This window comes from Diadema antillarum, unplaced genomic scaffold, assembly GCF_040938485.1.
Source record: "Diadema antillarum isolate AM-2024a unplaced genomic scaffold, OU_Dant_1.0 scf00000068, whole genome shotgun sequence".
In the NCBI taxonomy this organism is placed as follows: domain Eukaryota; kingdom Metazoa; phylum Echinodermata; class Echinoidea; order Diadematoida; family Diadematidae; genus Diadema; species Diadema antillarum.
In genome coordinates, this window is record NW_027270957.1 from 1,611,776 (window position 1) to 1,755,954 (window position 144,179).

The 144,179-nt window shown below is 37.6% G+C and overlaps 2 protein-coding genes across 2 annotated transcripts; both read right to left on the reverse strand.

Annotated features, from left to right (window-relative positions):
- Positions 1-24,212: 24,212 nt before the first annotated feature.
- LOC139716628 (metalloproteinase inhibitor 3-like) lies at positions 24,213-90,853 on the reverse strand. The gene is made up of 5 exons (XM_071628154.1): positions 89,935-90,853; positions 41,866-42,068; positions 40,640-40,841; positions 28,784-28,908; positions 24,213-24,428 (listed from the first exon to the last, which is right to left on the reverse strand). Exons 1-5 carry the CDS (start codon positions 90,053-90,055, stop codon positions 24,213-24,215), a joined length of 867 nt encoding a protein of 288 aa, XP_071484255.1. The 5' UTR covers positions 90,056-90,853.
- Positions 90,854-131,318: 40,465 nt separating this feature from the next.
- LOC139716629 (metalloproteinase inhibitor 3-like) lies at positions 131,319-140,953 on the reverse strand. Its single transcript, XM_071628155.1, has 4 exons — positions 140,527-140,953; positions 137,697-137,990; positions 132,611-132,738; positions 131,319-131,476 (listed from the first exon to the last, which is right to left on the reverse strand). Exons 1-4 carry the CDS (start codon positions 140,651-140,653, stop codon positions 131,321-131,323), a joined length of 705 nt encoding a protein of 234 aa, XP_071484256.1. The 5' UTR covers positions 140,654-140,953; the 3' UTR covers positions 131,319-131,320.
- Positions 140,954-144,179: the final 3,226 nt, after the last annotated feature.

The window sequence follows — 144,179 nt, forward strand, 5'->3', positions numbered from 1 at the left end:
TACCTTTAATACGTTAATGAACCAGCCTCTTTCTATTCTGTACTCATATACCTGCATGCATTTATGTATGTGTACATAAAAACATGAAAAAAAAAATGAGGAATCTTACCCACTATAACGTAGACCTCATCACTAATAAGTGTGCCCACTCCGCACATGGAATCATAGAATGGCGAGTAGAGTTTGACCATTGACGAAAGCCGCCTGAACTTGCTGAACCCCTTGTAGACCTTCTGCACGTGACCGGTCCACTCGCGTTGCGACTGGCTGAGCTCCCCCAGAGGCAGCTCGGAGATTTTGGGGTCGCTGATGTTGAAGCGCTGACCATTGGGAAGCTTTAATACTTGGTTGTATATTTTCACTCTGATGGCTGTGAAACAAAACAGACATAAAGGAGGTAACATATAAATGGAAATCAAATAATTTTTTTTTCTCTAAAAATAAAAATGACACACTTATTTAGATTGGCAAAACCTCTGAGTGATATTGGGTCAGCAGTCTTTCTTTTTATGTGTTTACACAATACACAAACCCCCATTGGCATAATTTACAAAACAAACAAAAAACTATAAAACAAAACAAAACATGTAAATGATGTCTTCCAAAATGGGTTGTCTGATGTGTGGATCTTGTTTAGCTGAATTGCATTAAAGTAATGTGTTTTTTTTTATTGTTTTGGTATATATTTAAGTTCTATATCTGTTTCGCCAAGTCTTGTTTTGGTTTTCTATTCTTAACTGTCATTCCTTGAGCTATTTTTTGGTTTTTGTTTTTTGTGTTTTTTTAATCAAGGTAACTTCTGTCATCACATATGACATCGATGTTGATCAGGGAATGATTATGTCCTCATATTTGCAAGGTTAATTGTCTGGGCGAAGTACCAGATGACCGCCTGCATAGCATGCTTGACCTATGATATCATGTGTACTTCAGATCCTAGTGGAAGGCAATACGGAAGGCATACAATATCAGTCCTCTATCTGTCATGCTTCATCCCCATCCGCCTCTTGGACAGGCGGCTGAAAGTACATCATCGTGTGAGCATATCACACAAATGGAAGTGTTACAAACAGCTTATGATGAGCGGAGAATGTCTTGTTATATCCAAAGAACAGTTTTTCATCCGTTTGTTTGTTGTTATTTATCATTTTTTATGAACAGCATGTGTGTGAAACAATATGTATGAGATTTGCTCAAGGTGATTAGATCTGTAGTTGCAGATATAAAGTAATCACTTACTTTGAGATTTATTAAGTCAGCAGGTTAATATTTTCTTCATCTTGTCTTTACAAAAACAACACCAAAAATACTGCAGTGCTACCGTATGGTTATATTTGCCTCAATTATGAAATGATAAAAAATAAATGGAATGATTTGTTTTTATTCCCCCCCCCCAAAAAAAAAAAAATAATAATAAATGACCTCTAGCTTTAAAGGCATAATTTACCATTTGCAGATAAAACAAAAATCCAGCATTAGTGCTTTAAAATTGTTCTAAAATGCGAGTTAGGGATAGAAAAACCACTGTAAAAAAACATTTGATACAACAGACCTACACATATGTATCAAATGTGATATCTTGAACATTTTTAATGTCACTGCTCCCAGAGGTAAACTGGACCTTTAACGTACACTGCTGTGTAATTGCCCTGTGTAATTGGGTATCTTGCTGAGACTCAGCATGGCAGGAGTGAGCGGTCTAATTCCTTGCAGCCAAGCTCTTGTCTTTAGTGTAGACCCTACATCCACACCACTCAGCGGGAAGAAATCGCAACTTCAACAACTATATGCAGCACTAATAGGCATTCAAATTTATGTTTTCATTGTCAGTAAACTTGTAGCCCCCCCCCCCCAGTTTTTGTATAAATTTTGCCACAAGAGAGAGATATTCATATGTTGCAGCCCCATCTGCTGCAACCGTGAATTAGTAGTTTCGTTGAACTTTAATTGGGAGAGCAGGTTTGATTGTTATGTGGCTTCAGTTGTTGGTGCAGAACCAGATGACTCATTTGGGACTGATTAAGGGTCAGTACAGAGTCAATGTATCCAGTGGGATTAGCTGGTTTTACATGTATTTTTGGTTTCATTTGTTAATGCTAGAATAATTACTGAGCTATTTCTTGTCTCGGTGTATGGCCCTTGCCTTATTCAACCCCCAAAGAAGAAGGAGAAATGAAAACACAACAAATCAGTAGATTGACCACTTTAGTCCAGAGGCAAGCTAACAGGGACTATATCTACATATTTCCACACTCCATAAGACCATATATGGCCTTTGTCTTGGGAGAGGTCAAATTTGAGGTACTACCCCTCCCCCAACCTCATGTGTGAAAAAAAGAAAAGGTGAAGTAATTTTTTGCTCTCTCTGACTTTGATCCGAGCCACACAATCTTTGACAAAATCATTTACTAATCTCCTCTTTGTGATGATCATACAGAAAATATGTAATAAAGGAAATATATAATCTATGTTGAGGGGATCAACTTCCTTGCATAAACTTTTCAGATTAAAAAAAAAAAGTTTCATAATGTATAATAAGGAAAGTGTAAAGTTTTAGCATTGCGATGCAAAAATATATCTTATTTGCCACTGTTAAAGGGGATGGCTAGTAACTGATCAGTGGGAATCAGTGGGAATGCTGGAGGGTGATTGTTCCAATCCTTGTGGGATTCATTTAAGAGTACATTATATATCTATTGTTGTGTGAAAATTATTTGCTTCAGAATGGTCTAATATTCAAGTAATGTGCAGTTTAATGTTTCCAGGGTAGCGTGCCTGGTCAGTGACAGGGCATTAATCTGCACATTACTTGAATATGAGACCGTTCTGAAGCAAATAATTTTCACACTACAGTAGATATATAATGTACTCTTAAATGAATCCCACAAGGATTGGAACAATCATCCCTCAGCATTCCCACTGATTCCCACTGATCGGTTACTAGCCATCCCCTTTAACATGCCACAGACAAATTGTTATGAGAGTTTTAAAAAAAAATCAACAGTGATGAGAATATGACTTCGGGCACCTTTTGTACATTTTACATTATGAGATTTAAAAAGAAAATGATAAAGTCTCTGCGTCCCGTTCACACATACCACGCAGGGCAAATTGTTGAAAGAGTTTCAAAACAAATCAAGTGGGACTGACTTTCGCAAATGACCGACCATGATAGTTTACACCACTGCACTAACATTCAATGCATTGTTAAGACAAAAAAACTTTCCTGTGCATTTTGCTTTCGCGAATCATGGCTCCTTGCAAAATTAGTTAATCTTGGCTCCTCCTCGGTAATTAGCAAAAGTTATGTGCACATGAAAATTTCTGGTTTTACATTATATGACTTGATGCAGTCATTGAGATACCTGAAGTCAAAATCATACATACCTACCAAAGGGAATATATTTCCATTTTTTATTTTTTTTTATTGCTTTCTTACAGGTTTAAAAAAAAGTGATACATTGTATTTGTAACAGTGTGAGGGCAAATGGAACATATACTCGTACATGTATATAGGCAAATCTTTCTTCCACAGAGGGCATTTTCAGAAGTTTGACCACAACCTGCTCATATGCCACCTCGTTTATCTCAATCACTTGACAAATCTTATCACAAAGTCGGAGTCCAAAATTCATCTCTATCCCCTATCACTGCTCATTGTGCACAATCCCGGTGTGCTTTGCCACACCTCCCCCGAAGTGTATTCACTCGTTTCTTAGAGAGGAGATAATCTGTAAATAATTTAGCAAGCCAGGTGCACCATTTTCCACAAGAAAAGTCAAGTCTGAATCCATTATATCATTGGCTTTTGTCCTTGAAAACGCAAGAATATCAACAATGGTTTTGGTGAGATCGGCAGAATCGGTGTCACGGAAGAAGGCAAAAGAAAAAGAGACAGAAATATCAGCAAAAAATAAATCATCCGTGACTCGAAATAATTCTAAACTTGTCGGCCGATTTCCTCTCTTTTTTTTTCTATTTTTCGGGTTGGAGACCATCAATGGGTTCAGAGGGCTATGGTAGTGTCCATTGTCCCAAATAATGCATAGTTGGCACTGTAAAGTTTACAGCAGCTCTTGTCATGCTCAGTGGCATGACGAATCTTAGTTTCATCATGGTGACTTCATTGAAAAGTTTATCACGCATCAAATTCTTGGCTTAGTGCATTCTACAGAGCTCAACACTAACCATTTGTTCTTTCTAGTGGCCTGTTTGGGCAACTAAAATCTTTAAATCTGAAATATTGGTAGCCCAAAAAAGAAATGAAGTTGCCTGAAAAAAAAAGGATAAACGAACATCCATTTTGAATCTTTGTTGCCCGATCAGGCCACCTAAAAAGATAGCCTTTTTGGAAGTTTGGTGGCCCGACATCAATTCTTTTAGTGGCCATGGGCCACTGGGCCACCATTACTGTTGTAGCCCTGCTCTGGTGTGAATGATAAACACAAGCCCAATGTCCACCAAGATCTCTTCAGCAATGCACTCAGAGCCTTAAAGTGAATGGCAATTGCAAAAGATTATTTGGTATTAAAACATAATCAATACACCGTCAGTGCAATTGCAGTTATGATTGTGACAATGTGGATGTGATCATTATATTTTTTTTTTTTTAAAATAAATCAACGGTCATTTCCGTTATGATGATCAATATACCCAATACCTTTGAGACGTTACGGGACTGTTCATTGCACTTATCCGTACCACATATCTATCATTACTATAATCGGTATCTGGCCCTGTTCTTCAGAGGGGCTTAAAATTGTTGATCCCTTGGTTGCTTAATTGCTTTAATTAACAAGCATTCATTGCTTCTAAGCAGTCATGTTAAAGCAAATCAATTCAGTAAATGCTGTATCACCATCATCATCGTAGATAATCATTTTTATAAGTCTGACTGTAGCAAAACTGAGCATTATTGACATCAATATTTTGATTGTTGTTCAAGCTTTCATTTTCATACTGGTAGAAGATTACTGTATACACCATATATTTCGCGAGTCTAAATTTTCGCGAATCGGGAATTCTCGACGATTTCGCGAGTGGTTAAGTTCGCGATCATGGAGTCTCGTACTGAATGGAGAAATGTACACGTGTACGTCACATCCACATCGGGAGCAGGGTCAATATTTTCGCATGTCTTTAATTTCGCGAAGAGCACCTGACTCGTAAAATTCGTGAAAATAAAAACCTCGCGAAATATTTGGCATATACAGTAGCTTCGATCACATCCCCCCGCAAAAAAAAAAAAAAAAATCTGTGCTGTGGCAACAACAGAGTGCAGCTATTAATGCACATTTCCTTGGCTAAAAAGCAAATGTAGAAACTTTGTGAGCCCTGTTAAATTTGCCCCCTTCTTTACAGTTGGTTTATGAAGCATGCATCATATCTTCTTTTAACCCATTGAAGACTAGTCCTGAGTACATTTGGGCAGGTGTCTATGTTGTAGCAAAATCAGTTCGTTTTTAACGGGTTAACCCATCTCCTACCACATTCGATCTCTTCTAAAAGCTCTTACAGGACCACTGAGTTTCTGTAGACAATTGATTTCAGAGATTTAGAGATCATCCGGAAGAGAAAGAGCTTGGTACAAATCAAATGGGAGACTGTGGTGCATAGAAATGAGAAAGACACTCAGGTAATGAGGTGTGTCCATTCACGGTTGATATCAGAATTGTACAATAGGACCATAGGGGACACTGGATACACCTTATTGGTGGGTAAAAGAAAAGAGCTGTGAGGTGCTCGAAATGCATCGAGTATTCACCTACAGGATACAGTCAGTGGGTTTGAAACAGGTTTCCTGTTTTTTGTTTTGGATGCATGGCTCCATTGTTCTTGAGTTCTTTTGAAACTCTGCAGTCATCACAGACACATATTCAAATCTGTTTATTGCAGCAGCTTGTGATTGCGAATTGCCCTTTTTCTAACGTGTGGTGATTTCAAGAAAAGGACAAACTGAATGAAGGAAGAAAATTGATTGCAATGATTTGATTAAGATCAAATCATTTATTGATCTCCAGTTCATGCAATTTCTCAGAAAAGGGAAATAAAACCTTTTTGAAACAGCAGATAAAATGCTGGGATCTATAGGTTATTGAGCTCTTTATACAACTAGCTGTATGGAAATACAGGCTTGAAAAAGAAATATATATAGACAGAGAAAGAGATGAGAGAATTATAGAAAGGTGGACAGAACTTTGAGAGATATTTTTTAAAAGGATGGTATAGTTTTGGTTGAGATAGGGCTTCAGGTTTGTAAGATTGTATAAAACTTCTTATGAGATATGAGACAGCATACAATTCAAAGAGGATTTTAAAGTTTATGATGAAAATTTGTTTGGAAATGGCTGAGATATTCCATAACAAAGAGGTGTAATAAAAGTGGAACCCACCTTTTATTAAGATCACTTAATTCGTTGAGTATACTCAGGCAAGTGTCTAAGGAAAATGCATGTTGTAACAAAATCAGCCCATCCTCAACGGGTTAACTTTGTTTTTGGGAGATCTCAGCCATTTCAAAAACAATTTTATCAAACAAACTTTGAATTCATCTTTGAATTGTATGTTCTTTAAAATTTCATAAGTGGTGTCTAATTACATGTATCTCGCAGAAAAAAAGAAATTCAAATCTAGCTAAATCCCCATCTCAACCAAAACTATACCATCCCTTAAAGGGGAAATCCAGTCCAAATATAAGTTAGTCTAATTAGAAAGAGTAAAATATTATGACTTCAACGGTAAAATTTTTGGATGAAATCGGGTGAAAATAAGGAAGTTATGACATTTGAACTTTTGCTAAGTTTTTCAGGAAACAGTTCTTGAACGGTCAATATGAATATGCAAATGGCAAAGTGAGCACGTCATACCCTCACAACTTGCCATATACATGTAGTTTGCACATAAAATTTTGGAATTTCCAGTTTTTCATTCAAACACAATTACGCCCTAGGCTCAAATCCTGATATATCTAACTGACCACTATTCTGAAGTTTAATAACATCTTTTAGACTTCAATGACAGAAACATTGAATTTTTGTCATTTTTTTTTTGTACACGATCAATAGAAAATTGTGAGGTTATATGACATGGTCAGCTCACTCATTTGCATTTTCATATCCACTGTACAAGAACTGTTTTGCAGAAATAAGCAAAACTTCAAATGTTAGAACTTCCTTATATTTCATCTGATTTCAGTCATATCTTTACCATTGAATTTGTAAGATTTTACTCTTTTTCTTTTATCAGACTCACTTATTTTTGGACTGGATTTCTCCTTTAAAAGCATTGTTAGAGAGAGAGAGAGAGAGAGAGAGAAAGAGATTGTAAGAAGGGGAGATGAGTTAGTGAGACAGATGTGTGTTGGAAAGGGAGAGAGAAAGATAGATGAAGACACGCAAGGGGCCAGGAGATAAATTTGGAAAAAGAGAGAAGAGATAGAGAGGGAGGGGGGCAGAGAGATCAAGAGAGAGGGTGGAAATAGAAGAGAGAGGATGAGAGATAAAAAGTGAGTGAGAGAAGGCATCGCTGGAATGCACTTTGATGGCAACAATTACCTTGAGGTCACCGAGTGGATGAGTGATCAATTTATTAAAATAGAACTGAGAAGAAGTTACAACTCACTTATAGAGATTGCACGTGTTCAGCTTACATGCAAAAATGCACATTATCACACCTATTGTATTCGTATCTTATATTTATTTATATGCATTCCATAATTATATATATATATCTACTTACATATATCTATATATTCACCTACATATATATGCAGAAAAAAGGGAGAGAGAGATAGAAATAGATAGACAAAAATATATTACGTACATATCATTTAACATTAAGTAGAAAAAGGCCTGTCTGTATTTTAGAGCTTTCTGTACACACAGCGAATGCTTGAAAAGTAAGCAGAGAGCATTTAAGCCCTGCACTCATTCTAAATCTCCTTTGCGCTCGCTGCCCCAGTTTACAAAATCTTCCTCGTCGGCGCTGCCAATCCGATGGAATGGTCACCCTCACCTTCTGTCAAAGGTATCATATCATATCACGTGGCCGGTGAGCGATTATCGCTCTCACCGATCGGGGTCAGTGCGTAGGAGAGGCCGCGCACCACGTTTCGTCTTCCCCCACGCCATGATTGACTGGTCTTTACAGGCATGTGTGGGATTTGCTGGGCGAGATGCGATTTCGGTGCGGACGAGGCTTTTACTCGGGGATTACGGGCAAATCAGGGTGGATTTGGAGGGTCCAGGGCAATGATGATTATGACATTTGCGGTGATGAAAAGTAAAAAAAAAAAGAAAAAAAGAAGAGAGCAGTGAAGGTCATGCAGATATTGAGAATGGTAGGAGAATGTTAAATACCGCCAGGTCAAAATGTTTTTTCCCCCTTGAGTTCAATATTTCACAGTGGGCCTCGAGTTAATGCCCCCCCCCCCCCCATAACTCAAGAGTAAATATTTTAAAGATATCATTATGCTGTGGCCTGCATCCTATTTCATTATCCTTTAGGATGATCACGAATGAATAATCTTTTGGAACATCTGTAGTAAAGACTACCCAAAGAAAACAGTGGCTATCTAGTTGCAAAGCTGTTGGGAAGTGGGGGGGGGGGGCAGTTTGAGATGAAGGAGAATCTCATATTAGATTATAAAAAAAGTGAAAATAATGATGAAAATTAAAGAATTTTGAAAACTTGTAATTTTCTTCTCTCAACTATCCTACCAAGGAAACCATTAAAGTTCTAGCCCTCATTTGTAATGCTATTGGTGGTAGAGAAAGAAATGCCAGTTGTTTCAGGTGCTTGAAATACAAGCTTTCTGGCCTTTGCAAAATGGTAGCTATTCAAATGAAAATGAATTAGCTTCCAATAGTTCCATTGTGTCTTCTTTCATTTAATTTTCTATGCCAAAAGTGTGGGCAGATTGAGTTCAACAAGTATTGCATTGATAGCAGTAGAGCTCATTGGTTAAATATTGCGGTAGAGTAAGTCAAAACTTCCTCCTTTGTGTTGTACATGTATGCAAGCCTTCTGGGATAGGATGCTATTTCACACACAAGCTGGAAAGCAATTAACACTCTCTCGTGATAATCCTCCTGCCGATCTGTTGAGGGAAGTCTCCAAAACAAGACCTGTTTCAAAAGCACTCATTATCTGGATTGATTGCAGCCTCATTATATACTGCCTTTAGCATTTTCTTTACTCTCAAGCTTATTCAACAGTTTTTGTCAGTTTTTTCCCTATCCCCTTCCTGTTTTCAGTCATTTTTGCGAGTGAATTAAGCTTCTTCAGCACCTCAACATGCCCAGCAAGTCCCCTGTTTTAATGTTTTCTCTCTGCAAACAGACCAGGAACCTGCTGATAGCTGTGTCTGCACTATACCTGTCTTCCTAGGTAATAATTACCCACTGATCAGCCATTGTTTGTTAACCTGCTTTACTGGGACTATGTCCATTGTATACCCAGCTGGAGACCTGTGGAAATTATACCCTGTTATAACTTTAACCCCTTATGTGCCAATGGCGACCAACTTGTACATGTCAATGGAATATTAAAGGGATGGTACAGTATTGGTGGAGATGAGAATTGGGCTTTTAACTTTTTGTGAGATACCAAGAAAACACTTATGATATAGTACAGAACATACCATTTTAAGAGGAATTCAAAGTTTATATGATGAAAATTGGGTTTGGAATGACTGAAACATCCAAAAACAAAGTAAAACAAAGCGATTGTAATAAAGTGTGGGTCCCACACTTTATTAGAATTACTCTTTTTGGGATATCTCGGCCATTTCAAAACCAATTTTCATCAAATAAATGTTGAATTTCTCATAGAATTACATGCTCTTTCATATTTCTTAAGATGTTTCTCATTATCTCACCAAAAATGTTAGAAACCTGAAATTAGGTCTCAACCAAAACTGTATGATCCCTTTAAGGTGATGGTCTAGAGAGGTAATGTGAGATCATTCTGCAATGAGTTGAGGTTTGAATAACTTTAAGGATGATGCTTTCACATGCTCCTTGGTCTAGCAGATTGATAGATATTGCATTTAAGTATATTAATGCATATTTTAAAAAAAGACAAAAAATGCTCAAATTTATGCATAAGGGGAAGGGGGCAGAGAGAAGTTTACTCAGTGCTGAAAAGGTTAAATTATATAATGTTTTGTTGCCATGTCAAAACATTGCATTCATGGTTAATCATTGTTATGTGTGAATCATATTAAATCTCCATGGGTTGACATTCAAATGTCAAAATAGAGACACCATTACAAAATTGTTGTAAGGAAAAAAAGAAGAAACTAAAACAAAAAATGAAGCCAGTGACAAAAGATTCATACCAAGTAGACCAATTAGACAAGAAACCAATGTGATTCTCACTGGTAAGGCACATTCACACTAACAAGTTATCAGTTTTGGGATCATGATGGAAATATTTTTTTTTATATATGTGTGGACAGGCCTATATATCATGGCTTTGATAGAGTATACATTCTGCATGAATATCAAGCCAATTCTATCTCCTTCATATCTCTGACAATGATTCTGTGACTGTGTGAATGTGGGGGATGTATTTTTTAATGATATGAGGATCTCTACAGTGATGCTTGCTTTTTCAACGACAGCCCCATTCCAGCGTTTAGCGTGAATGGTATTTCATCATGCCACTAGTGAAGATATATTGTCTTCCTCAAATTAGAACAACTTTCTTCCTGAATCGGTCTTGACAGTACCTTCATTCTTCATATTCTGTCTCTAAAGTATGAAAGATACGAAAATAGGTTAAAAAAAATCAATTACCAGCAGATGCTCCCCATGCTGGAGCTGCGGTCAGTGATGGTTATTGTCATCCTATCTCTCGTTATCACTGAATGGTGTAATTACGGACTCATCCCTTTGTCCGTATTGAGAAGCGAGGGACGCTCGGGATGCTTTGGGTAGAGCTGCCCTTCTCCATTTATCCCCCCACCCCACTACCTCAATCCTCGTCCGCATCCCTCATTGTTTGAGAGTAAATGATGCGGAGAGCCTGGCTGTCACAACATACACACGTGTTGGCTTCGCTGTGTGACAATAATGATTACATGCTTGTTATGGACTGGACAAAAAGTAGCCTAGCTATAAAATCCTGAACTATTAAGTTGTGGCATCTGTCTAGTTGGTGCTCATTGGTTCATGTATAGTGTACCTTTTCCTGTTTTTTGGTCTCCACATTTTTCACTCTAAAGTAGTTCTATTTGGTTGTAATCATTTATTAAACATGAAACTCTAATCTCATCATGATAATGTGTGCAAGCATAAAAAGTAGAAACATCCACCCCCTTCCAATTAAAAACCATGTCAGACATGTAGGCCCTACAGAAATTGATGTAATCAAAATCAAATGGGATATTGTCAAAATTTTATCCTTGCGCAACTTTTGAGAATACATTGTACAGCAGATATAAGTACTTAGGGTAACATCACAACTGTGATCACTGAGTAAAACAAGTATTCAGTGTTAAATCTAATAATATACATAAAAAAGAAATAATCTTGTCGTTGTAATGTTGCTGGTTTTACGTACCTATATCTATCCTCAATGTTTTGAGATCCTTTGGTGTTCAGAAAATTTTCATAATGTGTAGTGTGAATGGGTGGATGGCTGTGTAAAGTTTGTACAAATTCATAATTTGCTGCATCATACACAAATTCAAACAAAGGTTAGACTTTACCATTGGATGAGAAATATGTTTGGTTTTTTTTCCTGCCAAAATTGACATGCCGGGTTTTTGGAGCCATTTGGATGAGAAATCTATCTAAAATTAGTAAAAAGAAGGAGTCTCACTGAGGCTAATGGACAAAACTAAGTGGACTATGAGTTTAGGGTGGATATAATCCCATTTTGTGAAGCCATAGATTCCTCCAGCACACTGCAGCAACAAGAGGACTTGTTGCCTTCCACTAAGCCATTGTTCCTTGCCAAATTCTTGCACTTGAAAACACCAGCCTGCATGCTCCCAAGACAAAAGGCAGGCGGGTGTGGTCACTCGCACACCACGCGCCCATGCATTCTGCAGCACTGTACCATGGCTCTCTGCACGATATTGCACCGTCAACCCGCCCAGGAGTTCCCTACCTCTCCCTACTAAACAAGTGACAGCATACCAGCTGCCAACTACCCAACCTCCTCAAGCCTATAATCCTCTCTATGTACCTCAATTAACATCTGCTCCATGGGGTTCTTTCTACCCTAAATAAGTCCTGGAACATTTCTTTCTTTCCCTCTCTTCATCCCTCTCTCTCTCTCTCTCTCTCTCTCTCTCTTTCCACGTTGGTTGTTATTGTTGTTTCTACTCAACAGTTGGTACAACTTTGTATGCACCTCTTTCAAACAAAACAAGGGGACTAAGACACATTTCCATCAATAGAGTCCTCTCAATTTTTTCCCCTTTTCTTCAACCCATTCTCCTGGTCCCTCAAAGTCTATTGTTCAGGGGCTATTGTGCTGTCTTGGCTTTATAGGACGGGCGCGTGCCGCTCGCCCCGCTCCGGCAGACTCCAGACCACATTGCTCCATACAATGGCCCTCGTGCCTGGCAACAAAAGCTTGGCTTTGCCTAACTCCATAAAACTCGAATGAAATGATGTTTAAAAATCAATAAATTGTATTTTTTACAAAAAGATGCGCCATTAGCTATGAAGGCGCACTGATGAACTCGCCCTTTCTGTATAAACAAGAATGCGTTTGACACGTGTATTGCTGTTTGTTTGCACGCTAGCTATAAGTACCATAGTGAATATGATTTATAAATCGTACATAAATGTATCGTCTATATTCTTCCATAGCCATTTGCAAGAAAGTAATCTAACCTCTCCTGGAGCAGAATTATACCGCACGATGGTGATATTGCTCTTTTGACTCTCATTTTCCTACTTGGAGATGTACATATTATTAGACTTGTCATCTGCCGCTTTAAAAGTTTCAGAAATGAGCGCCCCTGAGGGTTGTTTTAAATTCATTTAAAGCAGTTGTATTCTTTTTTTTATGTATGTGTGTGTGTCTTTATGTGCCAGTTTACAGATGGAAGTAAAAAACTTGCTGCAAGGGAAGCGAGTTAAAGTTTGTTACATGTAAAACACTGCCCTCTTCTTTTCTTCGCTGAGAAGGGCATTCTATTATCCAGCAAGGACGGAGAAACCTGTGTAAAGAAACCAAAATCAAGGGGATTTGTGGTCTTTTCTCTGCTTTCCCCCAACTTTCTTCACAATGATGTGATAAGAAAGATAGAATTGCAAATTTTCTCTCTTTTCTGGTGGCAACAATTTGTTTCTCTTTTCATATAGGGCTACGCGTATATTTTTGTAATGCAAGACTATTCAAAATAGATTCTTAGTGAAGGCTTAACTAAATTAACTAGAGGCTAGGATTACACAGTTAGCAATTTTTCGTGGGCGGCTTACAATCTCGACTTCTTTATCTGATTGCACATACATTTAGACATTCTGTGTTTGGAGTGCTTTTGTATGATTGAAACAAATTGGGAGTTATTCACAATAAGCCAGCAGCTAGTCATGAATTGACCACATGTAGAAATACTGTTCATTGTTTGCATTCATACAGAGAGAGAGAGAGAAAGAACAAAGTCCAGAGAAAGAGAATAAGTGATGAAGAAATTTGATGAATCATCCTGTTGAAGTCACTAATTGGTGAAGATTTCATTGAACTTCACAGTCTTCCACCCCACCATCTCCCCATTAGAGTCCAGAAATCGTCGGTAATCTCCAATCTTCTGGATGATAATTCTAATCCCCTCAAGCCATCTTCCCTGAGCTATATCTTTATCTCATCTAATCCCCTGCCGTCCTCCAAACACTTCTGCTCCTAATTCTGTGCACGTTGGAGTCAAAAGGAATTATCGCCATGCAGATTTGCAAATCCAAAGGGGGAAAATGTACGAGTCGTGTGGACAATTTTCAGCATGGCTCCATATCCATACTTGTCACCCTGACAAGGAATTATGCCGCAAGGGGGTAGTGCTTTCACACACTTATGCATCAGTCCACATTTGCTATTCTACATACAGAGCCAATTGAGGCCTACCCTATTATATCATCAGTCTGGAAATGACATGAGTATTCTTAAGGAAACTGGGGTTGGATGTGAGTCTTTTAGCCGTGGGTATAGCTTCGGGCTATATATTGGATAATCTCTGTCTCTCCCGTATCCACATCCTGTGCAAATTTTATCCATTGTTACCAAACAGTGACAATAAAGAAACACGATAACAAGTTTAAGCCACTGGTAATGATGCCTCATTACCAACGTACATCCCCTCCCTCCCTCCCCCCCCCCCCCCCCACATCACCACCGCTGGCTTTTACTGGTGTAAAGAATCATCCTCCCTAACAATTAGCGCTGGTCAGGGCAATGCACAGTGGGGGAGGGAAGCCTTTGTATGTAAGCACATCATTTCTCTCCAAAGAAGATTTAAGATGGCTGAGGGGCATGTTGAGCTGAGACAGGAGAGGAGGGAGGTGGCAAGTGTATGTCCCTTTGTTTGATCAATATTATGGGAACTTATAAACTGTACCTTCTTCTCTCTTACAATTAGTGGCACCAATTAGTTTGCGGTGACTGGCCTGTGTTCATTTTTTTTTGTCCATATCCTCCCCATCTGATAGGTTTCTATAACAAGGAACACCTGATGCGGTGGAAGGATTGGGACAAGAACCTCAATCTTTCTTTCAGTCTTCACCATCTGCCTCACATATTGATTGACTAGCACTCGATCAATAGAGTGAAAGGGCCAGTTTGGAACAGAAAAGTGGGTTGTTTCTTTTGACAACAGGATACATCTGAACATTGTGGTAAAGCTTTACCTGAACCTTGGTTTGGATCTATTTTCAGACTTTTAGGATTTACATGTTGCATTGCTTTCTTCCTACAGCATTGTTTGCTTCTTGAACAAAAGCAAACAAGCAAACAAACAAACAAACAAATGTGCTTATCACTATATGTCAGTATAAGTGAATGATTAATATGAACCTATTAAACAGTCAGGTGATAAGAGTGTTAAGTTCAGACACTTGTGTCGCATTCACACAGACAAACTGCAGGGATATTGGTTCCCTCACTCATATTTTGAATGACAGGACAAAAAAAAGGCCATTCACACACACACACCGCAATGCAAATTATCATGATAATTCCACAATAATCATAGGATATATTAGAATTTGCATGGTGAAGCTAGTCATGCTATCTAGTGGGAGTTTTATGACCAAACAGGCAAAATTCTAAAGATTTGGATCGATTGCGGTGCAAATCTCAAGATATGTATTCCACTTATCCCTGTCAGGGTGAATCCTACTATTGTGGGTTGGAAACAGGTGCGGTCAATCTATAGCAATGACCATCTCTTCCCCCATCATCCAAATTGTACCCAGTTGACCATGGCTTTATTAAATTGAAAGATTTAATATCATTACAAAACTACTCAGTGAGCACAAGCCTGGATGTGCACTTGTGCCTGCACAAAATTCATTTACAGTACTTCCCTGACCCACCATTACACATTAAGTAGAGCATGGATAAATGTAGATATTGGAAGTGTGTTAGCTGAATTTCTGGAATGGTTTTGTCTCAATAAAAGGTTCATGAACACTTGGTCGAAAATGTCAATGCTTTGTGCACACACTATCCTCCACTTGCTCACTCACAAATCATGAAACATTGATTTAGTAGTGGCAAGGGCATCGATCAGCTTTAGTTACACAGTCAAATGAAATCGTATCAATGTGACGAAGTAAGTCATACAATTTGGCAGTTGAGTCATAATTCATCAGTGTAGGATTTGTCAACTTTCAGATGAAGACCATTATGAGAGTACATACTTTACAAGCTTGGCTGTTGTTTACCCTTTTCTTCCTTTGCTTGCATAAAATATTTGCTCAGTTCCAAGACTTTGAGTTCATATTGCTCTGGCAACTTCAGCTTCTGAATCATACAACTTTACAACTGCATTATCACACTCTAGTTAGTGCAACCCACTCCACACTGACAATCTTGATTCTGTAATGATCGAAAGTCAGATATTATCTATTATTCAACCTCAAATGATGGTAATGGCCATTTCAGTCACTTTGGTCAGTGAAAACCTGTCAGTTATTTGAAATCATAAGCTCTCTTGGCCAGAGAGATGAAATAAAATATAGAATTTTGAAAGCATCTGTTGCTGATTGATAAGACCTGACTCATTTTGTCTTGCCTAGATATTTCATTAACATTTTAAGCAAGACCAAATTTGAGTGTGGTAAAAGCAGAGGGTTAGACAGAGGTGAGAGCTTGAATTTTGTCGGGCTTTGTCCGATCAATCTGTACTCACCATAGTCAGAGTCACAGTAATGCTGCTGGGGATGCTTTGGTAGGCAGGTGCAGGCCCGTACGAGGTCCGACTGGATGACCACGGAGACGATGACGACAACGAGATAGGTGACCACCATCATCCCCAGTTTGGCACAAGCTTGCTCCATCTTGTCTGGAGTGACGTTTGTTTATCAGCGGATTGCCTTGCCCCCGCTGGATGGATGAAGGGGGGTTCTGCGTGGCTGTGGGAGTGGGTTCTATTAACCTGCGGTGTCAGAGCGTAACTTCAGGCGTAGAATTCCAGGCGAATTAGATTACATACCCCGTGAGTATCCCATTCAGATTCTTGCCAGCGTTTGAGTCTGGTGCAGTTTACCTCAATTTTTTTTTTCCCGTTATCCCCAAGGACTGTGAGAGGTGATGTGTAGTAGGGGAAGAAAGGTGGAGATTGTTTGAAGCGCAAAGTTAAAAGTATTTTTTCTCAAAATTGGAGATACACAAGTTGCACTGGTTGGAGATGTCCAGTAAATGTTCACCAGCGACTTTCTTGCAGAGTATGACAAGGATTTATCTTTCTCATCTGTTCACAAGGTCTGTCGTAATCCCATTGCAGAAATGAAAATCTTGACTGGTAGTACAATGTGTGCAGGGAGGCACTGTATAGGCCTACCAAGTACCTTCGTCCTCTGCACTTGACTCAGTCTTGACTCTCCTGGTTGATGTAGCACCCACAGCAGTCACTTCAGTTCTTCAGATGAAGGCGATTAGGAGGAGGGATGGCGTGTGTTGTTCATGAGACATCGCACCAATCAAGATGAGGCACGCGAGGGCACGTGGAGCGGAAGATATCTTGTGGATGAATGGGTCCAACACCACAGCCAGACCGCAAACAAAGTCTGTTGTCTAAGCTGGAAAGAAAAAAAAAATGCAGAGCTGGCTGACTGTAGTGGATTGCCACTACCAGAGTGAATGCGGGCTTGCTCTGCACCCCTCAAAACCAAGGCTGATTATGATTATGAGCCAGGAAAAAAAAAAGGGGGTGAGGAAAACGAGGGAGGCAGAGCAGAAGAAAATGGGAGAGAGAGGCGAAGACTGAACATGAAAAGAGTTGTACCCCTGTGGCCAACACGCTCCTCAACGAATACGCTCCACCTTCCAATGATGCCAAGCCCTTTTACTCCCTAGAGCCCCCAGACTCTTCTCTCTCTCTCCTGTTTGCACTCCAGAGCTGAGGATGGAAACAAAAGAAGTCATGTGGCAGTGTGCCCAAGTAGCCAGCCTGCCAGCACACACGGGCAAGCGAGCGAGCAAGCGTTGGGGTACACAGTTTTTTGGGCTTGGGTTAAGCCAGGGCACGCTCTAGAGGAATCAATAACCTCCCCCACCCCCCAAACTCTTGCCTTGCATCGACGCACATAGATAGACTTTGGAAGCACGGTAAGCTTATGTATAATAGATGAGTAGGCCAGCCAATACATGGATATTTAGCGAGGATTTAATGGTTCGTGGCACGAGCCTTCAGCACCTGGCGTATTCCCCCTTTGTTTACCCACGCGCCTGTGGGTGTACTATGTATCCTCTCTTTGGTTTAGATAGTTCCCTCTCTTTTTTTTTTTTATTACCCCCTACCAATCTTTCATTTATCATCCAAACTGAACCCCCATAAATGGAGATAAGTGCTGGAAATCGGCCAGACAAGGGCATATTTGTTTGTTCTCTCCCTCCCTCCCTATCTTTCCTTTTTCTCCTCTCTCTCTCCCTCTCTATCCACCTCTCTCTTTCTCCCCCCCCCCCCCTCTCTCTCTCTCTCTACTGAGTAGACCAGATAATGATTTTGAATTGGATTTGCAGGTGTACTTGGTATGGGTCCATATTCCACTCCTTGTTGCTCATTCTGTACTAGTTGTGATAGTTCCTTCTTTGCTGTCTCTGCTTTGAAAGATTCTACCATCTTTCAGTTTCATATCGCGAGCAAGATTGCACTCAGACTATCGTCATTAAAAACATAGATGTTAATTGAACCAACTCATGACAGTTCATGACGAACTTCCACGTATGACATGCCATTAAAATGTCAAAGTGCATGTACTCGCATGTTCTCAATATACACTGACTTGTTTGCCCCCCCTCCTCCCAAATTTACAAATTTAGATACCTTTTCTGTGGTATCTATTCTACAAAATCCTTTGAACACTCCTTTTTACAAACAGTGTTTTGGATCACCATTTCAAAAGGCTGATCCTGGCCCTGCAAATAATCTATTGAACTATCAATCAGTCATGTTGGCTTTGCACATAGCAAAAATTACTTCATCATCTCCCTTCCACTGTGTATTTTTTGCCCTCCCCATCTAACTTCCTCTTAAAACAAATCTTTGTCCTTAGGCCTACTCCTTCTTTATTTATATTGCTCAGAATTTATTCATAATCCAGAGTTTTCATACATTAAGGGCATAATTTTCCATTTGCAGATGAAACAAAAACCCAGTGCATTAGTGCTTCAAAATATTTCTAGAATGTGAGTTAGGGATAGAAACGACCACTGAAAAATTTGAACCAGTATGATCGAGGTAAGTATTGGTAAATATATGAAATGTGAACAATAGTTATGACAAAAATGTTTCCAGACTAAACCGTATACAGTTATGGTTTAATGAGAAAAATAGAGATATCTCCCTATATTTTAGGCTTTATTGCAAAAATTTTCTTTGGTAGGATGTTTTGTGATGCAACAGACCTACACATATGCATCAAATGAGATATCTTAAATGTTTTTAAAATCGTTGCTCCCAAAGGTAAATAGGACCTTTAAATCGAAGTCCTCGGGACCGTCATTTTTCTTTTGTTATTGCAGAACAGGTGAAGTATATTAAGACATAATTATACATAATAATTGTGGGACTGAAATTTTTACTTTGTTGCACTGAAGTTTTGTTATAGCTGTGTATGTTATGACTGGAGTGCATGTCATATCCGTTTAATCTATCTCTTTTTTTTTTCTCCTGTTCTGTTGTACAATCAACCTCGCCTAAGTTGAATCTATTTGGACTGAAGAAATAGCTTCGACCTAGAAAAAAATTCGATTTACAAGGGATTAGAGTCAATAGGATATAGAGAAGCGGACTTGACAAGACCTTTGATATAGGCAATTGTTCGACTTATGTGTGTGAGGTCGACTTTGGCAAGGTTGACTGTATTTTATTACTTAAAAACAACAACAACAACAACAACTATGTTTTATTTACTCTCTGAAGGGAAATTCTTTGGAATCATATTTCTTTCTTGCCATTTCTAAATAAACCCTCCTCTCCTCTCTACCACCTGCTCTGTGAAGATTCTTTCTGTGGCAAAACAGTCATTAGGAAGGAATTTTTTGCTGCACAAATATGTAATGTCAATCCTCTTAGCTGCAAGCTGTTTCAATTCCATCCCCTACGGCTATGTAAACTCCGTCTCCAGGGGCTAGCAGAGGCTTACTCAACAATTACAGCTTATCAATTAATCTCCTGTCATTATCATCGAGCTCACAACTGATATTAGGGCACGCGCCACTTCAAAAGATCTGCCCTTTTTATTGGAAAAAGTGTGCACATGCTTTGCTGGCCTGGAACTTAGACCGTTTCTAAGGGTAAGGAGCAAAGTACATTAATATTTCAAGCTGGGCCAAAGAATAGAGTAAAACCAATTTACACTGGCAGAAACCTATCCCCCCCCCAAAAAAAAAAAAAAAAAGAAAAAAGTATTGATAACAACAACAATTTTCTTTTTTGACTTATTGTATATTTTGTTAAAAATACAAGTTAAAAAGACATTGTGACATTAAAAAAAAAACGTGTGCTTTGCCTTCCTATCACTTAGTGTTTTGTTTTTGAGAAGTAACAATCATATCCTGGTAAGTTTTTTTTTTTTTTGGGGGGGGGGGGGTAATAAAGACAAAAGGAACAAGCTAATGGGAAGAGTAACATACACACACACACACACACACACACACACACACACACACACACACACACACACACACACACACACACACACACACACATTATATCAAACAACATTTCACTAGCAAGTGGAATATAAGCATGTATACCAGCTGTTAAACATAACAAATACAAATGGCAAAAGACCAGCTTAGTTTAAAGATTAAAAAAAAAAATGATAATAATGGTTGTAATTATGTGGATTTTTTTTTTCTGAGAGTAACTTAACTTGCCTGTTTATTCTAAAGTAGCCATTCTATACAGTATATTTCTAACAGGTTTGGCAGAGAGAAAGACAAGTGTTTCATTGTGGCATGCAACTTGTACTCTTTTTTTTTCTAAATCAAATAACATCTGTCAGCTATAGGAGCTGACATTTGTGTAGTTTCATTGAATTTGGAATTTGGAATTGGAAGGTTCTGTAACTATATAAGGTTGCAGACTTCTTACAAGATAGTTACGTTGATTCTATATGCAAATTAGATAGGTACACGTATTGATGTCATTACTTCCAAAGTCTTTATATGACTTGACTCTGAATAGATATAGCATCACATGATTGTAGAGTGGCATTAAAAGCACTATTTTACATTTACAGATGAAACAAAAACCCAGATTTAGTGCTTCAAAATAGTTCTAAAATGTGAGTTTGGGATAGAAATAGCCCACGTAAAAATGTTCATCAGTATAATAAATGTAAGTATCGTTAGGTATACAAAATGTAAACAATAGTTATGATGAAATTGTTTCTAGAATAAACTGTCTGCAGTTATGGTTTATTGAGAAAAATAGTGATATCTCCTTATATTTCAAAGGGATCGTATAGTTTTGGTTGAGACCTAATTTCAGGTTTCTTATGAAATATGAAAGACCATGTAATTCCATGAAGAATTCAACGTTTATTTGATGAAAATTTGTTTTGAAATGGCTGAGATATCCAAAACAGAGTGATTCGATAAAGTGTGGGACCCACATTTTATTATGATCGCTTTGTTTTACTTTCTTTTTGGATGTTTCAGTCATTCCAAACCTGATTTTCATCATATAAACTTTCAATTTCTCTTAAAATGGTGTGCTCTGTACTATTTCATAAATGTTTTCTTGGCATCTCACAAAAAGTTAAAGGCCCAATTCTCATCTCCACCAATACTGTACTATCCCTTTATTAAGCTTTATTGCAAAATGTTTATATGGTAGCATGTTTTGTGATACAACTGACCTACACACATGCATCAAATGAGATATGTTTGAAAACATGGTTGCATTTATCTACTGCACAGAATGCCTCAATGCTTGTTTACGATCATGATTCTGCCTCAGAAATCTTTTAGATAAACGCACCCAATATCGCATATACAGTTCTGATCAATATAGCTGTTGGTGAAATCATGTGGGAATGTGACATTGATCTAGATCTCTTATTGATTTTTTTATCTAACACACTTATTTGTTTTTGGGGTTTTTTTATGCAGAAATACATTGATACATGTATGCTGGATATTGTTAAATGTTTCTTCTGATCTCAATGATTTTGTTAATGAAATTAATGTACATTAGCATTAATGTTAGTTTTTTTTTTTAAACTCATGTAGGCCTGCATTGTAATCCACATATCAATGTTTTCTGTGATATCACTGAAAAGAAATTTGATTTTAATTTTGGCAGTATGTCAAAGAAAATAACATCCAACAAGCAAACAGGCAAACAAACAAACAAACAAACAAACAAAAAACTCCTTTTCAGATGCAACGCATTGTAAAAAATGAGAACACCAACAAAGAGCAATTTTTTTTTTCTATGAAAGAATATCTATTGAATTTATTTGAAGAAAGCAAGCTCAATAAAACAATCAAAGCATGTACACTAAAACAATGTTTTTTTTAAGTTTTTCAATTCCAAGGCTGCCAGACTTTTCTTAAAGCAAATCACTGATGAGAGAGGGGAAAAGAAATAAAACCAACAAAAAGAAGAAAAAAAAAACAGACTCGCGGAAAAATCCTTTTTTAAAAGCAGATGAGGAACATTGCCAGTTATGGAAATAGAAGGCATTTGTGTCACAAATTTTTGCAATACATCACAACTTACATCACACTTTTTTCTTTCTTACTGCATCTCAACTGATAGTACTTCAGCGAGGTCATTAATAAAGTGTACGGAAGACTTGAACACATTGATATACAAAGACAAACCTGTCCACAATTTCAGGGAAGTATGCACAACATTTTGTTGTATCTAAGCCAATGAAAATCATTCGAAGTTATTGGTTACACTTCTTCATTAATTTGAGATGGCATGTTTAGTTATACATTGTTGCCGATCGATCAATAATATGAATAAAATGACAAAGGCTTGAAAATATTCGTAAATCATTTTTGTTTTCGTCCTCATAAAGTTACAGGTGTGGGACTAAGGATTCAGATATTTTTTGTTCCATTGAATGCTTGCGTGAACATTGTATGATCAACAGAGTGTTATTTTTATGACTGATTAGGTACATTGTAATGTGATATTAGAAATAAAGGATGTCATATCAATTTAGAGAGAGAGAGAGAGAGAGAGAGAGAGACAGACAGACAGACACACAGACACACACAGACAGACAGAACAGGTACAACTTCAGCAGAAATGCTCATGAAAAGAAATCTGAGGGGATATTTTCTGTGGAGAATTAAAGATGGATAAACATACCATAAGCAATATGAATATTTACACAAAAAAATATATATATTTGACATAATGTTCAAAGTAGCAAGTCATATCATAATGTATGAATATTTACACAAAGTTTTACTTGACTTTGATTTTTCCAAATGAGTATGCATGACAACCATATTTATCTTATGTAGGGTCAAAATACGTCTGATTCTTTTGTTGAAGAAGTAAAGATTAAACAATGATAAACTAAAGTAGAACAAATGCGATGTAAAGAAACTAACATTGCTGACCAATATCATGGTTTGATTAGTGTAACAGAAAAAAAAAATCTCAATTGTTAGCAAAGGCATTGGTATTGAGATGCTTAGCAGTTTACAATATTAAGTTTTGAGGCAGTTTGATATTCTTAGAGGACAACTGACAAATATCAACAAATGTGTGTGGATTATGAGCTGTAGAGGGCAGCAGATCAATGTCAAAACCATGTTCACTTCATCTCAACATTTAGGTCAGGAACTTTGCTGCATTGAAAAAAAAAAAATGTATTAGAAAAGGGAGAGATTGTGATAAGGAGCATTACGATTTTATGGTTATTTCTTGGTGCATCTTGCCAAGTAGACTTAAATGAATAATTACATTGAAAAAATACAACTTCAATTCTAATACATCTGAGTTTATGTTTAATAGGAAGATTAAAATAAATAAACTAGCAATGCAAAATGACATAGTAACAATACCCTTCATTATCTGTACACTTTACTTTACAAAATATACAGTACCTTTCAAATTTCGTTAAAAAGCCTCTGATTTGTGGTATCTGGGCTTGAATTCTCAACAATTCCTTCTTTCTTTCCCGTAACGACTCCCATTTCAAATCGGTCTGTTCACATATCAAGTCAATAAAACATCAAGAAGAGACAGGTTTCTTTGTGAAAGAAAAAAAAAATGACACTGTCGCACCGATCTTTGTTGTACTAGGGAAGTGCCACTGTGTGATAAATGGGTAGATATGTACATTGTACACATTAAAGAGGGTTTCACTCCCTAGCAATAGGTAGTCATCTGAAACCATTCATTCCATGAGTCCAATTTCAGTCCTGTTGGTACCGACTGCCATGACAGTCATGATAACTGGTGATGTTCATGATGATGATGGGGAGGAGGACGTGGATGAGGAGGGAGAGGAGGAGGAGGAGGAGAAGGAGGATGGTTGGTTGGGGCAGTTTGATGTTCACGGCAGGAAATCCTGGTTTCGCCTCCTGCTTTTCACCCTCCTGCGCACACACCTCTTCATGTCCCCCTTGCCGTACCAAACGCACTGGCCTTGCGCGTCGCGCGTGCAGTATGCGAACTGGCTCTCGCAGTCAGTACGCAGGTTGGCCATGTCCCACATGCACAGGTTGGGGACCGCGTCCGTTGGGCAGTACCGTCCATAGCAGGGGGAAATCTGCAAGAGAATTGAGAGAAAAATGTGCGGAATGCATCAGTTTACATGCATTTTTTTAAATCAATTGCTTTTAAGCACATCCACTTTGGGAGGTAGCTGAGGTGTGCTGAAAATGTTGAGCAACAGAGATTCCTTAGTCTTCTCTAAAATACCATTTTGATCATTAAGATTGATGAAGAAAATTATCTGCCAAAGGATCTCTGTTTTTAGGCAGTTTGATATTCTGACTATATTATCAACACTAAAGGCAGATCATGAAAATTTGGCTTGACCATGCAACAGATTAGACTTCGTATCTGCTTCAAATCACTGAAATGTCAACGCGTATACATGTATGAAAAGATTGGCATTAGTGATGTTTCCATGACAGGGACCTGTGTATGCAATGTAAACCTTTCTAACTACTTGTCTTCCATGAGTAGATTTGCTTGTTCATTAGACAATTTTATTATGCAGTGGATGTTCTCACTATTCCCAACATAATTGCAGAGTAGTAGGCCTGTTAATATGCATCTGATTTTTTATTTTTCATTTTTTTTTAATTTTTAATTTTTAATTTTTTTAACAGTGGACAAGTTAAATTTTGTCACAGTTGAATTTTTTTGTGTAAATGAAAGCTGACTGCCAATCAAGCTTCAATATGTTTCTGCATTATACTACAAATGAATTAAAGGGATGGTATAGTTTTGTTTGAGATGGGGATTCAGGGTTTATTTTTTTTCCAAGATAGTAAAAAAAACAACAACTATGTATCTGAAATATTCCCATTGAGGATGGTTTAATTTTGCCACAACATGCATTTCCCATGGACGCTTGCCCGAGTATACTCAAGACTCGTCCTCAACAGGTCAAAGAGCATACAATTCTAAGAGTAATTAAAAGTTTATTTGATGAAAATCAGTTTTCAAATGGGGGAGTTATTTATATGCAAAGAAAGTGGTCCTACCTAATGAAAGACGGGTCCTACCTTTTGTTTTGACCTCTTTGTTTTACTTTGTTTTTGGATATCTCAGCCATGTCAAAACTGATTTTCATCAAAGAAACTTTTGAATACTCTTAGAATAGTATGCCTCTCAATGTTTCAACTACATGGTTTTTAATCATACTGTAAAACATGATATATTCGCGGCATGAAATTTTCGCGAATTGGAGCCGACAGCCTTTTTCGCGGCATGAAATTTTCGCGAATTGCCACTGGCGTTCAATGCATGTAGTGTAGACAAAAACTTTCGTGTGCATTTTAATTTCGCAAATTTTGTCGCTTGCGAAATTCGCAAAATTAAAATGCACTCGAAAATTCCTTGTTTTACAGTATTGCAAAAAGTTAAAACCTGAATCCCCATCTAAACCAAAACTTTACAATTCCTTTAAGTTTGAATTCCATGGAAACAAAGAGAATCACAGAGATTTCCTTCGTATTCTAAAAAATGATTATATATCTGATGGAGCTGCTCAACACTTAACTTAAAAAGCAAAATTTAGACCGTGTAAGTGCCCATAGAGTTATGGAGGACAAGATGTCAATGAACTAGTCAATCTGGCAGCAATGACTTTTGTTCAATAGCGCCCTCATGTGGCCACAGCAGTGAACCCAGTTGGAGTTGGTAGACTTTTAAGCCTATGATGCCAGGGTCATATTACGGATGATGTCATAGGATCATCTTTCTAAACTTGCAGGCAAAGGATACTGGGTTAAAGGGATCACAATATCACAGCCACTCTAAGAATATGAAACACAGTCAGTCCCAGATAGAGCTGACATTGAAATAGATTGATACTTTGGATACATACACTTCAAATACTTCAAATTGACCCCCTCCCCATATTTTTTTTTGTCTCGCGAGTTATATTTACACTCTGTACAAATGCAAAATGAATTCTACACCCCCCCCCCCCCAAAAAAAAAGGAGACCGAGTAAACAACAAGAACTATCCTATGTGCTCTTGATGGTGTAGAATATCTTCATGGCAGTAATTCAATGGTTACTTACTTTGCAATATTTTGTTTTTCTTCTGTTTTTGAGGAAGGGGGCAAGGGAAATGTTTGGTATGCTTTAAAATGACATATGCATGACGTGTTAAAGGGACAGTATAGTATTGGTTGAGGTAAGGATTCCGTTTTTAACTTTTTGCGAGATATTTAGAAAACACTTTATGAAATGTTATAGAGCATGCAACTCTAAGAGGAATTCAACTTTATTTGATGACAGTTGGTTTTGAAATGGCTGAGATATCCAAAAACAAAGTAAAACAAAGCAATCCTAATGAAAGGTAGGTGCCACGTTTTATCAGGATTGCTTTGTTTTGGATATCTCAGCCATTTCAAAACCAATTATCGCCAAATAAACTTTGAATTCCTCCTAGAATTATATGCTCTTTCATATTTCAGAAGAGGTTTCTCATTATCTCAAAAAAAGTAATCATAAAATAATGTTGGAAACCGGAAGCCCCATCTCAACTGAAACTGTACAATCCCTTTAACCCCTGATGATGCACATTTCTTAAATATAGGGCTTTTTACACTTGTGTTTCTTAACCCCGGACTTTCTCTGACCCAGGACTATCGTTAGTCCCGTACCAATTTTTTCAGCTTTTTACACTCGCCAATTAGTCCCGTACTATCTCTTGTCCGGGGCTAAGGAGAAAACTGACCTTTTTACACTCGTATTTCTTAGCCCCGGACTTTCCAAACCACATGAATATTCATAATTACGCTGTGTACTGTACACGTACACGCACGCACCGGCAGCACTTGATTACCTCGTTTCTGATTGGTCAGTGAGGGTCGGACTTCGTCTCCGTCGCTTAGCCCAGGATTATTTTTTCGTTCTGTTTACACTCACTTGCTTGGCACCGCAATTGCAGTGCTAGCACCGCAATTGCGGTGCTAACCCCTGCTATTTTGCAGGGCCAGATAATACCGTACTATCGGTGGGGCTAGCCCACTTTGGCAAAAACGAGTGTAAACAGAAAGTGGGCTAAGGATAGTCCCGTACCAACGGTGGGGCTAAGACCCCCCCCCCCCCCCCTTAGCCCCACCGTTGGTCCGGGGCTAAGCAAAATTTTACAAGTGTAAAAAGCCCTTATCAGTACAGACAGATTGTTATGGTCGGCCCTAAATCATAAAACATTCACAAGGGGGCATGTCCAGGAATAGGATAATGATTGCAAGGAAATGATGACTAAAATTACAACCATACCAACAGATTAATTTCATGGTCATGTTGTGCCATTTGCTTGGAAATGAACAAACATTTGGTAAAACCTATGAGTACCCACAAGCCAAAGGATTTTTTTTAGGAAGTTACTATTTGTGGTGCTCTAACCCTTCTGTTATTTCCACCAAAATATTTAGAGACATTCTATTTTGATGTCACTTGTCACTGTGGATATAGATTTGTTTATTGTTCAGATGACAAAATGACAAACTATACTGCCGAAATCCAGTCAGTGTAGTTGCTTTATGTCAGTATGTCCTTATAATAAACATGTATTTCAGGAAAAAAAAATCCCTTGTCTCAACCTGAGATTTAAAACATTCATGAAAGAGAAGGAATTTTTTTGTTTTTCTTTTAGCTGGTTGTTTATGGGTTGGACTAAAGTGTTACTGTGGGTGAAAACCGTGAATTTATGATTAATAACCTGTATTCAGATCTATGTATGTTGTCATTATTGTTAATATTATCATAACTCTCATGATTATTGTTATTATTACTATTTCTAATGTTTTTATTACTGTAATCATTATTACTTTGATGATTATTATTACTATTATCATCATCAATATCACTATAATCTCATCACCATTATCATTAGTAATTCTAGTAATAGTCAGGTGTTATTGTTTTTGTTGCTCTTAGTATCTTTACTTTAGTTTATAAAATTGCTGTTGCCCCCTCCCTCTTGGTAAAAGAAGACAGGTTGTGTATGCTATCAAATAGACCTTAAAGGGATGGTACAGTATTGGTGGAGATGAGAATTGGGCTTTTAACTTTTTGCAAGATACCAAGAAAACATTTATGATATAGTACAGAGAATACCATTTTAAGAGGAATTCAAAGTTTATTTGATGAAAATCGGGTTTGGAATGACTGAAACATCTGAAAACAAAGTAAAACAAAGCGATCTTAAAAAAGTGTGGGTCCCACACTTCATTAGAATCGTTCTTTTTTTTGATATCTCGGCCATTTCAAAACCAATTTTCATCAAACAAACGTTGAATTCCTCATAGAATTACATGCTCTTTCATATTTCATAAGAGGTTTCTCATTATCTCCCCAAAAAATGTTAGAAACCTGAAAAAAAAAGATCTCAACCAAAATCTGTACGATCCCTTTAACGGAAGGAATACTCACATCACACTTTCCACATTGCATCTTGTAGTTGTGCTTTATGCCCTGTCTTTGTCGCTTGGTGATATTCTTGTAACCTGCGATCCAGTTACAGGTCGAGAGCCTCAGTTCTGCATTGTAGAATGTACCTGTGTGAGATTTAGAAAGATATGGACAGAAAACTCAAGTAAAGCATTGCATCAAATCTTCACGCACCCTGTTCACATGCCCTACTCAGTCCATGGCTTGCCATCTTTGCATATTTTGCTTAGCTGCACAACCCTGCACAAATGAATTAATTTTGAATACTCTCCATTTGCAAGAAAAATAACCATAGCTTTTCATGAAAAATTTACGTCATAGTCAAAGCTTGTAATCTTGTCAAAAATTTTGTTGTACTGCATTTCTACCATAAATGCTTCTTTAAAAAGTAACGTGGCCTTGAAGAACAGAATAGTTGTGGAAAGCGCTCATGCGTCTCAGAATAATGTGGCACACAGGGAGTTTATACCATGGCACACAAATCATTAAGACCTGACAAGGCATGTTATTTTTCTTCAGTGATGACTGAAAACTAATAAAATAACATTTGGAAAAGTTTTTATGATTAAGCTTTGTCAATTTGTTCATGTTTGCAATCATTTGTTAGCAATCAAACCCATTGACATGTGCCAAGTGCACTAATCCACAAGTCGTGGACCTCAACTCATTTTTTTGCTGTCACATGTGAGGTGCCTGTTACCGGGCTCAATCTAGGTGACATTTCATGCTTATTATCATAGGGGTACGTTGCCGAACAGCCCACCAGTTTCTGGCTCGTCCCCAACCCTTGTAGGTGAGGGGAATGACGCAGGTTGAACTTGACTTGTGCTATGTTGATGGCCAACGCCCTTTATCCTTTTTTTCCCTCTCTCTCTCTCTTTGGACAGGTAACCCATTTCACACTTGAATAATTATCCTTCACCTGTTGTATATTATGTATCAGTGCAGGGTCATTGTCTTTGCATATATTATGGTATAGATCAGATTCAACAGTAAGTGAGGAGACAGCTAATACATTAAATAATGACAAAACAATTCCTTACACTGCATTCTAATATGGGGATCTTCATTTTTGTCTTCTGTAAAATCAAAATCACATTAGTGGTTTTCTAGGGAGCTGTGCTCTCCTTTACACTTTTTTAAAATCATGGTGGTGCTTTTTGTACAGAATGGTTTTTCAACGAATTTCAATTGTGACTTTCTTTTCGGTTTGTTTTCCTTGTTTTTTTCCACAATAACTGCAAATCATTTGTAAATTTTGTGATTTTATATGATTGTGAAACGATGAAACATATAATTAAAAAAAATCACATCAATGAAACCAGACAATTACATTACGCTTTCCATTCATAAATGCGACAAGAAATGTACATGGAAAATGAGACTCCATTGTATTTCTAATTTTCCATTATCCACAATATAGAGCAAAACTACAAGTGTACATAATCAACAATACATGTCTCTCAGAAAGCACACACAGAAATAGATCCTGTTGTGTTTGAAATGTCACGCATGCTTGGGACTGGTGTTCATATGTGTAAGTATATTTCTCTTAACTTTGGCAGAGAGGACGCGGAGCTGTATCGCTTCAAATATCACGGCTGACACAGCTGTAATGTTTGCATCACGTCATATGTACTTTCCCCAGCCTGTTGTTTTTAAGTCTTTTCTTACTGTCAGGGAAGAGGACTGCAGTTGCACTCTTGATATGTATCTCCGCTGATAGGCCATTATGTTTTGGTTTCATATTCGATTCATTGCATTTTCTTTTAGGGACATCCATCTATTTGTTATTATCACTTCTGCAAACAGCTTGTCAACGAGAGAGAATTATGTCCCCTATCAACCAGAGTCAGAGAAAAACGGACAGGATGTTTGGGAATATTTGCCGGATGTCAGTTTTTAATTGAAGGCAATCTTTTGAAGGTGGTCTCGACGGCACCCGTGTCAATATTTGGTACCTGTTGCACGGACTACAGCCACCCGTGAACTCTGTACTTATGATGCATGTTAAAGGGGCAGTCTCCCCAAATCCACATGTTGATTTATTTTTTTCGTAGGACTTTGATAAAATGCATGGCCTAGCTCCTGTGGAAGCTACTAAGCATGAAGAAAGATAATGTTTATATTAGCATATCTCAGTATTGAGTCAAATCAAATCATGTTATGTGAAATTCCTTATGATTGGTTGCTATAATTCGTTATAATTGTTCTATTACTCACAAATTCTTGTAAATTTGCCATCAGAGAAGGTGGCATCAGATGGAATTAAATGAAACCTTTTGAACAAATTCCCCACTTTTCCTGAAAAATGTTTTAGTAATTCTTCTGCATGTGCTATAAAATCTCTGTATGGGTTTTGGGAAGCTCTCCATTTAAAGTGTGTGTGTGTCCCTTTTGCAACCATGTAAATCATATTCCTATCATAAAGTGTTATATTTTAGAGGTAGTCAATGAATGTTCTCAGTCATCCAGGTAAAGTATCTCATGAACTATATCATTAAATCTAGTCAGTCGGCCCGATAAAGCGTCCCAGAGAGGACGTGAAACGTCGCTACTCCAAATTACAAGTAAGTCCAGTTGACTAGATTTAATGATATAGTTCATTTTAGAGGTAGGTAATTCAGGCCTATGCTCAGAATGATAAAACTAAAAACTTCTCCATGATGGAGGGGGACACAATACTATAGAATCCCAGGTAATTATTTGGACCAAAGGAAATAAAAACAGATTCCAACTTTTATTCTTGGTAGAAAAGGAGAACATATTCTCAGGTTACATGGGGTTATTTTTTGTTTTTTCATTTCTGATGTTTGTTACCATAATATTTCATGCACAATTTTTGAAGACATTATTCTTCAATCATGCAAAAATTGTACAGGAGACATTTGCACAAGGGATGTACAACTGATCCTTTAAACTTGACTAAGATTTGTGTAGTATACGTGTACATGTAGTCATAGATTTGCTGAGCACACATGTAGCCAAGATTTGTCATGTGCACATCAAACTGGAGATTTGTTTAACAACACTGTGGTATCTGTATTACACAGTCCATACCTGCAGACATATATTTGCTATAATATTCATATACATACAGACAAAGACTTGTTAGCTTTCATGTAACCAAAGATTTTGTTCAAATACACTTTGCCAAAGAGTTGCTTCATGCAACAAAAGCTGAAGATGTTTCTGCAATTTGTTTAGATATCTGATGAATCATGGACAGTCTAAATCATGAAATGATACATGTCATTTGACTTACAATAGTGGCATGTTTTACCATGCAGGAGGGAATTTATGATGACATGATTTAATCTGACCAATACCTTGACTGAATGTATTATGATGCATGATAAGATCAGTTAGTATAGAATGTTTTCACTGGATTTTTTGTTTGTTTGTTTGTGAATTCTTATTGAACACATGTTGGTCATGCTAGCAAATTGAAATGTACCCCACACTTTCCCTAAATATCACAGAAACGAAGTGTTGATCGTGAAAAAATGTATGAAATGCAAAGAATGTGCTGTGCATTTAGATTGCAAGGGTTATAAACTGTTGCAGTTTCTGTGGATTGGACGGTATACTAAAAAGTGGAGTGTAGGCCCCTACCCCCATTGTGCCTACAAGTCTCCTACCATGTGGTGATGAGTTGAAGAATATTGTCATTTGAGGCAAGTAACAATAAAGAGTAATATCAAAATGCTGGACAGTGTCTTTGCTTTTGGAAGAGTACTCATTCAAGGTTCAAGGCTGCTAAAACTGCCCAATGAAAACCCCTTGTACGTGCTGTAACTCTGAACTCTAAACAGAGAAATGATTTGACTGCTCATCATTGCAAGTGAAGCTGCAGAGAACCCAGTCCACAATGACCGATGCAAAAATTAATCCGCATTGTATGCCGAAAGTCCTGTTATGTCATGTATTATTTACAGGAAGAACTTGGCTGGAAACAGTACGCTGACAGAGTCTTGACCTTTTGGTGGTTGGCTGCATGCAGTTATAAAGTGCACCTTTAAAGGGTGTGTACAGTTGTGGTTGAGGTGAGGATTTAGCTTTTAATGTTTTGCAAGATATTCAGAAACCACTCTATGAGATGTCAAAGAGCATGCAATTCCATGGGGTATCAAAAGTTTATTTGATGAAAATCGATTTTGAAATGGCTGAGATATCCAAAAACAAGGTAAAACAAAGAGATCATAATAAAGTTGTGCCATGTTGCCTTTAATTATTATCACTTTTTTGGATATCTAAGCCATTTGAAAACCAATTTTCATCAAATAAACGTTGAACCCTTCTTAAAATTACATGCTCTTTCATATTTCATAAGAGGTTTCTCATTATCTCACTTAGGAATGTGAAAAACATGAATCCCCACCTCAACCTGTTCTGTACAGTCCCTTTAAAATGAAGGAAGAACACAAGGATTCAAGTATAGAATAGAGGGAGGAAAAAAAAAGCAGAAGGAGGGTGGAGTTTGGGGCTGGATGTTTTCAATCTTTCTTTGCTTACAATACAGGGAGAACATGCCGTGTCATTGTTTAGAAGCCAGACCGGGCAGCCTGCCACGGCGAAGGGCGAAAAATATCGACAACTGATTTTCTGACTAGACCAAAGTGCACCCAACTCGGTACTGGCGCTTCTAAAACTGGCTGAAACTTTCCCTGCCCACCTCCAAATGGACTTTCCAGTCTCTCCTCTGTCTGCCCCCCCCCCCCCCTCCGCCTTTCCTTCTCAGTTATAAAAGTCATCGTAAAGACCTACTTTTTGGTGCATACTATTGTTTTCTTACTGTTAACTTTTACAGACCAGTTTTTGTAGATGTGGGAGAAATGGGTAAGGGGGAGAAATGGGTAAGGGAGAGGGATGGGAGCTGATAAGGGGAGGCCTTTTACCTTTTGATTTGCATTAGATTTTGTCACTTTTCCGTGAAACTAAACGTGAAGTGCAATGATTCACCAATAATGGACAAAGAAATTTTCAGAAGGAGACAGAAAGCAAGAGGGAAAAAAAAAAGACAAAGGAAAGAGCAGAAGAGGTGGAAAAGGGAAGGCAAATAATAAGATATAAAAGGAAAAGCAGAGAAAGAAGGATAAGGAGTGGACAAGGTGAGGAAGAGGGCATATTTGACAGCTACATCCCTCACGCCCCCTCATCCTCCGGTGTAGCAACACCCATCCAACCCATGCATGGATGACATATCTTCCCTAGCTCATCAGCAGATCTCAGGGAGAAAAACAAAACAAAACAAAATAAAGCAGAAAAGAAGAATAAGATGACATATTGGCAGGGACTGAGGCAATCTCTTCGCCATAACTCCACCAGGAGAGGTGTGACCATCTGTTTATGACATAAATATGAACTCCGGAAGGAACAGCCGCCCAGAAACAAGAGCACTGTTATGCATAACACACACTGAAAGCTGCATGAGATGATGAAGGTTGGGGGGGGGGGGGAGGGCGAGCAGAGAATGACAGAGATTGAGGTGGAGAAAGAACCAGAGGAGTTTCAGACTTAACGAAGAACCAGTTCTTTTGTATGTGCGTAGAGGCATACTTCAGGTCATGTGACTTATTTTTGTTACTCTGAAAGCAAAGTGGAATCATGTTTTTAAAGTCACTTGTAGCTAACTCTAAGGTTAGGGAGTGTTTTTTTTTTTTCATTTGAGTTTGACTTGATTCTTAATGGGCACCTGTTAATGATGTGACCTCTAAATCCTAATTGAGGAGATGAATTTTACCTCAACATTGTGTTAACTTCCGTCATTATGCACGCACATCACATGCATACTGCTGCATGCTAGTTTATTGAGAGTTATATGTTTGATTGACATGTCATTGGGTTAGTGGCACAGGTGTTGCATGGAACATTGTTTGTGGTTAGTGGCACAGGTGTTGCATGGAATGTTGTTTGTGGTTTGTGGCACAGGTGTTGCATAGAATTTTGTTTGTGGTTAGTGGCACAGGTGTTGCATTGAATGTTGTTTGTGGTTAGTGGCACAGGTGTTGCATTGAATGGTGTTTGTGGTTAGTAGTACAGGTATCGCATGGAATGTTGTTTGTGGTTAGTGGTGTAGGTATTGCATGGAATGTTGTTTGTGGTTAGTGGCACAGATGTTGCACTGAATGTTGTTTGTGGTTAGTGGCACAGGTGTTGCATTGAATGTTGTTTGTGGTTAGTGGCACAGGTGTTGCATGGAATGTTGTTTGTGGTTAGTGGCACAGCTGTTGCATGGAATGTTGTTTGTGGTTTTAGTGGCACAGGTGTTGATTGAATGTTGTTTGTGGTTTATGGCACAGGTGTTGCATGGAATGTTGTTTGTGGTTAGTGGTACAGGTATTGCATGGAATGTTGTTTGTGGTTTATGACATAGGTATTGCATGGAATGTTGTTTGTGGTTAATGACACAGGTGTTGCATGGAATGTTGTTTGCGGTTACTGGTGCAGGTATTGCATGGAATGTTGTTTGTGGTTAGTGGCACAGGTGTTGCATGGAATGTTGCTTGTGGTTCGTGGCACAGGTGTTGCATGGAATGTTGCTTGTGGTTCGTGGCACAGGTGTTGCATGGAATGTTGTTTGTGGTTAGTGGCGCAGGTGTTGCATGGAATTTTGTTTGTATTTAGTGGCACAGGTGTTGCCTGGGATGTTGTTTTCAGTTGACACTCAGTGAGGAGACTCTTTTTGTCATCTGAAAACTCCATACATAACTTTAGGCATGTTGAAAATGCACTTTGCGAACGTGATTATAAACGAATGTGAAACATTTCTATGACAGAGCTAGGCAGATGTGGATGCTGATGAGGAAAAACAAGTAGAAAACAAGACAGAGACGGAAAGAGGCAGCGAGAGGAAACGCTGGTCTAAAAGTAACCTTCTCCAACCAAACAGACAGGAAGCGTTATAAGTAGAAATAAACAGACAGAACTTTGAAATGGAAAATGAGGTAAACTGACAACTTAGTGAAAGCCAGTATGAAGATGATGGATAGCAAAAAAAGGGGAAAGTACATGACAAGATATTTGAAGAAAATGGTGAGGAGGATGATTTTGTTTTTCAAAATGTAGAGAACTTTTATTGCAGAGCAGAGGATATCTGTAAAAAAGAAAAAGAGTTGCAAAAAATGAATGTGTTCAAAAGCACAGTAGACAGAACTTGATAAGACAGAAGAAAAAGGAAAAGAACATATTAAAACTGGTAATTATGAAGATGCTGAGAAAAATAGTGTTAAAGACCTGTGAACATGTTGGTGAACATTTTACACACTACTTTGTTTCATGCTCATAAGCATTCAGAGATATAAATGATGCATAATAAAATAGGCATAAATGTAAATAGAACTTTAAAGTGGCTACTTGATGTGTATCTTATTCTACAAACTGTATTAGAATTACTGGTTCATACCAGACTCTGTAAATCATTTCTTGATAGTGACTGATGGCATTTTTTACTGGTAGATGTTGGCTCATTAACCCATTTTGGATGAGTCCTGAGTATACTCGGGCAAGCGTCTATGGGAAATGCATGTTGTAGCAAAATCGAATCATCTTCAGAGGGTTAACAACAATCTTGAACACATGGTATTTCTTACTTGCTTTTACAGATATTATCAATCATCTTGCGTAAGAATTAATACAATTTGCGCATGGCCGTACACGAGCCAGCACCTGCAGTGTTCAAGTTTAACCCATTACTGCCAAGATCGCGCAATTGCCCAATGGACGAAAGAGTGGAAGACCCTCTCTCGGTAAGCAGTGCATTAACCTAGATTACATCAATTGCTAATTTTGATGAAGAGGGGTTTTGATTGCAGAGGAAATTGATGCTCGTCATTAAGGGGAAGGGTCTGTTTGACCCGAACGGAAAGTATGCCGAAGATGATCTTCCAAGGGTGTCTGCTCAGACAATTCTTGTTTAGAGACATGCATACCATGCCAGTGACCTATCGATTGAGCATTGATGTGCAATTACACTGGCACAAGGTCATATACAGATATTTTTCTTCTATGTTGAGATGTTGAGCTATTAAACTCATGGCCTCTAGCCCACTTACCCTTTTGGCTCCCCTACACACCCCGATGCCCACCAATTCCCTTCCATCCGTCAACCCCTCTCCCCTTCCTCCCACTTACTCCGCCCCTTTTCCCTTCTCATCTCCTTTGCTGTATCACCGTAGGCTCTTTCCCGATTCCTGGCAGGGACAGAGGCACGTAGGCTCACAATGTATCTGCCATGTTTCTCTCCTCTGCGCGGCACTCATGCTAGCACACTGACAAATTTCTGGCATAGCATCATTCTTGATTTTACACGGCAGGAGAGGGGGAAGTTGGCAGTTTGGAATGGTTATCTCCCTTTGTGCTTTTGTGCCGTCATTGTATTCCATAATCGTAGGTGACAAACAGAGGCTGTTCTAGCAGCTGTTGTTGGCTCTGTTCCCATCACCGGAACATTCTACTACAGAAGGGGAAACAAAAATCAAGTGACACCCCCGAGATATAAACGAGCAGCCTGTAATGAATTGCATGTCACTATGATAGTTATGATAAGGTTGCCCCTGATGTAACTTTCAAAGCTGTTATGTCAAAGGCACTATGAACCAAGACCGCTCAAATGATGATATGAGGAGATACAAAGGATGTCTTTCAAAAGCTGTCATCCGGTTCCATCGTATCATTCTTGCTGAGTCTTGTAAGTTGTAAAGTCACTCAGGTCCATATCATAGTCCTGATTAGATGTACCACTATGCTTTAGCTTGTTAATTGTTTCCTAATTTCTATGACCGGCTGGGGCATAAGCCTCATTCTTGAACTGATCCCAAGATGTGGTTTTGGTGTCTAGGGCCAGAAATATGTTGGTTGCCTCTTGAGATAAGTTTTGTCAGCACACACTTGTAGGACAAAGCGAATATATATTCTGAAATACAAGCATATGGAAAAACAAGGTCCCCCCCCCCAAAAAAAAAAAAAAAAGAAAAAAAAAAGAAAAAAAAGGACAATCCCAGGAAAAACACAACAACACTTAACCCGCTGAGGATTGGCTGATTTTATATATAACATGATTGTATTTCCCATAGACACCTGCCCGAGTATACTTGGGACTTGTCCTCAACAAGTTAGATACAAACATTGAGTTGTGACAAAGTTTTATAATGAGCAAGTTATTTTGTTGATAATCTCAAGTAATGGTAGACAGTATCCGAAGGCAGAGAGGCATGTTTTATATGCAAAGATAACAAGAACAACAAAAACAGTGAGATCATGAAATAATTTTTTCTGTTACTCCCTCATAATTAGGTTCTTTAACAGCATGCCCCATATTTAGTCGGCTCAGGTGAAGAAATGTAAAAATTAGAATACATGTATACAAAATTGAAATAAAGGTCTTGTTATTAAGGGAAGGCCAGTCATCCAAATAATGACAGGTGTCCAAGTGTCTATCTATGTTTGCTTCCTTTTTTTAATTTTCGCCAAATAATGTTTTCCACGAAATGGGAGAGGTATCAGCAGGAAGTTGCGCATGCTCTCGACGCGTATCTCGAACGTGCAGCAAGGTCTGGCGTAGCGTGGCCGTGCGACCACCAGGACGCTTCCTGTCTAGCCGATGTCCATCGCTTGGTGATTGGCCGGCAGATGCCTTCGCTCCTGCTGCCATGCCATGGAGAGTAATACATGCCTTTTCCCCACAGACCGCCATATCCATTTAAAAAAAAATAATTTTGACATGACAGTTTGTGCACATGTGTGTGAATGCGCATGTATATGTTTGCTGCGAGAAGTAAAATCAATCTCCATTTTCAAATTGACTGCAAGGACTGTTATGAAATAAACGATATTGAGTTCATTCATTTTTCAAATATAGTATTACTAAAGATTACTAGAGCATAGAAATGTAGATGGTTCAGACACCAAGAGCTGTATATCTTATAGAAGAAAGATCATTACTTGATTATTTATGGGAGTTGATTTTTTAATGTCTTTTTTAAGAATCAAAACGAATATTTATTTGGTATGAGGTAGAAGGAAGAGCAGGTATTGTTCTTGAGTTGAGAAGGTGTGACATATCATCTGGGCTTGACATTGATACTGAGATTGATTAGGAGGTTACGCACTTTGCCAGGACCGAGCATCTGCATAGGTCATTACAAGGTTGTCGCATATGCACATGCCTCGTGCTGATGTGGTTTCTGACTCCAAGTCGAGCGCGGAAAGAGACACCCTACCTCAATCCATCCACCCCCTCCCCCCTCCCCCCAAGAAAAAAAAGTTAATGGTTCCCCCCCCCCCAAAAAAAAAAGAAGTTCTTGCCTCACAATTTCTTGCATACACTAGGTACGTGCCGGTAATTTTGAAGATGGAACCACTTTAGGTTGATCAAAGAAGTATCACATCGATATGATTCTGTGGAGATGGTTTATGTCAAGAAATTTCTTTCTCTGTTGTTTTGTTTTTACAGATCTTTCAGTCCTTCTCCCCCCTCCCCATTCTCTGCGTGGTGGAAAGTCGATGATGCGTGCCGGTGCTTAGACGCGATACCTGAGATGCTTGTTGCATTTGGGTTTTTAAATGTCATGGTCATGACGCGAGGGAGGGTGAGAGGGACAGATATAGTAAACGAGAGAGAGAACGAGAGAGTAAAAGATAGAGAAGGAGAGAGAGAGGAACCATCCAAGCCATCCATCAGCGCCAAGTCCGGCAGCAACTGATGTTTTAATGATGGTGTAGCCAGAGGGGGAAGGATACAGCATTGGAAGGGATGCGTGGACAATGACATTCTTACCCCAGATTACCCCAGATTATTAGTTGCACCATCTGAATAAGAGCACAGTCTACAGGGATCACCCTGGTAGTAAGGGATGGTGGACATCACTCATTTCTTTTTATATCTGATGATGCTTGTTTAACCACTAAAAGTTAGCTCTTAATCCAGAATCCAAAGTTAACAAATCTAATTCCCCTTTCACGCTAGTCTATTGGGGGAAAACCTAGGAGATTCAATAGGGAATCAAATGTGGAACAGTGCCAAAAAGAAAAAGAAATCTTTCAAACTAGCAAATGAGCTCCTGGTTGAAGTTCTCTTGTCTTTTCTTCTTCAGTGAGAGTACACATTATGGTGCATGCGTGAAATGGCCTGCAAGACGTTGGTATGCTGGCCATCTCTTTTCACCAGGGAGTTTACCCGAGATGGATCGAGAGTAAATTTTCTGAAAAGTCACCCAGCATTTTATCTGGATCCCACCTGCAGGTAATTTTCTACTATGAGGTCTCCCAGCTTTGAATGAAGACGTGTTTGGGCAAATTTTCTTTTGTTTCCATTCCATATATGATTTGATTCATTATTTTGTTTCCCCTTTTGTCAAATCAATGTAAATGTCAATGGCTGTCAAGATAGATAAGAAAATGAATGAGAGTAAACAAAATGAATGATGAAATGAATATGTACATGTGGATATAAAGTGTATGTGTGAAAAAAATATACACTCACAAACATGTAAATCATATGTTAGAAATCATAGTGAAAGATGAATTTATAAATATCTGCTATACTCATAATAAAAATGAATATAAGTCTTTGACACTGTCATTTGTTACCACATTTTTAGATGAAGAAGGACCTTCAAAACCAAAAACACAAAATCAGATATTTCATCTTCTGGAAAAAAAAGGGATACAAAAATCCCAAGGGAAAGTTCAAAGAAACAAACAAACAAACAAAGGATAGCAAAGCGGAGCTGAAGAAAAGTTCCACATGTGCTAGAGGGTGAAATCAAAAGTAAAAGTGATTCAGGAAAGATAAAAGTGGAAAACAGTATGATATCCAAGGGCGTTGCTATGGGTTACCTGCAAGGATGTAGACCCCATCTATTTCCAGATCAGTGACGCCACAAGCTGCGTCGATGGCTGCCGTGGTGATCTTAGCATTTGATTTGGCCATCAACAGGTCATCGCCTTTGTAAATTTTCTCCACCTTGACTGTGTACTCCAACTTGATTGGTCGATTCTCGTCCATGTACATTGGTTCAACCCCGGCTGGAAGTTTGACCTGTATCAGATGGATCCATGAATTATAAAACCAAATTGAAAGTGTAGAGTGGTTAGTGGTGATCATGACATTTTTGTGTGTTTGTCATGAAGTGAAGTAGCTGGAGTACTTTCCAGTGTAGAGTTTTGAAGCATATTCCAAAAGCATGCAATGAAGCTGTCTCTATCTTCTTCTTTTTTTGGTATCAAACCTTATATCAATTAGAGATTAACTTGAGTTTTTCTCAAGCTTTGAACATCTTTCATATGTCACCTAAATTGCCAGCCCTTTGTTTTTACATTCATATCAGATGCCTTTTATAACTTCTTGAAACATTAGCTGTGCCTAGAAATTTGCCTACATATACATCAATAGAATTATGTGACACTATATACACCCTCCTGATTCCAGTGCTGAAAGACATTGTTTGGTTTGGTTGCAATGAATGAAAATGAGAAATGAAGAATGCCTACATGAAATTATGGTATGTAGTTGTAATTGCAAAATACCACTTTTACATCTACTGAAGATGATGAAAGATGGAAGACTGACATTCTTTTTAGCACTCATGTTACGACACCACACAAACACACACAAAAAATATAATACAAAGATCAAAGATCATATTACTGTTCCTTGATCCGTCACTTGTAGCTTATTGTAAAAAGGAGTTACTGTCTCATTAATTAAATAGGCGGATGTTTATTGGGAACATTTCCATTTGATTTTTCTTACATTTTTAACATAAAAATGAATAAAGATGAACCTAATGACTTAGCAGGAACACAAATAATCAGTGACAAATAATGCCATATTACCAAAGTAAACAATGTATATGTTGGGATCTACATACAAAGATAAAAGCTTCCTTTAATGCAGTGCATGTTTAATTAATTGATGTTATTGAATAAGATATTGCAAAATTAATTTATGATTTAAGACCTGATAGGATTTCCCATTACTTGATACTTATACAATGGGGAGGGGTGGGGCGGTGAGGGGAGGGAGTCCTTGATTGGTAGGTTGCTTTAGGTGGTAGGCTTACCTCAGGCTCCCTTGGCTTAGCAGCCAGGCCCAGGGGTGCAGCGATTAACCCCTCCACTGGTGGGATGAGCCCGTCATTGGTCTCCAATGCCACCATGTCGGAGTCGGAGAAGGAGACCTCACTGAAAGAGGATGACTCGGCCATCGGTTCTGGCTGGGGCTCAGGGTAGATCAGCTCCTTTCCTTTTATTCTGGCTCTGATCACTGTGTAACGTAAGAGATAAAGAATATAATAACAATGAAACAAAAAAATTGGCAGATAATTTTTTTCAGAATTCTCTGAAAATTGTTCAGATTCATCCGGATCAGAAGGTCTGTATAGGGGTTATAAATGGAAAGCAAACTTTCCAACTGGCATGAGAGATAGAGAGCTACAGATAGACAGACAGACAGACATTCAGATGGATATATTGACAGACTGCGAAAAAAAAAAGATGAGAAAGAAAGCAAGATGCTATGTAATCGCATTGAAACTTATTACCAGTATATCTGGGAATTTTATGAGATTTATCAACAATGGTTCTATTACCTCAAAACAATGCTTGATTAATCATTGGAGAGAGAAAGAGAGAGGGGAAGGAAGGAGGGGAAGAGGGAATAAAAGGGGCTTCAGAGTGATATGATAAAGTAGGAATGATATGAAGAAACAGGTGCCATATACTTGTTTAAAAATACAATGAGTGCATAAAGCCAACTCCCACTCCTTCCTGTAGGAGATGACATAAGAATGGATCAATCAATTATTTCTGGTTCACTCACACCCAGGGCTCTCAATTAGGGCCAGCGTGGTAAATCCTGCAAACAAAACAAAACAAAACAAAACAAAACAAAACAAAACAAAACAAAACAAAACCGCAGCAATGTTCAGAAAAGTTCCTGAGCAGTTTTTGACATCGAAGGTGGTTCGTTAGTCACACGCTCTCGAAAGTCCACTGATGAGCTGTCGGTTCCAGTGTCTTTGGAACTTCTTGACACGAGGCGATATCTCCTGTGACTCACACTTAACCATCCTGTAAATTTGATCAGATTTTCTCGACCCCATTGTGGGCTACCCCTCTTTTCTCGCTTCTTCCTCCCCCCCCTTCCCGTCGTTCCCCTCCCTTCCCCTCCCTTCCCTGCCAATATCAACTACTGAGTATTTACGTTGCTAAAGCGCCCAGAAGCACTGGTCACCTTGAAACAATGCAACAAGTACAAGAGCCCTCGGGAAGAAGTTGCCACAAATGATTTCCCAAAGTAGCTGTTCCAAAAGGTTCGTCTCCCGCGAACAACCAGATCTTGCATGCCTGTGAGCCATTCTTGAAAAATAGTTGGAGACATCTGTCATAATTTTGGGGAAATATGGACCAGATTGCTCAAAATATGAGTATGGTGTTTACTGCGTATAAACATAAACATCTGTTATGGTGAAAAGATGCCGAGAAAAATTGGTTAGGAAAAATTCCCCCAGATTATGATCAAAACTTGAAAGTAAGTGGCCTTGTTATGCCAATCAAATTGATGATGTTATTCTTAATGTCATTTGAAACTTTGGAGTTACATTCGATAGGCTTCTGAACTACTCATAGTCAGAAAAATCCAACTTTTAAAACTCCAACTAAAACTGTTTGTTGATCACAGGCATACCAATTAATTTTGTGCTGTAAGACAACATTTGCAGACTGCTACCAATGTTTCAGCTTACTTATGAGCTGGCTAGTTTAAGAATCATTGAATGTAACAGAGTTCAAGCATAATTTGGCTATGTATACTTTATGCCTCATTTAAGGGTGCTGTCAAGTTATAGTAATATGATCTGAGAAGCTCTGCATTATCTGTGATTTCAAGGTACATGTAGATATTGGAGGGATTGACAAGGCCTAACCAGAGTGAATATTTGTTTATTTTCATATTCTTATTTCCTGTTTGTTCAGTGAATTTCTTTACCATGATTCCTCTACAAATGAAACATGTTTTTTTTCCATTATGATAGCTTGCTTGTTTATTTGTTTGTGGACAAGTATTGATTGTTCAGGTTTGATGTTTCTTTATTGAACTGAATAGTTTATGTTTGTTTTGCTAGGATGACATGGTAAATTAAACTGAAGAAACAAATGAAGAGTTTGTTCGCAAGAACGGATAAGTCCATTTTTGAAGATTTTGAGTTACGGTCTCTGTCATAAAGTGCAAAATAATACCTTTTAAATGATATGTTGGTCACTAAATATAAAGGAACATTTTTGAAGTTATGGTCAAAAGAAGCAAAAATTTTCTTATTATTCTCTTTAATTTTTTTGACCTTTAATTGCAAATATCTCCATTTGGCAAATATGAACTTGATCGGTTTTTGGGAACAAACTCTTCAAATTGTCACCTACATGTTATTTTCAATGTTTACTGAGACGGTAGCTCCCAACAAAGATGCCACTACCAAAACTGGCCTGTTTTCCTCATTCCTTTCTTTACTTACACTGTACTCTTGTGAAAATGAAATGGAAAACCATTTTTGGTGAAATGCGTGCAATTATGCCTAACTTCTGAGGTCCATAATCAATGTTTTGAAATGAGATTAGTGCAAAATATGGATGTGTCCTGACACACTTTGATATAAGCACCACTTCAAAGTGCTGATTCAAAATGCACAAAAAGGTGTGTTTAGTAATTATGATCAGCAATTCTCTCTAATCAGGGATACAGGGGAAGCATAGGGGGGCACACTCCACAATTTGACCTGCCTGCTTAGGACAATGTAGCCACTGGAAACATGTTTGGGAAATCATCTCTTTCTAGAGCTAAACAAAATAAAAAAATAAATGAAAAATAGCATAGACTGTACCCATGTGAACAGTGTATTGGAACAGCATTTCGAATTACCATTTCAGAACAATGATTGTGCATTTGGAAATTGAACATCAAATACACCCTATGTCTGTTCAGCTAAAATAATGAAAAGGACACAATCTTGTGAAAATGAAAAGTACATAGAAATATACTAGTTTTGTTTTGTTTTGTTTTGTTTGTTGTTGTTTTTTGTTTTTTAATACATGATAAATATGCTTTGAATGTGCATTGTACTATACTGCACAGAGCGGTGTTGGGTAAAGACTGGTATACCAAGAGCTCCTATTCCTCCTCCCCCTCCCCATGACGTCAATGCAGTTAAAGCCTCTCCCTTCTAATTACGTGGTCTTGAGTGATTAAGCCATTAATGTTTTCCAGTTCTGATGTCTGGGCTATTTTGGCAAGGTATGACAAGCGTATCTCACTGGCCACCTATACCTTGCACATACATTGTACACCTCAGGGGAAAATAGTGGGGAAGTATAAGGAATAGGATTTCTTTTTAAGCTTATTTGTGATGTATGAGACCACACAGTCTTGACTTCTGTAAATGCCTGGTGTAAGGATAGTGTAATATGTTCATAAAATACTTCATCAATCATCAAGATGTAATAAGAAAACTGGTGTGGTGTGTGTAGGGGGGGGGGGGAAGGGGAAGTGGGCGGGGAAGTAATATGTGTAGTCTCCGACACAACTTCTTGTCGCAAACACCGGGGAGTGTTGACCTGCCGGCCAATCATTTTAGGCCTGTTGACATATCTGTCGGACAGAAAAAATATGAATGGCCTGTTTTCCCTGCTTTTTATACCCCCGCCAAACGAAGTTTGAAGGGGGTACATAGGAATCAGCGGACGGTCGGGCGGTTGGTCGGGCGGTCGGTCCGTTGCAAATCTTGCGTCGCGAACTACTTCCTCAGTTTTCAACCGATTCCCATAAAACTTGGCACAGATGTGTGCCTTGGGTTGTAGATGTGCAAGACATATTTTTTGACAGTACCCAAAAGTATGTTGCCATGGTAACGGCATATTATGGGCAAAAATGGGTACAAATCTTGCGTCGCGAACTACTTCCTCAGTTTTCAACCGATTCCCATAAAACTTGGCACAGATGTGTGCCTTGGGTTGTAGATGTGCAAGACGTATTTTTTGACAGTACCCAAAAGTACGTTGCCATGGTAACGGCATATTATGGGCAAAAATGGGTACAAATCTTGCGTCGCGAACTCCTCCCACAGTTTTTGATCAATTTTTATGAAATTAGGTACAGATGTTCATCTGAATATGTTAATGTGCAAAACACATATTTCCGCAGTGGCAAAAAGTGCGTTGCCATGGTAACGGCATGTTATTGGTAAAATATAGGGCAAAATGCTTCATGGCAAAACTGCTTCATCAGTGTTCTTCCAATTCTCATGGAATTCATATTGAATGTTTGTCTTAGGATATAGGTCAGCATGACACATTTCTTGACAGTGACAAAAAGTATGTTGCCATGGTAACAGCTCACATATTATGAGCCAAAATGATGGAAAATTTTGTGTTGCAAACTACTTCCTCAGTTTTTGCCCAATTTCCATGAAACTTGGTACAGACGTGTGCCTTTGGTTGTAGATGTGCAAGACGCATTTTTCGACAGTACCCAAAAGTACGTTGCCATGGTAACGGCATATTAGTGGCAGAAGATCAAGGAAAGATCTTGCGGATTTAACTACTTCCTCAGTTTTTTGACCAAAGCTTATCAAATGTTGTTTTGACCAAAGCTTATGAAATGTTGTTTGACGGGGGTATAACCAGTCGCTGTAGCGACATTTCTAGTTTGTTTTTTTTTTGGTCACTCTTGACTACATTCTTGATTTTTATCTAGCTCTGTATTTTGCATTAAGGCAGGAAATTAGATACAGGAAGCTGTTATATTGAAATTTGTTTGTTTTTTTGTCTAAAATAAAATGGGAGAGCTAGCAATGTGCCACCATTACTTCTTCAGTGCTTGCTGTTGTGTGTTGTGTTTTTTAGATACCATGTGGAATTTTGTTCTTGATTTGTACTTTAATGTTTACTATAAGAATCAAGTGCAAGGAAAAATAGATTTATTTCAATCTGTATCTTCTGCATTTGTGCAATTTTCAGCGAAAAATAGAAGGTTCACGAAATAAAACTTACTTAAACCTGATACTGTTTTTTGTGCGTACCCATTGTATTTGATGTTTTCCAATCTAGGAGTCCTTCACAAAGTTTATGATAAGATATTATAGAGTCCACATCAAATCTGATGTCATATGATAACATGTCTAATAAACAAATCAAAGTGCAGAGTAATGCATTTAAGGAAACATGTCTTCACACAGCTTGACTTCTCTCTTTTTTTTTTTGTAATCAGAGTGTGGTTATGTAGTCATGACCATGAACACATTACAAAGGAAAATGCAAGTATTTTCCAGCAGCCTGTAGCTTTTAATGAATTACATTTCCTGTGATGTCTCATACAGTGCTTTCATCCATCATGCTACAGTCACTTAAAATCATAATGAGCTAGGTATTTCCAGTAGCACTCAAGAAGTGCTACTTAACCCCACCAGATTTCCAAACTTCCTCTGACTAGATGCATTACCCACCAGGCTCCTGTAGGCAGTGGATTAAATAATAAATATGGTGCATAAAAGAAACATGTAACTTGTATATTCAAGAGTGAAAGTGATAACTAATTGCTGTGGATTGCATGGTTGCATATCAGCAACCCAAATAATTGATCAAGATTACTGCCAAGTGACAGCTTAGTTTAAGATTTTTATGAAGCATCGAACACTGCCAAGGTTTGCGTGACGTTCAGGTGACATTTTATTCACCCATGCAGTACAACATCTAATGTCACATGCGCGGACTCACTCCCTGCCACACAACATTCAGATGCGGACGTTCTGGCTTAAAACACTTAAAACCAGTCTGTTGTTCAAGCTGTCAGAGATTATGTGAGAAATGAAATCTTCCTCTAAACCTGAAATAGTGCTACACAAAGTGAGTAACATAACAACCATATTTCCATAACCAGAAGCATATTGAGACATCAGATTGAAAGCAAAAGCAAAAGAAAAAAAAATGTAAACAACAGCAACAACTCATGATATGAAAGTGGAATTTCATCCAATAGATAAACACAGCTGATATCAGCTGTCATGATAATATGTCACATTCCAAACCAGAAGGTATAGTCCATTTTTGCCTCTGGGGTTATCTAAAACCTACATGAGCAGTCACATCCACTCCGTTATCAAAGCAAGCTCCATTCAAAATATCCCAAATGGGTTGTAAGCAAACATATCCTTTTGCCGAAGGAGAATGGATCCCAGAGATTTGTCTGTTTGTATGATTATTTATCAAACAGCACCTTTTCTCTCAACAACTATGGTGCAATATGTTGGAGGGAGAGACAGACACACAGACAGACAGACAGACAGACAGACAGACAGACAGACAGACAGATGAAAAAATGTTGACATTGATCTCTGTCATGGTACTTTTTTTCCTTCCCTGAATCTGGAATCGTCTGTGATTTCTTCAGCTTAAAGAAAAGGAAGAAGAAGAGGAGGAAGAAGAAGAAGGATAAAACACATTCTTGACACTCTCCTCCCCCCCCCTATCCACTGCATACACACACACTCACACACACACACACACACACACACACACACACACACACACACACACACACACACACACACACACACACACACATATGACATAAAAACATGGAAAAAGAGTTGTTGTTTGTGTATGTTGTTCAGGCAGATGCCATCTGGCAAGAGGTATTTTATGACAAGAGGTTGGTGTTCTTTGAATATCACAGAATCCCTCCACCAACTCCAAGAGAGAGGATAGCTGTGTTTACTCTCCTTCCTAAAGTTCTGAGGGAGTTCATGCAGACCAGGAAAAACTCAAAACAAAAACTACTGTAGGACCAGAAACTGTTGTGTGTATGAAACTTTTTTTGTGATTATTGCAAGGAGCCAAGATTCATGAAAGCAAAATGCACTCTAAAAGTTTTTGTCTTCATGATGAAGTGAATGCCATGAATGCCGTGAAAAAGGCGGTTTGCTCCAATTTGCAAAAAGTTTTATGCCGCAAACGTTTCTGGTTTTTCAGTGTAGAAGAAATTCTTGTCACATAACAAATATTGCAAAAAGAAAACCTTAAAAAAACCCCACAAAAACACAAGTTTAGCACAGTTGGACAAAGTTCAGCAAAAGTTGTGATTGCATGACTTTTTTATTAATGCAGGATCTTATACCTTTGTATGTGCCCTAATCCTCAACAATCACATTTGATTTCTTGCTTCAATTGCTAATTGCCACAGTAAGCATCCATTTGGTTGAGTGCTGTGGTGGGGGGGGGGGGGGGGGGGGTGAGCAGAGAAATGAGTTATGTTTAGAATACAAACTTTGAATTCCTTTGACTCTCGGAGCCGAAATGAGGATATCACGTTCCCCTTTTAGAGACATGAAAATAGGTGAGCAAATGCCAGCTACATTTTAAAGATAAGCAGAGCAGACATCATCTATTCATATCCGTTCTCAGTGAACAAATTTGGCACGTTCGGAGACACAATCATTACACAGAGATTCTTGGTATTAATTCCTTGTTTTCCACGTTGCGACACGTACCTCATTATTTGAAAATGAGATTATTTTTCATGTGACCCTGATGAAACTATCTGATGAAAACACGTTCTTGAAATGGAATCAAAGCAAAAATTTCTTTAGAAATGAACTTCTCGAGACTCTCTTCCTCAGAAACTTTGGTTGAAATCGATTTTGAGCGTGACTTAGATGAAGAAAAATAGAGGAAAATAACTGATGGAGAAGGAAAAGCCATTATGACACAAAATTGGGGGAAGAGTGTTTTGATATCAATTTACAACCCCCCTGAGCAGCTTTAAGGGGGCAGATGAAAATTGATTTTCTGGCAACCTGTCAGCACTCATTGCTAGCAAAAATGTCCAACTTTGATGCTGGATGAACTTCTACATCCTCCCCCCTCCCCCCCCCCCCCCCAAAAAAAAAAGAACGAAAAAGAAAAAAGGAATAGAGAAACAATCAATCATAAAGAGGAGAAAGAAGAAGCATGAAGTAGCGTCAATGGGTTTTGGATGTGCAGTAATGTCACCAGAGAACATTTGTGCTCTTAGATGTGTTGGTGAGCTGTGAGCATGAAGTGTTATATAAAACAGGAGAACAAAAATGCATGGTCTGTCGTGATCAATAACCATATTTTATGTAAAAATAAATAAACAAAACTAGGTTGTTTTACATGACACATCACGTACATGTAAGCTGACACAAAGTGAAATGAGCCCCTGGTTTGTTTTTATTCCAACAAACTATTATGGAGGCTGAACCTGACATGTTTATTTCGCCGAAATAAATCACACTGTGTGGGACTGTGATTGTTATCCCCTGCGCGCAGTCAGTCCATCATATCCGTATCGTTCTGTGCTCTCAAGCGGACATTTTTCCATCGATTCTCTGTGGACTAAAATTGGCAAAAGCTGATGGCATTACCTGTGGGTCTGCAGTAATTTTGAGGCTAAATTTGACCCATTGTAACCTGGCGTGGGTGAATCTAGGACACAATCTTGATGATATTTTGGGTCTATGTTTTCCAAAGATGCTTGGCTCTGTTTTGCTGTAAAGCTGATGGGGATATCAATAGCCACAGGATATGAAAAATTATTATGATTTTTTGTATTTTTTTAAATATAGTTTTTAATCATGGCAAGTTGGGAGCCAAAGTCCAAGATAAACCACGCAGAGATAGATGTCACTCGCCTTACTTTACCATAAGCATGTGGAGCTGAGCAAAGACTGTATATATATATTTTTTATTATCATTATTTTTTTTTATTTTTTTGACATTAGGGTACCATTTGGATAGAGGAAATGTATCTCAATTCTATTTTGAAAGGGGAAAAAATATGTTTTCACTGTAACAAATACTACTGTAACAGTTTATCATTTTCGTTGCCTTCAATAATGTTTCTGCCCTGCTTCCCGTATAGCATGTCATATGAGAGGATCTGTTCCAAATGGAGGATAGGAAGTCATCATGCCTCTTGCATATTATACACGTATATGTGCATATATGAATAGAAAATGTATATATTTAGATGTATCCATATGCGTAATGCCTATGTACCATTAGGAGGTCACTAACCTCAAGAATACACTTCTCAAGTTTGTATCTGTTGACCAGTTCTTACACCCAAAGCCCCACACTGTATCCACTTGTTCTGTTCATTCAAATCTCAGGGAGTAGCACCAACCCTGCCTGACTTTAACTGACCATCTGCATGGACAATACAAGTTGATGCATTTTGATGACAAATATCATAACTTTTGTTACAGATTTCATAAAATTCATTTTCTTCTCTCTCAGCCTAAAAGGCAAGTGACTAATTACTCACAGAAAAAAGGAAGCAAAGTAGAGAATTTTACGGCAAGTATAGATTCAGATACAAGGTTTTGATTTCTTTTTTTCAGTATTTTTAATTGTGCTGCAATTATTGATATATCACTTTTCAGCAGCTATCTGATTACCCCTTGTGCTGGTGTCAAATGAAACTTTATGCATCTTACATTCTGCGTAGGGTACAAGCCTTCCTCTGCAATGTTCCACAAGACTTCTTCAGAGAAAATGTTATGTTGTATATTCTAACATCTGAGAGAGCATTAACACAGGAGACATTCATGTCATAATTTGTCACTTGGAATTACTCAGCAGATCTAAGTGAGTCTGGTATACGTGAGGGAAGTGCTATATCAAACTCGTAACTGGTATGGTATGAATTTGCTGGTATAACGTCACGACTGAATCTGCTTTTAATATACCCGGTACTTAATGCATTTCTCTCCCTGTCACGTCATTTTCCAGTTGCATATTTGTCATGCCATAGTTCTATGGAAGAATTTGATTGATTCAACCAAATTGAAATGAATTGAATCGTGCCATAGCTCTCTTGAAGACTTTGAATCGAATTGAATTGAATTGAATTGAGTTGAATTGAATAGGATTGAATGGAACTGAATTGAATTGATTTTTTTTTCATGGCTGAGAAGGAAAAAAATGAATGCTTACAACAAGCACAAATGGACAGATGGTTTTAAGACCCTTCCAAAGGACTAGGTGATGAGGATTAAGTGCCTTGCCATGGAGCACAACTGCTGAAGCCAGGGGACTTGAACCTGGAACCTTTCTGATTGATAGTCTGTGGTCTTGACCACTGAACCACAGCAGCTCCTCAATATTTAGTTAAAGAATATATTATTTGTTTTATTACATTCGATTTATTTTTTTCCATTTCCAACAGAAACATAGATATAAAATTTTACAGAAAATATACTCAAGTGCATAATATATCTGCATTACATTGTACCATAAAGGAGTTTATAAGTTTGCAAGACATTTTTAGTATACAAAAATGCTGGAGATTGGGAGAGGAATGCTAAAAGAAAGAAAGAAAAAACCCAATGCTTGTAGGATGCATTTCCCCCAAACATAATGATACAAATTACATACTTGGTACATTATTATACATGAAAAACAAACAAACAAACCAGAATTACAAAACTCATTTACACAATCTGATTAAAAATGATTATACAAGTACAATTGTATATGTATGTATACGAAAACATCCTTGATTTCTTTTGTTTTCTTTTTTAATGACTATGTTGTTGTGCAGCAAAACTGCTGTAAAACTAATAATATAGTTTCAAATATAACTTTAATGAATGTACTATTTATCTTTCTCATGTCTTTTCCCCCTACATGAGATGTGATGAATTTTCTTAGACTGCTGGTAACTTGTTCAAACTCAATTCTGCAGTTACAAAGGATTCTGTTGTGCTAGGAATTTGGCTTTTCTCTTTGTGATCACTATAGTGACACATTCACCAGCCAAGGATGATGATTATGTTTGTGGTCCCTTGATTATCTTTCCCGGTCCAGCTTAAATCTTGTCCTCAAGAGAAGCGTCAGGATTATTCTGGAATGAATACTCCAGTGCCAACAGATGAAAGAAGGAAAGAAAGAAAGAAAGACTCGCATCATCACATGTGTTTAATTAATCACTACCTGAATTATTTTTGGTATCCAAAGCTTTGCACAGTCATGCTTTAGGGACTCTCAAGGCTGTTTGAGTCAGGTGTTTGCGATCAGTTGTCTAACTTTTCATTTACCCCACCCCCAACCGCATCAAAATGTATACGAAACCGACGGGGTCAGACTCATTCTTACCATTAACTTGGCGAACATTCTTGCAAGGTGCCAATAACTGTCATTCCAGCGTGAAACCGACATAGAATTATTCAGCAAATGTCCCACACTGCGTGTTTTTCAGCAGAGCGTTTGAGCTAAATATAGGTACAGCTTGTGCAGTTTGATGGTCATGTGTGTGTTAGATTTGGGCAGAAGGTAGCTTTTTGCTGTTGTTGCTGTTTTGATGCTAACTCTTATCTTTTTATTAACTGTTATTGTCTTAAGATCACAACAGACCTACCCGACGTATGAACGACGAGTTGCGGTGTTGTCGTAAATTTGTCATAATCCGCGTCACGTTCCACGGCTGGAGAGAAACACGTCTGAAGCGTGTATTGTTTCCTGTGAATAATTTGTTCCGCATCTCTTGAGGCGGCATTCCACTGTGCACACCACATCCTCTTCAGGTGATTGTGGTTTAAAGCCACTTTTTGTACATTGGGAGCAGTGATTGAAAAAATGTTTTAATTATCACATTTGATGCATGAGTACAGTTCAGTTGTATCACAGAACATCCTACAGTACAACAATATCCCTATAAAACTGCAAATGTAAGGAGATATCACTAATTTTCTCAATAAACTGTCACAGCAATGGTTTATTGTAGAAACAGTTTTTAATGAAACTATTGTTCATACTTTGTCTATTTTACTATACTTAACATTGGTTATACCGATTAACATTTCCATGTTAATTAGTTTGATTTCTAACTCACATTTTATATAAGTTATTTGAAGCACTAAAGCTGATTTTTTTTTTCCATCTGCAAATATGAGCAAGGGGCTTTAAAAAGCGGTTTTGACTAATGCATAAATACCTCAACATAAATGTGCACAACTCTTCCTTCTTTTACATTTACAGAGTGTCTGCTACACTTTCTGGTATTACCTTTTAACGTAAGTCAATGAATGTGTATCAGTATACTGATCCCCACACAACAAAACTACCATGAATCCTGCTTGGAAGATACATGCACTTATGACCTATCTGCACCGAGAAGGTGATGGTTTTGTTGGCAATTTGCAAAGAAATACATGCTCCTTCTGTCCTTTTGTCTTCATTAATCCATCTACCCATCTATCCATCCATCCATCCATCCATCCATCCATCTATCCATCCATCCATCCATTCATCCTTCCATCCATCTATCCATCCATCCATCCATTCATCCATCCATCCATCTATCCATTTATCCATCCATCCATCCATCCATCCATCCATCCATCCATCCATCCTTCCATCCATCCATTCATCCATCCATCCATCCATTCATCTATCTATCCATCCATCTATCCATTCATCCATCCATCCATTCATCTATCCATCCATTCATCCATCCATCCATTCGTCCAGAACTCCTGAACTCTAATAAATCGGATGCAGATGACACTTCGACAAATATTGTCACGTTGACATGTTAAATGGTCAGTTTGATATTGTTTATATGAATATTTTTGTGCACTATTTTTTGTTTTTGTATCATCTTTTTTTTTTCTTCTTTCTAGTTGATTCTACTTCAGTGCCACATGTGATTCTAATATGTACTCCTTGACTCAAGAACATTTTTTTTTCTTTTTTTGTCACTCCCAGTGGGGCTGACACTCAACTGCCCTGGCATAGCTGTGTGGGCCCTACAATTAACCGAAAATGCGACACTTTATGTAAGCCACATGCATGACTTGGACGGAAATGGGGCTAAAAAAAGAAAGCAATTTGGAAGTGCGGTGACAAGCTTGAACAAAACTCAAATCTGCAGATTTCATTTACATTCGTTCAGTTTTACAATGAGGGTTTGAATATATATGTGACAGTGCACCTCAAAACAAACAAAAAGTCGCCAGACATGAATTTTTAGTTAAGACCATATTCTGAAAGAGTTGACTTTAAGCTTTAAAATGATGTATAACTCAAATCAAATGGACTCTCCTAACCTATCTAAGTATTGGAAAGAAAGCACAACCTCAGGAAAAGTGTGAACTGAGAAAAGAGGCTATGAAGTACAGTGCCTATTCAAGCGCTTAATCTTTACCAAACCGTGCTGGCTGTGCGATGAATGGGACAAAAAACAGGAAGTAAACCACCGCAGTAACAACAATGAAGGGATTATCAGATTAAACTGAAATTAAGCATGCCTCATTTACACATTCTGTCCATAATCAATGCCAACTTTCGAAGCAGTAGCACTATCCTTTCAAAAGTTAATAGAGTTGAAAGAGTGTTGAAGAGTGTGGACAAGGTTTTTCAGAAATGAAAAAGGGATTCTGAAGACACACCTAATCACACTATTCTATCAAAAATGTTCGAGATAAACTGCTAAAAAACACACTTTCCTGCCCGTTTTATGATACCAAATTTTAGCATAATGTAAAGGAAGACCCGCTTTTTCAGAAAATATGAAAAAGTCAAGTTCGGCTAGGTTGACCCATTTCACTTATTTTCAGTCCTCACGCAAAATCAGTGTGTGCGACTTTATGTTCGTTTTGAGGTGCACGGTCACATATTTACACTTTCATAACTCACAAATCTTTTTATATTTCATAATGTTGTAGTCTACATATTGTTTAGTCAGTGCATGGAAATCTTGCATCATCAGGAATGGAAAATAATTTAATGAGAAGGTTTGAATACCTTATAGACATCTAAACTTAACATTGAGGGGAGGGGATTTTTATTTGGGGAGGTATTCTTAATCTATTTTGTATTCAACCTTCATAGATATATTCAAAGAAAACCCGTTTCATGTATGTAATGAACTGGCTGGTAAATCCTGCATACTTTTTTGGCAAGTTATGCAGGTTTGCATGTGTTCTTAGTAATCATATATCCCATGCATCTATTTAAATAATGCAGCTTTAAGAAGTCAAAGAATCAGAAGCAGTATTTGATACCTGGCACCTTGGGTCCCATAAATGTTAATCCTTTATCAAACTGTTGTTATTTTTCCTAGTGGAGTATGTTGAATGTATCCTAGAAGAAACCAAACAACTACAAAAAAGACAGAAGATTTAAACAAAAAATGAACTTTTGCGGCATTGCAGACGCTGAATCATTTTATGGAACATGTGACTCCTAGTCCCTTGTGTTTTTACCTTTCCTCCAGCTGTGACGATCCTCTATAACTTAACCCTTTATGCGCCCATTTGCTGAATTGCAACGTATAAATCTATTAGGGATGGTATAGTATTGGTCGAGGTGAGGATTGGACTTTTGACTTTTTGTGAGATAGCAGGAAAATACTTCTGGAATAGTACAGAGCATACCCATTCTAAGAGACATTCAAAGTTTATTTGATGAAAGTTGGTTTTGGAATGGTTGAGACATCCAAAAACAAAGTAAAACAAAGCAATTGTAATAAAATAAAGGTGGGTCCCACCTTTTATTCGGATTGCTCTGTTCTGGGTATCTCAGCCATTTCAGAACCAATTTTCATCAAATAAACTTTGAATTCCTCTTGGAATTATAGGCTCTTTCATATTTCATAAGAGGTTTCATATTATCTCAACAAAAATGTTAGAAACCTGAAGTTAGGTCTCGACCAAAACTGTAGGCCTACTATCCCTCTAACTGTTGTCCTATTATATAATTGACCCAGCTTCCCCATACAAGCATCACAATAACAACTTGGCAGTAATTATGTCAGAGCCATCAAGGCATAAATTAATAGTCCCATACAAAGGACATCGTGATGCAAAAGAGATAAATACTTGTAGTAGTTAAATGTGATTACTTTTTTTTATTAACAATTAAAGTGTCGGGGCATTGACACTAAAGGTAGGCAAACCAGGATATGACATCCCTGGTGAACAAAGCATGCTGAGGCTTAAAGAAGGATCCGCATTGGGGCATACTCCCGACAGACATATGACTCAAATGCAAGTGATATTTATGATTGAATATCCTGATTTTTATGGCTGTATAAATATTGTGGTCCAGGAGCATTTTTTTTTTTCCATTTTGCCCAGGCTATATTTCATAGAAAATCATCTGTGTCCATCAATTTCATAAACTCGTGAAGTCTTGAGGGATATAGTCATGATCAAGCTGTGCTTCAAGGTTTTTTTTTTTCAGCTTCTCTCTTTTTTTAAGAGTTTTTTTTTCTGTCATGAGAGATGAATTGAAAGTGGGGAGAAAAAAGCTATTGACCCCAAGTTTTACCTCCTGCTGTTTGGAAAGTCTCAGAGACGGATAGGTTATCTATAATTCATCTCCAGCAGACATTCTAGAAACAGAGCGGTGTTGCGCCCCTTTGTGTTTGAAATGCAGCAACAATTATGAAACCATGCATTGTATTTTTTACCCTTTTTAAAACCTATTTTACCTATTTAACTGCAAATTCATTAAGTGTTCTTTTCAATTGCCACTATAAGAAACATTTTGAAGAGGCAAGTGTCTTTGGTCAGGTGTGCACTTTGTATAGACTGTATATCCTTCAAATTCCATGCAAGAGTGCAAACTTTATTAAACTTTTCCAAACATTTTGGGTTCTTATGATGAGATTTTCCAAATATTCATAATTTGGTAGCCACATTCAACTACCTGTAGCAATGCTTTACATTTTTGCATGTATGACAGATATGTTAGTTTCAGAGATGATTTTTTTCTCTAATAAGTTTGTAAGCTTCCCTCCCCCTCCCAGATTGCTCTTTTGAATCATGGCACTATTGAATGAGAAGATGTAGAAATTGTCAATGATTGATGACTTGAGTATTCATTTTTCTTTTTCTTATGGTGTAATTGAAACATTTTATCTTAGAATTGGAGTTAAATCAGTAAAGGAATTCATAACAGGCACTTTTATTCTTTCTTGGATATGATAATGCTTCCTTATCCTTCTCAATTCTCTTTTATCCCACTATCATCTTTCTTTATTCCCCTTCATTTCTTACCTATCTTCTTATGCTCAGTCTGATCTGGGCTCAAAGTGGATGCACCATGCCATATATCATATATTTTAAACTCAATATGTCATCAAGTAGACTTGGTCGTGGCAGCTGGGGAATTAATTCAACACTCCAGCAAGCATTGGCCTGGTTAGGGATAATTTGTGTCTTTTTTAAAGGATTTTTTTCCTCCTTTTTTGCCCCTCCCCTTGGCTTCTTCGTGTCTATCAGGAATTTGACAAATTGTGACTACCATACCTCAAGCTCAATATGCTGTTTAAAGCCCCATCTCCGGATTTGCATCAATTTGGACCAATCATGGTACGGCGCGACAGACCAATTTTGTGGTCAATGGCAGACTTAAGAGCAGCCGTGATAGATTTCAGGTTCACAGGCAGTGAAATGTCCCCTCCCAGCCCCCCCCCCAAAAAAAAGTAATGATAATAATGAAGAACAAGTGAATCGCTAAGCATGGATTACTCGCCCTCTCTCTCTTTCTATTTCACTCTATGTAGCCGCTGTCACACTAGCAAAACATCGCAAAGTTTAAGTTCTCAAAGTTTTGCCAGTGTGACTACAAACTTCCCAAAAACTTTTTGCAAAACTTCTCTCAAAACTTCCCACTAAAACTCGGGAAATCCCCACAAACTGTCTTGAAGTTTGTGCAGTCTGAATGCTCACATCTGAAACTTCTCAAAGTTTGTCATGTGATAAGTCCACAACCTGTTTGCAGGGGGTGCCTGCAAATTAAACGTCGAGAAGTTTTGCCAGTGTGATGACTGCTTGTTTATCTGTCTCTGGAGGACAGCAAGATGTTTGCTGGCAAGGGGGTTGCCCCTGGAAATAGGATCGTTTCTATGCCGCCACGCATGGGATAAGTGGAAGAAGAAACTTCATATGTGCCTTTCTTTCAAAAAAGAATGACAATCACACTGAAATTCCAAATGAGTGGGTTTGCATTCTCATTGTAAGAGGTAGGTATGAGGTTAGCACATATTTTGTTTTCTTTATAATGCACTTACAAAGGGGTTATTTAGATGTCTTGAAACCATGTTGCCAAAAGGTCTTTGATCTGCCATAACTTCTCTCCCTCACTCCATTTCTCTCTCTTTCTTTATCTTCTATTCTTCATAGTCATTGTGTGTTGTTAAGGCTTTGCTGTATGATTATCGTAGAAAATCTGACATGAAGATAAGATAAAGCTGGACTTTTAGACATAGTCAGTGAATATTCTGCATCCAAAATGTTTCATCTTTGTTAGGACATACATTGAAATTAATGTAGATTGAAAACATGAATATGATGAAGTGTCCATACACTAAAGCCATATTATATTCTTTCTGCAAACTTGATTCCAAACCTGTAATGGAACTCTCATAGAACATCATAAATATGCCCTGAAGATATCGTATCATTGAGGTCAACAAACTGTGGACAGTGACTTAAAACAAACACCAGCACATTTAATTCGGTCACACGTTTAATGCTTTGACTTTTCCTTAAGCTGCAATTTGCATGAACGAGTTCTCTAATCAAAGGAGGGTGTTTCTTCTGTGCAGGAAATGCTGATATTACATGTTTTTGAGGCAAGTTGTGCTGAGTGAGATTTTCCATACTACGTAATATCAGCCCAACATGTGAAATTGTGCTTCACTGCAATGATGATGATGATGATGTTGATGTTCTTTTCTTTTTTCTTTTTTTGTTGTTTTTGTTGTTGTTGTTGTTGTTGTTGTTGTTGTTGTTGTTGTTGTTGTTGTTGTTGTGCTGATGGATGGCAAGCCAGGGTTTTGGGGGAAAATACAATTTATGTCTTCAGAATACAAAATCCTTTTCCATGTGTTCAGGTGAGATACATGTTCCTCGCTTCAAGAAATCTGTCCCCTATACCAGTATTTTCCCCACTCAATTCTTCTCCCGGGAAGTGTTCCTGAGGGAAGGGCTGCATTTCCACACCTGAGATATGTATTTCAAGTGCTTTCCCCCTATTTCTCTTTATGGTGATGAAGTTCAGACTGAAATCTCATCAATATCCAATCTTTGGGGACTCTGATTTTGGAAGTAATCCCCCGGTTGTGTGTACTTACCATTTGGCTGCCATTCTTGTGGGATTCGGAGCCCCCACTCGAAACCAACAAAGTGAAACAAAATATTGAAGAAAAAAATATATATATCGCACCCAAACCGCCCTCATTTTCTCTTCTCCCCCGCGCCTCCCTTGATAGCAAATTCAAATGTCCTCTTCACTTAACATATTGGATAGGTTGGCAGATATCCTTAGCTTGTAATGGGGTGGTGCTAAAGATTGACTGATTTTTCTGTCCCCAACTTCCCCCTCCCCCTCCCCTCCACCCCATCCCCCCCTCCACCCCCACCCCCACCCCCGGCAACAAGCAAAATAACATGACTTTGTAATAGTACAATCCCAATAGGCAAATATCTATTTCTGTGAATGTGAAAAGCCTACATCTTCATCCTTGACAAACCTGTTTTCAGATAAAAGAGAACAAAAAAAAAAACACGCACACACACACACACACACACACACACACACACGATGAAAGGGGGGACAAGAAAGAGCTACATTTGTATGTATATAAAGGAAAAAAAAAGGAGTGGTCATTGCCTTTTGCCATTGATACTTGTCCAATTGGAGCAAGTAGAACTCTCGTACACAAACACATTCCATGCTTAATTTGTGTCCCATGATAGCCTTAACCCTGAACTTTTAGTCTTTTTTTTTGTGGGGGGGGGGGGGGGGGAGGGAGGTCACATGATCAATGTCAGGCACTGACCTTGCTATCGATATCATGTTGCCATTACAACCACTTTTTCAAGCATTTCTGCACCATCTGTCTACTGGAAATGGTAAAGGTTGAAGAACTTCTAGCTTTTAGCCCCGCAATGATTGAGATGCTGTAGACTGGAATGACTAAAAAATGGCGATTCAATATGATAGGGCAAAAAGTTATACAAACACATCCTTCTGTCACAAAACTGTTTACTTCAACCTGATGTATATTCTCTTTCACAAGGATAATGGAATGCTAAATTGACCTTTCATAATATGTTGCCATATATGACCAATTCTGATGCGAAACAGTAAAAATTAGTAAGTAAATAAATGACCAAAACCATCTCTTGACAATTTTCTTGGTTTCTGTGACATTTATTAGGTAATAATTATGTAGCTCAGTCAAATGATCTGTCAAAAGACCAAGTTCTTTCTTCCTCAAAACTGCCCTAAAAAGAAGTTCAGTCAGAGTTCAGTCAAGGGACATGGGCAACCAAGACCATCTGTTGTTGAAGCCGTGCAGCTAGATAAAATAATACGACCATTTTGTGTTAAGAACATGTACAGGTGTATTTGTACAAAAGATGTTGCACTATTCATCTTTTTTTTTTTAAAGCTTATCTCCTGCTTAGCAGTAATTGTCTTTTATCTGACATGATGGAAACTAAGCAATTATGATTCATCTAATTCATGTCATGAGTGACATTGTTAGTCCAGCTGTGCTATGATACCATGATTGGCAATTTCAGCCAAAAGAGGGCTTGTGTATTAAAGTGCTTGATATTTACATTATATCTAAGCCATTTTGACCTATCAGAAAACTTGAATAGTTATCCTACTGGGCATTGCTTTCAAGTGGGTTCCTTCTTTTTCATACATCTTTTTCATGTTTATTTCATTGCTGTTGTTGTGTTTGTTTGTTTGGTTTTTTTTTTTTGCAGAACATGGTTACTATCCTACCTTACTGCCATCACAGTTTTTTAAAATTTGATTTTTAGTATCATTTATATTGCATTGCCAGCTAATCAATTCAGACTGCATCAAAGCTGATTGGAACTGAAATACAAAAGATGACATAAATGAACGAAGTATGATTTGCAATGAACTTAACCCCATTTATTATGAGGAATGTGGGCATGATTAGTTGACCGCCAAGTGTAGTTTGACAGACGTTAATTGTTAAGCATAGGATTGCTTGACGTAGGCGTACCAACACATGCTGGGGTCTACTTTCAATGTGGGCACCACATGTATTAGAATGCCGAGACAGATCAGAGTTTAGTATAGTGTAAAGACCTTGGTTGGCATGATTACCCATTCTACCACATTGAAAAAAAAATACTGTGAACATCAAGTAGGGCTGTTGGTCAAGTGGAAATCAATTTATATTTCAAATCTGCCACTCTAACGTCATCTAATCAGAACCTTTGAATTATCAAAGTTTACTTCACAAGACATATAGGGTACGTGTATCTCTGTGCACCCAGATGGCATTGCTCTCTTTGAAGCTTTCATTCGAAATGCCTATACATGCTATGTCAAGAAATTGACTCTCTCATGCTTCATTATTTTGTTTTTTGTTTCATCGTCTACAAATGTGGAGGGTTGTCTTCCTAAAACCCTGAACTCAATTAATCTTTTCCCTTCTCGCTTCAAGCCAGCATGAACCACTTGCATCCACTGACCAGACTGCAAGAAATCCTGGATATCTATATTTGCCTTGTACTGAAACATGGTGACTGTAAGGAAGGCCCTTCAAAACTATGAGAATTTTGCTAAAAATGTCTGTGATTTAGAAAAAAAGAAGCCAAATATCATCAGAATTTAACCCTTTTCTGGGTCCACAGCTCGGCTGAAACTTGCCAGCGTATTCTATTGTTGTCACTAAATTTTTCTCCCAAATTTGGCCATGCTGCAAGCATCAAAGACGCAGTACCTGTGTACTGTGTAGGAAGAACAATATGACAAGACAATGAGGTGTCGAGGCTTTGGGATCAAGAGGATCACTTACTCATCAGTCACTGATTGTTTCTGGCCATTCCTGCTGATGGGTAAACGTGGTATGTCAGTGAACGTGAGGGTATGAGCGTAATCACTCATTGCCCTTGTGGAGATGAAGTGGCAAGTCAGGTCAGTATACTATAATTAAATGCACAGGTGTGAGTGCATTAGAAGAGATGTAGCGTACTCGAGGGTATTTACGATGGTGTAACATGCACAAAAGGTGCAGAGGAGTGTATGTAACATGGCATTGTGAATACCCGAGACTGAGCTGTATCTCCAGTAACATTACAAATATAAACTAGTGCATTATTTGTTTTATAAACTGGGTCTATAAACTATGTTTCATTTACCTTTAATTAGGCAAATACCAATCAGCTACATGTAAAATTTGTTCAAAAGCCAAGATGTCTGAAGAAATGTTCCAAACACACTGAACAGGAATTTAGAAATCACTTACAGTAAATAAGCGATTGAGGGTGTGTCTGTAGCTGATTGAGAAAATTGTGACATCAGCGAGCGTGATTATGGCAAGCAAGAACTGAATTGAACAAAGTCATGTATTTGAGCAATGATGCCACTGAGCTGTTGTTAGTACAAGTCATTAGTAAAAACTTAAATGCCCACCGACATGTTACGCAAAGACTTGTCCCGTGCTTTGCTCTCAGCCGATCATTTGAATGATTATGATCTATATCACTATTTCTTCAAAGGTTACACAAAGGTAAGGATGTCTTGGTATGAAAGGAAAGAAGATTGAAACCTGAACATACAACTATTTGGTGTAATTGTTGCCCAACAGAAAGAAAATCCACTGGTTACTTGTGCTCGCTTTGTTTTCATAGTAACATTTCACTTGTTGACTTTTAATCTCAAAAGAAAAGAAGAAGAATATGTCATATGAGTACATTGAGGTACGTTAGGTCCATCTGACATGAAACCATGCAATTTTGAAAGGTCGAATTTTCAATGGGTAAAATTAACCTGTAGAGGACGGGCTGATTTTGCTACAACACGCATTTCCTATAGACGCCTGCCCGAGTATACTTGGGACATGTCCTCAATGGGTTAACATTAATGCAGCTCTAAAAACATTTCATAGTTTGTAGTGCCGATGCAAGTTCATGCGTGGCATTGAGTAATATGCGGTAAAGTTAAAGGGGAAGAGATCATGGTTGTAATGTTTTGTACATTTTGTTTGAGATAAAAATTGAACAGGAAATTGTTTGATTGCCAGAGGCAAAATTTTGACAGAGTGGCCCTGACGGATTTGCACTCGACTTCCAGTCAGTCTGACACTCACCCAAACAATACGCAAGGAACGTAGCGCAACAGGTGTCGGCACTCATAGAGCCGCATCATAGAACAGTTGTTTGCATGTGCTAGACTCGGGCATTTTCAAAACACCTCTGAAGATGATACTTCTATCCAAGAAAATGGATTACACACTGTGAGACTTTAAGGAAAAACAAGAGAAGATGTAGGTTGAGGGAAAGAATGATGGAAGATTAAAAAAAAAACACAACAACAACAACTAGTAAAGGGCTAAGAGGAAATATTTAGCCCCACCATACATTGTTACCCTCATGACCAAACATCCTATTATCTATGTCACTCAGTATTCCCTTTCTTGCTAATCACACATACCCAAACTAGAACTGAATGTACGAAATGCTTTTTCTCATATGCTACAAGCAAACTACAGTTAATGCGTCACCCATAAACATGCTACCTGTGTTTATTCCAACAGCCTCTTCATTGCAGACATTGAAGAAATATAGGCGATAATGCCACACTGTAATTTGATGTAATATTACACCCATTGCTCTAGCTACAAGTGTATGTAGTTAGATGCCATGCTATCACATGGTTTTGTGTTTTTGTGTTTTTTTGTTTTTTTAAATGTTTTTACGCTCTTACAAATTGATTATTTTTAACTCTGTCAAATTTATGTTCATTTGATTTTTTTTTTTTTTATTATTATTGTGCTCACTTTGTAATATATTTTAATGCTCCCTTGCAAAGCAGGCCTTTGTGGCTCTGAATGGGACTGCCCTGCCTTTAAAGAAGACAAAATAAATAAATAAATAAATACATGATGGCTATATTTTAACTATCCTGAAGTAGAAGAAAAGGACACTAAAATCTAAAAAGAATAACACAGTAAAAAAAAAAAGGAGAGAGGGAGAAAATGATAAAGAGATCATGAGGGAGGCAAAGAATGGAAATATGAAGATAAAATGAAAAGAAGAGATAAACAGATCGAGAAGAAGATGAAAAGGTGTTGAATCAGGGAATATATTCTGTCTGCATTCCCAGAGTTGGAGTGACTGAAACTGAGAGGAACAAGAAAATAAAGTATATGAGATAAAGAGAAAGAGAAAGATAGAGAGAGAAATATATGGGAATGAGAGAAAAACGGGAAAAATGATCCCAAGCTCTTATTTTTAGCATTCCTCTGTCGGCCAGAATCGCACCAGCTACACGATAAGCAGTGAAAGAAGGAAATTGGAGGTAATTGGACATTGTTTTTCCAAGGAAATGAGGCGGGAAATGTCGTGATTGAGGAAGAGCAAAATAGCTGGTGAAGAGATCCGATTTTCACTTTTCTTTCTTTCTTTATTTTTCCGTTTTTGCGGTCTAGCATGCTGCACTTTGCAAGGTGATAGCAATGCACCCCTCTTCAGGACTAGCGGTCGGTGTACGTGCGTGGGGGGCTATCCAGTGTACTTTGATGGTACTCGAAAGAAATTTAGATAATGACAAACGGGAAGAAATTAATGTATTGAGATTACATAGCTACTAATTACAGCCAATCACTAGCAGGTTTAATTGCTCATATTTTTTGTTTCTGACAAATGTACATTTTCTGTGAAGATTCACTGACCATTATTAAAATTTCTAGTTTGTTCAGTAGACTGTTTTCCTGCAAAAACTTCAAAGCAATAAGTTTTGTATTATTTGTGGGATTTAACCAAGATTCTACAGGCCCTTTTATATGCATCCAGAGTTGTAATGGTTTTCAAAATGTAACGTGATGTGAAAACTGTTAATTCTTACATGTTGATATCAAAAAAGAAAGAAAGAAAAATCACTGTCATGATTGATACTGCAAGGAAAGTAAAGATCAATCCATATTGATTTTTTCCTTTAAATCCTCACAGTAATTTGCTTCATACAGCAAGTGATAAAGTAAACTTTTTATCAATCCCATGATAAAAACCAAAACAAACAACAAACCAAATGAAAAATGTGACACCAGGTCCATACACTTTTGGAGATTGAGGGCCAAACCATAGTGCATGTTTAAGCCTTTGGGACTCAGTAGTCCTTTTCCCCTGTGGCCCATTACGAATACCATGATAAACAATGAAAAACTTAGTGGGATAATGACCTCCCAAAACTTGAATGCAGGCAAAAAACTGGGCAACATCCCATGGTGCACTATGTTTTGTGGTGAATGGGACTACCATGTCCATCGGGATTGTAATATAAACCTAGCATTACGATGGAATCGTTATATTTTTTATTATTTGCCCTGTCTAGTGATGTGTATGAATATATTTCATATTCATTTGTTGTTGTTTTTTGTTTGCTGATTTATTTCATTACCGTGCATGTTCTTTGTTTGGGTGATTGATTGCATCATATGAACAAGTTTGTATTCAAAATTGGTATGGTGAAATGTTTTGCCAAACCATTTACTCCCCAAGGTGCTGTTTCCAAAGAGTTACAAAATGTAAATTTATGACTATAAGAAATGAATATTGATGTCCTTGAACAATCGTTTTTTCGTATTTCGGTCATGCCAAGATGCTCTCCACTGGGAGTTCACTCTTCCCTTCTTCCTCATCTTCTGTCTGGGCTGGTTGATATAATTTATATGATCATAATTATGCTACACCTTCCTGAGTTGAAGTATAAATCATCGTTCACTGTAAAGTGCATTTTTCCTTTTTCACATTATTTTGCCACTAATGTTTCAAATCTCAATGTTCATGCGGCTCTGAATTTTTGCTCCATTTCATTTTTTTTTTAAATATAATTTTTCTCCTATTGCCCAGCTTATTTCAGTTTGACTTCATGTTTCAACTCTTTTGGCCTAAATTCACAAAAGTCGTTCAAACTTAGACCATTGTACAAATTTAGACCATGGTCTGAAATACGCGTGGGATAGGCGTACCTTTGACATGCGCATGTCCATGTGCATTTGTGACTGGATGTCTGTTGGCATATAGTATGCAATCTGTCAATCATATTTATGCAGAAGAATTTTGCATAAACCATGGTTTCGATTTAAACCATCTTCATGAATTTGGACCTATCTGTCTCTGGTCCTGTTCTCTCCCCTTGTTCCCTCCTTTGCTCTAGCTATCTTTCTTTCCCTCTCTCCATGTATATCTCTTTCCACTTTCTCTTTCTGTGTATTTTATTATATATCTCCTCTCCTTCTCTCTCTCTCCTTGCCTCCTCTCCCCTCCCTCTCTTTCCCCTTCTTTCCCTTACCATCTCCTTTCATTCCCCTCCCTCTCTCTCCCTACTCCTCTTCAATCTTTCATCTTCCACCCTTTCCCCTTCCCCCTCCTCCATTCTCTCACTCTTTCTCTCTCTCTGTATCCATCTTCCCATCTCTTTCATCTTCCTCCCCCTCTCACTCTCTCTCTGTCCTGCTCTGTCCTGCTCTTTCTGCTTCATATTTCATCCCTTCCTGCTTGCCCTCATATTTGGGCGGGAGGGTAAAATAGTGCAGGGGATGGGGAAGCAAAGTTTAACCTTGTAGGCAGAGAACTGGTAGGATGTTACTCCTTTGAAGCAAGAATTAGGGATAAATGTCCTTGTATTTTTCCAGTTGATGGCATCTTTCAGCTGAAAAGGGCTGGGACCTTCTGATTAATCTTGGATGTCGAAATTTCTTACATTGATAATCCCTGATATACTATAATGTTTACATTTTCATATCGTTCTCCCTTCAATCATGTACCTGTATAATTTCCTACACATATTAAATTTCATACCTTTGTTCTTGCCAAATCAATGCCATCTTTGATTTATACCTCACATAGCTGGCCTAGATATTGTAGGGATTTTGATTTTGATATAGTGTTGATTTTGGAAATAGCAGTCTTCACCTCCTCACCCCTAAAATCTAGCATTTTATTTTTCTAACCCTCGCAAAATTGGCTCTATCCTTTTTGTGGTTACAGCTCCGAAATAATAGCTTTTAGAAAAACAGAGTTGGCAAATCTTTCCCGATCTGATGGTTTGTGTTGCATAATCATGAAGGTCCTCTGAGCAAGTTGTGTCATATTTGTGATATTCGAGGGGAATTTTCTCCTGGGTTGTCCTCTGGACCCAGCCAGAAGCGCTGTCGGAATTGGGTCGGATTATAGCGTCGATCCCCGTGGTGCCAATAGATTCCGGATATCAGCCGAGAGGAAAGCCCATTATTTCCTCAATTGATATCCTGCTTGTTTCTGTGTTATCTGACCACATTTTGGATCGGCAGGAGTAGGATAATTCGACAAATACTATATCATGCAGATTGATGATCATTCTAAGTAACATGGCATTAATGCCTCTGTGAATGCACAGATGTACAGTTTCTCATTACGTGCACAATGCTCAGTGCTTACTGATGTATGATGTTTCAGATGATGCATTGTTTGTGTTGCCAAGTGCACTTGAATCTTGCATACATGCAAGATCTGCTTTTCTCCTGGGATAGATGGCATCTACAGTGCATGTACCAATAATTTATTTTGAAGGTTACTGGGAACATGTTTTTAACAGTTGCATCGTATCTTTCTGTCTAGCGGCTTCCTCTCATTCAATCTTCTTCTGATGTGAATGTGTCATTACATTGTCACATAAGAACTGTTGGAATATGATACTACATGAATCACTCTCCTTTCTAGAAAATTAGAAAACCTTCTAATTTATCAACTTACTACAGGTGTATGTCAAGGAAGCAGCGATATCTCTTTAGAGTGTAAAGTATTGAAAGGACACTGTCCACTCTCTTTCCAGGTAAAATTTCCCTTGACTCATCTAGCTCCCATGGGGGTAATCAGTGTTGTGGGATGACCACTGAGATAAACCAGTTATGTGATGGACCCAAATTTGGGGCATATTTCCTTTATGGTGGTTATCTGTTGCAATATCCCACAGTTTACTCAAGGTCATGTCAATGATTGGCAGATTTAATAGCCACAGTTTCTTTTTTCATTTTTTTTCCTGTTTTTTTAATAGTGAAATACCATTTCATGTTTGACTCCATATTCATTAACCAGATGTAGAAAAAAAATAGAGACAGTAATCATTGTGTCATTGGACTATCACATCCTTAGCCATTTTTATGAGACTACGCTATTGCTCCCAACTCTTATATGCATATTAAATAGATGATATGTTAACATGTACTACACAACATATATTACACACTGCAGGAATCATATTTTTGTCAACAATTAAGCAACTACAAAGTCCTTAAGAGTCACCATTGTTAAGTTTACAACTCTACGATGTATTTGATGAAAGTGGATATATTATGCATTTATTTATTTATCTATCTTTAATGAGGACATTAATAGGAAGATTTTAGTGTAAGCCAATGAGACAGTTTAGAGGCAATGAAACACCTCGTTTTGAAACATGACTTTAACATAGAGTTGCTTATCAAAGAGTTGCATTTCCCCTTGAATTTGTATCAACAAAAGCGTGATATTGGAAATAAAATCTCATTTGAATTGAACTGAATTGACTATAATACAGGAATCAGTACTAAAGGTACAATATGTGACCGTGCACCTCAAAACGAACATAAAGTCGCACACACTGATTTTGCGTGAGGACTGAAAATAAAGTGAAATGGGTCAACCTAGCCGAACTTGACTTTTCCATGTTTTCTGAAAGAGCGGGTCTTCTTTTACATTATGCTAAAATTTGGTATCATAAAACGGGTAGAAAAGTGTGTTTTTTAGCAGTTTATCTCGAACATTTTTGGTAGAATAGTGTGATTAGGTGTGTCTCTAGAATCCCTTTTTCATTTCTGAAAAACCTTGTCCACACTCTTCACTTTCAACTCTAATAACTTTTGAAAGGATAGTGCTACTGCTTTGAAAATTGGCATTAATTATTGACAGAATGTGATAATGAGGCATGCTTAATTTCAGTTTAATCTGATAATCCCTTCATTGTTGTTACTCTGGTGGTTTACTTCCTGTTTTTTGTCCCATTCGTCGCACAGCCAGCACGGTTTGGTAAAGATTAAGCGCTTGAATAGACACTGTACTTCAGAGCCTCTTTTCTCAGTTCACACTTTTCCTGAGTTTGTGCTTTCTTTCCAACATTTAGATAGGTTAGGAGAGTCCATTTGATTTGAGTTATACATCTATTTAAAGCTTAAAGTCTGCTCTTTCAGAATATGGTCTTAACTAAAAATTCATGTCTGGCGACTTTTTGTTTGTTTTGAGGTGCAGGGTCACATATAAAGTAAAAGAGTCAGATAAACATGTAACCTAGGATCAACAAACTTGTTCATTGAGGGTTTTTTCCCCCAAGGCTTCCTTTACATGGCGAAAACAAATTACGGCCAAATGTGTGTGTGTGTGGGGGGGGGGGGGGATAAAATACTGACAGAATCAGGTGAAATGAAAAGCTTATAAATGCTTGACATGGTGGAAGAAAATACAAACAACAACAGCAGCAAAAAAAAAATCTTCAGATTCAAGCTGTTTGGAAAGTGGCATATCTAAAACTCTGCTCAAACATGGAGAAGAGGGAGGAAGCTGCAGTGTTTAAGGTAGTGTTGATAATGACAGTGCAACAGGTGGAAACAGGATGTAGTCGTGACAACCAACGAGGGTGGTGATAAAAGCTGATGAAGGTAATACATAAGATTGCTCCCATGGAGTTTTTTTTTTTTTTGTAATCGCTGGTGTCCTGTTAATCAGCTACGCTATTCTAGAATTTAAAAGCATGACAGAGATATATGGAAAAAAGGGGGGAAAGGAAGAAATGAATGCTCAAACTGATAGCCTTGAGTCTAGAAACGTAACACAAATCTTGAATTCCAGATAACTGTATATGTTTTGGGAAAAGAGGAAAACTAATAAAAGTGATTTGTTAAGATAACATGCTAATCCATTGCATTTCTTTCTTAACTACCTGTCACAAAACTTTGCATGATAGTTTGTGGGAAGAAAACATATGGCATATAAAGCGATAGAAAGGTACGGCTCTGAAATTTATGAATACAGTTTAAAATGTAGACAGTGATCCAATTTCTCTTTCCTGACTATTTTTTCTTTACTAAAGTTTTGAATAAAGATCAATATGCAAATATGATATATTACATATACAATTATAATACCATAAAATCACTCAACAAATACCTGGGATGCATACCATGGACATGGAATGTAACACCAGAATATATGACATAAACTTATCACATAACAATATATGTGACAGTGCACCTCAAAACGAACATAAAGTCGCACACACTGATTTTGTGTGAGAACTGAAAATAAGTGAAATGGGTCAACCTAGCCGAACTTGACTTTTTCATATTTTCTAAAAGAGCGGGTCTTCTTTTACATTATGCTAAAATTTGGTATCATAAAACGGACAGAAAAGGGTGTTTTTTAGCAGTTTATCTCGAACATTTTTGGTAAAATAGTGTGATTAGGTGTGTCTTTAGAATCCCTTTTTCATTTCTGAAAAACCTTGTCCACACTCTTCACTTTCAACTCTAATAACTTTTGAAAGGATAGTGCTACTGCTTTGAAAGTTGGCATTAACTATGAACAGAATGTTTTAATGAGGCATGCCTAATTTCAGATTAATCTCATAATCCCTTCATTGTTGTTACTCTGGTGGTTTACTCCCTGTTTTTTGTCCCATTCATCGCACAGCCAGCACGGTTTGGTAAAGACTAAGCGCTTGAATAGACACTGTACTTCAAAGCCTCTTTTCTCAGTTCACACTTTTCCTGAGTTTGTGCTTTCTTTCCAATATTTAGATAGGTTAGGAGAGTCCATTTGATTTGAGTTATACACCATTTTTAAGCTTAAAGTCTGCTCTTTCAGAATATGGTCTTAACTAAAAATGCATGTCTGGCGACTTTTTGTTTGTTTTGAGGTGCAGGGTCACATATTATCTCATAATTTATATTATGAGAACATGCAGGAATGTCAACAGATTGTAAAAGCAAATAATAGAGTAAGTATGACTACCTAGACTTCCTTAGAAGACATTTAATTACTAACCCAGAGGGTGTACATGTAAAGGGAGTAAGGGGGAGGGGGGTTGATATAGGTGGTTGTTACAATTTAGGAGAGGGTGGATTCCTAATTTTGGTGCTCAATGACTAAATGTGGCCATTCCCAAATTGGCCTTGCATGACCACACAGCCTCATATTTCCCAATATCTCACCCAAGTCAAGATAGCAGACAAAAATTATGCCCACTGATGGCTGATTTCCTCCCGTAGTCTTCACCTTCTTTTTATTTTTTTTTCCTTCAGACTTTCATGTTCACAGCAAAGAAAATCATCCCATGATTAGCCGGAAGGAACTCCAGAGTACACCGCAAATTGATGCATGGATCTTTAATCACTGGAGAATTTGAATTACATACTAAAGCACTTTAATGTCCCAAGATGGCGGTATATTTTAGCCTCTGAGGAGCGTGAAGTCGTAACCCAACAGATAATGGAAAAGGCCAATGTGTCTGCAAACTCTGATTTAGTTACTTATCTCAACATAATTTGATAATTAAGCCTGAAGTCGTGCCAATGTAGGGAAGTCGGAGCTGTTTCCCGTCGATTGATTATTGTTAGAACGTAATTATTCTGATATCAACACAGGAAGTGATAGTCTAGGAATCTTTTTTTTTTCCTTTCTTTCTTTCTTTCAAGCATGTCTAAGCAGCGGTGACACATTTGCAAGGGAATTTCCACTTCCGTGTAGGCCTACTGGTGTTAAATCAATGCGATATAATATTAAGTCCCATCAAACCATAAAAGGGATTTTTTTTTCTTTGTCAAAAGCTGTAAGAGCCTTCCCTCACAAAGATTACAGGCTTTGTCTGTATAATTTACTATCATATCGACTTACAAATGAATAGAAGATAGATAGATAAATAGATAAATGAATAAATAGATAAGCAAATATGTAAATAAGTAAATAGATACATAGATAGATAGATATATAGATACATATATGCATGTATACATTCAAGCTTATTGTGAAAAACGTATTTCCACATTCTTATCTGCACTGTGACTGCTTTGGCAAACTTTTCTGACAGTTTAAAATCTTGCCTGGTATCCATGGCAGTCAAGACAATGACAAACTATCACATTTGCCTATCTCTTTGTCTCCTGCCGCGTCTCACGTCCATCCCATTTTGTCTACAATGGCCTAGCTGAAACGCAACGGCTGTGGACGCCAGGAACACGGTGTATATATACTTTAAGAGGCAGCAAGTGATGTGGTTTATCATTGTATGTGAGGAAAATATGCCCACAAATTAGATCGATATACTGGTATTTCGTACCAGTAAAATACACACAGATGATGTTTTATTGCACGGGATATGCTCTTAAATTGGGCAAGTATCATTGTTCTATAAGGACAGTAGTTGGTCACAGTGTGGCAAGCTGATGCCATTGAGATGATGAACCAATATTTTATCTATCAGTCACTTTTTTCATGATGGCTACTCTAGTGATGCAGCTATCATAGCCATGTATGATTTGTGGGTGGTCTCATTTGGTAGAGGGATGATTTGCATATTTGATTAATCTTGAAAGACTTGATCACATGATGCTGCACTTTTCTTCCATCTTCTCTTTCCCATACTCCCTCTTTCTTTCATGTGCTCTTCCTTCACCACATGGTATGTGATTCAAGGTGATGGAAGTGACCGTAATGAAAAAGGTTGAACCGGTGGAAAATATTTGGGACAATTGCCAGCGAGTTTAAAGACAAGAGAACGGATGGTATGTGAGATCTTCACAAACTCTTGTCTTATTTTGCATGGACAATGATATGCAAAAAATGGGTTCTATACATCTGGTTTTAACTTGATACAAAAATGATTTGGTTTCATGTCCTGACATGATCTGCAATGTTCCCATGATTAGATATTTAAAGATTGAAATTGTATCATCACCCCCCCCCCCCCCCACACACACACACACACAAATGAATGAAATAATTGTGAATACACATTGGTCCATGAGATGATTCATTGTCACTTATTTGCTTGTCACTGTGGTTTTAATGTAAATGACAGCCGGAAGGATACTTTCCTGAAAACCCACCCAGCTTCCGACAGCTTTCACAAAAATGGAGGACAAGAAATGACATAGACATTACGTCCAAAAGAGTTCCTCCGATAATTGGTCATGAATACTGGTGTACACGTCGATTCCTCATGAGATCCTCCATTTGGATTTTTGACTACCAAGGACCATGTTTACTTTCTCTCTCTCTTTTTTCAGCAAGCTTCAAATTATGGTCATGTTTACATGGGTGTGAAAATCAAACTTGGTAGTCAAAATCCTAACTTTCTAGAACATACAAAATTCAGAAATTAAGTAGTTTCCATCATTAGTAGGCCCCATACATCTTCATCATTCAGCTGACTTAAAAAAAAAAAAGGAATTTAGTGATTCTTATCCCTCATTCAAAATGACTTATTAACTTCGAATTGGAAAAGCCCATTTCTCTTACGCAACATTGTCTTGTTACAAATTTCCTGTGTGAACATTTCCTTCTCAATAGATTGTCAGCACAAAGTGCATACACTTACTACACTGTCCCCTTCAGTTGCTTTGTTTCCTTATATGGGAGGTGAAATACTCCACCAATTCGTCATTCAGTGATTTTTTTTTTATTCCTTTTAACCACAGGATATGGGGGGGGGGGATTTTATTTTATTTATTTTTTTTTTGGGGGGGGGGGGGGGTTAGCAGGTAAAGGAAAGCTGATCCTTGCATGCTGGACAGAAACACACACAAGCAAAACAAAACAACATCAGCAGCAGTAACAACAACAACAAAATAAAAAACAATACAAAAATTTTCGTCCACCTATATTTGTAAAGCTCTTGTATTTCTGGATGCTGATCTGTGTTAACAATCAAAAGCCTAAATAAGCTGAAAAGAGAAACGAGGAATGGAGATAAACAACAACCACAACAACAACAACAACAGAAACAAAGCAAAGAAAAAAAAATCACCCGCCGTCCCGCTATATTTAGTTTTAAGGGGGGAAATACAGCAGACAGTATGATCTCTGCTCCATGTGCTCTCTGGAGGGAGGGATCGCGAAGGAGTTCGCGAGCTCGCGCAGTTGTTTTGCAAAAAAAAGTGCTGTCAGTGAATCCGCACGCTACGCCCCACTACACACACACAGGAAGGAAGCGGCCGTGAAGGTAACTGTGGAGAGGTAAGAGGAAGGGGGGGGGGGGATAGAGAGGCGAGGTAAAGGAGAGGGGTGTCACCATGCCCCTCCGGTCCTGCCCTCTACCCCAACCCTTTATATCCTTTACACAACCATTTTACATCCTTTGGCGGGTATACGGCTTCATCTAATCGGCACAACATCTCAGGGGGTCTTGATCAGAAACGGGCCGATCATACATTTAGCTAAGAGGGCAGACATCGCAAAACATCAAATCCTTGATGTCCACTTGATGCTTATGTGATAAATTGCATTCTTTCTTAATAGCATAAGACAACTTGATTATGCCTTCAATATTTATGAAGTGAAGAAAATTAAAAAAAAGATTTAACAAAATGCCTTATTATAGTTTAATTTGACTCTACTCATCAGTGAGCTTGAGCAAGAGCCCAGTATATGTGCTGTCTTTGGTAGTTTTTTTTTTTTTTTTTGGGAGAGGAGTTTGGGAGAGATGGGGGTGGGGAGCAAACAGACTTGGGAAATCTTGGGAAGAAGGCTAAAACTTGCTGTGATTGCTTCTGTTGTAACACAGACCTTAACAATAAAAACCTTTATCACATTTCACAATGAAGCTTACTCCAAATGAGTACTTAAAAGTTAGAAATGGTGTGTATGCTTGCATATCCTTGTATACTTTCCTTATTAGTATCTAATTGAGTATTTAAAATAAAATATAGTGAGTTTTGTATTCTGTTTTAACGTCCCATTTGTGGCATTAATTTTTGCAGCAGGTTGAAACGTTGACGTACAGCTTTTCAAGCCAAACAATCTGCGATCGTCATAAATGGGCAATGATGCAACCCCTATGATACACAACTGTATACAAAAATAGTATTGCACTGACTGTTGAGGTGGTTTAAGTTGTCCTTAGCCTACATTTTAAGTGACAATCGGCCATTTTACTGATAGAAACCTCCTCTAATGCATCAGAGAAAAGGACTAATGACCCCAAAAGGCCATAAGTCGCGACCCTGGGGCTTCACTCCTCTCACTGGTCAATGAAGAATCCTGTAACGTCATAGAATGAAGCCTTTCTTGTATAAATGCTCTCATTTTGCCTGCCTGGCGATGATTTCAGTAACATTTCATCAACAGCTACATTCAATGTCTTACTACTATATGTACATTTATCTCACACCACACCTTAAGGAATCAATGAGAAATACGCAAAAAACATGAATATCCATTTTCCTCATTCATTCTTGCAGTGGTAACAAGATAATTCTTTTCTGAAGAATGTGGTAATGTTTCACATTCCTCCAGAGTGAGCTCAAGGAAATTTGCCATGTATTGCTCTCTATGAAGTGTTTTTGTTTACCTTTTACCATACCGAGGCTGCTCTGGAGATGCTAGAAGCCCCTGAGCTAAGCAAACAATGCAAAGGTTTTATACAGCTTCATGTCAGGAGGGTCCTGGCTATCTAGCTGTCTTCAAAAGCAGTTGTTACTTCCGTTACTTTCGTGATTTGTGTTTTTGCCTTTATGTTGAGGGTCTTCCCTGATACAATACAACACAACAGCAGCAGGGGCGGATCCAGGGAGGACCGCAACCGGCGCACGCCCCCCCTTTATTTTTTGTTGAAACAAAAGAAATAAAAAGAAAAAAATGGGGGGAGGGATGTGTGCGCCCCCCCTTTAATTTTGTAAACGCGCCCCCTCTTTACGGAATTCCTGGATCCGCCCCTGCAGCAGACAGACAACAACTTCTAGTGACTAAGGTGAAGTCTTGTTAAGGGCGGAGTAGGGGAGATACTGATTGGTTTTGTAAGTTTACACAACCCCAATACTTTCCAAACAAATCTGTCAAATTAAGTTCATTGCTATAGCAGGGTTCAATGCTAACTTTTATCTTTAGTGGCCCATTCAGGCCATTAAAATCTTTAAATTTGAGATTTTAGAGAGTTAAGCTTATACTTGTTCTGCAGCAGAGAGAAAGAATACAAGGAAAGGGTCTTGATACCGATCTGTGTATGTCATATCTCTTTAGATTAGACCATTAAGAGCAATATAACGATATGAATTGTGATTATTTCCATTATTTGCTGCAGCATGCTCGATGCTGGTTCCCAAGATGATGAAGTGGTTAGAATCTGTAATTTTAAGATTATAACTCACAAAATGCATGTTCTTATATACTAAATTTGTTTGACATCCTAAATGTAGCATTTGAGTGGCCTTTATGTGTTTACAGACTGCTTTGCAGTTTTGAATACAAAACTGAACCATATTCCTATAAAGACATATTGTAATTAAAATGGTGAGGTGAGCCCATGGAACAATGGCATCTGAGCTGTGAAAGGATTAACCAATGAGTCAGGTGTGTTTAGATGACCAAACACAATCACCCCTTGCATCCTTTTCCTCTTTTTTTTTTTTTTTACTTCTTCTATATTTTCACAATCCTATTCATGAAACAGAAAAAAAGGTCCTGGTGAGACTTGTGGAGTGAAGAATGAAGAAACACTCTGTGGTTTAGAAAGGATACCACGGCATGACTCACTCATTAACAGCTTACTTTGACCGAATTCTTCTCTGAGCAATATTGTTGTTCTTTGTATAGACAGTGTGGTTTTGTATGCATCATTGATCCCCTGTGCCAAAGCAATGGAGTGTTCATCAGCTCCTAAAACTTGTCAACAACACATAGGAAATGAATTATCAAGGATATGGCTTTGTTACTAAGCGTTAGACATGACTACCGTAGTGGTATATACTTGAAAGTTGCTTGAAAGATAAAGGTTTTTCTCCTTTTCTTTTTTTACACTGGCAGAGGTAACAAGTGACATGTTATCTCTTTATTGTATCAATTTCAAATTCAAAATTGTTGATTTCCCCTTTCATCATCTAGGAATTCTTATGATCCATCATAACAGTGTACAGGCCACAGATCATATAATTTTCTCTAAAGATAGCATATACTGTGCACACAGTGCTCGGCACATAAACTGTACATGCACAAGAATAAGTTTAATTGAATACTGTCAATCAAGATATCTATCATATTGAAAATTAGTAGTCAATAAAATTGATCCTACCTGAGATATTAAGCACTAAAGAATTGTGTTGTTTGTTTGTTTAGTTCTTTTTTTTTTCACGTTCAGTGTTCTATACCACACCAGACTACACACTCATCCTTGTACTTCTCCTTAAATGCAGGCCTTTAATCCTACTGTGCTTGTTATGCTGATTGACAAACACTCTGGAGTGCTTTTTGTACTGATTGTCACAGAGTTCTGGAAACTGATTGTTGATAAATCAAAATCTTATCCCCTAATCACTATTGTCACCATGGTCTTCCTTTTGGAACGAGGCATAACAAGGTGAAGTTTGGATGGATTAACAGATGCTGATTAAAAAGCTCGACAGTTTTTAAAGGAGTTATTGCCCTGTGATACAACACTATTACATGCCTGCTGCAGAGTGAAGATAAAATCTGATTTCAGAGGTCCTGTTTACCTTTAGGAGTAGTGATTTTAAAATTGTTCAAGATATCACTTTTGATGCATAATTGTAGGTCAGTTGTATCACAAAACATGCTACCATATTTAAAAAAAAAAATGCAATAAAGCCTAAAATCTAAGGCGATATCAGTATTTTTCTCATTAAACCGTAACTGTAGACAATTTAGTCTGGAAACATTTTTATTATAACTATTGTTCACATGTTGTGTATTAAACAATACTTAACATTAATTATACTGGTTCAAATTTTTACATTGGTTGTTTCTATCCCTAACTCACATTTTAGAACTTTTTTAAAGCACTAATGCTGGGTTTTTGTTTCATCTGCAAATGGTAAATTATGCCTTTAAGGTCTTTAATTCCGCATACCGCAGGACCCATCATTGGGCGAGACTGAGGGATGAGACTTAGCCGCTTTCCCACCTATCTGTCTGATCACCGTGGCGATCAAATCTGGCCTGTTACACGACAGGAGCATGAGTGCCACCGAATCCCTAAGAAAAAGTTTTAGAAAGAAGCCCCTCATGTATCCTTGGTTGTCTATTTTTACCGCGATACCCAGTACCACCCATTGGAATCCTTGTAGGATTTGCTGTCGATCCTCCTCATCCGCAGAATGTGATGGGGTGGATTAAGAAAGAATTCATCTTCTAAGATAAGTGTGCTAACGAGACTGTCTCTTTTTTTAGCACCCTGTGTGTCTCGAGTGTGATCTGCAATTAGACTGCAGCATTTGACTTTAAGTCATGTTTAATGTGTTGAACTCTTTGTTTCCATAACAACCTGCCCTCCATTTGCCCTTGTGAAGTAAATGTCACATGAAACAAGTCTTTCTGATGTGAATCTAGCCTGACTATGAAGGGCCTACAATTAATCAACTACCAGATAATTGAAAATCATTCTCCTGAAAATGCCATTAATGATTTTCTCAATTGGGTGTTTCATGGAGGAAAAAATGTGTTATGGTTACCACAGAGATTTGAGAACTTTGTCTTGTTTTATGAATTCAGAATGAGCTAGGAGAGCTAAAATAATGTTGTATTTTACCCGCAAATCAGCAATTATATTTAATCTATCCACATGGAATGTCTCCCTGAAAAGCCTGAATGCAGATGAATGTGTTTAAAGCTTTTATCATTTGGTGACATTCACAAGGCCTAATCGTCACCACAATGTCAAGAAACAAAACAAAACAGGAGCATCGGCTGAACCATGGAGTAGGTCCATGGCTGAACAGGGTATCCAATGTATGAACAGATAGAACTAGTCATTTGAATTTATTATATTTATGTCATAAATGCCACATTGGACTGGTTTTCAATACGTGTGTTCACATTGGAATTACCTTTGTATTATAGGCCTACTGTATATGCAGAATATTTCGCGGCATTTTTGTTTTTGTGAATTTCGCGAGTCAAAGTGCAAAATATCGCAATGCTGTAAAAGTGAATGTACCTAACAAGGGGAAGTGTAAGGGGGCACAGAGGATATGATGTCATAGCTCAAAGTGAAATCATTTTCATTCTTGTATCGTTCTTAAAGGGGAAATCCAGTCCAAATATAAGTTAGTCTGATAAAAAGAATAAAATCTTACGAGTTTAACAGTGAAAATTTGACTGAAATCGGATGAAAAATAAGGAGGTTACGACATTTTGAAGTTTTGCTAATTCCTGCAAAACAGTTCTTGTACAGTGGATATGAATACTGAGTATGTAAATGACTGAGCTAACCATGTCATAACCTCACAATTTTCCATTGATCCTGTGAAAAAAAATGATAAAAAATCAGTGTTTTTGTCATTGAAGTCTGAAACATGATGTTATTCCTTATTGAATAACTTCAGAATAGTGATCAGTTGGATATTTCAGGATTTGAGCCTCGGGCATAATTGCGTTTGAATGAAAAACTGGAAATTTCAAAATTGTATGTACAAACTATATGGCAAGTTGTGAAGGTATGACACGCTCACTTTACCATTTTTGTATTCATATTGACCGTTCTAGAACTGTTTCCTGAAATATTAGAAAACTTCAAAATGACAAATTATTTTTCACCCGATTTCGATCAAAATGTTACTGTTGAACTTGTAATATTTTACTCTTTCTTATCAGACTAACTTATATTTGGACTGGATTTCCCCTTTAAGTGATCGGCTGGATGAACTATTTGATTATATAGTGTAGTGCCAGTTTTGAGAGTTCTGAAGGTATGAATTATGAAAAAAAATATATATGGACAAATTTTAAAGATAATAAAAAGTTTTGGTACCTCAAAAGTTTCCTTGAATTTCCTTGTCTTAGTTTGTGTTTCAGGTTAAAGTACCTTTCATATAACTAACACTGTGAGACTTACTCGCCCCAAAGTGCTCTCATGTCTTAGTAATCATGCAATTAACTGCGACCAGCAGCCCCATACGCATAGCGACCAGCAGTCCCATACGCATAGCGTAATCGGGCTTCGCATTGTAGCATTCAGGATCATGACAGATTTAGTATCGCAGGATAAATGTTAACTTAAAATCCCAAAAATTCTTCAATTTGAAGACTTACCAATTAAGATGAAGTATTGAAAACAGGCTTCGGGCAACGTTTGGTTCTGCCAATAGTCCCTTTCTGTTCGAATTGATGACTGAATGTGACTCGGCAGAGAGGACCTTGGGAGAGCTACATACACTGAATACTACAGCCAGTGCATGCGAACACATCACATGCGCACAAATTTCAAAGCCATCAACGGATAAGATGTTTGTGTGCGCATGCGCTGGCCGTAGTAGTCAGTGTGTGTAGCTCTCCCAAGGTCCTCTCGACCGAGTCACATTCAGTCATCAATTCGAAAAGAAAGGGACTATTGGCAGAACCAAACGTTGTTCGAAGCCTGTTTTCAATACTTCAACTTAATTGATAAGTCTTCAAATCGAACAAATTTTTGGATTTTAAGTTGACATTTACCCGCGATACTAATTCTGTCATGATCCTGAATGCTACAATGCGAAGCCCCATTACGCTATGCGTATGGGGCTGCTGGTCGCAGTTAGCTATGCGTACAATGGGCTGCACGCTGCTGGTCGCAGTCAGTGGTTTCGTACAATATTTATTGACGCTGTACGGCGACGGCTCTGGTACGAAACCATTATTGCATGATTACTAAGACATGAGAGCACTTTGGGGCGAGTAATTCTCACAGACAACGTACTTTAATGTGAAACACACACCAAGACAAGGAAACTCAGGGAAACTTTTGAGGTATCTAACTTTTTATTATCTTTAACCAATCAAAAGCTATGTATCTTTAATTCCGCTGCATAGTTTGGAAATGCAATTGTTGAGTGTGCAGCTAATACTCATGAAGGAAATGTATCATTACGGCAATTTGCCACTCATTTCCTTCTGGTTGGTGTCGCAGCACACACAGAGTTAGCGTGACTGGGCAATCGATATAAACAGCTGACAGAATATATCACATGATCTTTCTTATGTCACTCAAGCTGCAAAATGGACGATGTCGTACCTGGGGAGATGGAGCAAACTCCCCGCTGGCAAGCCAATTACCCAAGTCCACTTCAGACAGTAATTGAAGGATCTCAAGTGAATATACGGAATGAGGACTTATCCTTCATACATGTCTTTATTATCCTTTCATATTTCCCCATCACCTTGCCTTTGAAAACTAGACCATAACTGATATTAAAGGTGTATCTTTTATGATATTTTTTTTCTTCTTTGTGTTATCTCTGCTGGCCAGAAAGATCTACTTGGATATAAAGGCTCGAGCAACTGCTGACCGAACTCACCTCTCCTCTCCTCTACAAATTTATGTTTTTTTATTGTCTTTTACATTCACTCAATTTTTCAAAAACTTGAAAAAAAAATGCCTGTTATTCAACTGAATACTCTATTCTAAGTAAAGCCAGCAAACATAAAAAAAAACATTTCATTAATTCAAAGTAGGCAATCAGACAATTGGTATTTTGAACCAGACAGACTTTAAAAATGGAAGAAAATAGTGAAATGTTGGCTCTCTATATGAAAATGAAATTAAAAAATCGTAAATTAGTAGAAGACAGAGAATGATGCAAAGTAATTTGAAGATACTGCACAAAATTCACCATGTAAAGTCCTGCATATGTTTTATGCTGCCTACTGTACATACAGGGGAAAATTTGGGAGTAGGCTAAAATGAGTAGGCCTACTTCTGTAAAGGTCACCAGTAGCATGTAATGAAAGGATTACTACTGAATGTTCGCCATGTGCTGTTTTCTTGGGCTGTGTCTTCTGATTAATAAAAAACAACAACAACAAAAACTTGGAGAGGTAACACTATGACTGCTGCCAGTCTATTCAGGGGAACAGAGAGACCTGAAATCAAAGCCACGTACTGTAGAGAGAACCCCACATATTGATGGCGACCATGAACTTTCACTGGCACATTCATCTCTACCAACTGCCTTTCAAACACAAGCACACTTTCAAGTCGAAGCCAAGATTGACCCAACATTGTATACTTTGTATGTAGGTAACCTACATAATTGTTTATTGAGTATGTAATTATGTATTACATGGAGGCCTATGTCTATATTCAAACTTATCTATTTTTTTATAGTTTGCTTAAATTGTTTAAATAAATTGAATAATGTAGGAATATATTAAAGAATAATAACTCTTTGTATATATGTCTTTATGCAAATAAACAAATTTGTATTTCATTTATATTCATATACATATAATTATCAGTTGTTGTTCAAGGTGAGTTTGAAGTGAATTAGTGGATTCCAAATGTCTGAGTTTACATGCATATTTACTTGCTCTTTTGTATGTCTTTCCTTGCCCTGCTTTCCAAATGACTTCTCCATGACCCAGAAATGTTTCTGTTTTATATGTGACTCTGCAATACAATGTCTGAAGGGGGAAAAATATATAAATATATATTCCACCAGACCCTGATATTCATCAGCCTCAAGCTTTTGCTCGCCCAGTACACCTACGTTGTTAGAACTGGAGGCGGGGATAATTACTGAGAAGTCAAACTGTGTCTCTGGTGCATATGACACCCAACCTTGTTGATATCTGGAATAGATCCCCAGTTGAGTAATTGGGCTTAAAGGAGACACTAATGTTCGTCTGTCACAGGGCGGGGGATACTTGTCAAACAGTAGATCTGAAACATCTGGTGCTGAAAATAATTTCCCTTACTCTGTACATTCATTTTACTTATTTATTTTTTCAGCAGTTTAAATGTTCTGTGTTTGAGGTATTCACAAATGTTTGCAGAGAGTTTAAAACAGGATTTCTTCTCCTTCATACCTCTACACTTACACACTCTTTGCATTCTTGCAAGTGACATTCCTGGCCTTGTATACCGTAAAGTTCCGTGTATAAGACGCACCCGTGTATAAGACGCACCCCTACTTTCGGACCTAAAATTTAAAAAAAAAAAAAACCACGAAAATTTCCACGCAAATATTGCGTGTGTCATACATATTATTTCAGCTCAAAATTTCCCTAGAATGCAGCATGTATTTGCTCTATTTTTCGTTTCCTTTTATATTTTCTTTTAACGGTATTCATCGGACATCGGCAAAATATGGAAGTCGCAAAATGCGAGACTTGTCTCGGTACTCACTTGCTATTGTTTTGCCTTTCAATCGTGGTACATGTGTCATGCATATCGTACTCATGAGTGTACAGTACGATCTTTGCTGTCATGATAGCAGAGGGTCTCGCATATTGACGCATGTCAGACTGGAAGGTTCATTACGGAAAATAAGAAAAACATCAACAAGTGTAGCAGAGGGATCATACGGCAAGACATACGGTGCGTACGGTAGTACACTCATGCACTACCAGTAAGGTGTGTCTCTTGTACCATGCTTGTATGCACAGTGCTAGCCTTTTGCAAAAGGCAGCTCGCTATAATTTCAGCACACGCACACAGAGAGCAATGGACTTGCACACACAGCGCGCAACGGGCAAGCGCGCTTCGATCCGATCGCTGTGTGCACGCGAGTCCATTGCAAAAGCCTCTCTGCAGCTGCTGCCTTTGCCAAAGGCTTGCTAGCTAGCTACAGTGCAGCTATGCTATCCTAGCTGGCCTCGTGAAATGAAGAGCAAACGAACGACATGGATATGCATGCATGCTTCACACATCGTTCATATTTGCGGTGACATAGTGTCGATCCTATGGCCATATTGATACTAGTACATTGATAAGTTTTACGGTATCGGTAATTTAGTAATGATACCTGTACATCGCGTATTCCAGCTACTAGGTTGGCTGTTGGTAGCTTGGTAGACTGACATTGGTAGCATACAGCAGTGCTGTTACAGCTGTTGTCTATGGCCAGATTGATACATCGTTACTGCACAAGGCCGATGTAAGTTTATCTCGTACTTGCAGCTTTTGTGTGTGTCCAGATTGAAAGATCGCTAATTTATCCGTAAGTTTTAGTGATTGCTTACCTTCCAAACGTCGATGGGCATACATGGCCCCAAGTTGGCCTTATAAAATTGGGTGTACATGACGGATTTTTTTTCGTGATTCGACTGTACCCGTGTATACGACGCACCCCCGATTTTCAACGTTTTCCGACGAAAAAATAGTGCGTCTTATACACGGAACTTTACGGTAGTTCAAGTATGTCTAAAACAAAACAAAAAAGAAATCTAACAGGCTGTAAATTGAATCATCGTGCACTGTGACCAGTGCCAAATCTGTGTCTGGACACAGCAGCGAGACTAAAATTATGCTGATAACAAAAGGAAGACAGAGAGATAGAAAAAAACGCTAGAGGAAGAAGATTATAGAAGGGGGAAAACGATGCCAGTATCTTATCATCTTGCGTGACAGTCCTTCCTCAGCGGTGGTCTGCACGGACACGTGTTTGACGTTACGGAGGAAGCGGTCGCTCCTCGTCGCCTATTTACATACCATAGACAAAAACACAAACAAAAAGCAACAAAATGGAACCGTAATCACCACTGGCTCCTGGGATGTGTGACTTACTCTCCCGACTTAAATGATCCCGCCTTCGTCTGACCATTTCTTCCCATTAAGGTCTGCCGGGTTCCTTCTCTGTCACGGTTTACTTCATTTGATTTGCCCAATTTTTTTTTTGAAGGCTCCCGACAACTGATAGAGATGATTTACCTATGTCTGTTCCCTTTCCCCCGGTACGATCCTAAGAGCCCCAATGACTAACAGCCATCTCGGTGGTGGCTGCACTCTTTGGCCGATAATGAGAACATATCCATGTGAACAGGTGTGGACTTGAACTGGCTTTCTCTGAACACTTGTAACCATGGTAACTGTTCAACACTGTTATGAACTCATTTTTTTATTCACATGAAATCGTTAAAAGTAATAGGAGTTGCCATGGCAACAGCTTTGCACTGTATATGAGCTCATTTTTGTCCCCATTGAATCATTATGAGTAAAAGGGTAAAAGGTTGAAAATGTGGGAAAAAATGGCCTTAATGTAACAACAAAAAAAAATCAGTAAATTTGCATGTATGTGTAACTTAAAACTCAAGCTGTGCAGACTGCATACATGCTTCCTGCGATAATTCGTTTTTATTGCATTGCCTGGTATTGATGAATTGTGCATAGCACCATTTGAATCATGATTGGAAAGAAAAAGGCTATTCAAGGATTGAAATATTTACATTTGTTGACCTTTACCAACACCATACAGGTTGAGTCATTGAAGGTTAAAGATATTTCAACAAACAGGAAAAGCCCCACTTTTTTTTCTTAACTGAATATCAGTCTGAATACATAACAAACCTTATCTACTGCTTTAGACCACCTTTCTGTACATCCATTGACATGTCCTGGAGCCAGAAATTCTTGAATTGTTCAACCTTAAAGAATTTTGGCAGCGTTTTCTTTGTTGGTGGCGTATACGTCTGCACCACAGTCTTTGTAGACAAGGCCAGCCACACCTTGAATGGATCAAGGATTTTTTTATTACCTTTTTTTTTGTAAACAAATATTTGTAAGCCAAAATGAATCATAAAGATATTATCTCAATTGTTACTGAGATCTCAAGATTTTTTGAGGTAGGACAACAAACAAGGTGAATAACCTAACTTAACCAAATGGTTAGAGGGTAACATCCGTTAATGAACGTGCAGGAAAATGTTTGTCAAGTTTGTTTTTCTTACAAATGCAGGTACATTCCTCAAAAGTCAGTCTATGCAATATGGACACTAGAATATGATGTTGTATGTGGTGTATAAATGCCAATGTCACTGTCCATCTGTATTTCTTGAATTTTAGCAAGGGCAACAGAGCCACTCGTCTTGAAATGAAGAACAAAAGAGGCCTAATTAACAGAAGTTTAACTGAAGATAAGAGGGTAAAGACTCCCTTTAAAAATGTCCTTTCATATGTCACAAGGAAGAACACCTATCTTCAGCCCTACATATTGTTGTGACGTTCCTCGCCACATTGTAAGGGTCATGTTCAGATGACGTTGTCAAGGGGTGGAGTGCCGTATATGATTGTCCCACCGGTCCTCGAGGCAATGTTAGTCTCACCACGCACAGATACGCAATGACGCTTACCGTGCCGCATGTGCCTCCGGTGGCAGAGTCCTGTGCTACGTGTACCTCGCAACGTGCATTTCCTATTTCCAATCTGTCTCATCTATCATTAATACCATTACGATTGGGGGGGGGGGGGGGGGGCTAAGTAGAGAATGCTGTCCTTTTTTTTCTTTATTTTAAACGGATACAGGGTTCATGTATTCATGCAAAAGGGGATGTTGATGCTCAGCTTGAAGCGACAAATGCCAGGGGCGACTTCGGAGAGTTGAGTAACCTTCTCTGGCTTGTACACAACATCCCCTTGCTCTTGATTTTACAACTCAACAAATCAACTTTATTATACCTCCAAGAAGTATGAAATGATGTACGATTATTCACCTTCCGCTAAATCTAATATCCTCTAGAGAAAAGAAGAAGGCAAAACAAACTTTCCTACATTGTACCTTCCCTGACCTTTACTGCCGTTTTACGTGAACAAACCAAAAAAATGCGTGAAAGAATGCATCTTCAATATTAAAGTCTTGTACCTGTTCTGTCCATGACTGATAAAATCGTAAATGGTTACCATGAAAGCAATAATAAAGAAAGGGTGACAATGAGCTCAACACAACACCTGGAGTTAAATTTTGGAATTTTCTGAAAGCCAGTAAGGCATTGTAGATGTCAGACCACTCTCAATAAAGCACTCAACATTTTATCTGTTGTATAGAAAAATAATATGCTTTCAAAACATTTCAAATTCACTGCTCCAAGCTGTAGTTCCTTTTCTGTTTTTTTTTTTTTTTATTTGTTCATTCTTGTGAGTTTGGTAAGAAAAAATGGATTTCATGACATTTTTTTATTGCTATTCGTAAAATAAATCACGTAAACCTCCTTGTCAGTGTTGTTGGGTCACTGTTGATGATCCCATTGTCGGGTAAAAGTCAAACAAACGAGTCTATACGACCATTCATGACAGACTGTGTCAACATTGGTATGTCAAGTTGCTCACAATTTATCGGACGAGAAGTCATGTTGCCAAGGAAGATATTTGTACTTTGACATTGCTGATTATTTTGAGGAACAAAAACTTGCCAAAGCTACAGTTTACATTCTTTTGTGAAACATATTTTTCATGCTATTTGATCGGTGAACGTTTGGCAAGGTAAATTTAATTCCTAAATGCATAACTCCCATTTAAATCAGTTATTCAGTATGATTTCATGCTTTCATTGTTTCCAATGGTGCTGAAATATAAACGTGCATTGAAATAAAAACAGAACAAAGGGGCAACAGAAGCACTTTTGATGAAAAATTCTCAAACATGTTTTTCACTTAATGTGGCCCATCTCTTGGATGAAGTGGGGGGGGGGGGATCGAGGAGTTGAGCAAAGTCAAAAGGAATTTATCTCACCCTCCTGTCTTTCACCCCTCCAGTTTTTAAAGTTTTCGCAACCACTGCATGGTCTGTTTCCAACCACAAACGTGAAGACAACAAGAAGAGAAGATGGCAGAGTCGCTGTCATGCGAGGCAAGGAGCTTCCCTCCCCTGAGTACAGCTAAATTTGGATTAGCCAAGTATTGATTTCGGGACCAGTGAGACACCAGCTAAAAATTGCTTAAACCAGTTGGGGGTAGACTGATGAAAACCTAGTTTTTTTTGTCCACTAGAAATGGAATCTGTTTCGTATTTCGAGAGAAAGCTCAACCCCCCACCGATGTATCTCAGTGAAGGAATCTTGGGTGGGATAAAGATCGGTTTGGAAATGTTCTTTCTTTGTAGCATGGGATGGCTTTTTCAAGCAAGCATAAACCAAAGCTAACAAACAAACAAACAGAAAATGAAAATAATCCAAAACCATAGAATTCGTTGTGAAAATATCTTGGTGGCTATTTTGTCCATTTGTCTAGAGATTACAGTCCATACAGACTTGTTCCCCCTACTAGCTGTTCTCAAAGACCAATATTTTTTAAACCTTTTTATACCCCCACACTGACAAAAAGCAATAGGTGTGCAGTGTGATTATCATCATGTTCTCTCTGTTTGCTGAACATTTCTTTGATAATGGAATATATTCGTTTCACGGTGACTTATTTCTGGGGACCACGGCTGAATCCGTAAATGTACGATTGTCATCACAGGTGCACAATGTACATTGTTGACATGGCATCTGGCTAGTGTTTGCTCAGAGAAATGGAAAACCCACAGAGGCCTGAATTAAAAGTCAATCTTTATGACATGGCAATAATGTGTTGTGGTACAAACAAGAACTGGCAAAAAGAAGAGACAAGAAAAGAAAAGGAAAAAATACCAAAGTGGTGAATGTATCACAATCATTTGATAAACGTTGAGATATGGAAAGGATAAAAAAGTGGTTGGAAATTTGCAAATACATCACCATGATGTAAGTCACTCTAAGTCAGATAAAGAGAGTGACACAAAAGTTGGTAAATTTATGAATGAATGAAAGTAATGTGATATATTTTGAGGTATTGAATGAGAACTTGACAAAACAAGTGAAAAATTTGTAAATGCATTGCAGTAATTAACCTATTTTATTGTGTGATTATACTATATTCGTACGGATGTAAAATATGTATATATTTTTAAAAGCATGATATGTTTTGTACATTTTCTGTTTAAAATGAAAGTGAATAAAGGAAGGCAATAAAATGAAATTAAATGAATCATATATGAGTGACAGGAAAAAAGAAGTTTGCAAGTTTTGAGAAATTGTCTCAAAAAGAAGAGCTAGCAAGATATCCATGAAGGAATGACTTAAGACAGTACTGTACGGACTCTAAAAGACTCACCATATGCTGACCGGCAGAAGTGATCTTGGGGATGTGAGGGTTGGCAACTGCAGGCGATGGCGTCATGAACCATACATGCCAGCATGGCCACCACCAGCAAAACTACCTCCATCGGATGCATTCTGTCCTCAAATTTTTTTGCAAAATATCCACGAGATGGAACACTCAAGTTTTATTTTGTTTTCTTTGTTGTTAAATCACCTACAAATCCACAGCAAAATTCCTCAGCATAGAGAGACGGATTGAAGTGTTCTGAGAGTATACTCCTTGAATCTCCAATTCAGAGGACGAAGCACCCGAGAGTGGCTCGAAGTCCTTAGCGGGGGCAGATTATCTGATGGTCGGCAACACGTATCCCGGGTCGTCGCAGACAGATCCGAGATTTGGATCTCTCTCTCGCTCTGATGGGAAGTGAAAGTGTCTGTCGTCTTCCAGATCAAAGTTGCTCCATTTAACTTTCTGATTTCTTTCTGCTTTTCTTTTTTTTTTGGATGTGTTTCTTCTCTCTCTCTCTCAGTCGCCTCTTTTGGAATTTCCAGGGTGTTTTTTTTTTTTTCCGCAAAGACGCCTCCCAACTCACAGATAGCACAAAGCTTCTCTTACTTCAACAAGAGGAAGCTCTAGTAAACTTTGCGTCTCATTCACAACACCAAGAGAAGTGATGATTCGGGTTCACGCAGTGAGAGAGACAGTGAAAAAAGTCGAGAGGGAGAGCTTGGAAAAATAGGAGCCAGCGAGAGGTTTATGAAGCGGTCCTGTCACTCTTGGTCCGTCCGGTGCCGCGATGCAACTGATACTAGTCGAGTCGCTGCCGAGGGGGGAATTATTTATGTATCTATGAAAAGGTGTTCTAAGCCTGGAACAGGCAATGGGACAGCTTTTATCTGACTCACACTTTTATTGCTGCTGCTGCCGCTGTGCAGAGAGATCACTGGAAGTGGAGCGGTGGTGAATAGCTCTTTCCGAAAAAGAGTGAGAGAGAGGAAGAGATGGGGGGGGGGGTGTCGATCTAGACTGACTAGACTATAATTCACCACTTGGGGGCACTCTCCGGGAAGCATTGACCTCCTCGTGAGAGAGGTGTTATCAAGAAATTCATCTTTTTAGGGGTTTGGAAAATGAATGGACTTTAAGGAAATATATATTATACATATATATATATGACCACCCAGCTTAAAACCCACAAAAAGTAGGCCAAATTGAATTTCCACTTTTCTACATATTTCAAAAGAATAAGCTCTATTAAAGCTTTAAGATGTTACTTTTTATAATTGGACCATCCTAAGATATTCAGAAAGTGATTGTTATTAAAAATAAGAGAGTGTTATGAGGTGTAGTTTCATAGGAAAGGAAGTAGAGTCCATCAGGTGTGCTGTTCACAAGTAACTGAAAATTGAAAATATGTTCCATTGCCCAGTGAAAGCATATCTTGTTAATAGTAATTAAAGAAAAAATGGTCCAGAAAAAACTGCTGATATCTCGATTGAGTTTTGTTTTGAGCCAACACATTTTAACAGTAGGTAGAATTGAAGAAAAAAAAAAATACTCTCCCGGGTAAGATAAACTTTGAAAATCAGAGTTGACCAACCCAAATGACTTATTTTAGTCCATCACAGAGAATCCTTATATGTGACTTTTGCTGGTTTTGAGCTGGGCGATTAAACATGCAATATACTATTTTGGAATATTAGTTAGTATGTTCCTTGGTTGCATTTTGTTGTCCCTGTTGTATATCTCCATATCTTGTCTCTCCATCTTCCTTTAACTTCCTGTCTCTTGTGGTTGCTTCACCCTTCTGACATTTTTATGCATATTCAGGTTTGGTAGAAGGGGTCTAGGTATCAAATACAAGTGTAATATTACACATGAATATGTGTTTTTATTTTTTGGTAAGGCATGTTTGGCAACTTGCCTTGCTACTTTCTGAGTTATATATCTTATGTGACACATGTGATACAATTTCTTTGTTGTCTTCTGTTGACTTCCTCGACCTCAACTTTTCATCAAGAAATTTGTTGAGTAGTCAACCCCTTACTGTATACAGAGTCCTTTCAACTATTTGCACAATTTTACAACCAAAATCAGCCTTGAAATGATTAGGACCTTTGACATGGATGTGACATTGTCACAAACACATACTTATTTAAACTTGGTCATCAATCGTTGTGATGCCAGTTACCATATTTATGCCATTTTCTTTCTTTATGGGTGTGGTCTGTTTCCAAGTACCTTTTTCCTTCTTTAGGGGTGTGGTCTGTTTCCATATACCATTCTCCTTCTCTAGGGGTGTGGTCTGCTTCCATATACCATTCTCCTTCTTTAGGGGTGTGGTCTGTTTCCATATACCATTCTCCTTCTTTAGGGGTGTGGTCTGCTTCCATATACCATTGTCCTTCTTTAGGGGGTGTGGTCTGTTTCCCCTCTTTCCAGCATCCTCTTTCATTGGACTGGCTTGATGACCCACTTCCTCCATGCTCTTGTGTTGTAATTCAAGCTACCATAACAGCAGGGTTTGGGTTTGGGTTGGCATGGTGAATTTTCAGAGTTTTTGGTTACCCCACTGGATGGAATCGATGATGATGATGATGATTTAATCCTTCGTGACATTTTGCATGACTCTATCAGAAATCTCATTCCAAAGAGAGTAGGAATTCAGGAAATAAATACATTGATAAGCTCCAAGTGGAAATGGTCTGCCATAATTGCATAATGCCATCCTATTTCATAATTTTGCCTGATTATGTCCTTCAGGGGTGAAATGTTGTAATGTTGGCTGAAAGCTCTTGGCAAACTCCCAAACAAGTTTGTCATGAAGTCGGGATGTTATCATGTGTCGCCATGTTCTTTTCTAGTTGAAGTCACGAGAGATTCCCTGAAATATATCACCCAAAAATATCAAGACTGCTCTTTTAGAAGTGCTACTATTCTCAAAAATGGAAAGAGACAAGGCTAGCACAGTTTATGATAAAGAGACTACCACTCTTGTTTCTTTTGACCACATCAGCCTTGACTTACATTTGTAGTTTGATAAAACCTTCAAGTTGAGGACTGTTTAAGCAGTCCATGGGCATAGTCTAGTTGATTTGAATATGACTTTCCATAATTTATAGGTTAGCTCTTATTTTTGATGTGATGTATTCTTCCATGAATTTGCATCTGAACTGACATCATTTTTTTTTCTCAAGCAGTGCCTATCTAACCCATTACTCTGACAGTTCTCAAATTCCCCGTATATATATATATATATCTTTTTTTTTTTTCCCCAGAACCAGGCAGGCTGTTTGAGCAGTGGTTTGACTCACCAATTTTAACACAAAATTGAATATAATCTGGTCATGCTGCTCTGTAAGTAAGATATGTTGAACAGATTCAGGATTAAGATCCCTATTGTTTTGTTGTTGTTTTGTAAAGAAGAAGAAGAAAAAAAATGTTGAATTGCTCACATGCTGACATACTTAGTATGAGAATGTTGATGTACCAATACAGCTAGGGTAGCATTAAGAAAAGCATGATGAACCTTTTTAGCTTTAATAGTTTCATGTGATTTTTCTTTTTGAAACTTTTGGTGAAATAAGGAGGATACATCTCACTTAAGTGATCTCCGCAAGGCAGGCAAGGCAGGAAACGTGACAGAAACTGTTTTGCTAATTCCTGTAAAGATTTGTTTTCTCTGCAGTTAGTCTGGTCAAGGTAGAAAATGGTGTATGTTATCACACCTTGAACAAGAGGCTAGGTGTATAAACATTATCTTGAGACCTGGATGTTTGTTTTGATATCTTCATCTCATTTTTGTTTGGCAGTGGGAGCAAGGATTGTAGATAGTGGAGCTTTTCTTTTTCTTCTTTATTTTTATACTGATGAATCCACCTCGATAAATCTCAAAAATTTAAGCTGTTAGTGTAATGGCACTAATTCAAGTCGTAGGTTTGTGTATTTAAGGTGAGAGGCAAGAATAGGTAGATTTTTTTTCTTTTGTTGAAAAAATCCACTGATGATCAAGATGTTTTTTGACTTCATTTGCTATTAGCTATGAAACCATTACAAAAGTCACAGGTGGGTAAACTCTGTTTTTCACCAAAAAAAAGTGATAGCCAGTTGAAGGAAAACAAATGTCCGTAATTTTTGTGTTTTTAACTACATGTATAAGGCGTATGTTCCCCCTGCAAAAATATACATGCTTTTTAATAGTGTTTTTGTTTTATTTTTATTTTTTAGCTTTTGCAGAGGACTTTTCAGACCTGTTAAGTATATGATGTAGGTAATTGAAAGATGTCTGATAGTAAACATGGTCAGCTTGATCTTTACTTGATAATTCCTGTTAACTCCTTAATGTGGGAGCCCTTTCGTGGAACTGCACAATAATTAGTGCACGTCCTGCCTTCCCATTAACTTTAATCATCATCTTTTTCTCTCTGTTCTGTGTCATATACCTTCATTACCTTGGCACATAGTATTCAGAGAACTATCCCATTACATCCCAGATTAGATAAATTTTACTATGTTGCACACATGGTACTCCTGGTTCCTGTGTGTAATGACTTTTAAGTCAACATGATCGTTCCACTTTTGAAAAAAAAAATACATCAATTCCAATGCTTTTATGCCCTGCATGAAAAGATAAAGGCAAATTTTACAGTGGCAGACAATGACAAATACAAAACAGAAAATTATTGATCAGAAAAAAAAAAGTTGTTACATTGCAAGTTGTTTATACTGGAGTGGTTGTCAGGAACTAGAAGTACAGCAAGTGGCCAGGGACTGTTGATTTGTAACTAAATACTTGCAGAGAAAGGGTATGCTGGTCAGTACATTGATATTTTATTCTGCTTGATAAAGAATTTGATAACAGCTTAACTATTTGTCACTAAGAAGTTTCTGTTAGTCATAATCCAAATAATTTATTGGTAACTAATATCTAATAAGTCAATGAATGACGGACAGACTTTAAATGTTTGGGTTTCCGTGATTGAGGCTCATAAAAACCGAAATAGTAGAATGTCACAAACATGGGAGATATTTGATGCCTGCATACATTTTTCCTGTAACTCTATGGCGTATATGATTACAAGCATTTTGGTAGTTTTGCTTTGTTCCATAAATAATTCCCATCAACATCTCACCAGTGGGCCAGAACATTAAGAGCGTAATTCTTGGTCAGGTATTATGACTAGATTTGAAAATGAAATATTCCTTCACTGGCACCCAAACCATTAGTGTCAGATATCAGGCCACGGGATCCCAGCCATCTTTACCTATAAAAGTACTTTGGATCATTTCTTAACCTCGCAAGGGAGTTATAATTCCATGAAGTAGATGTAGGCCTAACAGGTCAAAACAAAGATAAAAACAATCAAGTGAACAAACAAACACACCACATAATAAATATTAGACATCAGTTATGATACTCAAATCAGACATGCATGTTGTTGTCAGCTAGAATATAGGCCTACTCAAGAATTTTAGATGCTATTCTTTTTTTTAGGGGGGAGGGCTGTATCATAAAGAATTGCATTGCATTGTAAATCTGATCAAAATGTGGTCAACCATAAAGCTCACTTTCAGGTTATGTGAATCTCAGTAGTATTGTTTAATGTTTTTGTTTAAGCCTTTGTTGTTGTTTTTTCAGGAGTAACACATTTCATGTAACTTTGTCTAGTCTGCTATCTCCTTCGATTTACAAGAAAAGCATGTAAAATACTGATATACACAATATTGAAAGAAAGCAGTGACCTAGTTCTTTCTCAGACTTCCATCAAAATTTTTGAAATAGTTGAAATACCAAATTGTCTATAAATCCCTTGCAAATCCACAAACATTTGGTAATTTTCCGTGTACGTGTTTGTACTACCAAGTACTAGTGTTGATCTTGTCTCAACTTATTTACTACGCAAGGATTTATCTTATATTTCTTTTTTTTTTAATCAGTGTGTGGAGGGCAGTGTTATGTCGGACATTCCGTCGTCTTCTTTGTCTGTTTCTCTCGGTCAGTTTTCTCCCTCAGTAGCCTGGAGGCCAAGAGTCCAGGCAGATTTTGCCACCTTGACCGAGTGGTGCTGATGACACGAACCACATCGGCCAAGAAATCTTTCATCTCTTCGTGGTATTTTGATCATACAATATTATGGACACGTTGTGTCTTTAGGGGACATATAACGTTTTGTGCAAGTTGCCTTATCAAGTGTGGAATGCAGGGGCCAATCTTTTTAAGGAGATGAAGCAACGTGCTTGCGAATTGTGTTGATTGTAGTATCAGCGGAAAGGAATTTGTGCCGCTTTCCATTCGCCGTAAACCTGATAATTACAGCAGGGTTTTAAAACTTGAGGAGGAGAGACTCAAAGATAAAATAGAGAGAGAGATGGAAAGCGAAAGAAAAAAAATGTGAAGACAGAGAAAAAGGGGGCAGGAATGTGGAGATATGTGTCTCTGGGTGCAAAACATAGCTTATGTGCACTTTCTTTCAATAAAGCAACACTGATCATGTTTGTGAGTGCAGTTTTCTATATATTTATCAAAGGTCTTGATAAATGGTACATTGGCTAATATATTTAGCAAGGCAAGACCAAATATGTAAACCTTTTTTTTAAAGGCTCAGATGAAAATTCAAAAGAATTGATAAGTGTTACCAATATACTTTATGGACAGGCAGAACTACTTCGACTGTTTTGGTTTGTCGTTTTCATGTGGAACTTGCAAGTTTGATATGTTTCTATAATATCTGTAGCAGTTAGAAATTCTGCATAAAATCATTTTAGCCAGTAGTTTGCTGTAGGGAACATAAAGCTCCAATTTCTATATCTAACCAAGGATCACAATGCATGTAAATATCACATACACCTTAAGATCAGTATGCACTTAAAAATCACTATACACCTAAAAACCATTACTTCTGCTCAGCTTTTAGTCTTCATACAGCTTAAAGGCATTGTTTACCATTTGCAGATGAAACAAAAACTCATCTTTAGTGCTTCAAAATAGTTCTAAAATGTGATTTAGGGATAGAAACAACCCATGTAAAAATTGTGATTGTTATAATCAGTTTTTAAGTATTGGTAAATATACAAAATGTGAACAATAGATACAATTGTATGATAAAATTGTTTCTAAACTAAACCATCTACAGTTATGGTTCAGTAAGAAAAGTAGTGATCTCTCTTTATATTTAAGTCTTTATTGTACAATTTTTATATGGTAAGATGTATTGTGATACAACCGACCGATATGCATCAAATGTAATAACTCAAAATTTTTTTTAGATCACTGCTCCTAATGGTAAACAATACCTTTGAAGTAGGATTTGAGTAGAAATATGTGGGTGTTTTCTCTTTAAATGACAAACTTGTTTTCAAAACCCAGCCCAAGATGACAGGGTTATTTCAGATCCCAATTTCACACTTGGCATTAAAAAAAGAGAGAAAAATAAAAAGGAATAAAAATCATTCAAAATTCATGATGCATATGGCTTACACTTAGACCTCACTGCCCCAATACGTCTTGGATGATCAAGTGTGTCTGATCGCCTATCCCCTCAGAGTGACTTTAGTGTAATATTTAACCGGCTTTCTTGGAAGACCTTTCCTGACCAAAAATGCCAAACTGCCCCCTACCCGTCAAAGTCGTGATGACATACTTTTGCAATACGGAAGCTTGGTGTTGGTTTGAGGCTCATGGGAAAAAGATGAAGGAAAGAAAATAAAAAGGATAAGAGTGGGGAAAAAATCTTACCCCAATAGTTTTATATAACTTTATAAGTGCTATTGATAAAACTGTGGTGGGTTAGGAGTTACGACATTACAAAACAATTAAGCTTGCCATCAGGACATTGTGTAACACACTTCTTTTTGAAGGTACTTACAAACATTAAACAGCCTTTAAAATAAAATGTTTGTATGTGTGTATTATATGAAATCAGCTAATGTATCAATTTCTCTTTCTCTAATTTTCCTTTGCATATCTTGGCATTCTGACATCCGTGATTCCCTTTTGCAGGTAAGTCACAAAAACACAATATTAATGGGAAACTAAAGGATTCTTTCACTATGTGTTAATTTGCCCGTCCCCTCTGTTAAAATCAGATCAAATCTGATTTTATCTCCTTGTATCTAGGTACAAGACTCTGAACATCTTCTCTGATGCCCATCATTTTCTTTCATTGAGACACTGTAACAATTTTTCTGTGGCTGCCAAGAAGCACATCACATTGATTTTTCTTGCATATTCTTGCATGGTTTGTTTTTTATGTTGATTTGTCAGTTATCCCATTTGCAAAAGCAGTCAGCAAGCAGGGATAAGTGATAACATTTCACTCTCCTCATCTCTCTGGACTTGGGGTGCACCTCAAACTTTCCAAGAGGGGAAATCCTCCAGGATTCAAGAAAGTATGCTGCATACTTGAACTTAAGAATGTGACTTTTGCATTGGACATTTCTTATTCAGCTCCTACATCCAAGTGATACAGCGATGTGTGAATGCAATGTGGAGGTTGTATGTGATGCAAGTTTATCCATGTATCTTGACATCTCACTGTTCCTCAATAAGTAATGGAAGCTGCCTTGTGCATCATACATGTGGTGGGCTACGCAGGGCAATCGCCTCATATATTTTCTGGTTGCATCGATACTTGTTCGTGTGTTACCACAAATGCTTGATGATACCTGTTTAAGCTGCATATGTCATGCAATGTACCCTGATCCACTCCATATGGTGCACGGAAAGTGTGCGACTAGAATAAGTTAATCTCTTCAATTCATAGAAATTAAACTTTTTTATTATATTTTACAACACATCAGTATTCATGGTGAAAACATCATGTTCATGAGGATGCAATTTAGCTGACAACGCAATCTGGATAGTGTAAATAGTTTACATATGAGTCTTATGTCAATCTGAGCAATGTAGAAAAACAAATATATATATATATATATTCTGTGAAATATGGAATTACTGAAAGGCATTGCCCTGTAAAGTATGATGGATTCCTCGAAGGAAATCTCAAAATGATATTCGGTGGAAAAAGGGAAATGGCACACAGAGAAAAGATCCGGGATTGAGATGAATTTCATGAAGCCAGAAGCTTACGGAGCTTTACGGAGGAGGGGGAAATAAACCAGTCTGTGATTGGTTGAATCTCAAAGGATTTCAGATTCTCAGTCTTCCCGAACGTGAGTAACAACAATTGGCTATATTTGTGTTTGGTCGTTACGTGACATGGATGAGGGAAGAAATTGACTCTTGACTGGTATTCTGATTTTAAATTTTGTGTATGATCCTCGGCTGGAAATCCCCACTTTGTGCAGTAAAAGCGTGACATGGAACCATATACATGTACATTGTACATGTATCTTCACTGCCTTCGGGAATTCAAAATATAACATGGTAATACTGTACATTTCACACAAATTACAGGCCTCAATTCTTCATCACTGTGCCTGAAGTTCAACATATTGATATCAAGTACTCATGAAGCTCTATATTCAAGCAAGGACAAGAAATTAAAGGGATTTGATTTGTGGAAAACATAAGGGTCAGAGTGCAATGATCAAGATAAAAATTAAAAAGACAGTACTACACAATATAATGGATGAGTGTATAATAATTATGATTTACTTCTGATATTCATTATTTTTTTGTCACTGATTAGAGGTGAGGCATACTCTGATGGTGAAGCAAAGCAAGTTGAAGCAAAATGTTACCATTTGTGCAATAGGTTATATAGAGAAGCACATGGATCTCACATTTAATTTCAACAAAGTTGATCTGTGTGAAAACATAATGTAATAGCTCATATACCTGGATTGTGACACATATCATAATGAGAGTAAACAGATAATGTATATCATTGAAATGCTCAAGTATTCATGAGAGTGACCACAACAGTCAAAAGTATGAGTTGTATTTTTTTTTTCTTTCTTTTTTTGGCTTGGGGAAGGTGAGATTTTGGTGGACTTTGGAACCTATTTCTGTGACCGCTTTGAGTAGCTAGACCATTTCTGTGTATGCTCTGAGGTAAAGATAGTGAACACGCATTGTGCAAAGCTCAGGGGGTCTATGAGTTAGATACAGGTATAGGTTAATTTGTAACATGAGATGCAACACACATCACAACTTCATAGTTCATGACCATACCTAGCCTTTGTCAAGTTCCTTCTTTATGTGGGAATTGCCAAATGTGTGAGTAACAGCTCATCACCCAAGACAAGACTCAACCCACCAGCAAGATGCAAGCCTCATAGTGACAGAGCCTTAAAAGTCCTGTGCAGCAATTTCTAAACTTAAACCATTGTATGTCCAAAATTTACAACCAATTCAGTATGTCAATTGTGACAAACTTCCTATATTTGTCAGCATTTGTCAAAATATCTACCAATCAGCCAGACTCCATGCGAAGAAGCTCATGCATAATGCATATGTTCACATCGATAGCTGATGGGGTAATCTAGCTGTTCCATTGGTCACTTATTCTGATTTATTCAGTGGTTGTGGTGTGTAGGCTTTCTACAAACCCCCATGAATAATGATCACAGTCTCAGAACTCAAAGCACTCTGGTGCTGATGTTCTGAGTCTTGGCCCTCTTTACTCAAAACTGTCAGTTAAATAGCCCAAGGGCCTATGAAAAAGGCTAAGCCATACCATGATGGATGGACATTCTAAAACTTGAATCAGAACCTGTAATTGGTTCTGGCAAGGAAACAATGAGTAGGAATTTGCTGTTACAATTGTTGCACTTTTTGTTTACTGCAGGTTCTTTGCACCCGAGTCAGAGTTCAGTTACCTAACAATCTTCCATCAATGAAACTTCATCAATAGTATTCTTCCGTGACATTGTTTGAAGAAGGATGCCAAACAATTTATGGGTGACCCAGAAATGTGTCTACACTGCGAGCCATCATGGCAGTCACCGGATGTTGGAACAAGGCCCAGATCTCCTCTGAGAAAGAATTGCTCTCATCAGAATTCACTTTTGCCCTCCTTTTGAGATGTCCACTCCTGGCAGACCCTCTTGCCCGTCCCCTTTTTTTAAACTCTCTATGGGCCACATTTATTTCATGTCCATAGGTATGAGTATGTGTGTGAAAATTGTGCACATTTGGCTCATTTACACAGAAATAGTCGATGGGACAGGATGGAATCATTTACATTGGGGGTGGGGGAGGACAAAACAAAAGGCTATTGATTATTCATCCATTGTCTGGATTGTCTGGATTGTATGAAACTGTGACAATAAAAGAAATAATGTCTCATCACTCTGAAATGAGCAAGACATAATCATTTCGTGAATGAAATATTCATAGAGGGGAACTTTTTTTTATTAAACTTCAATACATTTTCAGAAGGACCTTGATGCCGGTCAGGTAGGTCGTCACCTCAGAGACGGAAGTCAGATGTATTTCCTCCGACAGACAGTCTCTTATGATGAGGGTGATGAGATGTTGATTCTGTGAAATGCCGGCCTTTGAGGCAGGGTTGGGCAGAACTTGGCTGCAGCTAGCGCAAACCTGAGAACTGGCCTGGAGCGAGGGAGGAGGTGGCACATTTGAGACCGAAGGGGGAAGTTTTTCCTCACAAGTCAGATCACTTCCCCCCTCCCTTACCCCCTGCTTGAGGAGCAGTGAACCCCCTTTTTTTTCCCCTTTACACCAACAAAGTTCAGTAACCTGGAGCAGCTATTGTACAGGGCATATCACATTTGTCAGGAGTTTCTCGATCCAGAAAAGAAATGTTCTAAGCCATCTTTTTCCTTTTCAAAAGTGAAAGGCTAACAAATGACGTCCATTTTTTTTTCTTTTTACAAATGAACGTATAGAAGAGGAAACAGATGTGCCATGTTTCATGAGGTGCAGATCAATCATGGATATAAATCACAGATTTCATGACAAATACTTGGCTTAGTAGAAACACGGATATGTTCAAGACCAAGTAGCAATATATCAAGCTGATTCTCATCACAAGATTCAAGGAACAGAGACGATTTCAGTGAATGACACAATGGAATATGAAAACAGTAATCAATGCATTATGTACATCTGGACAATGGAGTTCAGTTAAATAGAAAACAGCCTATAGATATTACATAGGAGGAAATTGGTGGTCAGCCGCAGCCTTTTCAGACGATTTGTAATAGACCTTCAGTCGTTCTTATACTGAGAAGGATGTATGTCCATGACGTCAACAGTCGGTGAATAATTCATACACATTGCTATACAGTTCCTCCTTTTTTGTTCTTTTTACCAACAGATTGGGGTTTTGCTGTTTAATTGTGATTGTCAAACGTGTGGTTTTCATGTCAAATCTGATGCAAACTTCAGCGATTTATTGCAGGATTAACATTATGTCAGCCGTATATCCCATCGCTACTCATAGAAATGCCTGAAACATCCCTCTCGTAAATCGTCATTATCTTATGATTGAATTGAAAATACCTCATTTTCTTTAAATGTTTACCAGTTTCTCTTGCACAGAATTTCTGGCTGTAAGTAAAATCAAGTCAAACCTGTCTATAGCGGCCTCCCAAGGGAGACGAAAACAGTGGCTGCTGGAGAAGGGTGGCCGCTATATACAAGGTTGTTAATATTCAATTCAATTCAATAGTTTATTTATTTCCATCAAAGAAGAAAAAGAAAACATGATTCAAAGTTGTCAATTTGACTTTCATTCATCTGTTAAGGACAGTTCGTTGAATACAATATAAAGTATATGCACGAGTGATATTATAGAAAAACAAACCAACAAAAGAAACAATGCACACTTTGTCATGGTAACAAAAAAAAAGTAAGTAATCATAATGATGGAAAAGAGTGTTCCACTAGAAAGCCAAGCTTGTAGGATGTGGTACACTAGAATGAAAACAATGACAGCACCAATATACCAATAAGATATGTTCATATTAGTATGGCTTTTCTCTTTGAGGGAATTGTGTTTAGTGGTCGCATACAGCAGATGACTGCTGTAGACAGGTCGCTATAGACAGGTTTGACTGTATGTAAATTGATATCTATGTTTATCATACTACTTGTCTTATCATGACCATTTCAAACTCATTGATGTTCAACATAATCTCATTTATTTCCCTCAACATTTGCAACTGGCAAACAGGGGGCTTCAGCCTCAGTGAACAATTCTGAAAACATTCCTGGCATGCTAAGGAGATGCAGAAAACAACTTGTAGCAAATATTTGATGCTGGCTTGTGATACTTGTGAGTTTCTAAATATATGTACAATCAGATTCAGAGATGATATGTTGATTTACATGTATTCCTAGATAAGAGATTGATAAGAACATTCTTGAACTAATCAAATTATAGATATTTTCTATACGCAAATGGTATCAACCCTAGATCTATGAGATGTGGAAGTTGTGGCATACATGTAAATGAAAGCTGTAGTCTATGAAAGAGAGTATTCTGTAAATTGATTCTGGAGAATAAAATACGTGTCCATTTGACGCATCTTCAATTCTGCATAGTCACAGTGCTAGCATAGCATTGTCTGTTTGTATGGAGTCAACCAGAGGGTTCATTTGTGTTTGTTTAGTTAGTCATGCATCACATCTGACGGTGATGAGTGATAGGAGTCAGGTAAATCCCATAAATTGAGTACATAAGTGGAATGTCGCTGATATGAAAGTTTCAGATCACAGCAAGCTGAAGCAGGGCAGGTGCAGATCAAGTGTCTCCTTCTGGCCAACAGAGGGAGCCACACATTGCAGTTAAATGTATTCTACATTATGGACTCACACACACACACACACCTGTAAATCGTTCACTACATAGGTAAATGTTAATAAAAGGGTTTTAATCAATTACATAAAGATACACCATCTGTGATGAGTTGTGGCTAAGTAAACCAACCAGTTTCACTTCAGTCCAACAATTTTGCAAGGGAAGGGGGGGGGGGGATGGGAAAAATGGTGGTGCTGCTTAAAGTCTTATTAGAGGTCCTTAAAGAAACACTGCAAATTCTCTGTTCAAAAAAATATTTATCATGCAAACATAATGATGCAGAAAGGATAAGTTTAGTCCCTCTAAACCTAAAAGAGAAATGATAAAATTTCATAGAAGAACTCAGCCCCCGAAAAACCACTGCTTATGATGCGATTTCACCAGTATTCCATCATCCCTCCCCTAATTTGTTGGCTCAGGATGGTCCAGTCTTTGAGATGTAATATCTTTCCTTTTTTTTTCATTTTTCACTTGTTTGGCAGTTGAATGTCATATTCAGGCTTCTTTGATTGGCATCATTTTGTCATTTATTGATGACATTGTTTGTGTGAGGTCATGCTCATTGAAGCACAATGACTTTAATGAATTTGCCACATTTCAAGAATGGATGCCATGTCTGGATGCAGACTTTTAGAGCATCATTTTTGTTTTTAATTTCTTTTCTCTCTCTCTCTCTTTTTTTTTTTTCCGGGGGGCGGGGGGGGGGGGGGGGGGGGGGGGGGAGGTTCCTTTCTTGTATCTTCATTCGTCACTTTGAATATTGTGTGACATGATGATAAACAACTCTGGTAAGAATTCAATATGGTGACCCTCTACCAGCAGGCAGTGATATGAATATGTTTCAGGTCACATGTATTTATGTATTTATATGTATGTGTATATATTTATATATATGTATTTTTTTTCGGGGGGGGGGGGGGGGATCTTCTCCTCAAGTCTTTCTAAAGGGAATTTTCAAGGTCTTGGTAAACTTACCAGCAGTTGACCGTCATTCCACTGCCAAGCAATCAAATGTCAGAATTGCAGAAATTGCAGAATTGCAGATTTGGATTCTCATTTTTCTATTCCCTTTCAGAAAATTGTCCCCACTTTTTCAGGAAGCAAACATAATATTTAATACTAGTCCATGAAGATGATATTGGGAGTGTTACATACTGTAAAATTAGAAACATATGCAGAATGAAACTTTTATGAATTGGAGCCAATGACCCTTTCCCCATGCATTTTACTTTTGCGAATCTTGGCACCTCGTGAAATTTGCGATGGTTTCATGCACATGAAAATTTCTGGTTTTATGGTTGATATATAATTACAAATCAAGATGAGTGCAAGAGCTGAGACCAAATGATTTTACATCTTCTGCAATGTTCAAATCCTCATCAGTTGTGAAAAATATTTTCATTATCATTGTAATATCAATTCCACATCACAGGTATATTCACTAATCGGATTAGACCAAAACCAGTTTATACAGAGAAATAGAACTATGGGCGGATAGGATTTATTGATGCACATATATTGTGAATACACTGAGGAAACCTCCAAGTAATCTCATCTTGTTTTTTCTCATCAACATGTAGGATATTCTAATGACTAAATACAGTATCAACTGAGACCACATCATTGATTTATTTTGTGGAGCAGGGGGATTGGTTGTGGTATTTGTATCAAGTAATCCTCTGTGGTAGCTGGCTTTTGGTTGGCAATCCAGATATTCAAACATCACTTTAATAATAGATCAGTAGTGATGACTGGCAAGTGGGAAAAAAGAGCCAACCATATGTTTCCCCGTAGTCCCACATGTATGTGTGATCATGCAGACACTGGCTACAAATCATGCAATCCCCCCCCCCCCCCCCAAAAAAAAAAAGTCTTTGTTCTTATTCAACATTGATGCTTACATGTCTGTGCTAATATTTGTATCTGCATGGATTGGAACAAAGAGATGATATGATATTGAGTTATTATGTTGGCTGTCATTCACTACATGAAGCCAAGTTTGTGGGCAGCACAAAAGGTGTAGCACCTGCTGGTGAATGGTGTGATGTTGTTTGCTCTGCGCACAAACAATAACTTTAATCAATATTTGTTAACTTTGCCACTTCATCGCCTCAGAACAGAAAGGGGAAAGGGAAATGCGCTAAATGAGTGAAAACAAGATCAATGACAATTTTCCCCCAAATATGCCCAGAAGTTTTAGAGACACATAAGACCAGCAGTTTCAAAAGAAAAGAAAGAAATATGAGTAGTTTGGTAAATGTGCTTTAAAGGAGATTCACAAATAATCCAGAGGGAGATCTGTCTATTATAAGGGAAAAAAACATGAAAAATGGCTCTAGTATTCTCTTGAATGTCAACAAATAAGCATGCCTTCAAACTTACACCCAGGCACTAGATGTTCATGAATGCATGTGACATGCCTTTGTTAGGATTGGACTTGAATGAAAGCATATTTCTTATGGACATTTTTGCCCAAATAAGAAGTTTGGTCCTTTGACCCACTGAGGACGGGCTGATTTTGCTACAACACGCATTTCCCATAGACACTTGACCGAGTATACTCAGGGCTCATCCTCAACGGGTTAAAAAAAAATATGAAAGTCATTGCATGATAGCAGCAGTTGAGTTGAATTTGATCAAAGAGGAGATTGTACAAATGGATAGAAGGATTGTAATGTCATACAGATATTACTGTGTTATTTGATGTACGTGCACAATAACCTAGCTATGCCCAATGATGAGTACAGGTCTTGGTAGGAGAATGAAGATATTGTAGCACAGTGTGTACCCCTCAACTCCCTAGTGCTCTCACGTTATTGAAGGTTATGATGCCATTTCTTCCACTAGCACTAGGTTGCTGACTTCTGTGAAGATGTGTAAATGTAATGATAACAATTCTGCATGTAGGCCTATCTCAAACAGGATCTTATAGCAACTGTTTCTGTCTAAGAATGAAATAAATATTATAAATAGATTGAAAAAAAAAACACCTCTAGACAAGCAATGTTACAATCATATTACAATCGTTATTCCGAAGGTTCGTTAATCCGAAACACACAAATTTCCTATACCTAGAGGTTCGTTAATCCAAAAATGAAAAAGGGTTCGTTAATCATGACATTTGTGGCGTTATTCCGAAGGTTCGTTATTCCGAAGATTTGTTAATCCGAAAATGAAATTCGGAAAAACGAACCTTCGGAATAACGAATCTTCGGACTGAAGAGCCTTCGGAATAACGAACCTTCGGAATAACGAGCTGTAACCATATTACCACAGTGCTCTATTTTCAGATACCAAAAGAATCCTATGTTGGTCTATCCAAAATAGACCTTTTATTCTTATTATTCATTTTGATTTTGAATTTCTGTTCACTTTGCTTCTATATTCACCATGGTGTCCACTTGTTTCCTTGCATTCATTCAAAGGAAGATATCATTTGTTACACTAATTTTAGACAGCGGAACTTTCTGCCAGGCATAAATTCTCTTTTAACTCCTACGGAGCTTTCTTCGTCAATTGGCAAAGATGTCTGGAATCAATTATTGTCAATGAATAGAGATTATCTAATCCCCCTAATCCATATCATATCACTGCGGCCTTCCTGTTAGACTAAGATACATTGCTACACCTGAGCTGAGCTTGTTAATCTACAACTGTGCTAAGTTTGGTTAGATATTTTGAATATGGTTGAAAAAGCTTGACAAGTTAGTAGTAAAGCTAAGCGCCATGGAATGTAAAGGGTTAAAGCTAACTCTCCTGTGGCTAGAGGGCAACAAATTACAGCATCCACTTTTGGCTGAAATGTTATCCAGCTAACTGAGAGATGCCATCAGCCTTTACAAGATTTGGTTGGGGTGGGGGAGGGGTTGGAGACAAAGTGTGGGTTTCCCCTTTTGATTTAACCCTATGAGCCTCATTTATTGAGCTTTCATGCAGTTGATATTCCTCAAGCCTCATTCACAGAGCTTTCAAAGAATTTTGTCCTTGATATACTTGTAAGAACGATAAGTTGAAGATACGATTCAGGTTCAAGATATTTTGGTGTCATATTCATCAAAATTTGGAGAATTAAGAATAATTCTCGTATGAAATTGTTTAAAAAAAATGTACTGATGAATCATTTTAAACTTGGCTACATAAGTATGTCCTTGGTATAATTTTTTTTTAATACAAATCTTGCAGATTAAGCTAGATCTGATATGATGTTATATCATTGAGCAATGTCTTAACCTTTGGCACAAAGTACTTGTAAATGCCATGAAAGGGGAGAAGTTTGATCTCTATTCTGTAAGGTGATAGAGATGGGAAATCAGTACAGGTGTGCACAACCCTTCTGAAAGAGAAAGATGACAGAGCTTGTTAAAAATGCTTCATACCAAAGCAGTGTGAAGGAGTTGTGCATCAACTGGATAAATAAGTACAGGACAGAAAATATTTGCCTACAGGCTTACCTTGCATTACGTTTTTAGCCTTTTTTGAAGAAATGGGAAAACAAAGAACAAGATATCTTGGGACACATTCCAAACAGTCTAGACAACCAATAAAAGTTCCTTTCACTCATTCTGGCCGCAGAAGAAGTTAAATTGCTCTTACTCATTCCCAAGCAGTGTCAACTATGGATCTCCTAATGGGGGATTTGTTTGTTTGTTTGTTTGTTTGTTTGTTTGTTTTGTTTTGTTTTTTGTTTGTTTAATCCAGTAACAACTGGAGCATTGTGATTAAAATCGCAGATAAATAAGGATGAAAGAAGGTGTGAGAGAGAGTGAGAGAAAGATGGCATTATGAAATGATAGATAGGTAGGAAGATGAAATGACTGTGAGGAAAATGGAAAGACAGTGAAAGATCTAAAAAATATAGAAAAAACAACAAAACAAAACATGTCCATCTGCGATACTTCACTTTCTCGGAAGTTGATTCTCACTGTCTTTTAAAAAGTTAGTTTGAAGTCTGAAACCTTGTGTGGGTGTTGTAGAACAAATTTTGCCCTATTGTTGTGCTTTGCGGCCAAGTGTCTGATGTGTCACACCCAATAAATGCATAGCCAGTTCTCGAGAAAGAAAAAAATATAAGGTGAAATGTATGAGATGTGACAAAACAGACATAAATCACAGCCCAGACGAGAGACAATCTGGCCGTATAATCAATTCAATTTTGCTGGGAAGTGGGGTGCACGAGGCTTATAATGTGTACATATTTCTGATCATCCATACAGCATGCCAGTCTCTAGTTATTTATGACTTTTCTTGGCCTGTAAATCTCGGCAGTTTGGCCCAAGGAATTTGAACCCAAATTAATGGGAGACGATTTCCGGTTTTGGGCAAAATTGTAGCGTCTGGTTTCATTTGCACAACTGTCATTTATCAGTTGTGCTCTTTCTATATTTGATCATTTCTCTTACTTCTGTTCATTCTTTCTTCTGAGTCATTTCCAGTTTACAGCCCCGCTCAACTGATTATTTGACCTGTCATAACAAAGCCACATGAAGTCACTAAAGATCAATTTCCGATTTTGATACTTTCACTTTTTCCAGACTGAGTAGGTATTCCATTGATTCATTTTTTTTTTATACTTCATTTCAGAAGAAAGAATAAACACAATTTCCACAGAATTAGTAGGAAAGCTCGCCACGTTATCATTTTATCGAAGAAAAGATGAATGTAATAAAAAACAACAACTACTGCTTAAATATTCTGCAGACTCTCACATGCCACCACAAAGGTACCTTGGGAAAAAAAGGGGGAACCTTGAAAATATGGCAATATCCGTAGAAACAGGATGACAACATGATCACATTCATTAGATATTGCATGTATTAAATGCATCACGATGAATCAATATTTCAGTGAAATTGCATGACATAATCATCTTTTGATTTCATAATTTCAATGAAATACAAAAGAAGACCACAAACAGGCACATTGTCAATTCCAACCCGTCAAAGTTGACACTAGCTGCTAATTCCCCAGTAGCCTTGGCATGGATCAAAAGCCAGGATTAACTCCTACATGACCACTTACAGCTTCCCTGCATTACATGTGAATAACATCTCACAAACTTGATCCCGAAAGGGTTAATTGTTTGCATCAAAGAGAGACCAGGATGTGGGTAATTATCTGCATTATTGCAAAATTTGGCAGTAACCAGAAATTTGCACGTGAGTACGAAGCATTCTGAAGTCACCTTTCTCCCCTCCTTTGTTTTGTTTGTTTTGTTTTTTTGTGAGACAATTTCTGCATCATGCTAATAATGATCTGTGATTGAGAAGATGGTATCATGCTTCTTTTATGTGTATCTTGGATGTAGAAATGTATATTTTAGTGATTTTTAGCATCAAATTTAAGCCTTCATCTATGCTTCGACACCACTCTTTCAATTTCACTTGAAGAGTTTGTTCGCAAAAACCGATAAGTCCAATTTTTAAGAATTTGAAGTACGACCTCTGTCATAAAGTCCAAAATAATACCTTTTAAATGATATATTGGTCACTACACGTAAAGGTACATTTTTAAAGTTATGGTCAAAAGAAGCAAACATTTTCTTTATTATTCTCTTTATTTTTCATTACCTTTAATCGCAAATATCTCAATTTGGCAAATATGGACTTATCGCTTTTCGCGAACAAACTCTTCACTTGATAAGTGGCAAGAAAACAACAACATGGTATGAGCTCTTTTTTTATCATCCATAAAAAAAAAGTGAAATAACTTCTTTTTTAACCAATTGGAAACTGACTGCCTGAGTATTTTCAGGCTGGGGTAAATGCCAAATGCATGTTTAAAAAAATATTAAAATTCAGTCGGTCTTCAACAGGTTAAATGTTCAGGACTGTGATATCATCTTCAATTGCAAAAAAAGAAAGAAAGAAAAGAAAAAGAAAATGTTGCCTCTGCTTTGCATATCTGTATCATTTAATCAAAGCAAATGTAATAACAATAAATCATAGCATTATATTGGTTAAATATTTTCTGTGACATTTAATGATTTATATATTTCATTTCATTTTTATTTGTTTTCATTTCATGTATTTTGCATATCTCTATATGAAGTGCATCAAAATGACAAATATAATACACTTGAACAAGGTTTCAGAACAAAGATTGAAACCAAGTAAAATGGTCAGTAACACAGCAATGTATGGGTGCTGAATGACATAACCAAAAAACAAAAACAAAACTGATGTGTGATGCGATCATCCAAGGAATAAATTCTACTGGAAGTGGACAGTACTGTAAAAGTGAAATTTTTTTGTGCATTTCATGCAACATAAAACTAACCTGTAAATAAAAACATGCAAAAATTGTTGCTTGCTACACGCTGTATATATCATACTAGTTATTTTGAGCCCAAAGAAATATCTTACGAGGCTGAGCGCAAAGAAAAATAAAATATACTCATGTAAAAATCACCACTACTACAGTATTTCTACTGTGGATCAGAATGTTAATATTTTCTCTATCCTTTATCATGCTTTGTTCTATCTCATATGCTGTTCATACAACCTACTTTTTTTTCCCTCTTCCATTCATTTTCCTTTGTGATATATCTATATGAGGCTTCCCACAAAAGGTACCTCTCACTTTCAATGTGCAAAATTAATTCTTAATGGCGAAAAAAGGTATATTCCCACGGTGTAGCCACCAATATATCTAGCATTCACAGCTGCTGATGGCTATCACATTTGTTAATGGCTAAATGTTATTTATTTCTATTCATCATTCATTCATTTTTGTTTTTACAATTACATTGTCGCATGAACTAGATTACGTTTCCTATTATGGTAGACAAAGGTTATACCCTTTGCACATTTTTCAAGGCCGAAACGTAATAGTGCAGGGCCGACTCTAGGGAGACTGCAGAATTCATCAGCCTTCTTTCCTCTTATCTCTTCTTTTTTATATACTTTTTGTTGTGATTTTGTCCCCCACAAACTGTGTCTCCATCTGATAAAAAGATGGACATGTCCCTGCCCTTCCTTGAATTAAAACCAGATGTGGCAAATATTTGAGCCCGTTCTCCCTGTCATATTTAACATCTATGAAAAAATAAAATTCCAAAACTATTACATCGACAACAGCGAACTTTGCCTCTCTTGGACTCCGAATCTCCTAGATCTCTAGCCTTTGTTGTCTGTGTCATTAGAGCACAAAATATCCGCATCAGACAAAAACTTCCCAGCTCTTTCCCTCCCAGGAACAAACGAAGAAACAAAACAAAGCGAGACAAACCCCCAAAGATGACAAAGACACAGAAATGAAGAGGTTAACAATGGTGCCACCGGACCCTGCCGACTTCTCCCCGTAATAATTGTCACAAGTTCTACGGCTGCCACAGTGACACATTGTCACATATCTTCCTTTTTCTCTGTTAAACCCAACTGTCGAAGGAAGTGAACCGTTGAGTGACATGTCGCCATGGAATTTGCGAGAGCTCCAAGAAAGTTGAGCTCACAGAGTTTAAAAGTATACATCTGATTTCAGTTAGATCCATTGGTATGGTTTTGTTTAAATCGTTAAGGGAGTATTTTTCTATATGTTTTTTTTTCTTTCTCTCTATTTTGTGTACTAGTATCTGAGAGAAAGTGGAAGTGTGATGCATCCTTCTGAAGTTTATCATTTTGCATAAATTTGTTTGGTTTCTGTTTCATATTGACGATAAATTTCTACAGGCAGCAAATCCTGAGAAGTAAAGACTGATGTCTGCAAAGTCGTAAAACTCAGAATGCCTGGCGATGAATTTTCTTTCTCAAGTTTGCGAGATTTTTATATTTTCTTTTTGTCTCATATTTTGAATTATTATTATTATCATTATTATTATTACTTCCGCCAAGGGAGGAGGTTATGTTTATGTTACCTTTGGTTTGTGTGTTCGTGTGTTCGTGTGTTTGCGTGTGTGTCCTTGTGCAAAATAACTCAAAAAGTAGTTAACGCATTTGGATGAAACTTCCAGGAAAGGTTTAGAATAACACAAGTAACAAATGATTAACTTTTGGTAGTGATCCGAGAATTCTTTGGGAATTTATGAAGGATTTTGATATTTTGGCAGGTAGGGTCAATGAACTTGGGAGTTCAGGCTACGTGTATTTGAGGTTTGCATGCGCGCACTAAAGTGCGTGCTCTAGTTTCTGCTAGGGCCCCGGCGAGGTGCGCCGTGCAGCAGAGGGTTTATGACGTAACAAAGGCTTCTATATTGGGAAATCGGGCGACTTTCAGCACACAATGCTGTAAAGTACGTATGGATGAAAATCACTGATATCTCTATGGAAGAACTAGATCAGTGGTGGAAATGAGCTGCATGCTTGGCGGAGGTCTGCGCTCTTAGAGTGCTTTTCTAGTTATTATTATTAGTAGTAGTAGTAGTAGTAGTAGTAGTAGTAGTAGTAGTACTATTATTCCTTTATCCGCATCCCAGTGTTGTGATAAAGGATGTTTACCTTCCTCAACTGAGTGAAATGTACTCATTACCAGGTAGTAATATTGGGCAATTGGCATCAACTTCTATGAAATAACAAAACTGTTACCCCTTTCCAATAAATCTGCTTCATGATTAATCTTTGACTTGTCTTTTTTTTATTGTTTAAAACATATTTTCTTTTAGATTTTGTTTTATTTGCCTACAGAAATGAATCAGGATCACGTCTCTTTTATCTGGTTCTAAATTTCATGCATAATCCAGTTTGCCAGATAATATACATTATTATCCATACAGAGGATTTTTAGAGCCCAAATTTTAGTGTTATTTTGTCGACGCACGTCATAACCTCCGACCCACATAGAAAGTTTGTTGAACTCGACCAATATTTTTTTGCCGAGGCGACCAATATTTAAAATATTGGACGGCAAGAGGGGGATTCCCCAAAGTTTTTATAAACTGCACCGTGATTGGCTGGGATATATACGAGATGACCTGAAATATGAAGTAAAAGCGTATGTGATTGGTCAATCACGAATTAACTAAAATATCGTTTCTTCTAAAATTCTGTATTTATACAAACAAATTTCATATATCAATTAGTTGAAATTGTTTTGCACACAATTTTTCAAAATATCACTTTCATACCAGGAAATTAAATTTAGGTTTGACGAAAACAAGTTGCATTTTTTTTTCTTTTTGTGCAGGCCACGATTGATCAGCTCAGCGCTAACTGTACTGCTAGATAGCCCGCGCGTCGAGCGATATACAAATACATACGTACAATACATTGTATACATATAGCCGGCCGCCGCCGCTTGCATTTGCATGCTTGTTTGTACCGCGGTACCGGTACGTTATAATGTACGTACAGCTCTAGTACAGTAGGCCACAGGACTACAGCACTACCTTTCACGATCTACGGTAGATGTGACGTAAATTGTGTCTCAGATCTCGGATACAATTAAGAACATCTAATTCTGGTCTAAATTAGCTAGATCTCGGCCTAACAATAACATGACGGCTACCATGGATACATATATAGATTACTATTTTATCAGGGAATGAAGTAGATTAACTTGCACTGAAGAGTGTACCATACCCCAGGATCAAATACAGTAGGAGACCTGAGCTTAACACAGCCCAGGCGGCTGTAGTCGCACAGCGTACTAACAGCGTCTGGTCGGGCCAGCACTTGGAGACAGAAAGGGTAAGTGTACAGTAAAATGCTAAAATCCTCTGTAGGATGATAATGATAATATTGGATGTCTTATTTTCGATTAATACTAGGAAATATTGGACTCGCTAAGCAAAATATTGGACTCGTCTTCGACTCGTCCAATATTTGTGCATAGCTCGTCCAATATTTCCTTGTATTAATCTCAAGGCCATCCAATATTATATAAATATTACCGAGCTTGTGAAAATGAATGCAAAATTGATGGTGATTTATGTGTCTGTGTAGTGCTGAAATCTATAGTTCACCAACTTTGTACTTAGGCCAACAATACATTCAAAATGTCTTGTAATCATTGCCACCATTATTGTTATTCTCATCATCATTATCATGAGAGTGTAATGCAGTCAGCAAATGTTCATAATCATAATTATGTTTATGTCCAGATATATACACAAATTTATTTGTTCAGGGCTTGCAAAGTGAAAATTTCATGTTTCCTTTTCTTAACCCTCTCCTTTTGAAGACAAAGGTTAGTTTAAATATGATTGTTAGGCTAAGTGACAGTCTTTTTTTATGCCTCCGCCACAAAGTGGTGCCGGAGGCATTATGTTTTCGGGTTGTCCGTCCGTCCGTCCGTCCGTCCGTCCGTCCGTCCGTCCGTCTTTCCGTCCGTCCGTCCGTCCGTCCTTCCGTCCGTCCGTCCGTCCTTCCGTCCGTCCGTAATGAATTTTGTGGACAGGGTAACTACCAAAACCTTTTGAGGTATCCTAATGAAACTTGGCATGTATGTGTATTAGGGGGTGAAGTTGTGCCTATCAACTTTTGGGTGCACATGCTCAAGGTCAAAGGTCAAAAGGTCAAGGTCAAATGCTTAAAATTTTACTATTTCCCCCATATCTATGCAATGCCTGAAGATATTTTCTGGAAACTTAGTGTATACATGTACTACCCAATTAAGATTCTCTGGTGAAAGTTTGGGGTCATGAGGTCAAAAGGTCAAAGGTCAAAAGGTCAAGTAAAATGTTAAATTTTCACTTTTTTCTCTGTATCTTGGAAATTGTTCAAGGTATCTTCATGGAACATAGTATATATATGCATCTACTGACTGTCAGTGGTTATCTAGGGAATTTAGGGTTCATGGGGTCAAAGGTCAGGGGTCAAAGGTCAAGGGTAATACTTCAAAATTTTACTATTTTCCTTATATTTATGCAATGCCAGCAGGACTTTTTTTTTTTAAACTTGATGTATGCCTGTATAACCCAATAGAGATTCTCTGGGATTTTTTTTTTTGCCAAGAAGGTCAAAGGTCAAAAGGTCAAAGATCAAGTGAAAGTGCTGAACTTTATTCTTTCTCCATATCTCGGAAGTGGCTCAAGTTATCTTGAAACTTAGAACATGCCGAATTTATGTATGTTCTGCCTGACAGTGATTCTCTTATAAATCAAAGGCCAGATGAAAATGATAACAATTTACTGTTCAATACAGAAATTGCACTTTTTCTCCATACCTTGAAAATTACTCAGTGCATAAACTTATGAAATGGTCAAAGTCAAGTTAAAGTTCTTTAATCCCCAAATACATGCTCTCCTATTCATCCAATAAACATACATGGTAGGTCAAGGAAGGTAAACATTCAATACATTTGTGACAAACATGTCATTTTAATATTTTGCCAATTTTGTGAAAATGTAATCACACATTGTCCACATGTACTATAGACCTATTAGGAGAATCATGCATTATGGCGGAGGCATACCAGTCGCCATAGCGACATTTCTAGTTTAATTACCTGAAAATTGTGCTACTGGAGTTACTCTTGAAAGAGATGTTGATATATTTTGATGGTTGCCACAGAGACATTTAGAAAGTAACTACTTGTTTTCATGGTTGCTATGGAGATGGCCATTTTGTTGTTGTGGTTGTCGTTGGTTTCATATTGCATCCAGATGCATCATCACGTGTTGTGAGAAAGTGACCAACATACCCTTAGCTTTAACCCATACTGTGCCTTGTTTGCCAATTATCAAATCCTCTTGGATCACTTTGTCATTGATAGGCCAAATGTTCTGAGACTAATTGTTCGATTGACAGGGATTAGGTTACATTTTCAAGTCCTATTGCCTCCACTGTCCTTCTGAGTCATATCGTCATGTTTAAGTAGATTTGTTCGTCTTGCATCACTGCCAGGATTTTTTTTTTTTTTTGTGAGGGTAATAGATAAGAATGCCAAAGTATCTTTACAAGTTTTTGTTAAGTTGCATAGGTGTGTGAAGGGTTAAAACAGGTGACTCAGCAGAGATGACATGCTGAAAGACTTCATGCCATGATTCCTGTTAATAAATCAATATTAACCTGCAATCATTTCCTGTTTGAGCTTTCCAGACAAGCTTCGTGACTGCTAACGTGCAGCTAAATGTCATTCCACAAAATCAAATTCAAGACCAAATGAGAAGGCTTTTGCAGTCGTTAATGTTGTTTTGCCCCCAACAAGAAATGATTGAAAATGAACTGAATTGGTTGAATTGGATTTCAGTTAGCCATGCAACTCAATCAAATGAATGAGTCTTATCCTTTCTTTATCATGGCAATAACATGGCTTCATAAATGTTATTACATGGTTAGATTACCTGTCAATCATTTACTGTGACATGATATGTTAACCCGTTGAGGATGAGTAAACTCGGGAAAGTGTCTATGGAAAATGCGTGTTGTAGCAAAATCAATCCGTCCTCAATGGGTTATAGGATTTTCTAAGCAAAGCATTAATATGACAGTCATAATGCAGTTCACAAAAATGCAATTACAGTACTACAAATTAAAGAAAAAAAAAACAGGTTGAGCTAAAAGTCTGAAAACTTGTTTGCGCATGAGACAGTCTATCACTGTTCATTAAAAATATAGTAATACATTCATACTTGAATGTGTCATAAATCGTATTGGAAATGAAAATGTGTTTGCGAGTCAGTGCCTCAAGAAGCTCATGAATGCATGTCAATTTTTTTGTCTGTTTCTTTTTATAAGAAAAAAGAAATAAAAAGTTGATGTTTATTTGAGAAAAACATTGTATTGTATCAATGTGAAAGGAATGAAGTAGATTTTATGTGTATTATGCTGTCCTGTGATCACTATCATGTGGAGGTCAGTGCCCCATCAGAGTCAGCTAATGCATCCACCACACCTGTTTACCTGCATATGTTTGGGAACAGGTGGTGGTTGTGAATCCAAGTGCATACCAGAGGTCATGGCAGGTAGAAGACCCTTCTGACAATGTAAAATCAATATAAGAAAAACAAAGCAAATACATGACATGCAGTGAAACTAACAAGTATGGAATGAATGACAACAAAGAGCTCTGTGGCTTGTGTCAACATGTATTGATTTCTTTTTTGTCTCCTTTGTACTCATTCAGGTGTTTTTGAGAGAAAGTGTCTTGTGTAAACTCTGAGAGTAGCATGACTTTTACATCAGTAGATCCATTACAGTTTCATGTGCATCCCAGTGGAAAAGAGTTCATGATAAAGACAAAGACATAGAAATAAAACAAAACAAAACAAAACAAAGAAATGTGGGGCAAAAGTTCCTCAGAGAATGAAGACTCAGAAATTTTAAAGATCATGTCTCATGTTTTCTTTTACGTACAAGATTTTTCTTATTATATTTATGTAAATATACATAAAATATACACACACGTTCTTCCAAGTACCTTGCTCTTTGACACACAAAGAATCTGTACAACCACTGTCCTTCAGTCCTAAGTCCTAAGCAAGGGTCTGAAATCCAAAGAATGTATCATTTTATCCCCTTTTCACCAAAAATATTTATCCTCACCATAAACAGACTAATAAGCAGTAGCAAAAGGAAGTCATGATGAACATCGGTAATACATCCAGGGATGAGATTTTCTCCAGATTTCAAAACCTTGGATACAATCTATCCCGATTTCTTGCGAGGAACTGCCGACCGAGTGTAAGACATCTAATTTGTGACATATGGAATTGCATGCTGCAACCAAGAAAGAAGACATATTGAAGATTGAAAGTATTATGGAAAAAAAGTTTTAGTGAGATGGTGGTAGAAGATGATTTAACCACCCCCCCCCAAAAAAAAAAAAAAAGAAAAAAGAAAAAAAAAGTGGCATATGACAAGCTAGTTAAACAGTGTCATCAATGGCAGATGTGGTTTGAGGGTCTGTGGTCAAAGTCATGATTGAATATATGCTGGCATTCCTTAGCGATGAGTGATGGCTGAGATAAAGAACTTGAGCCTTTGCTCCTATGCAGACTCCTGGGAAGGAGGTTGAATTTGGCTCTCTTTGTCAGATTGTCCCTATCTCCACCCCTTTATTCAAAACGAGCCAGCCACATTGTGCCATTCGAGAAGGAGAAGTTATTAGGGGATGACAGAATGACTTTCAGCGAGTTGCTATTTACATTCTCAACGCACTTTCAATGGAAGACGAACATTTTTATCCCACATTCATATTATATGCATTAATGTATACTTGTAGGTTAATAGTTTTAGCTTCAAGTTATTAGAGGAAACCAGTTTAATCTAGAGTCTCTTTTTGATGAAACGGAAAACAAAAAGTTCAATGAAACAAAATAAAACATACCGTAAAAGCTTCTCAGTATAATGATCATTTGTCCAAAACATGAAAGTACTCTTTATCCATTTTCACACAGGTCAAAAATTAGTTGCAACGCAGAATCACAATTATGATTACAAATATAATTAGAATTATCGTCGGTACACATGACCGAGGAAGGCTTCGGAGATTCCATGGTTTTGAATTTCAGAGGGGGGAGAGGAGGTGTGGCTTCTATCCAAGTTCCCATCAATCGCTCTTGAATGATAAGTACATTGTAGCACATACCTTGACTGCAGCACAAGCATTTGAGGAGCGCAGTTTTTCTGCAGAAGCGATTGAAAGGTCGCCGTAAACTCCGCCCCTCAAAACACGATTTAGAGGTCAATCTGTACACATGACTGTTTTGTTCCTTAATTGTGGAGAATCGTGATTATGGAAAACACCTTTGGATCGTCATTGGAATCATGACTTGATATACGATTCAAATCACCCTCCGCAATCCAAGTTTGCATACACACGGCCAAAATGCATCATTTGAATCACAATTCTAGTGATGCATCATTAGAATCGTGATTCAAATTATGCACTCCAAGCAATGGCATAAAAAGTTTGAACTACCTATGAGCACATCAGTTCATTGAATTAGTATAATATGCTCCAAGACCCGAGTAGCTTAGAATATACCTTACCACCCCTACATATGCGTGCAGAAAGTCGCCTGATTTCCCATTGTAGAAATATTTGTTACGTCATCAACTTCCACCTGCGTGGCGCGCCTCGCCTTAGCAGAAAATAGAGCACGCACTTTAGTGCGCGCATGAAAAACCTCAAATACGCACAGCATAACTCCCAAGTTCATTGACCCTACCTGCCAAAATATCGAAAATCCTTCATAAAATCCATAAAAATCCCTGAATCACTACCAAAACTTAATCATCTGTTCCTTGTGTTATTCTCAACTTTTCACCTTTTCAACTTTTCAAGTTTCATCCAAATCCGTTCTCAACTTTTTGAGTTATTTTGCACATGGGCAAACAAACAAACCAACAAACCAACGCCGAAGAAAACATAAACTCCTCCCTTGGCAGAGGTAAAAAGTATTGTTGATAACTTTGATGGTCTTTACACGAGAGCTGTTTATCCATGCTGAATGCCATGTTTTAAGTAGACAACAACAACAAAACAAGTTTGCCTAATTATCCCAGGATACATTACTCAGTCATTTCTGTTTTCGATGCTCGGAGGCTGTTGAGGAAGAACTGGCCAATTTTCTTATCTGCAATTGCATCATCGAAAGAGCCCGAACTTGACTCACAATCATCGCCGTTGCACACTATTGGGCGAGAAAACAAGACATGGAAATCCAGTTAACAATCAGTGTGCCCAAGTGTGGAGAACCGTAGGAATAAAAAATAAACTCTGGGGCATTAGGCGGACTTCCATGGATCCGTCCGCTGTGAAAGCCCTCAACACCATGGTAACTCAAAACACAACCCCAGACAAGTCTTTTTTGGGATCTGGTTTGATCCCTTTTCCATTGTTTTTGTTTAAAGTTTTGTTTTCTTGAATCATGCATGTTTGGGAAGTGGGGGCCCCCATCAGGTACAACCATTCAGCTTCCTGAACATGATGGTAAAGGTGAAACAAAGGGCTTTGTCAGAAGTGGGCTTCCAGACTCTTAAAGAGGGTAAATGAACAACAAAGGCTCATTTAGCTGTTCAGGTGAGACTCCACCTAGTGTACAGGTTTTCTGTAACAGAGTAAATTTGAATAAACTGCAGTAGAGAGTTTTATTTTCCCCTATGATATACAATAGAAGAATATTGTGGAATCTTCAGAGCTTCATTCGATTGTTTGTTTGTGTGTATACCAGTTGGTACGATAACTGTGCATGTTTTTGGTGTGATATACTGTAAAACCAGAACATCCGTAGCATGGAACTTTCGCGAAGTGAAGCCGATGGCCTTTTTTTTTTTTGCAGCATGAAACTTTCGTGAATCACCTCTGACATTAGATGCGTTGTGTAAACAGACACTTAATTTCTAAGGTCGCAAATCTTGGCTCATGAAATTCATGAAAGTTTCATGCACACAAAATTTTCTGGTTTTACAGTACGCATCGGGTTTTGTGTCAAATAATTTGCAAGAGTCTTTACCAAACCAATCCCTATACCAGTTTAACCCCGTGTATCATGCCTTGAAAGCCAATTACCACAGAAAAAGTCCTAAGTGTACACAATGTCCACATTGTCACTGGCACAGAAATGGTTAATTCAAATTCCTGAGAGAAAACCTAACATCCTAACCCTTGATTCACCACTATACCTCTACCGCTACTGCTTTACTACCCAGTAAAGTGCTGCTAAGCCAGTAAACTCTACTGCTACGAGGGAAAATTATTCTGTTTCAATTCTGTCAAATGTTTTTATAGAAATTGAACAAATTCCCAGGAAGCATCCAGGCAGCATGAGTGGAGAAGAATTGAATGAGGAAAGTCGTTTGATGGAACTCCATCACGAGGGCAAGATCTTTGAACTGTCTGGATGCTGTCTCAAGAGTATATACTATAGTGCATGAGATCTCTCTTTTCTTAAAAATCACAAACAGATCAATGAAACATTTGCAGTAGATTCTAAGAGAAGATATGAGGAGCTTTTCGTCATGGAGAGCCACCGGACACTTGTCTGTCAGCCGTCTTCCGAGCGCTATACGGTCTCTGGGCATCAAGAGACGCCAAGGTCGATCAGGCATCCCCCAGGAGAGGCGTGGTAGAGGGCGGGAAGAGGGGGGCAGTGGACGTACCTTTGGCAGGAAATGGGCCATAACCATGGACAGATCAGCTCCCCCCTACCCTAGTGATTGTCCAGTTCTCGTTCTATTTTTTCTTAAAGTATTTCAAAGGAAATGATAAGAGCAAAGAAGAATGGAATCAAGTAAAAAGGGGGCCCAGAAGTGTCTGGGCAGTGGCTTCAGATAATTCCCTGGTTCCTTTTGTCTTCAAGCACGATTTCCTGTCTTGAGACGTTGACTCACGTATTGAGCAGCGTGTGTGCATGCACTTTTTGCGCTTGGTGGGCTTGTCATACATGTGTCAGCCGAAACAAAACTGACAAGCAACCCTTTTCTTTTCTGTCTCCTTTTGTCAAAGTTTAGTTTTGCTGTGTATCTTAGAGAATAAACTCCACATAAAATGATAAGCAACTGATAGAAATTCCAACCACAGAATGAGTAGGCAAGCCCTGGATGTTCTCATTTAGCCTGTTGTGAACTCTGGTGAGTCGTACATTTGAAATACCTATACAAAGTCTCGAAACTTACGGTCTTGTAGGGGATGAGATTCTTCACAAAATATGAATGTGGAAAGTTCAAGGGGTCTTGTAGGATGAGTTTCTTCAACAAATATGAATGTGGAAAGTTCAAGGGGTCTTGTAGGATGAACTTCATGATGGTCACTCAAACGGATACTTCATATCACAGAGAGAGAATTACTTCATTCATTTATTCATTCATTCCTTTTTGGATTCCATTTTCATTTCAAAGCAATATGCATGAATATTGCAAACGTCAAATCCATTGTGTATTTCACGTAATGTAGTATCACATAAAAACACATCTTGTTTCTCTTATCCAACCATTTTGAGAGTGGATGACAGTTACACCTTCTGGTATAAGTTGCAAGTGGAAGATTCCTGAAGACATCACATGACCTGCTTGCAAAAAAATATCTAATGTTTTGATGGATTAATTTTCCTGACTCCACTGCTGAAGGATTACCAAGACATTGAGTTTTGTAGAAGTCCATCTGTCAATCTTCCCCATATCTGGTTACCATGACAAAAGAAAAAGTCATTGATGTGGTTTATGGGAGACTTGGTCCTGGCATGCAATATGAGATGTACAATCTGTAGTGCAGACTAAATGTGGGGCAATATCCCAATAAAGGTCACTGAACTTTGGCTAAAATATAAATTTCCAGCCAGAGGTCTTAGTAAAAGGCCAAAGGTAGTCGACTGACCTACAGACAGAAATGCTGCTATTCAGCCGTAACCCTAGCAACGAAGGTCCAGTGTATTAACTGAAACTAATGATTACCTAGTGTACTGAATATTGGCTCCTGGGCTTTGTAGGGGAGGTTTTATTCATGAATTTATTTATTTATTTATTTATTTATTTATTTATTTATTTATTTATTTATTTATTTATTTATTTATTTATTTATTTATTTATTTATTTATTTATTTATTTATTTATTTATTTATTTATTTATTTATTTATTTATTTATTTATTTATTTATTTATTTATTTATCTATTTATTTGTTTATTTATTTATTTATTTATCTATTTATTTATTTATTGACAGATGATCACATAATTCATCACTGCTCAAACAGTTTCTTTTCAATCACTGCCCCATAAAAATGTTTGATTTAATCATAAAAATAATTGCTTTTGAAGAATCTTGAAAGAAAACGGCTAATTTCAGACCACATCAAATCACCAAATATGCCAAGGGAGACAACCTATTGAAACCATATGTAACTTCTTCTTCTTCTTATTTTTTTTTTTCATTTATTTTCCGAGAACATTCATTGTCCATTGGGATGTGAAGAATCTTTGTCATGTCTATTACCCTGAGATCAGTCATGTCAGGAAGGTCATGAGCATTGGAGCATCATGAAGAAAAAAGAAATAAAGAAAAACATAGAATTAGTATAAAGTTGACAAGATCACAGTACTTTCTTTTTAATGACGCAGTACTTTCCTGATGAAATTCATTAATAAACAAGGGAAAGAGACTTAGAGACATTAGGAGATATGGATGGGAAAACTCTTAATTGGAAGCTAAAAATATCGCAGAGGTTTCATCACTTGCGTAATTTGAAGTTGAAATGGAGAAAAACAAAAAGAACTCAGAATCGTTTGATTTGCGGAAATGGAAGGCAACAACCTGGTTTCCTCTTCACCTTCCTCTACAAAGTGATGTTTAATTTCAGCGGTGCTCAGCCCATCGCTTATTTTCGGTCCTCCTGCCTGCCCCGATGACGTGCGTGGTGTGGATGCAGTTGCAGTCAAGCGGCTCCTTCCGCTTGCGCACTCCACGCGCAGCCAACCCCCGATCACGAACAGCAGAGTGATGTCAGGACACGGCTGCCTGGTTACGAAGACGTGTGTTTTGTGGCAGTGGACAATTGAGCTGTGCAATGTAACTCTCTTCATTAGGATGTGGGTTCTACTGCTAGCCCAAGCAAATCAGGACGTCATAACTGGAATCTTGATTTTCCCCCTTTCTTTGTAATTCATGACTGCTTGCTCGTAACAATTTTATTCTTTTTCTCTCTCTTAGGGGGAGGGGGGGGGGGAGAGAAGGAAAAGGGGAGGGAGAGAAAGCTCCTACAACTCTTTAACCCATTTAAGACTAGTCCAAAGTATACTCGGGCAGGTGCCTGTGGAAAATGCGTGTTATAAGAAAAATCAGCCTGTCTTCAACAGTTGGGTTGTTATCATAAACTGCAAATCAACAATGTAACTGCCTTAGAAACAAATTCAGGGAACAAGCATAAGTCAAACTTTTGTTGTGTCAAATACTTCATTCTTCTTAATCACAGTCCATTAAGTATAGACACAATAAACCCAGATCAAACTGTATGTAATAAAGTTGAAAGAGGATCTAACTAACAGTCATAATATCGTAATATTTTGCATTGACATACTTTATGGGTAACTTGAACTCAGATGATAGATCTGGACAGATGTTATATAAAAGGAATGGCGCGTTTTCCTCATTGACGTGTTTATTTTGACCGTAAATCTTTAATGTTCATAATTACTATAGAGACCAAGTTCATGTGAATGTTTAAACATTGATAAACCAAATTATTTGGTAAAGCATGCTTTCTGTCATCAGGGTCTAGGGCAACTACCCTCTGGACAATTACCTCAGACCCTTCCCTTGACTCTAACCCTAATCCTAATCCTGAACTTAAAGGACAAGTTCACCTTCATAAACATAAGGATTGAGAGAACGCAACAATATTAGTAGAACACATCAGTGAAAGTTTGAGGAAAATTGGACAATCGATGCAAAAGTTATGAATTTTTAAAATTTTTGTGTTGGAACCGCTGGATGAGGAGACTACTACAGCTTGTGAGTCATATGCGTACAACAGTATAAAGAAAATGAAAAAGAAAATTCAACATATATTCACTTTTTTCGCATAATAAAAGAGCTCTTGACTTGCCTCTTTCTAAAGGCAGGGGGAATAATATTGCCCATAACATTTGTCGGTAACGAGTCAGGGGAATGTGTACTTTTTTCAAAAGATGGAATTTTGTGAAATTCTCTTTATATTTTCCTTATATTGTTGTACGCAAGTTATTCATACACTGCAGTAGTCTTCTCATCCAGCGGTTGCTGCACAAAAATTTTAAAAATTCATAACTTTTGAACGGATTGTCTGATTTTCCTCAAACTTTCAATGATGTGTTCTACTAATATTGCTACATTCTCTCAATCCTTATGTTTATAAAGGTGAACTTGTCCTTTAATTCTAACCCTAACCCAAACTCTAACCCTAAACATAACCCTAACCATAATCTTTACTCCAACCTTATCACAAACCAGTGTTTAGCTGGGGGGGGGGGGGGGGGTGGGAGGGGGAGGGGTAATTGCCCTGATACGCCATCATCAGTATATTTGTTTGATTTACCAATATTAGAAATATGAGACAAATCCTGTGTCGCAAAATCAGGGCACCGTTTCATGAAATTGTCAGCGCTGACAAGTTTTCAGTCTCTTGACAATTTCAGTGAAATCCTTGGTTTTGATTGGCTGAGAAGCTCTGGTCACTGACTGATACTGTGGTGGTATCAGAGACTGACAAATTGTCAGGGCTGACAACTTTCATGAATGGTGCCCTCACATCCTCAAGCTTCAAATCATCTGCCCAAACCCAGTCTTGCCTCTATCATTTTCTTGAATAGCCCCCTCTTGTGACGTATAAATGCTATTTGTGAAGGTTGTCTGGCAAGAAATGCTCGCTTCGCACAGTGTACAAATGTAGATGTATGTCCAGCATGCATTGTTTCAAAGTACGCTCCACATATTTCATTTCTGAAATAATTGAAAATCAAAGCCAATTGGATTTGTAAGTGCAACTAGAGTGGTTTAAGTGCTTAAATGTCCGCATAATTTGTTTTAAGTATTAAAATGTCATTGAATTCAAAAAAAATGATAGATAGGTGATACCTCTATACTATAATGTGTGTGTGTATGTGTATAATACATACAACTACAAACTGATATTAGATAAAAACATGAGTGCTATCACATGATTAAGTATCTCTCTCTCTCTCTCTTATATATATATATATATATATATATATACATATATATATATATATATATATATAATATATAGCATTTTTTTCATTTGAAAAATGTACAGACATACAATTTGAAGAAAAGGAAAATGAAAATAAGAATGATACATCTTCAGTATCATCACTAATATTTGATACAAATCCTTGCTTACCCCAGGCTACTAAGGGCAAATATTAACAGAGGGTATTACAGAACTGAGAAGCAACAGGTCAATTAACCCGTTGAGGACGAGTCCCGAGTATACTCGGGCAAGTGTCTATGGGAAATGTGTGTTGTAGCAAAATCAGCCCGTCCTCAATGGGTTAATAGAAGTGACATGGTAAGTAGGTACTTCGTCCTATGTATACATATTAAAGCATTGCTAAGTTTTGTTCTGTTTTGTTTTGTTTTTGTTTTGGGTACAGCTGGTTATTCCCAAGATTTATTAATTAAAAAATGAAATAAGGGTTGTTATTCTCAAGGTTTGTTATTGTGAAGATTTGTTAATCAGAAAATGAAATCACCACTGTTTATTATCAAGGCTTATGATTCCATAACCAAATCAATATTGTAATATATGTGATATGTGTTATGTGGTGTATGTATATGTACACATATTTAATATAGACATTACCAAATCATGTCAGGACCTTGATGTGTATCCTAAGTGGGGGAATGCATGAGTTGATAGAAAATGTGAAGTTTAGGTTGTGTGGAATATATATGCATATGCATATCAAGAGTTTGTATGCAAAGGAAATGAATTACTTTTTCATTTTTTAACCCGTTGAGGACGGACTGATTTTGCTACAACACGCATTTCCCATAGACACCTGCCCGAGTATACTCGGGACTCGTCCTCAACGGGTTAAGTAAGATCATTAAAAAAATAAAAATATGTTGTTTACAATAATACTGCACTCTTTACAAAACAAGAAATATTTGATTTTCAGCAGCTTGAATCTGAAATATCTCAAAGTGATGAAAATGGATATATCTGTTTTTGTATTTAAGCTCTTCATATATATAGACTGCGTGTGTGTGTGTGTGTGTGTGTGTGTGTGTGTGCTGTTTGTGTGCGTTTGTGTTATTTTAAAAAAGTTTGTGTGCATGTATTTGTGTTTTAAGTAGAGAAACAGATAACAAAACAGTATTAACCATGCAGAAGTATAAGATGTGCATAAATAACAAAGTTAAACACAACATAAGCAAAATGCAAGAATAGAGAAGAGTTAATTAGATATGAAAGATACTACAGAAAAAAACAAGAAAAGGAATAGATTGGTTTGCTGACTATGGAATATATGAATATATGCCATAAACTCATGTATGAGATAAAGGAAAGATGGTAGATATATGCAAATCAGCACTCACTTTGCAAATACTAAACAAAACAAAACAAAACAGAGTTCTTTGAAATATCTTATAATCATTGTGCTTTCATTCACATTTATTAATCACATAAACATATGTACACAGACTGACGATATATATTTAACGATAAAAGTTTGTCGGAACTCTGTAAGCTACGTGAAAGATCCATCAAACGGGAATATTACACTTTGAATACTATTTTCCTTCCTCTTTGACATACAGGGGCTAGTAGCTGGTCATCAAAATACACTTTAGAGTCAATGAAACACTTCAGGCTCAAGAGAATGAAGGCAGGGTATCTTTGTGGAATGACTATTAAAGTTGTGTAGGAAGTGACAATATGCAACATAATATTATGTTGAATATTATCACTTATTGTCATTTCATGATGCGTCATTATAGTATAGAGACTCCTCATGAAGGGGCAAATATTTCGTGATATAGCTCCAATAACTATCTGTGTGGATGAAAAAAACAGACAAACAACAACAATCACAAATTTACATGTTGCCTGACTTGAAATTTGCAGAGGATTATTTAAACGAGAAGAAAAAGAATGTAAGTACACACCAAGTATCAACTGGTCATACAATAATACCTTTTCAAATGTAAGTTTTGCTTAGTGGAATGGAGACACATACACTTTTGCTATAGAATATTTGTGCAAATAGACTGGAAAAAATACAACCACTGGAAAAATGCATACAAATTTGTTGACAGATGTATGATCTCATTGTTTTTCTCTCCAACAGATTTTGAAGGTTCATCAAATTTATACCAATGTTGTCACTCTTTAACAGCATGTTCCTAGAACTATACTCTGGGCATTGACATTTTCCCTGAATCTATTGCACTATGAAGTGATTGAAGTATTTAATTCCCTTTTATGCATCACAGGTCCATCAAAAAAAGATATACTCATCAAATACATGACAATTTTCTAAAAGCAGCACCTTGAAAACCAGGAGTCCATAGATAGTACTGTACCAAGAAATAGTTTAGACAATTTCAGGAAATAACAGAATTGGGTAGGCACAAATTCAATACACAAAGAGTACAGAGGTTATACTGCTTATAAATATCCTTCATGCAATGTGATGAATAGAACCAGAATGCACAAAAACAGAACTCTTCAACCACATTAAGTACAACTTTAAGCTCATTGTGTTTCATAAAAGGTCACATAACTTAAAGACTTGACTACCCTATGGTAGATATAAAATCTGCACTTTAGAGCAAATTCACATACAATAAGCACACTGTTGAAGTCGAAGAACAGGATATCAGGTGTATAACAATCTTACATGTAAATTGCGTACCAGCAAGTTGTCAAAACATTTCCCCTCTTTCCACAAATACAAACAGCGTGAATGACTCACATTACCTTTTGAATGTGACTTAATTGATTAGATATCATTCTTCTAGCCATGACTCAGTTTTGGGAGGCCAGTTTCTGACATGACCTGATATAAGGAAGACATGGTAAGAAATAAAACCAGAAAGTCTTAAAACTTGAAGACTCACGGGCTTTTATTCATGAGCCCGTTCACTATCACCTTCTTCTTTCAGCGCTAATTTGAAGTTGAAATTTGTTTTGTGTGTCGCTGATGTTGCTAGGTGGGGAAATCCCCTGGCAAACCCCAGACAACCTTTAGGGTTTGCTGTTAATCTGACCTTTGCAGAGGAAGGAAGTGTAAAACTTAAATACAAGATGAAAAGGTCTTTTCTTTTTTCTTTTTTTTTCATGGGGGGGAGGGGTTAAATCAGACATTATGTATTTTGGCATCATTTTAAAGATCATATTTGAAGGAAATGGTGATCAGTCAAATCAATTTAGCATTCTCTTCATTGTGTTTTCTGTGACTAGCAGTCTCCAAACTTTTCAAATTTTAGAGTCCGTCCTTTGGGATATTTTGTTGCTAGGCATCATATTTGAATGCCTATTTGACCTTTGAAGTGGTGTTAAACCATAAGTTTACATTTATGATTTTTTGTTTTTATTCTCACCCATTCTAAGTCTAAAATATGACATTCTCTATGAAGATATTGTCCAGCCTTTCTTTTATAATGTTCTTTCAATATCAGATTTCCTGGTAGGTAACAGTCTCTTACTTTTATCCATTGTAAATTCTCTCCTCAGAATTTACTTACAGATGGATTCACTTGTTATCACTTCATATGACACCTTTTAGTTGCTTGTGAACACAGAGTATGAGTGAGTTTTGCAGTAAATATTTTGCTATGGAAGTGGGCATTGAATTTTGTACCATTTCACTAACAATGGTGTCATTTTCAGGGGCGGATCCAGGAATTCCGTAAAAGGGGGACACCGACAAAGGGGTCGCACATGTCCGCTTTCATTTCTGTTCTCTTTTGTTTAAGCAAAAAATAAAGGGGGACACATGCTTGGTGCACCCCCTGGATCCGTCACTGATTTTGAGCCATTTGTGAGTCCTACATTTCTCAGTGACCTGCCATTGAAATTTGCCGGACGGAGGACGATGAATGACTACCCCTTTAAAATGCTCCCTTGCGTACAGCAGTGTTGTTAAGCTGCATGTTTATGAAATACTCCCTCCTTCCCAAGACAACCTCACCCTGAAATAGCCTTTAGGAGACATGTGCCGCGGACTGTAACAGATCTTCATTCTGATCTTTCATACTCTGTAGTTACAGCAGTAGCTCAGTGGCATTTCTCAGTGACCTGCCATTAAAATTTGCCGGACGGAGGACGATGAATGACTGCCCCTTTAAAAAGTGCTCCCTTGCGTATGGCCGTGTTGTTAAGCTGCATATTAATGAAATACTCCCTCCATCCCCAAGATAACCTCGCCCTCAAATAAAGCATTAGGAGACATGCGCCACGGACTGTAACAGATCGTCATTCTGATCTTTTATAGTTACCGTAGTAGCTCAGTGGCAAGCCTCGGTGGTTGGGGGGATCGGGGATGCAACATGAGCTCTAATAATGGCCATCTGTCATCCCTATCATAATTACGTGCAAGAAAAAGCACTAAACAGATATTTATAGGCACTCCTTGGCTGTCCTTTCCAGTGATGACCCTCTAATGCCCTTGAAATTGTCAAGTTATTCAGCATTAGATGTCTTAAATGCCATCGACAATTCACGCAAGAGCTCTTTTGACGATCACAGTATACTACTTTTTTCTGTTATGAAATAAAAGTGTATCATCCTTTTACCTGATTTGATTCTTAAACAAATTACTGCATGTTTTTGTAGCCAGCAATTTTTGATCAAATTCAAACTAGTAAAGCAACATTCTCAAAAGGAAATGTTTACATGCAACTCCTTATAGTATTACCTGCAATATGGCTCCTCCGAAAGCAGAGTCAAGATATGACTTGGGCATTTACCCATGAAAACATCAGCATTAAGAAAATCTCCACCACCAGTGCCTAACTGAGTTGAAATACTGTCTTACAGAGAGATATCAACTCTCAGCCATTATCCTTATAGTACTGACCTCAACACTTACACCAAATATTGTAAATCCTCAAAATAAAAGCTGCTCTTTCCAAGTGTAATCGTAAATTTGTGGGCCCCCAGGGGCTATTACAAGTCAGTTTTGTTGGCCCCTTGATATAAAGTATACATAACGTGTGAGGTCTTCCAAGAAGCAACTATCCACGCTGCAATTATTACAACACAATAAATGAAGGGGGAAAAAAATGATTGGATGGGAGGGGGAAAGAGAGAAAGAATATCCCCAAAATACATCTTCTTTCTTTCTTTCTTTCAGCACTGAGCTATGTATTTGCTCTTTTTCCAGGAGCATTTCCCTTTGGAGGATCGCATACAGATAGCGTTTCTCATGAAGCAAGACGATGATTCAGTTGCCCAGCAGCCCACGTGTTGCGTGCACTCTTGGTTCATATCAAATGGCGTACAGACCTATTGATGAAATGGGGAAAATACGGGATATTAGTTAGCACTGTATTGCCACATTTTGCTTACTAATATTCTTTTTTTTTTCCAGCAGAAAACTTTTTACAAAGCAAACAACAAGAAGAACAAGAACAAAACTAAAATGCTTCATTGGAAGTAATGTCATTCTACTCTCTCTTTTTTTTCTTGTGCTGAATTACCTTCTTTCACATTTTTCTGTCTGCAGTGCTATTAGAATAATGTGATTATTGTGTCGTGCATGATGATTGCCTATCAGAATATCAAAGACATGCTTTATCCATATAGGCTTCCATGCAGCCAGAGATTAACCCGTTGAGGATGGACTGACTTTGTTACAACACGCATTTCCCATAGACACCTGCCCGAGTATACTCGGGACTCGTCCTCAACGGGTTAAGAATTTTGTACCATTACAATATCATATGAGAAGATGCATAGTTTTCTAATCAGTAGACCTACATTTCCAATTATTGCTTTTGCATCAGATTTGCTAGGATGCTAACCTCATTCTTTTTCTTTCAGTCAAAAGTCTGCTTCTCTTTGATACAGGCATCATACATAATAATTACTAACATGTCATACATAAGTGTGTACACACATGCATCCTGTCAGTGTATGTAGTGGACCAGTTATATACATCTGACTTTTAAGGGATATGTTTTTAATTGATGCGAATACTTTGATACTTAAATGTCAAATAAGAATTCTTTTCAATATATACGATTCCTGACAAACAATTAAATCACTGTAAAATCAATGTAGACTATTTTGCCAGTGCAAACGTTTCCAAGAACATTCTGAAAAAACAAGAAAGATACATCGTAATGCACATTTCTGAGATATCAGAATTTGTACAGAAATACCCCCTGTGAAATTATACTGTGAAGTAAAAAATTGTCCCAGCACAAAAAAAAAAAAAGTCGGTGTTTATCTCCAGGCCATCTTCAGCTTTCATTTGATTTATCTTCTCATAATTAAATTTCTGAAAATAAAAATGATATTGACTAAAAAAATGTTCATATCAGAACATGTTTTCGTGTGTGTCTTTCTCATGTATATTTCAGTGCAATATCATGGAGTGTGTATAACGTAGGCTGATGCTGAAACGACTGAATTTACCTTGCAGTCATCACAGGTAGTTTTATAAAGTTTTCTCAGTCCCCTCTTTTGGAAGGCGGTGAGCGACTTGAAGGGCTCCACCCAGCTGCTGCACAGGCCGATATTGATTTCACCATCCCAGACGAAGCCTGCATACGGAAATCATAATAATAATCATACAAAAACAAAACCTTGAATGAAATTATCATCGCATTAGATTTAACGATGCATGCTGCACATTGCACATTGTATGTGTGAACCCTATCCACTGAAAGATTGTCAAACTGTACTAAAAAACATATCAAAGTAGGGCCATCTTTTTGAACAATATATATATATATATATATATATATATATATATATATATATATACTGAGATTTGTGAAAAAAAAATCCACTGATATTTAAAGCACCTGCCAAAATAATTAAAGCATTTTTTTTTTTTTTAATTCAAACCTTGACAGGTTTTAATGAAGCATAATACTAAGGTGATTTAAATTACATGTAATACATCTTTCAATAGATTATGGCTTTCCAAATGTATATTATTTGCTCTGGAGAGTTGGGATTCTTGAAAGTATCAAAATTAGAATATCAGTGCTGGACAATATCAACAGGCCTTATATGGTTATAGGTCAAATAATGCATGTACTCTATGGTGTACTGCACCAAGCTAATGCATATTGTACATTATTTCTGACTTTTGCATCCTGTAGATGAACATACAAATAGATGAAACTGATTCATGTACATGTAGGTGAAACCCCTTTATGTGTACATTGCACTCAGGTAATGTTCATTTTTGGGAAGGTTTGTTAACGTGGAAATGAAATATAGTGCACTATTCCAGAACACACAAATCCCCATATGATTCGACACACCGTACACCGGGGTACCGCGTTGTATAGCGCCATCTTATGCCCATTATTTATAATGCATATCCGAATTCAGATACACCGATTCCGAATTCGGATACGGCAAAGTCGTCGCAATGAACTAGCACCATAGGTGTTTTTGGAAGTAATTTCTAGCACCACACCATTTTGTAAACATCATCTACCGTAACTTTTATTTTCAGAAAAAAAAGAAAATCACTGAAAGCCCAGAAAATTCACCTCAAAATCAACTGTATTTCTTCAAAATTTGATCATGGGGGCTGCCATCTTTATAATCTTCTACGCGTGCGTGAATGGTCGATAATAAGGGATGAAATGCGAAAGAAAAAGGTTCAGAGCAGAAAAGAATTATCAGTTGCATGCATTAATTGTGCATAATCACAAATAAGAAAACATTTTTGTGCATGATAATACTAAAATAATACTAAAAAATATTTTGACACATTTTTTGGTAAGCCAGGGTACAGCACTGAAAAAAAAAAAAATTAATTCAACAAAATGGCGAATTTTCATTTGGTACCCCAGGGTACCAAATATTGCATCATATCTACATGTTTGTTGATCCAAAAATGAAATAGGGTTTGTTAATCCAAACATTTGTGGCATTATTCCAAAGGTTTGTTATTCTGAATGTTCCTTAGTCCAAAAATGAAATAAGGTTCATTTTTCCAATGGTTCATGAATCCAAAAATGAAATAAGGTTCATTTTTCTAATTGTTCCTTAATGCAAAAATGAAATGAGGTTTTGGTATCCAAATATGAAACCATGGTGTGTCAAAAAAAAAAATCAACAACAACAAGTTAGAAATTATGAACCTTATCTCATTTTTGGAGTAACGAACATTTGGTATAATTAATCTTCTGACTAATGAACTGCAACTGGGCACTCAGCCAGGAGTAACCATTGACATCATCAGCAGAATGGTACAGTTGTAATCATCTCAAATAAAAAGCCAAAACATAGTATCAGCTAAACATGACGTATGCAATAAAGAATTGAAAATAAAATGAATACAAATATATTACAAAATGCATGACATTTTTTTTTAATCCCATTATGTGTACTTTTCATTTTTTTTCTCTTCTTTTTGTTCACTTAATAAACAGTTGGGTAATTCATTTTGTTTAAAATCTTCAGTATCCACTAATTCCAAATTTCTTTTTGCCTTGCTTTCTGAGGCAGGTGTCTATGGGAAATGCATGTTATAGCAAAATCAGTCCAGTCCGCAATGGGTTAAAATGATTACAGAGAAACAGAATTATTGATGGGACAGGTAAGGTGACCTTGTGGAGTTCACTGTGCATTGCCACCCCCTCTATTCTTTCCGTCCCAAAGGGAAAGTATATTGGTCTTGACAGTTTCATTGAGGTATCAATATTGATGTCCCACGGTCCATGCCCTCTATCCCCGCATCCCTTCACAGAAAACAGGTTGCAAGAGGGCAATATTTCAGACACGAGTGAGAAGAAAAAAAAAAGGCGAGAGAGAATAAAAAGTCATTAATAACTCATCCTGGTCATGCAATCATCTTCTTGTGTTTTAGGTTCAGTAGGATCCTGATTGATTTTTTTTTTCAAGGTGGTAATTTGATGTGAAGCATGCTGTCTTTGTGGTTTACCTTCCAGCCAAGTGAAATAGAATATTTTACAAGTGAAAAAAAAAAAAAAAATGAAAGAAAGATGGGAGGGGGGGGGGGGAGGCGGAAGGAGAGGATTCTATTAAATTTTTTTTTTTTTTGGATCAACAGCCTACCATATGTGTCTGTGCAATGTTACCATCATTTTTTAATGTCTTATGAATTCTATTTATTTATGTGATATTGATTATTCATTTAAAGAGATATTAATTAGATGTGAGTTTTTTTATATCATTTGCAGTGCAGTAGAGTATATCTAAATATGAGCTGCTAAGATATGATGTAAGGGGCAGTTAAACAACTTGTAGTTAGTAAGAACACTATACAAATGTAATTATCATATTGTATTAAAGTGCTTATTACAATATCTTATTTTCTTAAATCTTCTTTGTATTTCTTTATTCTTTTCTTAACTGTGCTGTGACAGTTGAGCACTCATCTAAAACACTCTGCCTCCTGATTTTCATAACTACTTTTTTTTGTCACATTACTAATAGTGAATATGCAGAAGAGTTTTAAAAAAAATTGCAACAGAAGTTTGTTATTTGCTTCAGTACAGAACTGAACTTGACCACCAACTGATGTCCCAGCCTAACCTTTTCTCCATTTAGATTGTAAAACCCCTTATCATATATTTCGTTCAGGACCAATGGTATTCCTGTAGTCAGTGGGTTCATTCCTCAAAAGTATTGAGTACAGGCTGTCCTAAGCTCTGGTGGATTCCCTTGCATGCATCTTGACTGGAGAGCCATAAGCTAGTTTGAACTTAAACATTTCTTTCATCCTAAAGAAATCATTATACCGCACACAGTAAACTACGATATAGTTTCACATTCTGTACATTGCTCCCTCTCAGTTGTCATTAAGGATCAAAGCTAAGCTGAATTAAAGGTTTAATGAATAAAAAATAACCAATTATTCATCTTACAGTTATACATTAGCTACTAATTGCAAGGTATTTCATTTCATTAAAGTGTGGTGATTTCAAATCAAATTGCTTTTCAGATCTGCCATCTGGCCTTCATCATGCTGAAATCTAATCTTTAAAGAAATTGACTTAGAGCAATCAAGGACTTCACACAACATTCAGTCTGTAGAGTTGCAAATGTGCGTGGGCAATCGTTCATTAGCCAGTTTCATACCAAGCAAGTCAGACCCGTCTCATTAAATGTCAATCAGAGTAGAAATAAACATGGGCATTAGATTCAGAAATTCCTATCCAATGCAATTCCTGTATTGTCACTAATTACATTGAAGCCCACTCACAATCCTAGACATGTATTCTTTGTTAAAAACACTCCTGTGAGGGCAGCGTAGCAGAGTGGATACAACTATTGGCTTTGACACAGTGTCACGAGTTCAAGTCCTGCCTAGAGTGCGTACCTCCTTGGACAAGATGTTTTATTCATGATGTCCCTCTGTATACCCAGGGGTTAACCCCTTGAAGACTATTCCCAAGCATACAATCCTACATGCACTTGGGCAGGTGTCTGTAGGAAGTGCGTGCTATAGGAAAATTTGCTGTACTCGACAAGCTTGAATGGGTACCTGGCTATGCTGGTTTAATGATAATTGTCTTTTGTAGCTTGGTTTTGATGTTCTTTGTTCAATTCATGGGACTGAACCTTTTTTTTTTTTTTTTTTTAATTTCAAAACCATCCTGCTCACAATCAATTTATGCAAATTCAACCTTATCTCACTCTTAATAACTGCAAATATTGTTCTGTTTATTTTCTTCTATTTTTAATTCCTTTTTTCTTAGTTCATAGTGTAAGTAATGGTTTTTCTACTTGCCATGCTTGTATATTATCTTACATATTTGGCTGTTACTTGATATATTGGTAAATACTCAAGAACAAGGAAAGAAAATGTTTGAGATACGTCTGACATTTCTGATGATTACATGATTGACTCTCTGGCCATGGTCAGGCTTCTTTTTTTTTTGTGGGGGGGGGGGGGGGGGCAAAAGCCATATCCCACGCAAGTAATAAGGAGAGACATACAATACCACATGCCATATGCATGAGCTATTTCTTAACCACTGCAGAGACGTCCCTGCTCTTTCGATCTCCAGCGAGGCGACACGCAAAGTTTCGCATGTGCGTCAACCATCATGTGGGGCGAATTCTCAGCTACGGGTAGCAGTGGCCAGGAGTAAAAGTGGCATTAATTCACACACACTGGCTTCTTGATATTATTCTTGTATCCCAGCAATTTAAAAGTCATTGGGGCATCTCATACTGTCAGGATAGGTATCACATGACTGGAATCACCTGATAGTTCCTCATTATCTGCATTTCTGGGGGTTGAATTCTACATATGCAACATTTTGAAGGAGAGGAGTAACATTTCAAGGTGATTCTGGGATCATGTTGGGTTTTTTTGATTTTTTTTTTCAATCAGTGATTCCCTATTCTTAGGAAAACAAAAGTAACGATCTGTTACAGTAACTTTTAATAACCCTGCATTGTAAATGCCAATGACACTGTGGCGCACAATGTCAGTGGTACTCAAAATGGTTGGCATGGTTGGAGGGTACTTGTTGATGTTTTTTTTTTTTTTTCATTAACTCACCAGTGATAAGATATGTTTCCTCTTCATCAAGATGAGGTATTCCACACATAGCCCCACTGGCAGCGGTCGACACGGTAACTGTCGTCAGATCGACAAGCTCCTCCTTCCCCTTGAAGATTTCGCGGAGCGTCATGTTGAAGGTGACGTACAGCGGGTACCGAGGCTGTATCACAGGCAGAGGCTGGTAGAAAGAATCACCTGCCGCGGAGGAGGAATAGGAGCTGAAGATATCGTTGTTGGTGATGGCTGGCTCGGCGTAGATGTAGCTCTTGCTGTTGATTGTTCCTTTTACAACTGGTAGAGGAGGAGGAGGAGGAAGAGAAGGAGGTGGTGGTGGTGGAGGAGGAGGAGGAAGAGGATGATGAGGAGGAGGAGGAACAGAAAGAAAGAAGATGAAGAGAGAGACAGGCAGTGATAATGGTAAAGATGAAGGATCCAGCGGTGGGGTGTAGGAATAAAAGGACAATGGGGAGAGAGGAAAAATGGTGGGAGGAGGAAGAGGAGGAAGATGAAGAGAGAGGCAGGGCAGTGATGTAGATAAGATGAAGGATGCAGAGGGTAAGATGGAGGTGGAGGTGGAGGAGTAAGAGGGCATTGAGAAGAGGGTAGAAAAGGTGGGAGGATGAGAAAACAGAACAAAATTAGAGTGAGAAATGGAGTTGGAGGAATGTGAAAAGAGAATAGTAAGAGGGAGAGGAAAATCATGAAGAATATGCACAATTCTTATTTAGGGGAAATATGATACCGGGAGAGTGAAATAGAGAAAAGTTAAAAGAGGACTGAGATTTTACCACTGTATCATCTATTCCCCGATATTTTCTCACAGCTTGATATGGAGCTGCTATACAAGAAACTATATTCCAATTTTAATCCAGCATTTTGTAGAGACAAATCATGGAATTTTAGTGTTGTTCTTATTTCATTTTAGGGACATCTACATAATTCATCATAAATCTACTTATATCATAAAGTCCAGCAATACAGTGTCATCACATATTTTTGAAATTTGTGCTATCCTTTCAGACATAAGAGTTTGAAATTGAGTGAAATAAGATGCCAGCATGCTACATGTATAATTGCCATTGACAAATTATGGGCATAGTCTTTGTGGAGTGGTTGAATTTAAGATTAATTGCCACCTCAACATTATGAGAAATGAGTATCATATCCCTTTGCAAAAAGTAAATTTTCCATATTAGAGACAGTATACATTGCATTTGTGATACAAGAGGCAATCATTTTGACATGATGTTAATTTCACAAATTTTCATATAATTTGAATCATAAAATCAGTGAAACGCATATGCAGTGCATGTTTCCAAAGCACAATTGTGGCAGCCAGTGAAGATATGGAAGGATTGAAGTGTGCATTATTATTAGTTAAAGGGGAAAATCCAGTCCAAATATAAGTTAGTCTGATAAGAAAGAGTAAAATATTACAAGTTCAACGGTAAAATTATTATCGAAGTTGGGTGAAAAATAAGGAAGTTATGACATTTGAAGTTTTGCTAATTTTTCCGGAAACAGTTTTTGAACAGTCAATATGAATATGCAATTGGTAAAGTGAGCATGTCATACCCTCACAATATGCCATATAGTTTGTACGTAAAATTTTGGAATATCCAGTTTTTCATGCAAGTGCAATTGTGCCCAAGGCTCAAATCCTGATATATATCTAACTGATCACTATTCTGAAGTTATTCAGCCAGGAATAACATCATGTTTTAGAATTCAATGATAGAAAACATTGAATTTTCATCATTTTTTTTGTACACGATCAATGGAAAATTGTGAGGTTATGACGTGGTCAGCTCATTTACATTTATATATTTATATCCACTGTACAAGAACTGTTTTCAGAATTAAGCAAAACTTCAAAATTTCATAACTTCCTTATTTTTCATCCAATTTCAGTCAATTTTTTACCATTGAATTCATAAGATTTTACTCTTTTTTATCAAACTAACTTATTTTTGGACTGGATTTCCCCTATAAACAGTCTAGTTCAACAACAGCAAACAATCCTAAAAGGATTGACACTACAGATGGCTTCAAAGATTTAGATGCATATATATATATATATATATATATATATATATATATATATATATATCTTTCTCCTTTTTTTTTCGTTACTACTTCTCCATTTTCTCTGCTTCCTTTAATAGTTAAAGGACAAGCCCACCTTCATATACATGTGGATTGAGTGAAGGCAACAATATTAGTAGAATACATCGGTGAAAGTTTGGGTAAAATCGGATAATCCGTTCACAAGTTATGAATTTTTTTAAGTATCTGCGCAGTCACTGCTGGAGGAGAAGACTACTACAGTGTATGATGTCACATGCGTACAGCAATATAAGGAAAATAAAAAGAGAATTTCACAAAACTTTACTTTTTGAATAAAGTGCACATTTCTTTGACTTGTTACTGATGTATGTGAAGGGTGATATTATTCACCCTGCCTTCTGAAAGAGAGAAGTAGAGTGTTCTTTTGGTATGCGAGAAAAGTGAAAATATGTTGAATTTTTCTTTATTCTTTCTTTATATCTTTGTACACATGTGACATCACAAGCTATAGTAGTCTTCTCATCCAGCCGGGACTGAGCAGAAACTTCAGAAATTCATAACTTTTGAACGGATTGTCCGATTTTCCTCAAACTCTCACTGACTTGCTCTAATGATATTGCTGCATTCACTAAACCCACATGTCTATGAAGGTGAACTTGTCCTTTAATAGTTACTTCAGCCTTTTCCCTCACAAAGTTTGTGGCCAAGGGAAAAGGAGAAAAAAAAACAACATGAGAAAGTGATGTTAATTTCTACTTACCCACATCAGCTCTGCAGAAGAGGGTCTGATACTGCTGTCTCATGCAGGAGCAGGCCTCAGCGGTCCTACTCGCAATGAGGGCAATTAGCCCCCAGATGAAGATTGTGAAGATGCTTCTGTGTTGCATGGTTGCTATGGTGATTGGGCAAGTCTCTCCCTCAGACGAAAGTCTGCGGCTGCTGTTTTGAATACTATTTGGTTTTCCTGGTCTCAAAAATCTCCAGCTGAAGATTTGGTAGCTGCTCTAGAGGATAGTGCAGGCAAAAGTGCGGGCAAAAGTTTTCGATGCAGAATTTTCGTTCACGTGAAGCCTCCAAAGTTTGCCTCTGTTTTCCACGTATACTACTGACAGGGAGATAAATGGGAATACCAGCACCTTCTCAAAGCCTTGCCTGCAAAGTTATGCTGACTTCCATGTTCAGCCCAATCAATTTATACCAGATCTGATCAGAGCAGTCACATATTGGGCTGCCGGTGGAGCATGCTACCACCACTTTTTTTTTTTGTTGCTCTCTCTCTCCTTTCTTTCGTCAGTCCTTTCTCTTACAACTCTCACCTATTTCCCTGTCACAACACATTCCCCAACAAGGCGCGTGATTGGCCGACTGACGCTGGCAGGAAGCTATGACATCACAGGTCCCCTACCGGCAATTGCGTCTGTGACATCACAACCAGCAGGTTTCTCTCAATGGGAAATGCCCTGTTTACTCAAATCTAGCTCTCTCACCCTCTCTCCCTCTCTGTCTGTATATATTTCTCTCTCTTGTTGCAAGTGGCACGCTGTTTTGATCCAGTAATACCAACATGTTTATTCTGCCCCATCCCTCGTCCTACGTCACCCATATTTCCATCCCTCTTCTCTCCCATGTGCGAAGACCTTAGGGAGGGGGTAGGAAGAAAGTTTACTTGTAATTGTTTTTTTGTTTTGTTGCTGTTTTATATATTCCAGCAGACCAAAAAAGTTTGTGAAGTTATTGAATTACATTTGCAGCTGCTAAAAATGGATGATGATGTCATGGAAGTATGCAGGGAGTCCGCTCTTTAAATAATACTGTAATGTTTTGGAATGCAGCATCGGAGGAGTTGGTCTCCATTGCTGGAAGCTGTAGTAGGAAAAAAAAAACACTTTATGACAACTACTTAACTACTTTATGAGAAACAAAATTGATACTAAAACCTTTCAGAGTAATATGAGATATTTGACAAGAAATGATAGCTCTAAAGTGGGCATGTTCTGTGTTTCAATGGAATGACTTGTAAAAACAAATATTTCAACAGGAGAGAAAATAATGTTGTATTTCAGTGAAATGCAGTGACGTTCCTGCAGAGGGGCAGGAGAAGCCAGGCAAAGACAAGTAAAGCAAAATTGTTTCTATAAGAATTAGATAAGCGGTGGTCACACTGGCAAGATCGAGAAGTTAAAGATCACGATCTTTCAGATCTTGAAGTTTTGCCAGTGTGATCGCAAAGTTCCCGCAAAACTTCTCGCGAAACTTCCCACTCCAACTAGGGATATTTCCCCCTGTGCCACTCCACCAAACTTCTCGATTTTTTGCCATTAAGATCATCAAGACTTCGCAATCTTATACCCCTTTCATATTGGCCAAAAACACGGCACATCCTCCGGAGGTCGTGCCGTGTTCATCCCAGACCACTGTCAATATGAAAGCTCGACTCGGCGTGAACACAGCACGAACAGTGGATGAACATGGCGTGAAGTTCGTGCGAGACGCTGCCAATATGAACGGACACGGCATACAACCAGAACCGGAAATCTCAGATAAACACAACTGTGAGCGCGCACGAGGATGTATACAGTTACATGTGTGTGCCTTGTCAACGTGCAATGATCATTTATTTATCGTATTATGCCATGGCAAATTGTTTGCCGACATGCAGAGATATCAAATTTGTAAGAACAACAAATGATTGAATAAAAAAAAAAAAAATAAAGTATGTGCTGACTACAAAATAACATAGTTTATGTTTTATTAATGTCTAAACAATTTTTACACTCATTTCATGTGTGAAATTGCAAGGTGATTATGTGCGCCTGCTGAGAATTGGGTTAGTCTGCACTAGTAATTCACATGATTACTGACGACTGCCATCAGTGGCTATACATACACTGTACTGATTGATGTCAGCTGTAAAATGCATGTATTGTTGTAATGCATTTGGAAAAATTTGTGGATTCGGCATTTTGGTGGACTGCCAGACTGTTGCTTTCATGAAAAAAGCACGGGAAGCTGGCCGCAAGTAATCACGGGACCGTGTCCCGAGCGGGCTGCTATGGAAATGTGTGCTGAGTTCGTGCCGTGTTCGAGATCAATATGAAAGGGTATTACGAGCTGTACCTCTTGTTTACATAAGGATTTGGGAGGCCAGTCACGCCGTGTTCATCCCAGACTTGAGTCTAGCGTGACATCCGAGGATGCCAATATGAAAGGGGTATTAGACTTCTCTCGATATTTTGCCAGTCTGACCCCACCTACTGAGAATCATATATATACTATGTATGCCATTGTCCTTCATCTACTTACGTTATCTCATTGTTATCTAATTGCGTTGAAAGCTCAGAATATGGAATGCTGTGGTGGAATTAATATTCTTCCAGGAAGCTGTAGGGCAAAGTTATGGACTGTTTATCATTTGTCTGACCAATATTTATAAATACATTGTGGTATGCACAGGTAGCTATGTCTATACAAATATATCAATATGCTTGAACCATCCCCAGTTAAATGTGAGAAAGTTTGAAATATCTTGATAGCAATGACTGCTAAATTCCCCATACACCACACTTCTTCCCGGAAACTACCACAGAATTGGTGTGCATGCCGACCACCATGTAAGGACAGTTTCAAAGAAAATGGGCTTTGAAGTTTAGATGCAGTTGTTCATGCAGGAGATGATGCATCCCTCTATTTGCTTGTTTGTCATTTTGTTTCATTTATTAATTCGATTTCAAATAAAAGAAAAAGTAGCCTTTTTTTAACTAAAGTGAAATAAACAGATGACTTGAGAAAAGCCAAGGAGACCTTGTGGAAAAAAAAAATATATATATACACTGTATATACTTTTAGTCTATAGGCATAAATAATGAGTTATGGTAAACACAATATTATAACTTGTATTATATCACACACTTCATGATGGAAAAATGAAAAACAAAATCAACATTGAAGCAAGAGAGAATTTCAAAAGAGATTTTTGAAAATGTTCTTCATTTTTTAAAAGGATCTATTGCATGTTAATTTGAAAGAATGTGAAAGCTATAGATAATTAGGGTATTTTGCATATAATCTGAATAAACTTTGACAATATGGAAAGTATTCAAACATGATGGTTTAATGAAAAACCTTATAGAAATGTGTCTCTAACCCCATAATCAAAACAACTTTGCATTTATCAACTGCCCAAAACTCCCTGTAAGTTGATTGGAAACCGTAATTCTGAGCCAGAAGTGAGTTGATAACGCACCCATACGTGGTACAGGTGTATTTTTTTATTTTTTTATTTTTTTATTTTTTTATTTTTTTATTTTTTATTTTTATGTTTATTTTTATTTATTTTTTTTTTTGGGGGGGGGGAATCACGTCATTGGGGCTTCCCTCTGCAGCCTACGTGACACCTTGTCTCTGTCTGCTGCA

Excerpts from the sequence above, each read along its gene's own strand:
- LOC139716628 (XM_071628154.1), bottom strand. The coding sequence starts at position 90,055 with ATGCATCCGATGGAGGTAGTTTTGCTGGTGGTGGCCATGCTGGCATGT. Across the intron at positions 40,842-41,865 it reads CTAAGCCAAGGGAGCCTGAG|GTCAAACTTCCAGCCGGGGT; the intron begins GTAAGCCTACCA and ends CATCTGATACAG. Across the intron at positions 28,909-40,639 it reads TGGGGTCTACATCCTTGCAG|GTACATTCTACAATGCAGAA; the intron begins GTAACCCATAGC and ends AATCTCACACAG.
- LOC139716629 (XM_071628155.1), bottom strand. The coding sequence starts at position 140,653 with ATGCAACACAGAAGCATCTTCACAATCTTCATCTGGGGGCTAATTGCC. Across the intron at positions 137,991-140,526 it reads CTTCTGCAGAGCTGATGTGG|TTGTAAAAGGAACAATCAAC; the intron begins GTAAGTAGAAAT and ends CTCCTCTACCAG. Across the intron at positions 132,739-137,696 it reads GGAAACATATCTTATCACTG|GCTTCGTCTGGGATGGTGAA; the intron begins GTGAGTTAATGA and ends TTCCGTATGCAG.